General features: G+C 34.0%; 7 protein-coding genes and 3 pseudogenes across 19 annotated transcripts; 5 read left to right on the top strand and 5 right to left on the bottom strand.

The window, feature by feature from the left end:
• The first annotated feature begins 81 nt into the window (after positions 1-81).
• Positions 82-1,319, top strand: LOC131168905 (VIN3-like protein 1; annotated as a pseudogene).
• Positions 1,320-2,484: 1,165 nt separating this feature from the next.
• On the bottom strand, positions 2,485-5,240 carry LOC110648393 (protein SICKLE). Its single transcript, XM_021802606.2, has 3 exons — positions 5,086-5,240; positions 4,493-4,813; positions 2,485-3,605 (listed from the first exon to the last, which is right to left on the bottom strand). Exons 2-3 carry the CDS (start codon positions 4,806-4,808, stop codon positions 2,908-2,910), a joined length of 1,014 nt encoding a protein of 337 aa, XP_021658298.2. The 5' UTR covers positions 4,809-4,813; positions 5,086-5,240; the 3' UTR covers positions 2,485-2,907.
• Positions 5,241-5,847: 607 nt separating this feature from the next.
• On the top strand, positions 5,848-10,311 carry LOC110648388 (geranylgeranyl transferase type-2 subunit alpha 1-like; annotated as a pseudogene).
• Positions 10,312-12,804: 2,493 nt separating this feature from the next.
• LOC110648392 (serine/threonine-protein kinase CTR1) lies at positions 12,805-21,689 on the bottom strand. Its single transcript, XM_058130956.1, has 15 exons — positions 20,267-21,689; positions 19,746-20,044; positions 19,513-19,657; positions 18,223-18,338; positions 17,548-17,753; positions 16,786-17,214; positions 16,675-16,715; positions 15,524-15,592; positions 14,796-14,896; positions 14,628-14,712; positions 14,442-14,540; positions 14,295-14,363; positions 13,793-13,924; positions 13,452-13,546; positions 12,805-13,293 (listed from the first exon to the last, which is right to left on the bottom strand). Exons 1-15 carry the CDS (start codon positions 21,083-21,085, stop codon positions 13,170-13,172), a joined length of 2,829 nt encoding a protein of 942 aa, XP_057986939.1. The 5' UTR covers positions 21,086-21,689; the 3' UTR covers positions 12,805-13,169.
• Positions 21,690-35,100: 13,411 nt separating this feature from the next.
• LOC110636822 (BEACH domain-containing protein B) lies at positions 35,101-79,493 on the top strand. Of its 4 annotated transcripts, none has more exons than XM_058130953.1 (41): positions 35,108-35,348; positions 35,945-36,165; positions 37,198-37,261; positions 37,677-37,911; positions 38,874-39,050; positions 39,313-39,633; positions 40,427-40,649; positions 42,203-42,271; positions 42,588-43,037; positions 43,209-43,536; positions 44,134-44,583; positions 44,682-44,840; positions 45,015-45,164; positions 46,469-46,624; positions 46,788-46,829; positions 46,987-47,331; positions 51,922-52,095; positions 52,248-52,408; positions 52,505-52,820; positions 52,904-53,336; positions 53,498-53,834; positions 54,804-54,992; positions 56,421-56,682; positions 56,855-57,046; positions 57,119-57,229; positions 57,445-57,621; positions 61,322-61,431; positions 61,659-62,123; positions 62,283-62,496; positions 64,249-64,470; positions 64,595-65,071; positions 65,144-65,476; positions 65,582-66,031; positions 66,138-66,184; positions 66,280-66,373; positions 67,265-67,471; positions 67,955-68,080; positions 68,186-68,557; positions 68,666-68,897; positions 77,420-78,182; positions 79,018-79,493. In XM_058130953.1, the coding sequence occupies exons 2-40, from the start codon at positions 36,044-36,046 to the stop codon at positions 78,118-78,120; spliced, it is 9,693 nt and encodes a 3,230-aa protein (XP_057986936.1). In that variant the 5' UTR covers positions 35,108-35,348; positions 35,945-36,043; the 3' UTR covers positions 78,121-78,182; positions 79,018-79,493. The 4 variants fall into 4 exon arrangements, with proteins under 4 accessions (XP_057986938.1, XP_057986936.1, XP_057986935.1 ...); XM_058130952.1 differs by having other exon boundaries at positions 35,109-35,348; positions 57,119-57,337; XM_058130955.1 differs by lacking the exons at positions 67,955-68,080; positions 68,186-68,557; positions 68,666-68,897; positions 77,420-78,182; positions 79,018-79,493 and having other exon boundaries at positions 35,101-35,348; positions 57,119-57,337; positions 66,275-66,373; positions 67,265-67,409.
• Positions 79,494-79,626: 133 nt separating this feature from the next.
• LOC110636824 (UDP-glycosyltransferase 91C1-like) lies at positions 79,627-81,065 on the bottom strand (annotated as a pseudogene).
• Positions 81,066-89,052: 7,987 nt separating this feature from the next.
• LOC110636823 (UDP-glycosyltransferase 91C1) lies at positions 89,053-90,652 on the bottom strand. The gene has a single exon (XM_021786670.2). The coding sequence runs from the start codon at positions 90,549-90,551 to the stop codon at positions 89,151-89,153; it is 1,401 nt and encodes a 466-aa protein (XP_021642362.2). The 5' UTR covers positions 90,552-90,652; the 3' UTR covers positions 89,053-89,150.
• A 2,878-nt stretch (positions 90,653-93,530) lies between these two features.
• LOC110636851 (GATA transcription factor 25) lies at positions 93,531-99,652 on the top strand. Of its 2 annotated transcripts, none has more exons than XM_021786707.2 (7): positions 93,531-94,044; positions 94,373-94,456; positions 94,550-94,686; positions 95,641-95,748; positions 96,071-96,176; positions 99,140-99,199; positions 99,301-99,652. In XM_021786707.2, the coding sequence occupies exons 1-7, from the start codon at positions 93,760-93,762 to the stop codon at positions 99,370-99,372; spliced, it is 852 nt and encodes a 283-aa protein (XP_021642399.2). In that variant the 5' UTR covers positions 93,531-93,759; the 3' UTR covers positions 99,373-99,652. The 2 variants fall into 2 exon arrangements, with proteins under 2 accessions (XP_021642399.2, XP_021642400.2); XM_021786708.2 differs by having other exon boundaries at positions 93,534-94,044; positions 99,391-99,652.
• Positions 99,653-102,578: 2,926 nt separating this feature from the next.
• On the top strand, positions 102,579-108,198 carry LOC110636847 (GATA transcription factor 24). 8 transcript variants are annotated; one of them, XM_058130947.1, is made up of 12 exons: positions 102,579-102,698; positions 102,802-103,193; positions 103,887-103,973; positions 104,057-104,190; positions 104,531-104,641; positions 104,777-104,891; positions 105,890-105,949; positions 106,270-106,335; positions 106,444-106,512; positions 106,939-107,019; positions 107,711-107,779; positions 107,868-108,198. In XM_058130947.1, the coding sequence occupies exons 2-11, from the start codon at positions 102,918-102,920 to the stop codon at positions 107,774-107,776; spliced, it is 1,065 nt and encodes a 354-aa protein (XP_057986930.1). In that variant the 5' UTR covers positions 102,579-102,698; positions 102,802-102,917; the 3' UTR covers positions 107,777-107,779; positions 107,868-108,198. The 8 variants fall into 8 exon arrangements, 6 of the variants coding, with proteins under 6 accessions (XP_057986930.1, XP_057986931.1, XP_057986934.1 ...); XM_058130948.1 differs by having other exon boundaries at positions 102,594-102,698; positions 102,846-103,193; XM_021786698.2 differs by having other exon boundaries at positions 102,642-103,193.
• An 840-nt stretch (positions 108,199-109,038) lies between these two features.
• Positions 109,039-139,948, bottom strand: LOC110636849 (protein SABRE). 2 transcript variants are annotated; one of them, XM_021786700.2, is made up of 22 exons: positions 139,533-139,946; positions 138,413-138,524; positions 135,925-136,191; positions 134,779-135,044; positions 130,930-131,140; positions 130,259-130,429; positions 130,078-130,155; positions 129,312-129,563; positions 126,168-128,279; positions 123,117-124,974; positions 122,804-122,916; positions 121,476-121,832; positions 121,215-121,333; positions 120,338-120,584; positions 115,084-115,308; positions 114,404-114,543; positions 112,648-112,720; positions 111,878-111,979; positions 111,334-111,762; positions 111,078-111,245; positions 109,863-110,238; positions 109,039-109,632 (listed from the first exon to the last, which is right to left on the bottom strand). In XM_021786700.2, exons 1-22 carry the CDS (start codon positions 139,601-139,603, stop codon positions 109,481-109,483), a joined length of 7,899 nt encoding a protein of 2,632 aa, XP_021642392.2. In that variant the 5' UTR covers positions 139,604-139,946; the 3' UTR covers positions 109,039-109,480. The 2 variants fall into 2 exon arrangements, with proteins under 2 accessions (XP_021642392.2, XP_021642395.2); XM_021786703.2 differs by lacking the exons at positions 109,039-109,632; positions 109,863-110,238; positions 111,078-111,245; positions 111,334-111,762; positions 111,878-111,979 and adding an exon at positions 112,020-112,504 and having other exon boundaries at positions 139,533-139,948.
• Between the last annotated feature and the right edge of the window lie 4,231 nt (positions 139,949-144,179).

The raw sequence follows: 144,179 nt of genomic DNA, 5'->3' as shown, positions 1-144,179 counted from the left end.
GAACCTGGAGGAAACAATTGTTGATTGCTCCAAGAGGCCAGAAGAGTTGATGTATTGTGTCTACAAGTCCTTTTGGGTAATATGATTCTCACAGGGACTGAGCAATACAAGGAAATGCAAAAGAGCCTGGAAACTTCCTTACGACTGCTAAAGAATGAGTTGGGACCCCTTGATCTGGTGTATGCAAAGACAGCACAGGGAATTGTCAATAGGCTCTCATGTGTGCTGAGGTTCAGAAGCTGTGTGCCTCTACAGTCGAAGCTTTTGATTCTATTTTTTCTGACCTTGACCACGTGGTAAAGATAGAGCCAACAAGTAAGATCCTTTCCTCTCCAAATTGCAGATTTTAATCTATTTATGGAGTGCAGGAATGAAAATTAGCTCACTGTTGGTCACTGAAATGACAACATAGGGTTAGTTCTTCAATTTTGATATTATGATATAACTTTCTGTGATTTTGCGTGCTAAACTCTATTGTCTTAGCTTGTAAGATTCGATTTGAAGAATCCTCCTCAACTTCAGTGGTCATCGTACTTGAATATGCAGATGATCTGTCTGATGACTTCCTATGTTACATTCTCTGGCATCGTGAGTTTATAGCAAAGGATAGCAAAGGATTGTCCTCACAAACCCACTTCCATTATATTGAAACCAGAGAAAAGATATAAGATTTCTGATTTAACTCCCTCTACTGAGTATTTCTGCAAGGCTTCTTTCTTTGGCAGTAAAGGAATTATGAGCGTTTGGGAAGCCAAATGGATTACTCCTACATCAAATGGACATTCTGTTACAGCTTTAGGTGAATATAGAGAGAAAGAAAAGCCTATAATTACTCAAATTGAATCTCAGTTGAAATCAACCAACTCCAGAAACATCAAAGTCACATCAATGGGAACAAGAAGGAAGGATTATGCTCACTACCTCCATCCTTGGAGGTTGTTTCATCAACAAGCACTGGATCACTTTCTCCCAAAACACCTTTTAAATCCAGTAGAATGCGATAAGTGTCAGGTTTTGGTTTGTATAAAGCAAGAGAGCGCTTATGAATATCCAGTAAGAGTAGTCAAATGGTTAAAGCTTGAAGGGCACATAGAGGAAGATTTCAGAGTAAAATTTCTCACTTGGTTTCAGTCTGAAAGCAACAATTCAAGAGAGAAGGGTGGTCAATGTTTTTGTGGATGCTTTAATCGATGACCCGCCTAGCTTGGCTGGGCAGCTCATCCATTCTTTCATCGACAAGATTTGCTGTGAGAGAAACAATTCCTCACCGTGGGTTCTGCACTACACTGGCATTAAATACTGAAAACAGGAGTTTTAATTTAGGTAAGTTTGTCAACTGTCTAGGATTTTTATGGTCGGAACAAGAAACCATGGCTAGTCCTTAAAGCAAGTTAAATGTGCAGTTCCATAGTTGAGTTCCATTTCACAGTATTGTTTGATAATAAATTTAAATGCATACTATTACTCTGCACATCTATATGTATGTCACAAATACATAACAATATGCGGAGATAGAGATGCTAATCGCTTGAACATCCACCTACACTATATTGGAAAGAAGGGATGCAACTCTGCAAGTTATCATTCACATGCGGATTACGGTGGACATTAACAATAAAAGCCATATTATGATCATCACGCTCCCATGTTTGCCAAAACTACATGCACATCTACATCCCATAATTAACCCTGTTGGCTGTTACTACCACTAGAGATTTACTGTAAAGTAGTTGATAGAATGAGATGTATTATTCTTGCAGTAAAAGAACAGCAAAAACCCCTACGAATTCCGATCACAAAAGCCTTGTAATCTTTTTAAAACATGTTTTGGCATCTTTTTTTTTTTTTTTGGACCTATGAGTGGAACATAAATTAGTTACACAGTATGCTAATGCTGTGCCTGCCAATGGACCTAGGTAAAAATAAGCTACCTTTATAAGTAACTGATTTGGTTCGTTAAGCAGGAACCAGCAACTTTTTGGCGATTGAAAAGGTCCAAATCAAAAGTTGGAAGCCACTAGCACTTGACAGGATTCATTCATTGGGTTCATCTCTTTTGACTCAACTGCTCTCTACATAGAACATGGCATTTTTACTTTTTTTTTTTTTTTCCCCATCTGAACCGCTGCTGTTCCCGCAGTACAGAAATAGGGGACAAAAGAGAAGTGTGCTCCGCAAGCAAGATTCACCAAAATAATGAGTGCCATTATTTGTATTGTATTACTGAGAAAATTCCTCTTTAAATATTATAATTAAAAGGATATTAAAATTAATTTAAAATTAAATTTGACATATTTTAATTTTAATTATAAAAAACTCTAAAATAATTAAATAACTTTTTTCAACAGTATATAGTATAATACTTTTTCACAAAGGCTCTAAGTTTAGTCTCCCAACCTCAACCACATCGGAACGTTATTTTGAAGAGCACCAAGCAGCATTGTGCCTTCAAGCAAAAGAGAAGGTCTAACTGCACCATGAAAATATACAAGGTCTTCTCCTCAATGAGTATAAGACAATTGCAACTAAATTTATCCAACAGTCAGAAGGAATTTCTCATAATTGCAAGCATAATATATTAACAAACCAACCAGCTATGCTAGGAGAATTTCATATGCTGGAATCCACGTAACAAGCCACATTAAATTTTATAATTATATGCAATTGTAGATTTCCTTTCACAAAGTGGTGTGTAAACTTTTGGTGCCTTATGGCATCTAGATTTCCCAAGAAGAAAACTGGTGAAGGGGCATCATTTGACCCAGCAGATGCCTGTTTGGCTTGGGCATGGTAAAGACCCTTCTTACTTCTCTTGTTGAACAATGCAATGATCTCTGTGATCTCTCCGTCAGCATCAATTTCACTCATGCAGTGGTAGAAGGGTTCTCCATTTGATCTGAGCAGCAATTATACACTTGCTGCATCTTTGACAGCTTCATTAAATGAGGCAGCAAGGTATTCTGCAAGGCTTTGTTGAGAACTGGACTTGTTAGAAGACTCTGAAACTCTTGGCTTTTTCATGGTAACTGAATTTGAAGAGCCAGGTGTATGCAAATTATTCACTGCACTGTCCAGACCCCTCCACACAACAGGTTCTAAATTTTGCCATGGGTCTTCAACCATTGACTTGTCATAAAAAGGCTCTGGGCCCAATTTCTCATCTGGTGCAGTTCCACGAAAATGAAACCCCCGCCCTCTCCTACCACTCCAGCTAGATACTTGGTTTCTTCTGCCACCATCCCACTGTCCCTGGGTTCTTCCTGAATAAGGAGAACCACCTCCACGCCCTGAGCCAATGATTGGACTGTTGCCATGCCGAGGAGGCCCACGTTGTCCATAATAAAAACCAGGGCTCCCTACTGCTTGAAAGCTTGGGTTTCCTCCATGGTTGGGGTATGGACTTCTTGTATAAGTATCGGAGGGGTTGCTGTAATAGCCAGCTACATTTTCTTGATGCATGGGAAAAGGACTGGTTCTTGGACTCCAGAAGGGAGCAGGACTATCATAAGGACCATGTGCTTGATACATCCTCTGATTGGGTGAATAACTACTTTGCATTTGAATTTGATGAGCAGGAGAGGGAGTCATATCAGTGTTCCTTAATCCTAATAAATAAAAAGGAAAGGAAAAAATACAAGAGAAGGGAGGGACGTCATTAACTTATATCACCACACACACAAAGTCACAAACACATATATATTCCTTTATTTTGGTAACGTGAGATCATGAACCTTTTTGAGGACCTTGCCAAATCAGAAGCAAGCTCCCTACCCACAAGAACTTTGTATGAGGTAAATGCAGGGTTGAACCCAAGACCACATGATTACTAAGCCAAACATTTGAAAAAAAAAGGCATCCTAATTGTTATAAAAGTTGTAGAGTATGGTTTTGGTAAGTGATAAAATTTGTTGCTGGAGTCTGAGCTAAAGACCTCCATGGTGCAATGGAACAATCCAGATAGTGAAGTTGGTGGTATAAAATACATCTGTAAGAATAATAACCTAAGTTGAGTTTCAGACCATGTGAATCTCATTTGTATACACATGACAAACATGATACTAACTTCTACAATTTTTAAATAAGCTTCTAAGTTAGAAAAAAATATTTTCACAAAATCTCATCCTCTCATGTTGGCTATGCATGTGATCTGGGGTTGCCCATATTCTCAGCCAACTATAATGGCAGGTCTATTGAAATTTTTAGGGGCATTGATTGGCCATGCCTGACCACATTTAAAGTTCAATGCCCCTAGATTCGCAGGCAGCCGAAGTTCAATTTTAATAGTCCATTTTATATCTCTAAAGCTCCACAATTGACACTTATTAGTCATTACGCACAATCAACACTCAAAAACACCAAGATACAAAAACATATTTCTAGAAAACTAACATTCTCCCACAGAATAAAATGAATTGAAAGAATCAATAACAAACGTGCATGGTTCAACAAATACGTATAATTTCTGTAAACAGCAGTTTAATCAGCACCCTACCTGGACGGGGAGAAGAAAACCGCGCCATGGGAGAACCACTATCACTTGTTGGGGTAACATATCCTTGCTGAGCCTGGTTACCAGCAGCACTCCTTTTCTTGTTAGCAGAAAATGCAGCCATAGGATCTGTGTAAAAATCAAACCTTGGAATTGCACGGGACTCCTCCTGTGCAGGCAGAGCGGCAGGGCTCTCCAGTAGTGGATTAGCAAGGAAACCAGAAACTGCTGGGTTTTCAAAATTGCTAGAAGCTTCAGCCTGAGCAGCTATTGTTCGCATTGCTTTCAATCTTTCCCTCCTCCTTTCTGAATCCTCCATTTAACCTGCGAATAGAGAATCAAAATACCTAGCTTTACCACATCAACCCAATAGAACTTGAATATTGCTCCAACTATACTTATTATTATTATTTTTTTATATCTCCTTACACCTATAATCAACCAAATAAACTAAAAGGAAAATTAGCAAATTTAGAGCAATAGAGAGTAATTTACACAAACATCTAATAGAGGCCAGCAAGAAGGGTTTTCCGCCAAAAAATATAGAACAGAACAAAAGGAGATCTAATCGAAAATAGAAGAAATTTTTGACATACCAGCTAAAAAGAGCTCTAATCGAAACACGAATTTGAGTTGATTGCTTCTACGATTTCTCCCTGTCGCTTGTTTCAGTCGTAGAGATTGAGAATGGGATGGAACGCGTCTGGCTGGACTCCCATTTCTTGTAGGATTCGTTTGAAATATTGAATGGGCTGAAACTTGGAGGTGAGGTCGTTTGGGTCTCAACAAACCTTCAGATTGAGCCCATCTCTTGGCCCAGTCCAATCTTAGGAAAAACGCTTTAGAGGCTTATTTCATTAAGATTGTCAATTACTGGCATCCTTTAAAAATTCCACGAAGTTAAAAAGTAATTGCCATTCTTATACTTTTTAACTCCTCGTTAAAACATTAAATTAATTTTTTATTTTATTAATATTTATACATTATTAAAAAATTAAATATTAATATTAAGAGATTAGATTAATAATTATCTTTTAAGATAAACTTGAAAAATCACAAAAAAAAAAAAAATTCATGAGGATGGCAATTGTTGTCGAAATCAACTCATCCCCTCTTCGATCCGATATTGTGGACGGAGAACTCATCTAAAATTTATATAACTTGTCTAGCATTATAATATATTATTATTTTTATATATTTATATATATTAAATATAAGAATTTTAAATATATATATATTATATATATATTTAAAAATTATATTTATATTTATATTTTTTTACTTATAATTTATTTTTTAATAAATAAATTTATATTACATAATAATAAATTAAAAAATAAATAAATAAAAAACTTCGGTCTCCAGCTATCGTGGGCAAGAACGTCTCCATCCGACCCGCCACGTTGCCCTTCCAAACAAGCAACTAAGAAAAAGTAACCCACTTAGGACTGTGAGAGCTTAGTAAACTGTCTCTCCGTCTCCAACACCGACCGTTGGCTGATCTGGTGAGAAAATGCATGACCGTCCTCGTAAAGCCCCCAAACTAGGAGACGAAGCAGCTTCGGCGGCCAAAGCAGAAAAGCTACGTGCTCTCCAGCCTCAACTCCTCTCCAATCACCGCCATATAATGTATCCCTTTTCCTTCTAATTTTCCCTCGATCCAAACATTTTTTCCTTCTTATTAAATTTAAAAGGGAAAAAAAAAAACCTTTTTGCAGTTATACTAAGGAAGCTGTAGAGCTTAGCACGAAGCTTCTCGAGATCAATCATGAATTTACACCGGTTGGAACCATAGAAGGCTCGCCGTTGAACACAATCTGACTTAGTTCGACACTGATCATAACTCGGTCAAGTCAATTCTCGAGGAAGAACTTCGAGTGGTGCATTTCTCTCTACTTCTTGTTTGGGCGCTGAAAATTCCAAGTACTAAAATTTTCTGTTCTACTTTGATGAGCCAGTCATATGATTAAATCAATTGCCTATTAAGCTTTAGATTTTAGTTAATTCCTTAAAGAAAGTTTTCTGTTAATTCAATGAATTTGATAAATAATGTAGCTAGAGAATGCGCTGAGACAAAATTTTAGTTCATATGGGGCCTGGCATCATCGTAAATGGGTGCTAAGTAAAGGGTTTTGCTCGATAGACAAGGAGTTGAGGCTTTTGGAAAAGTTCCAAAGTACTGATCCTCGGAATTTTCATGCCTGGAATTGCCGGAGGTGAACAACAAGCTGCTTTTGGTTTTAATCCTTGATTAAAATTAGATGCCTGAAGGCAGGCATAACTGCATATTCAATGCTCTTATTTAAATCGTTAGTGCTGTCTAGATTCATGGCAGCATTGATGAACAGATCAGAAGTTGATGAATTAGAGTACACCCAGATCTAATTAATAAGAATATCAGTAATTATTCTGGTTGGCACAATCGTAGGTGCGAGTTTTTTTTTTTCCCCTCCTTTTGTAACCTACAATTTTTCTGAAATTGGTTCAGTTATTGAAACTAAAGGTGACTAATGATGCTTTATGTAAGCAGAATAACTTATGCTTTATGTTTCATACTTTGCTGGGCACTTCTATTAATATTGTTATGTTGATGATAAGCTTTTGCAGTGTCCTTTTGTCTAATTTGATGAAGAAAAATGTTGAAGGGTTTTCCAAAAGAGATGAGGTTTTAACCAGGGAGCATGAATTGGTACGCCAAGCTCTTTTTACAGATGAAGATGATCAAAGTGGTTGGTTTTATCGTCTTTGGCTTCTTGAGCAAACTGCTAAAGCTAAGTGTCCTCTGCTGGTTTCTTCATGGCCTGCTTATGGCTCTGATCTAATTCTAATGTGAGATAGTTGCCTGGATGCTTGTTCTTCTTCTCCATTCAATATATTCCAATTTGATTCAGGAATATTTCTGCTCATTCTTTACTTTAGTCAGGCTGTTGAAGGTGTAAGTTCATCTACAGTCACAGTTGAATCTGGATTTAACTTGAATCAGGATCTTATTTGGAAACCTCTTTGAAAAAATAACTCTCGGTCTGGCCAAGTTTGGGTTACACAGTTGAGTTTTCCTAATGTGGTTCTCCATTCCTTAGAAAATTATCCTCTGGAGGTTACCCTTGGACATTGTCAAGGATTCATTTCATCTAATGGTTGTCATCATAGCCAATATCCTCATTTTGCATTTACAACCTGCCAAAACAGAACTTGCAGAAGGTCATGCGCAGAGAAGATTCCATGGACAGATGAAAACAGAACTGGTAGAATTTTTTTGCTTTCTTCTCCACCAAAGAAGCTAGGAGAGAAGACTCAATTAACAGTCACTGTTTCTTCCCTCCCTGGCTGGAAACATGTACTCAGCCGCTGCAATAACCCACCCATCCTCGTCAAGAAACCCAAAAAATAAGAGGATTTTTGTCCATCAACAACAATAGCAAATGTAGCTCAGACCCTCGTTGCTTCTTCAATTATTATTATTATTATTATTATTATTAAATCTAAAGGGCGATGCCAGAAAAACAAAAAGAAATAGAAAATAATAACGTCTATCCTCCAACTCAAATGGTTTGTTGCTATAATTTTAGTAATGTACAATGTTTGTACTTGTACATGTTGGGAACCTTTCATTGTTTCTGGTGAATTTAGTATATGGGTTGTTAAGGGAAAGGTGTTAGCTCAGTGGTATAAGTGAATGAGTGAGTGACGATTTGAGTGTTGACAAGTATTGGATTGCTATTGAAGGGTTGTTGGGAAAAAGGGTCCAGTTAATCTCAGTATCAGTTTCAGTCTTCAAATCTGGTTTCTTTCTTCTGCCTGCTAGATTAAATTATAATTTGAACATCTCATGTCACCTGTCTCTACCCAAAGATTCCTCAACCAAGTAGCCAGTTTCATCAAGCACTTGATTATTAGAATTTTTCTTATAGATTACTAAATTTATTTATTGGATTCTGCTTTAATTGCTTGGATAGGTTGATTCCTGTTTTTTACAGTTATATGGGTTCTTTGATGAGTGCCATTAGATCTGCAGAATGGTTATCTGGTTAACTAAATAGGAAGAAGAGGAGGTAGCGGTCTTTTTAGGTTTTTTCTTTTTTATGTAGGACTCACTTTTTGATATGATATAATTTTTTAAATATTAAAAAATGACATGTTAGCTAATGATGGATGGAGTTAATGCTTTATCCTGATTTTGCTAATGGCGACAATGGCAGGGTAATCCTTTTTCGCCAAAAAAGAAAGGAAAAAAAGTCCCAAAATTGAAAAAGTGCGTAATTACAGGGTAGTGAATTGTACACTTTTTGTTAATAGCTGGCTGTTACTTCAGAGGGAAAACATTAGTTTAATCAATGCAATTTATTTCCTTGTGGTATGGAAGGCATGTAAGCATCATATGAATTTCCGGGAAGAGTACCCTCGTTAATTGTATTCTAATTTTGGGAAATAGATTAATAGAATATGGTTTGTGGACATTATCTTCTTGTCGTTTAGTTTTGAATCAATGGGATTTGGTGATAATGAGCCGATATGAGTTTCAATTAACTGTAATTTAGTGTTTTTCACTACACTAAATTTTACATCAGATGAACAGATTCTCATTTTCACTATGGTTGTGCAGGTGATGTCTAGTAGGGAGTCTCTGCTTGAGCCACTTGCTTTCACTATAGGGACTCTACTTCATCAAGCACTGGCTTTCCTATGTGTTTACGACTGAATAAATTATCATTATCTCGAATGGGGTCTGTTGAGAAATTATTATGGGTCCAAATGCTAGACCTAAGTCACAATGAACTTCAATAAATTGAAGGTAAACTTCCTTCACAAGTGAGAGAGTCTTCAATGGACTTCTTCTATCTTAACTACTTCTATCTCTTTTATGCTGCCAGTTAATGTATTTTGTTTTAACGGCATAGGTTTCCAGTGAGAGAATTTCTTTGTCTAAACAATTTTAATATCCCAATTAAACTCTCGAGTTCTATGACATAGGGCAAGATATAAATCTCTTCATCTTCATGATTTTATAGTTATAATGGCTACTAAGTTTGTTTTTTATTGGGGAAACAAAGTTTCTTACTTCTGCTGGTCTCATGGTTCCCACATTGATTTGGGATAAAGACTTTTTGCAATATATAAGACTTGGACAAATTTCCTCTTCTTCTAATTTTTAGGGTGGAGTTAGAGCTGATCTATTTTCTCAACATGATATCAGAGTCTACTATACTTCAATATTGAGTCACCTAAGCATTAGGGGAGTGTATTATCTGACATTAGTTTGGAATAAGGACTCACCTATATATAAAACTTGACAAACCTCTTGCCCTTGAGCTAACTTTTTTCACACATGACAGGATTAGAGGCTATGCAGCTACTCGCTTGACTTTGAGTAAGAATAAACTATGTAGTTTTACTGCTTTGGAACCTTTGACACAGTTAAAGTCATTGAAAGTGTTAGATATTTCATACAATGAGATAGGTGCACACTCTGTTGACAACAAAATATTTGTGCTCGTCTCCTTTGTCTCATTCGGTTGGATGCAATCCAGAACGAGATAAAATTGTGATTGATGGTGTCAGCATGACAAATTATTGGGAAGTCCTTTTTGTGTTGAGAGGCTTGAACTTGACACAGTTAAATGTAGAGGAGAATGCAGTTGCTGATGAAAATTTTACCATATTTCTGGGGCAGCGTTCTGTCTACACTTAAATGGCTTGATGATGTACAATTAAATTGAATTTCATTCTTAACGATTTTCTTGGTTTTCCTTTTTTTTTTTTTCCTGCTCTTAATAAGATTTACCATATTTCTACTACTGTAGCTTTAAATGACTTGTTTCCAATATTACTCTTGGATTGCACTCTTAGGCCTAGGGGTGAGCAATCGGTTCAAACCGAACCGAACTGAATTAAATTATCAAAACCGAACCGCCAATTTTAGAAACCGAACCGAACCGAAATTAGTGAAAACCGAATCAAACCGAACCGCTTTAATTCGGTTCGGTTCGGTTTAAACCGATCGGTTTGATTTTTGATTGATTTTTTAATTTAGACTTGATTTTTAAGTTATTTTGTCTAATTTTAACTTTGGTTTGAACCTAATAACCATTAATCAATGAAATTAAATAATTAATATATATATAATTAAATATAATTCATAAATTTTTCATAAAAATAAATTAATTCAAAAATCGATTCGGTTCTATTTAGTTCGATTTGGCTATATAAATCACTATTCGGTTCGGTTTAACCGATTTTTTTATCTTCAAAACCGAACCGAACCGAAATAACCGAAATTTTTATAAATTAAAATCGAACCGAACTGATTAACTTTTAAAACCGAACCGATTGAACCGAATTGAATCGGTTCGGTTCGGTTTTTCGGTTTGAACCGTATTGTGCTCAGCCCTACTTAGGCCCGCTAGTTTATGAAGGTGTTTAGTGTATACCTGTTTCAAAGTGTGATAATGTAATATGCTCGTCATAATGAAAATCACAAAGCATGCCCCAAGACTGCACCATGTCATATATATATATGTATATATTCACTGTTTAGATAGAAAAAATACTATGAGCATCTATAGAAAACCAACAGTAATAATAGTCTTAGAAAATATATCATGTTCTATTTCACTGGAAAGTACAGTGATGGTCAAGTAGATGATGAAAGTATGGATAATTGTTGATTTTACAAAGTTATAATCATCGAAATGAGTAGATCTAATATTTAAAAATAAAATGATTTAAATATTAGACTCGATAATATATTAGAAAACTTACATATTTTTGTGTGAATATTAATATTTTTTAAGATTATTATATGTAGTATTTAAACTCTTACTATTTTACGAATTGATTTTATGATTTGAGTTCCTAGACCCCTCTGCAATTCTAGGTTAAGAACATGAATTTATCAAAACTCGATGTATGTCAAAGCTCTTCTTGCTGTAAAAGGGTCTTTACGCAAATTCCTCTCTATCTCTCTCTAAAACTCACTCTACTCTTTTAACACATGGGATCGTTCACGGATAAGTAGGGGAAAGGGCTTAACTACATTTTTCTTTTTCTTTTTTTATAAAAGGGGATTAATATCACATTACCCATCTTGAAAGTTAAAATGGACCAAGCATGGATCTGTATTGGTAGAGTCCAACTCAAGTGATCTAGTCATCATATTAACTCCATGTGTAGCCCAACTTTTTTTTTCTCCAAGCTAGAATGTATTGATAGCCTAAGGAGGCATAGCAGAAGACACAAAAAGGACTTGTCCTCAGGTATTATATAGAAAGAAGAATCTTTCAAGGCTCTAGAGGCCTCCCTTTTAGAGCATCTTCTAACAAAGGAGAACTGGATATGATTGAAGCCGGAGGACAAGATCAGAATATCATTTACAATTGATTGAATGTCTAAAGGGCCTAGATTCCCATGAAAGGCCGAGGTGAGTGTTTGAGAGTCTTCCTCTACAATAACATCCCATGTGTAGCCCAACTTAATGCATTGTATAAAATAAACAGCAATTACTTTGACAATTATTTGCATATTCATGTTAAATATATTCACGGGTCGATTAGTTCTTGGTTTTGTATTATTACATCCATAGTTATTAAAGAGGCGTGTCTCAGGCTCTAGGCTCACCAGGCTTCAGTCCTAGCGCCTCTACAGGAGAAAGGCAGACAATATTCACCAAGCCTTCTATTTATGCGCCTAGGTGTGCGCCTTGTTCCAGGGGCAAGGCTAGAAAGGCGTGCCTTTTTTATTTCTACATTCGGCTAGTACTTCTATTGACAAAAAGCACTACCACCCAACTCGAAATTTGTTGATCTAAAAATTTTCAAAATTAGTATCATTGGTGATAATAGTCATCAAAATCTCATCAAACTAAACATACTCAGAATTACTAACCTCTCATATTTTTATTTTCAACACTACTACTCATTATCTTTTTCAAAAAAAAAAAGTTAATACTCCTTTAATTCTTAAAAGTGAGGAAAATGATGAAAATATTGATTTTGAAGATAAATATTAAGAGGATGAAGGTGTAGAAAAAGATGAAAAAAATATAGTTACTTCATAATTTCTTAACTTTAGTTATGAAAGATTAAAAGGCTATTAAAGTTTTAATAATTTAGTACTTGAATGCTTATTTGTTATTATTATTTTTAATTTTATGTTATTTAAAGTTTGATGGAATATTCATATTTTTTTTTTTTGGCGCCTCATCTCGTTCAAGCGTGCGCCTTCACCTTGCGCCATGTGCTTAGGCTCCAGGACCCCTTGGCGCCTTAGTGCGCCTTGAGCCTTTAATAACAATGATTACATCATTCTGCAACTATAAGAACACAATGAAGGAACTTCCTCATTACAGCACAGAATTGCAGTTTCAGTTGCATGCATAATACAGACTTATACCTAATTCTATGACGTTCTGAAATGGCAATGATAAATAACTTATGAGAGAGGCTACTCATACCTATTCAAATACAGAAGGAAAAACTCTGCTTTCTGAAATGCAGATTTCCACTTTCATGACTTTAGTTGACTTTCAAATCGGTTAGATGAGTAACAAATCTACAGTTGCCTGGAACCAAAGAGGCTCTGTTAGTACTTAGTAGTACACATTACTGAGGTTTACCATTACTTAGTTGTCAACCAAAGCTCCGAAATCTGTTCAGAGTGCTCGAAATATATTCCACACGAGTTATTAGCTGGCTTTGGTGGAGCTACTCTTTATTGTCCCGCCCATCTGTATCAACTGGAGTGGAGACTTCAGCAACTTCTTCAATGACTCAACTATATTGCCAAAAGATGGGCGCTGAGCTGGATCACTGCCATTGAAATTAAGCAGGCATTGAAAATGGAATTAACATGTATGAACTAAAAAACATAAAAAATAAAAAAAGGTAACTGTTTCAGAAACAAAGGTGCAATGGTTGTTTTTTGTTTCATGAAAAATCAATGCATTATGAAATTAAAAAATACATACTCAGCCCAGCAGGATTCCACAAGAGAAGCCAACGCATGGGAGGTATTCTGTGGTATGGCAAGCCTTCTATTTTGGAAAGCTACAGCTCCAACAACCTGAAATCTCAACATGTGTCAATCCAAAATAATAATAATAATAATAATAATTATGACTAACAACAGCAGCAGCAATAGTTACAACATCCATTATCCAGTTCTCTCTGTGTGATTGACATAACACCATTAACAATTTTAACAAATGATGCCCCGAATGATAATTGAAAGTTAAGAACGAAACAGAAACTAAGAAAAAGGGCATACAAGGAAGAAGCTTTATAGATCCCAAATGCCCATTAATTATACCTGTGCAGGACTAAGTCCATTCCACGGCTGTTGCATGGTGACCAACTCCCATAGGATGACTCCAAAACTGTAGACATCAGATTTCTCATTTGAGGGCTCTCCACGAAGGAATTCAGGAGCCATCCACTCGGGCTGAAAATAAAAGCAAGAGAGTTACATGCTGATTGATGCACTGCAAAGTAAATTTTCAACCTGCAAGATATTGTGGATATCTGACTTTCTATGGAATAGAATAAAAGAGTTAAGAGCCCATAACCATTGGCTCAATAAATATGAAGTGAACCACACCAGAAAACAAAATCAGCAAGAAAATTGCTCAGTTACTGATTTGGTTTCGAACCCTTGAAAACAGGTGGCAGAAAACTAATTTGTAGCCATCATCCAATTACTAATTATAATCAACAAGCCACAAGAATAAATATATATATATATATATATATATATATAGAGAGAGAGAGAGAGAGAGAGAGAGAGAGAGAGAGAGAGAGAGAGAGAGATGTACTGTTCCAGCTACAGATTTTGATGATATAAACGTGTTTGCTTTAAATCTGGACAACCCAAAGTCACACACCTGATAAAGAAATACAAGTGTTAAGACATAGATCCATTGCCTGCAAGAATCAAATGTTATACAACTTTGGTCCTTCACCTTTACTGTCCAATTTTTATCAACCAACAAATTTGGAGATTTTAGGTCCCAGTGAACAATAGGAGGGTTCAGACAATGAAGATAATTGATGCCCTTTGCCTGTTTCCAGAACATAACATCAGTGTTTGCTACAGAAAATACTAATAGCAAATCAAAAGGGAAAACAATCATAATACTATTACACACCACATCCAGTGCCATACGTAACCGCCGCCTCTGATCCAGCATTTCCCCAGCAGCTGGCCTGTGTATGAGGCGGTATAGACTACCCCTGCTCCATGATACATAGACATTCATATTTCTTATGCAAAAGAACGTAAAACCAGCTACCATGCAACTTATTGGATGATTTACCTAGGCAGGTACTCTGTTACAATTGATAGATGAGGAGGCTTAGTAACAGCACCCATGAAAAGAACTACATTTGGATGACGGACACGTTTCATTATTGCAATCTGAAGAAAAGTGTTCATTGGAACTTGAGTTAGCGCGCTTGTTATTATTTATAAAAGGAAAAACTCATGGGATGAGAGATACCAAAGTTGGTAATTTTTTTTATAGAGGCATAAATTCTAACAATATTGATCATCAATCACAGACATTGATTTTACACTTAACAAACAATATTTAGCCAGTGATTGTATAACGTGAGGCCTACAAATGCTCAGCTGCATATTCTATATAGGCAAATATGGAAGAGTGAGAGTGAAACCATATGTAGACCAAGGAAAGAGTCAAAAAATACCACCAACAAAATTAGCTAAAGTGAAATATTACCAGAATATTATCCTCCAGAACATAGACTTAGATAATCGAAATAGCACGTACCAACAAGCTAATTGGGAGCAGATATTGGACAAAAGGGACCAAAGATATTGGAACATGGCAAATGAATCTCACAAGAAGAGGAAGAAGGGAAGGTAGGGAGGGAAGGAGGAAGAGAGAGAGATTGCAACAGAATATAGACTATGTGAAATAATGCATCAATTTAGACAGCGAACATAAGAAATGGACATAAAAGTTGCATATTGTTGATAAAACATTGAGCAGATGCCACAATGATAGTTTAACCAAACACCTACCTCTCTTAAAAAATCCCTCAACTGATCATAATGAAAATCTTGAACAGTTAAAACCTTGACAGCAACATCCTGCATTGTCACAACAATATAATTATTTGCTGAAGGCAAATCATGGATCAAAAATAATAACAACAACAACAAAAAAGAAACAAGTTTAGGATCTACACTAAGGCCCTGTTTGGCTCTGAGGTTCAAGACTTAAAAAAAGCATTCTTCAAAAAAGCATTGAAAAAGCACTTTTGTAATAAGTTGTTTGTTATTTTTGTGTTTTTCTAACTAAAACATGTCATTTAATTTTATACCAATTTTTAATGCTCTAATATATTTAAGGATGCAATTTTCTTAATAGCAGCTCCAATAGCTGCATCAAACAGACCATAAATGAACTAAAATACATGGCAAAAGAAAAAGGTATCATTCAGAACAGAAAATTCTCGTCCTAATTTTCCTCAATTTTTTAGTAATTCATCCAGTAATACTGTTGCTAATGGGAAACGCCAAACAGGATGTTGATGTTGAATAACTGAAACATAAAAAGCATACAAGCACACACTGCTGTTCAAAAGATTGCATTTCCAGTAGATAGTGAAATTCATATATAAATCCTTGACTTTGCTGGACTAGTGCCAAGAGCATGTCTGACTGACTTCAAAAAAAGAAGGCAGAAAAAATGGGTGAAATATCTAATTTATAAAGAAATAACTTTTGATCTTAGACTCCTCAAAAGCATTAAGAGAAGCACTGTAATTAGCACAAATGATGCCATTAACATGGTAAAAGGCAATCCAAAAACTAGTTGACTATTTTCCTAAAGTGGCACTTCACAACAATCAAGAGCTTATTTACAAGTTTAATTATTCACAATGGAGAGTCGACAATCAGAAACACATAAATTTAACAGCAACCTGAAGCAACTCAGGTTGCTGATTTCCTTAGAGTCACAATTATGGGGTCCAGGACAGAAATACTTCAAAGGATCCTTATTGCTTAGAAAGAATATCAAAAAAGTTCCTATGATAAACAGTCTCTCAACATATTCAAAAAAAAAAAAGCATCATGGTAATATCAATCAGTAAGAAATAAAATTTCAAGTTACTCCCCATAGAAGAAAATCACTGAACATATATTCTCAGTTTCAACAACATACTAACCGATCCATGCCATTCAGCACGATGCACTGTCCCAAAAGAACCTGCAAGCATAAAGAAAAAACATAAGCCCCAACATAATTGCCTTCAGAGAGTATGCTGCAGAGGATGTACCAGCACCAACACGCTCCTTGATATGTAATTCATCCCATGAGATCTCAAGCCAGTCCATTGCAAGTGACGGCTCAAGGTTCAAATATCTTGGGACAGCGGCAGCAGGTAATCTCCCTTGATTGTCAAGTCTACCCTCCACCTCCATCACATCTGACTGACAGGAAAAGTTCACTTTAGCTTGCTTGCCAACATTGTCAATAATTGGACTTCCAGACGCCACAATCTGGTTTTTGTAAGTTTGTTGTATGAGAACTTGATCTGCTTCAAGTTCTAGGCTAGAACAATCGACTGCGACATCAAGAGGTTCCACATTCGTCCTTAAATCCAAAGGAATCAAAGTTGACTCATTTCCAAGAGAGGCTTGATCAACTGGAACATAAGAGGAAAACTTGAGATTCCCCCTTGTTTTTTGGCCTTCTCCTTCCTTGCCTGCAAGAATTTTGATCTCCACAATCAGATTGCCATAAAAAAAGAGTACAATAAATTGGGGATATAATGACAACCAATATCTACCACGTTAATAAAAGCGGGAATCAAAAGCCAAAGAATTGTAATATCATCCATGAACCTTTTAACTGAAAACAACTATAATGCCAATAGCAAATTTATTACTTGTATTCATGTCCTGCTACTAAAATATCAATGGCATGAAGTACTACTGAAGTTGAAATTATGCCTTCACCGGTTCAACCTCATTAATTAGCACTTGATGCATCAAGCAATATAAAAGCAATTCTTCAATGCATGTAAAACATGGCAAACCTGAACATAGAGGATTTTCTGTCAAAGCACAAGAATGCTTTGAGCGTAGAATCTGACTATATGCATTATCCATGTAAGGATGTTGAAACTCTTTCAGACAAGAGATTTGAAATGGCGACGGAATTGAAGGTATGAACCCTCCATTGATAGTGGAATCTGCGCCATGGACATTTCCTGGCTGCCCAACTAGATCAACCACATATTCCCTGTTGAAAAATAACACATGCATATGAATTATGAACAACAAAGGAAGGGAGACGACTGAAAAAAATATACAAGTTTAGCGACTTTTAGCTGTCTAATTGGATTGTGGTGTATCTTTAAAGTTCTCTAGTTAAGAGTTTTATTTTACTTAAAAATCTAATAATCATGCTACAAGGTAGAAACAATGCAGACAGATTATGATTAGCTAGAGTCTGTGTCAGAAACAAAAGATTTTTGCAACATAAAGATACAAGTGAATGTGTCAACTGACATAAAAAAAATTATAAGATAGTTATCAACAGAAAATCTTTAAAATCATTACTGGATATCCAAGTATTGAATCATCCAGCAACCAACCCAAAGCTTTCAAAGCACCCTTCAGCTAGAAGAGAAACTTAAAAGGACTTATTTTATTATTCTTATTTTATTTTATTTTTTATTTTGTGGCCCGGAATAAAACAATAATCGGACCTTGACAACCGTCTGTCGTCCTCAATTTTCACAAGGCAAGAAGATCTGTGATCTGCTACACAATACATGCAACCTCGAGCTATCCGACATGGCAAACCTATGTAATCTGCCAATTTCTGCACATGCCAAAAAAACATATTACCATTAATTATCAAGACTCTACCAAACTTAATCATCTGTACAAAACTATACCTCCTTGAATTTATTTATAACAATCACAAGCATTCAGACCAAAATAAATTTTTTTAAAAATAATTATTTACTTGAAAAAAAATTGCAAAAAAAAGTGACCACTTATTACTTCAAAATAATCTGGGTGAATCTGCTTTTAAGTCTCAATCCAAGTTGAGTTTAACAAAATAACAGCACAATCTAAGTTTTTTGTAGTGCTCCAATCAAACATGAAACAACTACCAAGTTCTGCCACATGGTTGTAATTTACTCAATTATTGGTAAGACAACACTTTAAGTCAAGAATGAATATTTGTGAACAACGTGGTTATCATTTGCAAATGAGTAAACACACCAGGAAGAACATGATACTTTAAGAAATAACAATAATTTTCCGAAGTTAAAGCTCATATATTCTGTTCCTACTTCAAGGGACAAATAGATGCTTATGCACGATAGATTACCATTTAATCAGAACAGTTACCTATCTAGATCACACCCCAAAGATCTTAGCTCTAAATAAGATTATTTGCCACACAGATGCTAATGCACGAAAGATTACCGTGAAAGGCTAAACACCAGGCAGAACATGATACTTCAAGAAATAACAATAATTTTCCGAAGTTAAAGCTTATATATTCTGTTGCTGCTTCAAGGGACAAACAGATGCTTATGCACGATGGATTACCATTTAATCAGAGCAGTTGCCTATCTAGATCACACCACCGAAGATCTTAGCTCTAAGTAAGATTATTTGCCACACAGATGCTAATGCACGATAGATTACCATGAAAGGCTACACACAAGGGAGAACATGATACTTCAAAGAACAATAATTTTCCAAAGCCAAAGCTCGTATATCTGTTCCTGCTTCAAGGGACAAACAGATGCTTATGCACAATAGATTACCATTTAATCAGAGCATTTACCTATCTAGATCACGACACCGAAGATCTTAGCTCTAAATAAGATTGGTCGCCACACAGATGCTTATGCAAGATAGATTACCATGAAGGGCTCATGCTCCAACCACAAATTTATGAACTAGTTATTCAAAAACCAAAACAGAAATATATTAAGATAAATTTACATAAAAGAACCAGTAAATCCAGATTGCACCTTGAATAGAATTGCACGGTGCCTGCAAAGCCCCGTGGATAGGCTGCCAATGGGAAGAACAATACACTTATGGAAGTCCCTCAATCTCCTGCTAATTACTTTCCAGCGTTTATGAAGATCACCTTGCTCTACCTGGAAAGTTCCCCTGAAAGATAAATTGAATTACTTGATTAAAATCAAAGACATTTATACAAGCATTCAAGTGTTAAGCAAAGAAGAACATTATAACTTACCCCATGCAAAAAGCAACGAGTTTTCCCAATCTCTCCACTAACACCAACGTACTTTCCGAGGCACGATAGATTTCATGAGCTTTATCCTCTAGCTCCTTAAGCCGTGAGTCGCCACGCCCATCAATGAGAACCACCTCCATTGATGCCTCACTGGGTTCAATTTCTCTAAGGGAAATTAAAGGCGGCAGCCGCCTTCCTTCCTCTTCATCATTACACATCACCCACAGATGAGGATTCATCCCGAGAATGTTATAGAATCCATCTGAAATTCTGTCACCGTACGACAAGCATCCACTAACCTGAAAAACGAGCACAATAATCAAACACATTTACCATGACTTGTAAAAATGTGGAACTCAATAAATCTTTCGAGCTAAAGTCCAAGACCAGACCAATCTGCAATTCCCTGTGCTATACAATATTGACTCCTCAAAACGAAAAGTTGTTCAAAAAATATGAATAATTACATAGTACGATTGGCCCATTGATATAATAACGAGAATGTGAAAGGCAGTGAGTACCCAGAGACGATAAGATACTATTTCTGCATCGAAGGACTCAGGCACGCCCTCCTGCAAAAGTACAAGCTCACTAGCAAGGCCAGATTGAAAACTAAGCCTCTTAGCTAAAGCAAGCTGCAAATAGTAAGACTCTCTTGTCCTCTGCGCCCCCTTCTCTTCATTCTTCTCATCCTGCACCACCACCACCACCTCCTCCTGCACCGTATCCTGCCTCGTGGTATTAGTTGCAGTGTCCTTAACATCGCTCAAAAAGTTTCCCTCCAATGTAGTCCCCGAGAACAAGCTACCTGCATAACTACTCCAACTCCCACTCGCCAGTCTCGGCAAGGACAACTGGCGGTCAACGTTGCAGTCAACATCCCTCTCCTTAATAATCTCCGGAATCACCTCCAGCTCCGGCGCTGCAGGTTCCGGTGTAATCAATAGCTGACGATCCTCATCATCAGATGATAAACTTTGCAACTTGACGTGAGAAGCCGATCTATTGGCTCTTTTCTCGGCGAGCCAGTCATAACAGGCGGCAAGTTGTTTTTTCTTCTTTTGGAACTTATCGTCAAACTGATACTTCTTTTGATGGTAGTTTTCATCATCGCTGCTCGTGAAGAGATAAGATACTGAAGTTGGTATAGCGGTCGTGGTAGGAACTGGTGATGTGCTCGTGCCAACTGCAGAGTATTCCTTTTTGTGGTCATTTTCGGTGTTAAAAGTATCTTTGATGAGCTTCTTCTTCTCGTGATCCAACAGCTGCTTAGAAGATGCATCGAATCCGGACCGATCCGGAAATTGCCTCGGGAAGAAATAAGTCGTTCTGTGAGGCATTTTTCGACGGACCTCACCTCACAGCATCAACCAGGAAAAAAAAAAAAATTGGCACGAGCGCACCCTTACCACCCACTCACCTAGCACGCTAGCTTTGACACACTTTTTCTGTTCTCTCTCTCTTTCTCGCTAACGCAAAATTCAAGCCATGTTTCAAACTTCAAAACAATGAAATAAAAAAACGGTTTGACTCTTCAATCTCTGCAAATCGAGCAGACTCAAGGGAGGAACCAAAAATAAAAACTCGTTCCAGTCAAACCTATTCAGGGATATACACTTCTCTGCGTCTGCTTTGAAACAAAGCTAGTTAGCTTGCTTGCTTTTTTAAGGAGGATATTTCCTCGGGATAAGAATGATAAAGGAGCCAAGCTTTTCTTTGCGGCGGTGTTGTAGAGGCAATTTTTGGGATAAAGGCGGTGGTCAGAGGGAGGAAAGGTGGATCAAACGGAGGCGGAGTGAGTTTGCTCCAACGTGAGAGAGAGAGAGAGAGAGAGAGAGAGGAGGGGAACCGGTGGGAAAATGAAAAAATAGAGATATGTAGGGGGAGAGAAGTGAAGAGGCTAGTGGGCGCAGCTTGCGTGAGCGCTCACCTTTGGTCTGGAGAGCGCACGTAAAACCTTGATACGAAAAACCTCGCGCCACATAAGCTTTCTTTGGCGGCGTGGGCCTGGGCCTCGCATCAGGCGCACGTTGGCAACCACCGGAACCGCGGGTTTTGTGTTGAGGGGTTTAGATTTTGCAAAGGATGAAGTTATTGTGTTAATAATTATTAAATTAAATATTTATTATATATATATAATATTTATAATTTGAAAATATAAATATTTATAACTATATTAAAATAATGTAAAATTAGTGAAAATATATAAAAATAAGGCTCAAAGTATTCATCAATTTTTTTACCCAGAGAAATAATAATATTCATCAATCCGGTCATTGGAACAGCCGAACAGGCAAATGCTAATTTACCATAAAAGTCCTCCATTTTTTGTGAAATGACGAGATTAGGACTACCTATTTTTATTCTTTCTCTTTTTCTGCAATGGCATGTGACGTTTGTTGGGTCTTGACATGAAAGGTTTGTTTTCGTCTGTGGTTTGGTATAAGGCTGATTGGCTGAATATGGTAAGAATGGATATGGATGGGTAACGTGGGAAAATTATTATATTTGAACTTAAATTAAATCAATAATTTTAATATTTAATTTATTTTAAATTTAATTAATTTTTTTAAACTATATATATATTCATTAAAAAATTAACTCTTATTAGAATTTATTTAATTTTATTATATTTTATTTTTTACTTTATATATAAATATATTTTAGTAATAATATATTTTAAAATTTAGTAATTTGATAAAAATATAAATTTATTTATTTATTTAAAATATAATATTCAAAATTTATAAACATTAATATAAAAATATATTTTATAGTTAATTAACTATTCTTAAAAAAATTTAAGTAATAAATATGTAGATTATAAACTCAATAAAAATAGTAATTTTAAAATATTCATTATAATTATACTTATTTATTGTCTAAACTTATTACGGAAAAATTATTTTATTAATTAACACGTTTGCGACGTGATTTTGACTTCAACCATTTTTTTTTTGTTTTCCTGCCACTTGGAGTGCGTGATGACTATCATTTCCTTGATTGGTGTTCTCCTTCCAATTGCCACTATTCATTATGCTTAATAATTTGTCGTTCTTTGACTTGAAGTGGCTATGGAATAATTTATAAAAAAGTTATTTATTATTTTAATGTTATAATAATTAAAAATTAAATTTAATTTTAATTTTTTAATATTACCTAACTAATATATTTAAAAAAAATAAATTTTTAATAATAATTTTATAATAATACTAAACAAGCTGACAAAATATTATTAGTATAATATTAATTGTAATTCATTTCTTAAAATAGTAATAAAAAAACTCATATATTAGTATAATAAACATTAAAATTATTTGCTTCAAGAATACTCATCATTTTTCTATAAATTATAACCTTTATTTTAAGAACTCAAAAACTGTTTTCTTCCTATAAATATATTATTCTCCTTCATTTTTCTTATCTCCTTTTTCGGTGGTACTCGATCAATATCAACCTTTTTTTATTTCTTTTATGTTAATTTTTTCTTTTTATTTCTAATAACTCTCATATTTATATCAATTTAAAATAAATTTTTAATATATCTCTTTAAATTTATTATTAATAGATTTTAGTGAAAAAATCTTAAATCTATCGTTGTTAAATCTTACATTTTTATAATGTCTTAACTCTTTTTAATAAAGTTTTTTTTTATATAAGAATTTGACGAGCTACAAATATTTCCTTTTATAAGAAATAAATCGAAAATTTATCTAATAGATTTTATGCAAATACCAATAAAGTGTACAGTTTATCTATTAGTTAATCTATATGTTCTATTAACATTATCAAAATTTTTAAACTCTTTGTATTATTTTTTATATGAGTAATTAACTTTATTTATATAAAAATATAATATTTTGATTTCTACATTTCTTCTATGCTCAATTTTTAATTAATAACATATTTTTTTTCCATTTCCATAAAAAAACTAAAAAATTAGTTCTTATCGTGAGTTATCCCACAAACATCATGGTGGAGCCAAAAACAAATTCTAAATGATAGGAGAAACTTTAGAATATAATTATCATATCCATAATATTTTATTATAATTATTAATTATTAATTATAATAAATTTTATATGAATTACATTATAATTAATTATTAAAATTAATAAATTTTACATACAACGAATCTCTCCTACTTAATAGCTTTAAGATGGCAGACACTCAAAAAAGGAGACATGGTTAGGTAACCAATCAATGCGAAAGTTTGTCTCCCTATATATATATAAAATCTGAACTTCCTAATTTAATGAAAGCATATACTCTAGGATTAATTTTTACATACACTCAAATGTGTACACTAATTTAATTATTAATTATTATTTTAATTAAAAATGGGCAGCAACTGGAACACCTGTAAATTTATGTGTATATAATTAAGGATAAATAAAATATTTTTTGTTTTATAAATTTAATGCATATTTAGTCCGATTATATTTTGAGATACAAATGTAAATTCCCTCACTGTTCGTGTGATTAACAATGAACATTTAACGTTGGAAAAAGAAAACTTTTCATTTTAATGTATAGTTTTATTTATAATTTTAAATATGATTTTAATATCAATATATTATATTTTATTAGTTTATAATATGTAATATATAATAATACGAGAAAATAATATTATGCAATAAAAAAATTAATTAAATTACTCTAAAATATAAATTAAAGTAATTCAAATTGAATCAACCCGAAAATTTTAGATTTGATTTAGTTTGATTTATAAATTTGAGTTGATTTTATAATTTGGGTGGTCCATTAGCCAAATGCAATGCACATGTACTTGAATGTCCAATGAATGGTATATTTTAAGCGAAGAAGAGAACGCGGGAGCACATTGCGGGAATATAACAATTAAAAAAAATAATGAATAAAAATTTTCGTAATTGCTAGCGCAGATTGTTGATAATCCTACTGTGTCGTTTGTCACAAATTAATTGGCCATTGCGAGTTCAATTACGCCAATTAGAATGCAGGAAAGCGCCCGAACCCAATGGAGCACAATTGTTTAGTTTTTTATTGGTGGATTTCATAGTTAGAAAAATGCCCACTTTCACTTGATGTGACTTTGCAGACAAAACCTAGGCCGTTTTCTATTTCATGTAATGTTTTCCTCGCCCTTTTCTTTCTAAATAATGGCTCTATCTGTGGAGGGGCCACCGTCCAGACTTAAACCAGACAAGTTCAATTGTTTTAATTGGTAGGATTTTGAATTATATATATATATAGTAGAATTAAAAAATAGATAAGCTTGTTTGGTGAAGAACGAGTCATGAGTTGAACCAAGCCAAGGCTCCATATCCGTTATAAAAAATTTATATAATATAGTAATAATTTTATGTAAAATAATTTACATAAAATGATAAGTCGGTAAAAATTATATAAATAAGTATAAGTAAATTGATAATTTTTAATTTTTTATATATTTAATTTTTTTTAAATAATAATTATCTAAAACCATTAAGTCTTATTTTATAATTAATTTATTATTTTATATATTAATTTTATATGAAATACCAGATTTATTGTATAATTACTCTCCTTTGTAAGCTCATACCACAGGCTTAGAAACCTAACTAATTATTTTCCGAAACACATGTCATGAATATAAGAAGTCGGATATTTTATAATATATCGATGAAAAATTCAATTTTAATAACTTTTTATACAAAAAGATAACACTTAATTACTAAAAACCTTCAAATAAAAAATATTTATTTATTTATTATATTTACACAAAATCTAAATATATCACTAATTAAACTAAATAAAAATTAATTTTTTTTCAAATGTTATTGAGTTATTTAATAATAAATTTAAAGCTTAATGACTAAAAAGTCTTGAGCTTTATAAATTTTTCTAAATTTATTATATTTTTTTATTTAACTCCAATTAAAGCTCTAACTTTAAATTTTATAGTTTTAAAAATGATTTATCACATAAATATATTTTTTATTTTTATCATCAATCTTACTTTAAATTATTAAATTGATAACAATTTAAAACTTGAACTTAAATATTTGTATCCTATAAATTTATTCTAAGGATAAAAATAATAATTCTAACTATTTACTAATTACAATGATAATTTTCTTTTGTAGTTTTTTTTTAAATTAATTTTTTACTTTATAATCATTAAAAAAAGAATTAGAATAAAAATAAAGAAAAAATATTTTATATTTATCAACATTAAATAATTAAAGAATATATTTATCTTTACTAATTAATATAGTTATATAACATTTTTATTTTTATTTTCATTTATCAAATAGATTAGAATTATTAATAAATTATATCATAATTAATAAGATAAAAAATGATAATAAATGTAAAGTTTTATTTTTTTATTGTTATATATATATATATATTGTGAATGATTGGACCTAAATTTAATAATATAAAATATAATATTTTTATCATTATAATTATAAAATTACGAATTGTGACTGAAGCTTACATAAGATCAACTTTATATACTGATTTGGACATTTGGCTTTTGAAAGTCCAATCAAACAACGACAAGCACCCGTTTGCACAAATAGATCTTTGAATAAAAGCCAAAACCGCGGATTATCGGTGAGGATTGATGATTACAAAATCTTTGGATCTTCAGAAAAGCAAATCAACTTCACATGATTTTTAAGAAAGGATCATCCACCAATAACATTATTTTTATAATTTAATCCAAATATTTAATTTTATAAAAAAAAATTATTCAAATTTTTGAAAAGTTTAGAAACTATTATAATTTTATTCAATTTTTTAAAACATATTATTCTATTTTATTTTTTATTGATCCAAACTTACCATTCCTATCGATTATTCTCAAATGATTTATTAAAATTCTTAACTAATTAATCAAATTAGATAAATTTAATTATTATTATATCACTATCATTAAATTTTATCATTTTTTAATGTCTAAAGATTATTAAAATAAATTTATGAAACAATGGATGAATGCAGTAAAATTTAATTTTTAATTGTAGCCATGAAAAGTTGAAAGATTGATGGAAATTGAATAAAATTTTAATCATTTTAAAATTTTAAATAATTTAATGAAGATTTAAAATATTAAATTAATTTTCTTTTATATATATATATAAAAGGGAAGACAAAAACGTCCAGGAGGCTTGACATCTTGGAAATGCGGTGGTGCTTTTACACTTCAATTTCACCTATTATTATAATCCATCATGGCAATGATGGGATCATACACTATAAATATTAATCTTATAATTTGCCATCTAACCATATATTTAATACATGCGCACTTGCAGTGGCTATCAGGACTTGTAAATTTGAATAATTTATAGCTTTTACTTTTCTTTATTTTGAATGTTTTTCTTCCAATTGTGATATAAAAATGATTTGTAAAGGATGAGTTTTAATTGTGCTAAGAAAATTGGCATGTAAAAAAAAAAAAAAGGCTATCTTCGTGGAGGCCCATCGTACCCGAAGCACTTCCAGAATGGTGCGTATTTTACAGAGCATAAATGCAAAATATCAGTGTTACTACGAAAAGGAAAAAGCCATGATGGAAGCAGCGGAGGTGGCGTGCCGGACTGCATTCCTTGGCTTGGGTTTCTGATGTTGGGCTCATGGACTGTGTATTTGGGGTTCAGTAGTGTAGGCTTCTGAGCTTCCCTGTTGCGATCTCCTATTGGGCCTTGGGCCATGTATTGCACCCTCATTTCAATGGAAATTATATTTCACGGATCTTTTCAATCCCGTTAAGTTCAAAGCTTATAAAAACTTTTATAACTTGAAAAAAAGTTAAATAAAAGTCTCTTATATTACAATCACTAATTTAATATATGATAGTGTTACGCTATAAAATAAAAATAAATATATTTTTTTAAGTACGAAAATTATGGATGAATATAGTAAATGGGTTTTTTATTTTAAGGCGGGATTTTTTTTTTATATAATGATTTTGTACTAAATATATCTCATATATGTGTTTAAATTATAAAATTGCAGAATTATAATTATTGTGGATATTTTTAGTGATATGATCACTTAATCTCTAATTGAGTAAAAAATATATTTTCTAAACTTTTGAAGATGATTAATAGATATAAGATAGAGATTACATGAGAGAGGCTAATACAAATTTTATATGTTACATTTTATATTAAATTAATCGAAGATATTATGAAATTCTAGTATAATAGACTTTATGTAATATTCTTTAAGTTAAAAGACTTTATGACAATAAAATAAAAATAAAAAAATATAATAAACTTCAAGATTGAGCAACATCCGATAAAAATTAAGCTCAAACTTATTTACGTTGTCATTAATTAGAAAATAAATGTATTATTATTATTATTATTATTATTACAAAGCTGCAAAAGCTTTTTATATCTTGGTTTTGCTTTGTTTAAAGGCTAATTTTGACTTCAATTATCCGTGAAAATTTAATTTTACTATTAATTTATTTTTACCTTTAAATTTTTATTTTAAATAAATTTAGTCTTTTCAATGATGTGGTTAATACTGTTAACTTTGCAAACATTTTTCAACCTAAAAATACCCCTAAACTAAATAATGTTCTTCTCTCTCTCTCTCTGCCATTCGCCGGGGTTTGAATACTGTGAGATTCCTTGATGGCGTCGAATCTTTAAATGGTCACGCTATTCTCCTAGATTAAGGACATAAAGTTTGTCTTTCTAAATTTTTCCGTAATTTCCTCTATTCAGGTAAAAAGGACTGAAAACAAATGAGTGTGCTCTTTAGCTGCAAAAGTCATGAGGATCCAAGCTTCCATCGTAACCCATGGCTTAATCTAGCTTTATACTAGAGTAATTGTTTGATTAATATTCAATGAAATTGCAACTTTTTTTTTTTTAAAGAAAAAAGCCATAAATAAATTAATAAAACATAAAAAGAAAGGGCATTTTTGCACTGATAATTGGTAAGCTGCTCATAGTAACACTAGCTAGATTTTAATGGACTTGCTGCCCCACCAGTGAAAGATGTTTCTTTTCGTGTAAACATGATTACCGGAAAAAGGATGAAATAACCATGCTCATTTGGCTAGCAGAAAGACGAAAATATTCAACACCACATTATATAAATTAGAAGACAATATTCCAGCAGTAATTTTACTATCAAAATGGAAATTAAAGAAACTATTCCCATCAATGCACACAGAAGCAATCAATTTCGAGCTCATCCCCAATTCCCACTTCTTCCATTGAGGACTTGAAGTTGCCAAAAAGCCATACAGAGCTACAGTATCTTATATTTGCCATTAGCAAAAAATTAGGGTGGAACTTGGAGAAAAACGAAGAATCTATTGCCATGAATTGTGTATTAAGATTTGAGTGTAACAACCATATATATATATATATATTTAATTAGACTATTAATTTATTTTTGTTTTATTTATGATGTTAAATTAATATTTTCATAATAATAATATTTTTTTAATTTTACTAATATTATTTAACATTATTGTTATTACTATTATTATGTTAATTTGTTATTTGTAATATTGTTATTATTAAATTCAATTAAAGTTGTTTAAGATTAAATTATATTATATGTAAAAATAATTAAATTTCTTTAGAGTATTATTATTATTATTATTATTGTTATTATTATTATTATTATTATCAAAGTTTTATTTAATTTAAATATAATAAAAGTAGTTTGAACCTATTTGAAAAAAGAAAAAGTACCTAGGTGAATATACGGTAAAAGTTCAGAGAATTAAAAGTTACAAAAAAAAACCCAACAAACCCAGCTGCTCTCTCTCCCTCCCTCCCACATTCTGTCTCCTCTCCCTCTCATCACTTTCTTTTCTCCTTCCTAGCTGCCACCATTATTTCCGATGGCTTACCCATTGGTCGAATGCAGTTCAGGCGTCCACCATGGAAGCTCAGACGGCAAGGCATGGCAGCGACAAGGACGGAAATCAATGAAGGAGAGAGAGAAGAATGCTTGTGTGGGGCTCAAACTTTTTCGGCCATCTTTGGCGATTTCGACGATTGTTGGACGTAAGGTCACCAACGCTACAATCCTTAAACCATGGGTGTTCTTTTGGGACCTCATTCGCTGATTTTCATAGAGTTTTCTGCCGAGGAAGAAGAGAGAGAAATAGTACATTTTTGGCGAGATTCCTAATAATTCAACCGTCAGATTGGAGATTGGAGACCACCATTAAACTCAGAGCGACGAAATCTTCGAGATTTGAAAAAGACAATCATTAGACGACCTAGATTGTATGGTGAGATTTTCAAGTTTTTCGATGCTCATAAATTAAATATAATTATATCATAATTATTAATAATTTATGGGTTTCATTTAGGTGCGATCGGATTGACAATAGCTCATTAGTACTTATAACCGAGTTTTTTGACCGATTCGGGTGCCTGGCGGACTATCCTGAAAGGTAGTCGTATTTACTGTTGTTCCCAATATTTTCAGATATTTTGGATATGTTCCACGTATTAGAATTTACAAAGGTAGTCCCTAACTCAAGTTGTGTAGTTTGTGCTTGATTAAGCTAACTGGTCAAATTTGTAAAATATTATTGGCTGAGTAAAATTAAGTAAAATGAGTTTAATTAATATAAAGATGTTGTAAAGTACCTCCAAAAATATTTTTATAATTTTTGAAGTACTGAAGATAATTGTTTGGATTGTAGAGGATTTAGGGATCCGAGCTGAAGTTTGAATGTTTGGACTTAGATAAGGTTCTTGTAAGCCTCGGACGGGCATGTGATATTGATATTATGGGCCTAAGGCCCTATGTGTTGCTTTTTCATAAGTTTTTCTTACAGGGGGTTAGGTTTAGTTATATGGGAGATTATGTCGAAATTTTGATAAGACTTTGAGATTTATTTTTGTTTATGTAAAATAGATTAATTGGTTAATAAATTGATAGAGGCTACTGTTTCTTTATAGGTGATCAGTATCGGCTAGCCTTTATTTTCTCCGGCCAGACCAGCGGCAATCGGATTGACCAATATGTGAGTTATATATTGATTATTTTTGTAATTTCAATATTAATTATATATATCAAGCATGTTCATGTATTTTATAAATATTTAATTACACACATGAATAATTAATATATTAGAGGCATTTTAGTTGTTGCATATTTAATTATTATTATTTATTCGTGATTGCTGCTTTGAGGATAATTTGAAATTGGGTGTGTTATTTATATATGGTATATATGGATATAGATTGGATGGGTAGTCGTGGCTCGAGTTAGTCTTGCTAGAATTTGATTTTTATGAATATGGAAAGTCTAGGTGAGACACGACTTTTAGTTAATCTCGCTAATTCCCGCACTTAGATTTAAGCGAAAGTCCAACTTGAGTTGAGCTCGCTGCTATATTTGGATTAAGAGTGTTGTATAGGGAATCATCTCATATATTTATATATTGACGTGATACACTGAGTGCGTGAGTAGTTTCAAATTATTTTTTCATATGAATATTAGGTGAATTATTTGTTATATATGTTGGATGTGCATTTCATGGTATGATTGCACTAGTTATAGGTAGTTATAGAAATTGCATATATAATCAATATTTAAACTCACTGAGTCAAATACTTGCTCTTATTCAAAAATTTTTCTCAGGTACAAGAGAAGTAATTTTCCTAAGAGTCTATCCCACTCCTTTCCTCCCAAGGTACAACATTGTTAATTATAAATTTTTATTTATTCATTAGTTTATTTAATTATTTATTTTATCTTTAAAACTCCGATGTGATACTGTTTTAATTAAATTATTATATTATTAATGAATATTAATGGTATTAAATGATTTATGTTTATTGAGTTATCAGGGTTAAGCTGTGCTTCCCTAGTTATGAATTTCTGGTAATTAACAAGTTGAGTCGGCCCAAATAAATTTATAATATTTTATTTTATTTGTAAGATGAACCTTGAATTTAGGTATGGTCATGGGCTTGTGAATGTAAGGCTTATCACCGACTTTGAGGGCTTTACACTGATCCAAGTCCTAGTGTCGATTCGGCTCATGGAATTGGGTCGTGACATTGAGGGTCCATTTGGTTCGCATATTGAAATTGGAAATAATATTGAAATCGAAATTGAGTAAAATAAAAAACGGAATGGTAAATATTTATTTATGTTTGGTTCACTGTGAAATCAGAGTTAAATTCCTTTTCATGATAAGAATCATTTCCATGATATTTGATTTGCATATATAAACTGAAAAATTAGAATCAAATTTATTTTATACTTAATGAAAATCAACTTAAAATTATTTTTTTATATTTTCATATTTTTAATTTTAATTTTATATTTTTTAATTTGAATTAATTATGATTATAATTATAATTTTTCTGTTTTATTTAATTATAAGTAAAATATATTTTATCCTTTTACTTTAAATAGTTAAAGTTAATTATATTCAAAATCTTTAATTTAATGGACTATATGAAAATATAAAAATTATATTTTTACTGTGTTTTATTATAGTTAGGTATAATTAATTGTAATTATAATGTTTAATTTTAATTATTTATATGAAAGTATAGAAATAATATTTTTATATTTTAATTATTGTTATAATTATTTTATTTTTTATTTTAATTAATTACTAAGATTATTTTAATTATTATAATAATTATTATTTTAGTTATTATAATGATTTTAATTATTATAATTTTACAATTATAATTGTAACTTTAATTAATTATTTGAAATATAAAAATATTATTTTATATTTTTATTTTTATTACTAATATGAAAATATAAAAATTGAAACATACTAATAAATATATGAGTAAGGTTGAGCATTTATCCTTTACCAACATAATCATTTTTATTTATGTGTTTTGATTCCCGGGTAAAACAGGAGAATGTTGATTCCCTTTGTTGTAGGAATCATATTTCCTAGTTTGTGAGAATATAAATAAAAAAAAGGAGTTTCGAAATATTCACAAAGGGAATCATTCCCATTCATTTTAATTATTGAGTTATTTTTTATTGAACCAAACGGAGTCTGACAACGGAAAAAAGAAAACTATCATTCTATTGTCGCTTGTTTAAATCGTTGGTATTTTATCATCTCCATGACCAAATTATGTAATATTATTAGCTCAATAATAATGAGATTATCATTATTATTTTTATAATTGTGAGTTATCAAATTTAAATTATAATTGTGAATCTTATTTGGAGTCAATTTAATTAAAAAAAAGATTTTGTCATTTGTTTAAGTAAAAGAAACATATTAAATTTATTTATTATCATTTGGAGTCTGAAAGAATGAAACGGTGTCATTTTATTTTGAACTAAAATCTCTAAATTGAGAAGGTAGAGCAATTTATAATTTTTTTTTGGTAAATCCTTATGAAGTATTTGGGTTTTGCCAAAATTTATTAGTTGATCTATAAAATTATTAAAAACAATTAAAATGTCTCACTTTTTGAAAATGAGGCTGTTTATCTATTCCATCTAAATTTTTAATGATTCTCGTTAGTTAATTGCCAAACGTTCAGTCAAATGAAAGAAAAACAACTTGAATTCCCAAAATACCCAATCCACCAATGATAAACACAATCCCACCCTTCCCTCTCTGCCTCTTGAGTTTCATGGCTCCCCCTTTTGATTCGAATCCTCATCCTCCTCCTCCTCCTCCTCCTCCTCTTTTTTCTTCTTCTTCATCATTGTCCTCTTCTTTCATTGTTTTCTTCATTTTATTTAGTTGTTACCCACCAAAAACACAAAATAAGAGCTGGGATATGTGATGACGTGACCCTCCTTACTCTTGCTCTTGCACCTATGGCTTAACCCAAACACAACACTTATGTGACCTTAGTGCTCTCTCCATCGGCATTGTAACTTTGTAAGCCTAAACCCTCACTCTCCATGAAGTTTGAATCCCTCGCTCTGGTTGCTCAATTCTCATATGATTCCTTAATGGGTGGACAAAAATAGAGCAGCCTCACTTCACCGCTTCATATCAGTTTCCAATATGGGTTTTGCATTAATGGTTCTGAGTTCATGGGTCAAGAATTGAGATAGTGCTATTCTCTTTGGGTCACATCTTCATTATATCTCGAGTTCTTCATAACCCTTAGTTATGAGTTTCATGGTTTATTGACTGCAATTATAGGCTCATGCATGGACTTTGTATTTAATTTAGATTTACAATAATTTGTGTGAAATTTCTTAGTTTTGATTTTGATTGAATTTATTTTATGAGTATTTTATGTTATTGATGAATTTAATTTTATTTTGTAATTTTTTTTTATTGATTCAAGTTGCATAGTATGGTTTTGTAAACTGCAATTGTGTTACGGCCATCTAGGTTTTGAGGGGTCAAGCTTAGCAGTGTGGAGAGGCGAGTAAGTGTTGGTGAATGGTGACGTGTGGATTTGTGAGTAGGAGTTAAGAACGAGGAGGGGAGAATTGGTGTGGCGTTGAATCTGCGACGGTGGAGGACGACTTTATGCGTGTTGAGTGAGGAAGGTATGACAAAGGTTGGGGAGATGTGTCTAATATTGTTTGGTGTGATTAAGTAAGGGTAATTTGAATATTTTTTTATTCTATTTGGAATGGATGAATTATATAAAATTTTACGAAATTTATTTTTAAATCTAAAATTTTGAAATTGAAAGTAAAAATATTTAAATTTCAATTTTGTAATTTGAATTATTTAGAAATGAATATAATTATTATAAATTCCATTAAAATAAGTAGAATTTTCAAATGAATTTAATAAAATTTACCACAAAAATTTTTATGATAAAACAATTCATATTTTCGCATTTTATTTATCTTCCCTCCGCAAAATCCATTTTTTTCACCCTCATCTTCGTATCATCATTTTATTTCCTCATAAAATCCATTTTCACCTTCATTTATCATTTTCATATCATTATTCATATTTTGTAATTTTAAATTATTTATCTTAATTAAAAAAATACAAAATTATTATATTAAGTAAAATGAATCTTCAATCCTATATTTATAACAAACAGGATTTTATGGAATTTAATTCAAATATATATTATAAAAATTATGCTTGGAATAATATAAATAAATTTTATATTTTAAATTCTAGTACGCTAGATAAGGGTTTTATGTCAAAAAAAAAAATAATAAAAGGATTAAATAATTTAATTTTACAATATAGAGAGATATTTTAGTTGCCTCTAAGATTTTTAAAAATTAACTAATAAATTTTGATAAGATACATGGACCTTATAGTAATTTAATTTTTTTATAAAAATATTATTTTATTATTTTAGGCTATCTTCTTATTTTATTATATTTATTTTTTTTAACTGTCCTTATTTTATTTTACTTTATTATTTTAGCATTTTCGTTGCCTTAAAGGATATGGATAAAGAAAACCGGCATTAACCGTAACAGGAGGGTAATCGCGAAATTAAGTGGACCGTAAGGGTATAACCTATTACATAATTTTGCCATTCTGATTTTCTCTCTCTCTTCTCTTCTGTAAGCGCATTATTTTTTTTTTCTTCGATTCCTGAGGTTGAGTGACGCCATTGAACCAAAAAGTTTTGAAGAAATACCGAGCTCAGATCTCGCAATCCAAACCCTAAAAGCCAAACATAGCATTTGCGATCTGATCAGGTAAATACTCCGTTCTTAATCCTCAAGTAATCTCAAATGTTTTAGCTTTGACCATTTTTATTTACCTGCTTTTGTCGATTCTAAATCCTTAAGTTATTCGATTACATTATTAATGGCTTCGGTGTTCAATCTTCGATCAGTTTTATTTATCTAATTATCGCTTCTAAATCAAGATTTTTCCCCCTATTTTTGGCTTCCATTCGATCGCCTGGCAGCTCGTTAAGAGCTGCCTTGCTTTCAATTTGTGCTTTTTCTTTCTCTTTTTTTTTTTTTTTTTTAACTAGCTTTACTGATTTTTAGTTCCTACAAGTAATTACTTTATTAATATTTTACTATTGTTTGATTGCTGAGACGTGACAATAATAATGCATTTAATAATCATCCGAGGCACTTCTCAGTTCCTTTTTCATAAATATAGTGTGCGTGTGTTCTATTTTCCTACTATTTCGTTTGCTTAATTGTTTGATAAAAAATATTAATGTTTTCTTTAGTAATCATCATCATTATAAACCTTTTTCGTTTGTGGGTTTACATTTTTTTTTTTGAAGCATTACAGGTATATGCTCCCTAAAAGTGTTTTGATTCTCGTGAAACAGATATTTAGGTCGCCAGAAGTAATGGCCTGGAGTGGACTGTTTTGTCTCATTTGTCAGATAATGAAGTTCTAATTATCTTGCTAGTTATTAGTGGGGGACATGAACATCGTCAAGGGTGTAGCTGATCTCATTCGAAGGACATCCAGTCTCCAAACTGGAGAGTCTTCTTCGGGATCATCGGCTGAGAGGTTTCCTCCACCTGCTCCAAAAATCCGCTTCAGGTACTTGTGTTGGCTAGTCTGTTCTTCACAAGCTGATGGTTTAGGAATTCAATTTTTTTTTTTTGGTTTCTTCTGTGGCTTTGATAAGAGCAGAGGATTCTTGTTAAATCGGGCATCTTAAAGTTGGAGTAAAATAGTTGAATATTCAGATGTTTGTCCTTTTATTATTTCTGGTTTGGATTACTGCTTAAAATTAGATTTGCTTATGTGTGTAAGAAACTAAAATGGCGTTGCAAAAAAAATCTTCTTTTTACTCTCATTACTTCAACTATCCCTCCTTTCCCTTTGCATATAAAATTTTGAAGTTTAGGGGTTCACATGTGACCTGTTATTCTTCAAAGAATTAATATTAATAAGCTGACAAATATTGCCTTTTTGGCATATGCATTATGTGCCTTAATGAGGATGAGTCACTTTCTCTTCTGTTTCTTCATTGCAGTGCCTCTTGGTATATTAGGAATCATTTATCTGGCATTGAGAAAATTTGGATTAGTGCTGATATTTTGGCAAAGGGAATGATGTTATAAATTATGGTATTATGCAGTTTTTCTGTAATTTGGTATTTTATTGAGATATATTTCATATCTAAGAATAAGAGTTGGTCTATGCACTTACTGTGGAATAAAATAGTTTTTCTAGCCCCTTTGTGTTTTCTGCCTTAGAAAGTGTTAAAAGGAGTGTCTTTAGGTTTAACACTAGAAGAGGGCATTGTTTTGTTAGTGTTTTTCCTTTTGGTGTGCATTTCCACTTTGACAGGAGGATATCTTCTGCTCCAATTTCTGTTTCTTTCTTTCTTCATCAAAATCTAATGCTCTTTTTATTCCTTAAAAAATTGAAGAGTTTAGGGTTAGGGTTTAATCATGCCTTTGTATACTCTTTTGGTTTGGTGGGTTGTTAAGGTAAGTTTTATTACTTCTCTGTGGTGCTAATGGATCTATTCTTTACCTCTTAGTTTTATCACAGGATTATCATCTTCCTAACTATGACCCTGGTCGCTCCATTTGATCCTTTTTGTCTTTTGAATTTTTTTAGTGAAGTTGGTGATGAAGCAATTTTACATGCACTTTGGGAGAAATATGAGAATGCTGTGGATAAGGTATGACTACAAATTTTACAAGTTTATATTTCCTTAAATTCAATATTTTGGCTGCTGTCTAGCTTCATAAATCTGCTTTATTGAATATTTGTCTTTGTAATGTGCGCTTTACTTTCCTAGTTATTTAAGCTATTAAGAATTTTCATGATGGAAGGAGTAATGTTATGTAATCTAGACAACATTTGATTTTGCTTCAAACTTGTCTTTATTTCTGTGCATGATTTATAATAGAAAAATTGTAAGGTCACTGTTGCAACTTTAATCGGTTTCTAATTTTAAATTGAAAAGTTTTGAAACCTTCAAGCTATTTAGATAAAGTCAACAATAATTTTGTATAGAAGAAAATGTTAATTAAACTTTGATGTATATTACAGTCTAATTGATCTTCATCTATTTTCAAATTCTCTACTTTTAGGTTGAAAAGCAAAGGCTGTTTCATGTTCTCCTTAAGCAATTTCTGACGGTGTACAAGAACTGGGAACCTGTTAATGCTGTCCAGTTGCCAGAGACTGCTTCAAGGACTGCCTCTTGCTCGGACTATCCATTACGAGATGATGATGTGGTTGTTGGCTGCTCTGCTGGACACCCTGCTGAAGTAATTCTGTTATTGACTGAAGAGATCATAAATTTAACCACTCTGGTTACTGATTGTAAGTTGAGTTTTCTATTCTATTGTATGGCAGATTAGTTTGGAGAGTTGTTTATTGTTAGAAAAGCTGTTGGTAAACTGAATAATTCAAATTGATCCCTTTGCCTCTTTAGAATACTGTCATATGTGTTTTATATTGACATTTCTACTTAAGACAGTTCATTCTTTTATCACTAATTGTGTTTTGCATTTTATATGAAATGCTTGGTTTTTGTATTGATTCAAATCAACTCAATCCAAATTAACTAAATTAATCCGGTCTGGTAACCCCCTTGAGGTTTGTCCTAATACACATTTTGGTTTTTTTTTTTTTTTTCTAGATAAGATATTTTTTTCCTTGAATTTTATGAAAATCAGTCCTTTTCTTCTTTGTTAGCTAAAATTAGGTGAAAAGATGAGATAATTTTGTTTGGAAGTACATTGTTTTAATAAAATTAGGTGAAAAATGAAATAATTTTGTTTGGAAGTAAATTGTTTTAATATTGTTTATCTATAAAAGGATTAAAATGTCAAACGTTATAATAACTCAAAGGTCCAAATGTTTGATATTGAGAAAGTTTAGGACCCAATTAGGACAAATCATAGGGATTATTATTATTAATAATTTCCTTTGTGAAGTATGATAAAACAAATTAAATAAGGTTAAGTTTTATCTAGCTAATGAATAGGCTTTGATTCTTCTTGTTTTTGAATTTAGAATTTTCAAAACATTTCTATATATGGCAATGTGAAACTTTGAGTTCTTTTATTGTGTTAGTGTTTGATGAACTACCATCAAATTTGGGACACCTTTGCAAATTTAGTGTGTGATTTATTGTTTATTTGATACCCAGCAGAAATAAGTATTGCAGATTACATAATTATTTCTTTTCTTTTGATCGTCTTCTTACTTGTTGATCTTACTTTAAGCCTAGTTTGGTTTCATATGCTTATTGTTTAGTTACCCTGTTCACTTTGTTCCAGTAAATATCACAGTGGTGCCCTCCAAAACAGACTTATCAGAGACTTCCACAGGCTTGGCTCTCCCATCTGAAGGGTTTCATGCATTGGATGCTTTAACAATAATTACACGTTCAATTCATAATTGCAAAGTTTTTGGCTACTATGGTGGGATTCAAAAGTTAACTGCATTAATGAAAGGTATTCTTAATATTATCATCTTCCTGCAGTTTCTTTTTGAATGTTGATACTTTGATGTCTTGTAGTTATGTTGACATCTAATTGGTGAAAGATTTGTTTGCCTTGGTAGTTTTTCTAGGACTATGAGTGATGTACTTTCTGTAATTTGGTGCCTTTCAGCTAAATTTCTTGTTATAATTTTTTTCTTTATAAAATTTTTTAAGTATAATGTGCCAACTGAAATCCTCTGGATCTTGTGCCCATGTTTTACATTTTTTTGCAGCGTCTGTTGTCCAACTCAAGTCTTTAACTGGTACTCTATCTGGTGATGAAAGTTTATCTAATGTTATTGTAGAAAAGACACAACTTTTGCAACAAATTCTTGCATATGTGGTGTCAATAACATGTAGCTTTATTGATCTGAATACAAATGAATGTGCCAAAGCTCAGTTGTATAGAAGTTCTGTAGAATTTTCTGTCGGGTGGACTGCATCCTCAATTGACTCTTCTAGTTGTTTAAAGATTCCCCCTGAAACAAGGTTATATTGGCATCAAAAGGCAGTCGTATCAGTTATGGAAGCAGGTGGCCTCAATTGGTTAGTAGGTAAGGTAGGCACTTCTAAGTTCTTTATGCATGTTGAAACATGACTTGTCAGAGCATGTAGGAGTCTTGTACCTAACGCATTTGAATGGCTATAAAAATTTTTATGGTAATACTGAAGAGTGAAAAATGTTATCCTTATATTTGGTTACAGTTCTAATTAATAAATTGTTGTCTGAATGTATCTTAAGATTTTACTTACATTATGTTCAAGAGTACTCTTTGTAATGTGGCTATAAATAATCTGAGCTTTATCTTAGTTTAGTTCTTTATCATGTTGAGCTGAGGCTAAAGAGCTTGATTTTTAGTCATTATTGGCCTTGAGTTTATCATGTTGCTGCCACTTGCAATCAAATATTTGAGTCCTTTAGTTTGTGAAGCATTTAATATCATTCAATATGCATTACAACATTGTTGGAATTGACACCAATATAACCAAATGTTGACAGCTTACATCTGGAGATCATTGTATAAGATGGCTGCATGCATGTTTACATATAGTCTGTATATTGTATATTTTTTTTATTATATTTGATGATTGCTTCATTTTACTGCTTCTGCATTCTTGTGGGATAGAGAATTGAATCTTAAAACTATCTTCCTGCAACTGTGCCTGAATTATCGCTATGTCTTCATCTAAGTTCCCTTGAAAGTTAGAATCTACAATCAATTCTGAATTTCTGATTGCAAGTTCAGATGTCATTTTCCTTATACCGAGTTGAAGTGGTACTTCTGATGGAGCATATATTCTTTTTGGCATTCATTTTTTCATTCACAGAAATTGTTTTTGTTCCAGAGCTGTTGCGTGTCATCAGAAGGTTTAGTTTGAAAGAACAGTGGATGGATGTATCACTTCAGTACTCAACTCTGAGCACCCTTCATTTAGCATTATCTGAAAATCCTCGAGGTCAAAATCATTTTAAAAGTATTGGAGGGCTTGAAGTTCTGTTGGATGGACTAGGAGTTCCATCAATTAATGTGCTTTTGCTGAAGAATGCCTTTCATGTTGATGAGAAGAGGTAATTTTATTAATTGCCTAAGTTGATCTTTAAAGTATCTGAGATGAATGCATATTGTTCTGGGAGCATAGATGAACAGTAAGTAGAATCTTTATTGAGTATAATGATCATAATAGATTTATGATTTCTTTTTTGCAATACAAGTTCATGTGGGCAATGTGGTTCTCAGGTAAAAGAGAACTGATTAATTCAGTTTTCCCCCCTTGTTATTGTAGTGTGGATATTGATGCGGACCTAGTGTCTTATAGATGAATGGCAAAAAAGGATCTATATAGCCTACCCCAGCTAGCTTGGGATTAAGGCTTAATTGTTGTTGTTGTTACTGAAGTGTCTAGCCATTAATATATTATCCATGTTCTGGTTCATTGTCTGTCTAGGCAATCTTACCACATCCTATTCTAATTGACAACATGAATAACATGGGTCATTATTGATGTAGCATCAACCTACAATGTTTAATATGGTTTATCTGATTCATATGGTAAATTGTGTTACATTGAGATTTCACTGTTTGCTTCTGATAAAAGTGTCTTTGGTTGTATCTGTGGATCTTTCTATATTCTCACAGCCTGTACTATTGTATGGGAGGTCCTTGGTTATAAACGTGCAATCTGGACTATGTACCTGGTAGCGTCAATTACATATCTAAGCTCCCATATCACATAACTGCAGACTTGTTCCTTCCTTTGTTGGAAACCTCAATGGCCTCAAAGAGCTGACTCCTGTGAGGTAGATTACATGATTACAGGGAGAGGTTGTAAGTGCTGGTGCTGTTCAGTTATTGGATTTGTCTATTTGCCAAAAACTTTTCTGAGCAGTTTTTTTGTGTCCTACTGGTGTACAGTACCCCTTCTATTGCCTGTTACATATAGGTACTCCAGTTTGAAGGGATGGTCTAAACAATATAGTCTGTGAGGACACCACCTCACATTGTGCCATCAATTGCTTCTGCTGAACTTGTTACTTCACTGAGATGTTTCTCTTTCATATTTTCTCCTCCTTATTACCAAACCTCTAGAATCTGTTATTCTTGAGTTCTTTGAACTGCATTTTATGATGTTGAGAAGAATAGCTTAAAACTTTAGCTTCTGAGCTAGATATTTAAGTAGGGCTAGGCTTGCTGAAGTTTACTTCTGGTAGGGGGAATTGGGGTTGAGATGCTGAAACTTCTTCTGATCTTCCTTCAAATGTTCTGGTATTGCAGGTTTTATGGTTTTTGGTTGATGTCCTGAGCCTTTTACTTATTAATATCTTGCTTTTTCTCTCCCTGAATGTAATATGGTTTGCTGTATGAAATGTCTGGCATCAGTTTTTGTCATCTAAGCTGTCGCTTATGTCTTGGCAGTATTTCACTCAGAATGATTTGGTATTGAAAATTATAAGTGTTGGCTGTATTGCTTTTTGTTCGAAAACACAGCGGCAGATATCTGATGATGATTAGTTGTTATCATTTCTTTTCCATATTTATATTTAATTTCTAATGGAAACTTTCATTTTTTTTAATAAGACCCTTTATTATGCTTGCTCTAATATTGTGGTAAATTTTATTGCAGAGATGATAATCTTTTACTGAAAATTTTCCAGCTTCACATTCTTTCCTTGATAGTTCTGAGAGAGGCTGTGTATCCTTGAAATCATCCACTGTTTATGAACTCAAGTTGCTTACTTTCTCGTACATTTATACAGGATTTTGAATGTTCTACTGTACTCTTTTCATGATACAGGAAGTTTGAATGTTGTGTGAAAATGAATGTGCAAAATATGCTCTGGCTTTGAATTGGTTAATCACTCCTTTTAAAATGTAAGGGCTTAGGAGGTCTCTAATCTGTGTCCCAGACATACCATTTAAATGTTGGACATAGAGTGAAAGAAACGTAGCTGATATTTGTGCTGTAAGTTATATGCTAACAATTATTACTTTCCTTAACAAGTAATCAGCTTTGGTAATTTGAACAACTTGCAATTTCTTTGTGAAAATGGAAGAATTCATAAATTTGCAAATAGCTTTTGTTCACTTGCCTTCATGCTTCAAGAGTACAAGCAGAAGATCAAGGATTTGTCTATTCAGGATGATTTTCAAATGCCTGTTCTTGATTCGAGTGAGAATCATGTAAAGAGGGAGCTTTCTTTTCCCTTTCCAGCAGGTGATTCATATTCTCAGTTTTGGAATGAATATGTTGACAAGTTGAGCAGGGTACTTTGTTCTTTCATAGCTACGCCAGAAAGTACTAAATCTCATCAAATCCCAGCAAGCACTGGTCGAATTACCATGCCAATTTCTTCATTGTATAGTGAACTTTCGATTAAGTGGGCCATGAGGGTTCTTCTTACAGTCTTCCCTTGCATCAAGGCTTGTTCAAATCAAAATGAATTGCCAAGCCATTTGAGGTGATTGATTCAAAATATATGCTGTATTTTTTCTCCTTTGTGACTGTTGAAGAACCTAGGATATTGATAGCCCAAATTTGCTAGCAAGCTATTCATTGTTTTGCCCTTGTAAATTTCTGTATTTTGCTTTTCTTATATTTTTATTTTGCTTCTTCATTCTGTATTCTGCAGGGTCTTTGTCAATGCTCTTCAGCATTCTGTTCTTGATACCTTTGGGAAGGTTCTTGCTTTATCACCTGCATCACTTGAAGTATTTAGAGAAGAGGGGATATGGGACCTTATCTTCTCTGAGAATTTTTTCTATTTTGGACCAGCTTCAGAAGAAATTTCTGGAGAGCATTGCAATTACGGTGGAGGATTTATGGGGAAGCTTGAAACAAAGCCCCCTTCTAGTAGCACTGATGGCCAAACAAAGGCCAGTAGCATTGAAATCCTTCAGATGGAAATAATTTCATTTGTAGAATTTGCAGCAACTTGTAATGGAATTGTGCATAATTTGGTAAGTTCTTTCATTTACTTGTTGATGTTCTTGCAAACATTGAACTTATTCTTTGAGTCTGTATGTAAGCATGTGTTTTCAAGGAGGTTGAAGAATACCATATCTTTTGTTGTTTCAAATTCCACCTCTAAGCCATGGTACTGCTGGTGGAATTAGTTGAACCATTTTCTCAAGCATTGGATTCTTGCAGTGTTGAAGGGAAGAGTAAATATGACGTGGGTGATGCTTATGTTCTATCTTGTTGGTTATAGTGTCATTAGAGGGAGCAAAAAAAAAAAAAAAAAAGATTTTATGTGTAAAAATTGTTAGCTATGGACAAGATTGGACTTGTTGGGACAATCTATGTACGGATGTTAGTGTCATGACCTTTTATTAATTTGTTTTTTTAAAGAGCTCAGTTTTAAGCTTCAGTATTGGATGTTTGGGTCGTCTATTCATTCTCTTCTACTTGCGTTGTGCATGAAGGAATGCACTTCTTGTTGATGCTTCTTAAAATGACATAGGGAAAAAAAAAATGCAAGTTTGAACTGATTATACCGACCCAAGGCCACAGTGTTGTAGTCCTGCAATTTTCCTTACTTTTCCTATTTGTTGCAGCCTGAGTTGTCTGGGTTATTGGATGCCCTTGAACAATGTGTCTGTCATCCGGAGATTGCCAGTGTTGTTGCAAAGAGTCTACTTCGTATATTGCAGCTTTCATCTGAGAAGACAGTTGCCTCCTTTAAGGCACTCAGTGCAGTTCCTCGTGTGCTCAAAGTTGCTTCCATCCAAGCAAAAGAGTCAAGAAGGTCTGGAGATTTAGGCCCTTCTCTAGGGAAAGTGCCTCAACCATATATTGACCTGGCATCTGAATCAGCAGAGGCAGCTCACATCCGGCTTGAATGCATGGAAATATGCATGAGTCTTTTCACAGAATTCTTCTCAATAGCAGAAGATGCAAAAAGTTTTGTTTTGCGTGATTTGACTTGTATTGATTGTTTATTTGAATTATTTTGGGAAGAGGGCATGAGAAATATTGTATTTGGGCACATTCTTGACCTCATGAAGGTATTTTGTTATACTTGTGTTAGCTTGATATATAAATTTCTGTTGCTATAGCCTACAAGTGTTAGGGCAACTGAACTTTTACCTTTCCCTCCCTTCAGATAGTACCGTTGTCTGCGGATGATCAAAAGGCCAAGTTGCAATTATGTTCAAAATATTTAGAAACATTTACTCAAATAAGGGAAAGGGAAAAAAATTTTTCAAAACTGTCTATTGATCTATTGGTTGGAATGAGGGAGATGCTCATGGCTGATTCTGAGGTAAATTGTTACTTTTAGATCCTTTTTCTGTTTTGATCTTTTTTCTTCTTGGATTCCTGGGGTGGGTTGGTTTTGGGGAGACTTGGGTGAGGGGATTTAAGTTGTTCATGTTAGGATTTTGCATGTTTTGAAGTCTCACTATTTTTTTTTTTCTGTTCTTTCCCTCTCCTTCAGTACTATCAGGCCTTGTTTCGTGATGGTGAATGCTTTTTGCATGTTGTTTCTTTACTAAATGGCATTCTTGATGAGGAAAATGGGGAGAAGTTAGTTTTAAATGTCCTTCAGACTCTTACCTGTCTCCTTGCAAGTAGTGACAGCTCAAAGGTAATTTTTTTCCCATCCTCATGTCTGATTGAGAGCTTGATCTGTATTTTGTCTTGCGTTGGATTAAGATAGAAAGTTTGAACAGTGATTTAAATTTATGGCTTTAGCTCAACTTGTATAGCTAAAAATTTGGACTTGTAAATGTTAAAACAGTAAATTTGAAATTATGCCTTCTCTTTAGGTATTTTAAATGCATTTTTGAGTTAGTGATCATCCGTGTTCCTAAATCTAATTGCAATTCTGAATTTGACTAATCAAATAAAACCTGTCTTATAAATCTCTTTCAAGTAATTTATACTGAACAATAAAATCCACTAATTTTCAAATACTTACTGTCCAAATATAACCTTGTAGCATTCAAATTTGCTGTTGGATTATGTTGTATGATTTAAGTCTGATTTTGCTAAATTCAAACCATGTTATTATCTTCTACATCAGTCTTGTTTCTTCATTCCACCTACATAGATGTCTTGTCAGGATTTTAATCATGATTAACTCTATATCAATGTTTAATCATTGCCGAAGAATCTGCTGAGAAATGGTAGAATATATTTAGATACATTGCGAGAATTTGTCTATTTGCATAGATGCATGTGTCTGTGTGGTTGTGTAATCAAAGATATTGGAGGGAATGGAGCTGATGGGCTTGGGGCTCGACTGTACCTTTGTTTACCATTTGACAGTCCATTATCATTGTTAGACCTAGCTACCACTAGATGAGAAGGTCCAGTAAGATGGCTTTATGGGCAGTGAGGAGCCAAAACTGCAGAATTATGGTGCAAGTTGAAAGGAAAGAGAAGGTTATGGGATAACTGAAACTGGTGCTGAGCACTGGATGTACAAATTGTTTTGGGAATTTGATAGGGTTTGAGATTCCTACGGAATTTAGGCCTTTTGGCATTTTCAGATCTCAATATTCATTGTTATTTGATTAGCAGTCTTGAGCTTCAGTAGTTATTTGTGACTGAAAGTCAAGTTTATGCAAAGTCATTGTTGAAGTTAATATTTTACTTATAAATTACAAAGAAGGGGGGAAATTTAATGCTTTTTATTTTGCACAATTAATTGAATTAGTATAAGGATTTTGTCAAATTATTACTAATGCTTCTTTATTACCAAAAATCTGAGAGTTACTTTTACTAAATATTATTTCTGGGGTAGGCTTGTTAACTTATCCTGCTCTATTGCTTCATTGTAAATTTAGGCATATATATATTTGAACTCTCTCTCTCTCTCTCTCTCTCTCATTAAATATTTGAATGCATATGTCTACATTGTTTTCATATTTGATTCTTTATTTGTAGGCTTCATTTAGAGCTCTAGTTGGCAAGGGCTATCAGACGATGCAAAGTTTGCTGTTGGACTTTTGTCAATGGAGTCCAAGCGAAGCACTTTTAACTGCACTTCTGGATATGCTTGTTGATGGAAAGTTTGATATAAAAGCTAACCCTCTCATAAAGGTAACATCCTTACGTTAAAGTTGAAGATAGTTGGAATTATTGTTATCTGAAACTGATTGCACAAAATACTTATTTTTTTGTTGACCACACACTGGATGTATCTGCATAGCCTTTGACTAAATGAGCATCGCTTCTCATAATTTTCCCCCTTGTCATGCTTCAGAATGAAGATGTGATCATACTTTATCTGAGTGTTTTGCAGAAGGTTGGTAATTCATTTCCCTTCCTGTCCTTTCAGTGTTTGATCACAGTTTCCTTTTTTTTTTTTTCTTTACTACCATTTATCTCTCTCCCTCTGTCTCTGCCATTAAATCACATCAATGCCATTCTATTTTATTGCATGCTATTTTGTGATTGGGCAGAGCAGTGACTCCTTGCAGAACAATGGGCTCAATTTGTTTCTCCAGCTGCTCAGGGATTCCATTTCCAATCGAGCTTCATGCTTCAGAGCAGGAATGCTTAATTTTCTTCTTGATTGGTTTGCTGAAGAAGATAGTGATAGTGTCATTTTGAAAATTGCACAATTGATTCAGGTCATTGGTGGGCATAGCATATCTGGGAAGGATATTCGTAAGATCTTTGCTCTCCTCCGAAGTGAGAAAGTGGGAAGTCGGCAGCAGTACTGCTCACTATTGTTGAACACTGTGTTGTCAATGTTAAATGAGAAGGGACCTACTGCCTTCTTTGACCTCAATGGGAATGATTCTGTGAGTCTATACAGTTTCCTGGAACTACTTGAAGAAATTATCCTCTAGCTTAAAGACTATGATTTTGAAAAATAGTTTCTTTTAGGTTTGTGGTTCATGTTGAAGTGTTAGTAATGCAAAATAGGAAGTGTAGAATTTTATTTAGGAATTTTAATTATTATAGAATTAAGAAATTTAAAGATTTTTTATTGTTTAGGAATTTTATTATTATTAGGTGTATTGTTTTCTAATTTATCTTATTTATTATTCCTGATTAGAGTTGAATTAGGATTTTTATTCCTAATTTTATTAGGGTTGTAAGCTCTATAAATAGAGCTAATTTTCTATTATTCAGTAGCTTTGGATTATGATTATTATTGAGATTGAATAAAATTATTGAGAATTAGTTCTCTTTTTCAAGGATTAGTCCTTGTTTTGTTCTTTGTTCTTAGCTATTCTACATCAATTTGGTATCAGAGCCAAAATCAATCCAAATTTCTTTAGCTTCTGCAAACTTTCAAGCTTTCAAACCTGTGTTCTTGCCTTCTAAAATCCCACCCTTCCGCTGTTGTCCCAAACTTCCTTCGTTAAATTTTGCCTTTAGTTTACTGTTTATTCTGACAAAAAAAAGTCAAAAACTAGATGAATCTAGCACCTCGTTGTCAGCCTATCTGTCTCTTCGCATCGTCGGAACTTCAGTTTGATGCCCCTGGAGCTTTAACCCGATGGATTGGGTATTTGGATCAGCTTCCACAGCTAACAAGGTCACCCTTGTTTTCAACAGAAACAACTTTTAAAAGCTGAATTTTGAGTATTTTTTTTTCCTCCTTCAAGTAAGGTATGTTTTCTTACATCAAATGTCATGGAAACTTATATTGAGAGGCCAGAAGAGGAGATCAATTACTACAAAACTGTTCTCGAAGAAATTAATTATGACATTGGATTTCATAAGGGTCAATTACTATCTCTTTGTCATTGGATAGATAACTATAGTTATAGATGTGATCATAAAAGATGTTCTTTTTTACATGGTGAATATTGAGAAGTCAAGACTGTTTTTACTAGATAAGGAAAGGGAATATGAAGATTTACAACAATTCTTACAAGTTAAGGAAAGGGAGCTTGAAGAATGCAAGAAAGAACTTGCGATTTCAGGTGTAAAAAAATTGAAAGCACAGCTTGGTAAGTTATCAAAAGTAGAAGTACAGGTTGATGAGTTATCAAAAATAGAGCTTAATAAGTTATCGGTAGCTATGCAAGAACTTAAAGAAGAAAGTCAAATTGTAAATCAAGGAAAGAAGCTTGACGTTGAAGATGAACAAGAAGAAAAATTCGAAGAGTAGCTTGAAGATGAGAATGAGGAACAAAACAAACAACCTATAGAAACAAAGGTTGAAGACTATGAGATTGAAGAATCCAACGATTCAAGTCTTGAGCATTCACATGTTGAAAAGCCTTTTCCAAAGCAAGAAATTGATAAAACTGCACAACCAAAGCTTGAGGAAGATATATTGGGGAATGAAGAAGATTCTATGGAGACATCAATGAAATTTGAAGATCCTATTGAGTTAAAAGGCATTTCAACTATTATTCTAATTGATTTTATCTGCCCAGATTTTCTAAGAATATAAAAGTGAGCACAAAAACTCATGAGCCATACTATGAAGTTGTGGGAGAGAGTTGTGGAGCATCGACTACGTCATGATACTTCTATCTCTCTCAATCAATTTGGTTTCATGCCCGGTCGTTCAACTATGGAAGCGATCTTTCTCATTAGAAGCTTGATGGAGAAATATAGAGATGTGAAGAAAGATCTACACATGGTTTTTATTGATTTGGAGAAGGCTTATGATAGTGTTCCAAGAGAGGTCTTATGGAATGTGTTAGAACAAAAGAGGGTATCTATTAGGTACATACAAGTATTGAAAGATATGTATGAAGGAGCAACTACTATTGTGCGCACAGTGGGAGGGGACACGAGATTTTCCGATCTCAATTGGATTACACCAAGGATCAGTCATAAGCCCTTACCTTTTTACATTAGTTTTAGATGAACTGACGAAACATATACAAGAGAGTATTCCTTGGTGCATGATGTTTGCGGATGATATTGTTCTGATAGATGAGACACGAGAAGGAGTCAATAGGAAGCTAGAACTTTGGAGAAGTACTCTAGAGTCAAAGGGTTTTAAGTTAAGTAGAACGAAGACAGAATACATGCATTGCAAGTTCAGTGAAGGCCAAACTGGTGATAGGGAAGGAGTTAGTTTGAATGGAGTGGTACTGTTCCAAAGTAATCACTTTAAATATCTAGGCTCAGTCCTTCAAGTAGACGGGGGATGTGAGGAGGATGTTAGTCATAGGATTAAAGCCGGATGGTTGAAGTGGAGACGTGCCACGGGAGTTTTATGTGATCGTAAGATTCCCAATAAATTAAAAGGAAAATTCTACCGTACAGCCATACGACCGGCTATGTTATATGGTAGTGAGTGTTGGGCACTGAAAGAGTCGTACGCATCTAAGATAAGAGTTGCAGAGATGAGAATGTTAAGGTGGAGGAGTGGCCATACTAGACTAGATAAAGTCCGTAATGAAAGTATTAGAGAAAAGGTAGGAGTGGTGCCAATTGAAGATAAGTTGAGAGAAGAGAGATTAAGGTGGTTTGGTCATGTGAAGCGTAGACATACGGAGGCTCCAGTTAGACAAGTAGAGTACATTAGGTTAGAGGATAGAAAGAAAAAAAGGGGTAGACCTAAATTGACTTGGAGGAGAGTAGTACAACATGACTTAGAAGCATTACACGTTTCTGAGGATTTAACCCAAAATCGTTCAGAGTGGAAAAAGCGAATCTATATAGCCGACCCCAAATTTTTGGGATAAAGGCTTAGTTGAGTTGAGTTGAGTATAAAAGTGAGCACAAACTTTTTCAAGTCATTCTTATTGCTATCATCCAAGAAGATCGTACTGTGTGTTCTCCTTACTTGTTTCTTGATCTTTCAACACTTTAGAACTCGAGATTGAGTTTTCTTCAGTCAGAGGAGAATAATGCAGAATAGGAAGTTTAGAATTTTATTTAGGAATTTTAATTATTATAGAATTAAGAAATTTAAAGAGTGTTTATCATTTAGGAATTTTATTATTATTAGGTCTATTGTTTTCTAATTTATCTTATTTAGTATTCCTAACTAGAGTTGAATTAGGATTTCGTTCCTAATTTAATTAGGGTTGTAAGCTCTATAAATAGAGCTAAGTTTCTATTATTCAGTAGCTTTGGATTATGATTATTATTGAGATTAAATAAAATTATTGAGAATTAGTTCTCGTTTTCAAGGATTGGTCCTTGTTTTGTTCTTTGTTCTTAGCTATTCTACATCAGTTAGTGCATGGATAGATGGTTCATTCCTACTTTTGTGGAATTTCATTTAGGTTAAATTTTTAAGATGAAAGTGCTTTTGCTACGGGTCAAGTGAGCTGGATGGTAGGTCTGGATATGTGCAGCCATGTTAAGCCTGAAGAGTTGCACCCTTATGCATAACTGCGTACTTAGCTTTGTACTGGATCAGAATAAATACTTTTGGATCTTAGGGCTTTTGTTCTTTAAGGAAGCTATTACGTGCGCAGCTGAACAAACTTCCACATTCTTGTTTCAGTCCTTTCCAAGCTTTATAAATTCCAACTTTTTTTTTTCTTCAGCTTATATTTTAGAGTAGGACTATTAATCATTTCAGTTATTTCTTCATCCATACTTGGATAAATCCCCCTTTTCTATTGAAAGCTAACATTAGTTACTCATCAAAAGAGACAACATATTTTAATTTATTTTCAAAGAATTCCTACGAGTGATTTTAATCCTTGGGAATCTTTTAGTATTACTGTGGAAAAGGTACCCATCAAACTATGCAAATATTTGTGCACATTGGACACATCCTTGATTGTACTGCCTTTTTGAGTACATGAATATTGACCTTTGTTTGCAATATTTCTTTGTGGCATTGTAGAATCCAACTTATTTGTTGAGTCATCATTTAGTACTCTTTGATGTACTTATAGGTGCATGAATTATTGGATATTACTTTTTAGATCTTGTTTCTTTTTTTTTTTTTTTTTTTTTTTAAAAATAATTTTTTTACATGTTAAGTTTAAATTAATGGCAGTCCTCTTTCAGTAGTTCTGCTATTTTGCTGTTAGGGGGCCAGAGATGGATCTTATGAATGCTTACTCTGTTTGCTTCTCTATTTCAACTTTTTCTTAACCTGATATTTGTAAGGTTTTGTTCTAAAATACTCACTGTTCTACTGAAGATTAAATAATCTGCTGTATTTGAACTTGAACATCATTCTCTTTTTTGGGCCAAATTCCTAATAATTTTTGAACAAAAGGTGAATTTCCAGTTTTGATATTATCTCTGTTGTAAAGTTCTACTAATAATACATACTTCAGCATATTGGATTGGATTTATGCCAATCTTGAATTTTGTTTCATTTCATTTAATTCTTATTGTTCTTGATTGCAGCTCTTCTGGCATGAAAGATGAAATTGTTTATTGTTTCTTCTTTTTCTCCTATGCAATATTTCTTCTGAGTGCTAATGCGTTGTTTTATTTTGTTGTAGGGGATCACAATTAAAACGCCTTTGCAATGGCCTCTCAATAAGGGTTTTTCTTTTTCATGTTGGCTTAGGGTGGAAAGCTTCCCAAGAAATGGGGCAATGGGTCTTTTCAGTTTCCTAACTGAAAATGGAAAAGGATGCTCGGCAGTACTTGGAAAGGATAGGCTTATTTTTGAGGTAAGCTTTTCCCAGGGACATGAGGATGTTTCTGATTGCAAATTTTGAATTGAAAAACATTGAATATCTGTGCTAGTTTCATTAGTTACTTTTGACATTCTGTGAACTGTTGTCATTCGTCTGTCATGTTATACTTCCCATGTTTTTGGCAGTCAAACAATCTGAAGCGGCAGTTTGTTCAACTTAATATTAACTTGGTCAGAAAGAAGTGGCATTTTCTTTGTCTAACTCATAGCATTGGAAGGGCATTTTCTGGGGGTAGCGTGCTGAGATGTTATGTAGATGGTGATCTTGTTTCATCAGAAAGATGCAGGTAATGATATTTTAATGTAGATGTTTATGCATTTTAAATGAATATCATCCCCTTAATAGACATATTCCTTTTCTGACATGGAATTTTCATGTTCAGATATGCAAAAGTTACTGAACTACTGACGAAATGTAGAATTGGCACGAAAATTTATTGGCCTCAGAGTGAAGAAGATGTTTTTCCGGACTCGGTGCAAGAAATTTTCTCTTTCCATGGTCAGATTGGTCCTGTTTATTTATTTTGTGATGCTATTTCATCTGAGCATGTCCAGGGTATTCATTCTTTGGGGCCAAGCTACATGTACTCATTTCTTGATAATCAATCTGCACCATTTTATGATAACCCACTGCCCAGTGGAATTCTTGACGCTAAAGATGGTCTGGCATCAAAAATTGTCTTTGGGTTAAATGCGCAGGTTTTCCCTTTGTTAAAACACTTACATTTTTTAGCATGCTCTGTTATTTAGCCAAACTCAGAATGGTTGGTTTTCTTTTTCAGGCAAGTGATGGAAAGAAATTGTTCAATGTTTCACCAGTGTCAGATCATGCAATAGATAAGAAGTCATTTGAGGCAATTGTAATGGTTGGTACAGAATTATGTTCACGACGCTTGCTGCAGCAGATAATTTACTGTGTTGGGGGTGTGTCCGTCTTTTTCCCTCTCATTGCGCAATCTGATAGATATGAAAACGAAGAAAGTGGATCCTTTGAATATACATTACTCACGCCCATCACAAAAGAACGTCTGACAGCTGAGGTCATTGAGCTTATAGCTTCTGTTTTAGATGAGAATTTAGCAAATCAACAACAGATGCATCTTCTTTCTGGATTTTCTATACTGGGATTTTTATTGCAATCAGTTCCACCCGAACAACTTAATTTGGAAACTCTTTCAGCTTTGAAACATCTGTTTAATGTTGCTTCAAATGGTGGTATGTCTTGCACACCAGTGTTCCTTTAGAGAGGCATTTATGTGGAAAATATTTATGTTCATGTGTTTGACTTTATTCTTCAATCCTTTAGCTGTCTTTGTACATATTTAAATTTGTGTTGGCTTAAGTGTTAATTCTCTTTGATTTTGCTTCTGCTTCAGGTTTGGCAGAGCTTCTTGTGAAAGATGCTATATCTAGCATTTTTCTTAATCCTTTCATATGGGTCTACACGGCATACAAGGTGCAGCGTGAACTGTACATGTTTCTTGTACAACAATTTGATGATGATCCAAGGTTGCTCTCAAGTTTGTGTCGCCTTCCTCGTGTTATTGATGTAATTCGCCAATTTTATTGGGATAATACAAAATCTCGATTTGCTATTGGAAGCAAGCCTCTTCTTCATCCCATTACCAAACAAGTTATTGGAGAGAGACCTAATAAAGAAGAAATACACAAAATTCGTCTTCTTCTATTGAGTCTTGGTGAAATGAGCCTCAGGTATAGTCCCGTTACTAGTGAGATTTTTAATTTCAATCTTTTTTAATACAACCCCTCCTTGTTAAATACATTATACATGAAATTTAATGATATTGAACACATGAAACGTATTTGTATAATTTATATTTTTTTTTGTGAACAATTAAGGTAAATATAAAATTTATTACTATAATATCACAACCAACCATTTTTTTTCCTATTTATTCCTATTTTAACATCATAACTAACAATTTTTGTTTTCCTTTTTATCTTTTTTGCAAAATATAATCTTTTTATTTTTTTTGTAAAATTTTAATTCCAGTATCTTCAATGGTAGTAAATTGTCCAAATGATGATTCATATTTTTATGCATGTCAATGGATTTGAGATATATAAATATGTCATTAGTATGAAAAGATTTTCACTGTAATAATGGGCAGAAAGGGCAGCAAAATTTAAAGAGCAACTACAGGTCCCAAAAAACACACTTCTTCAAAAGAAATCATACTTGGTTCACAAGAAAACACAAATGAGAATTCATACAGAAGCAGGCACCAACAAAGAAACTTCAAATAAATATCAAATAGCCATAATTAACTTACTGATGAGGGGCGCTGGTGTTGTCATTATTGGGTTTCTGTATTTGCATGTTTCTTATTTTTCTTGGTTTCATGGCTTTACAATAGAGGTTGTGAGTTGTGATCCTTTATATGCATCCAATCTTTTATGGCTTTTGGGCAATCTATATTTCAAATTACTAATTATTTTCCTTATATTTGTATTATGTGATATGTGGTTTCTTGATATTTGTAGATTTGTTTTGTTTGGATTTCCTTCTTTAGGTTAATGTGGATTTTTTTTTTTGAATATCCAACAATTAATTTGAGAATGTTATGTTTTGAATATCCAACAATCAATTTCCTTCTTATAATAAATAGGTTATTATCTTTTTTTATTTCCTTGCAAATTCTAATATTAATGTCTACGCAGGCAGAGCATTGCAGCAGCAGATATGAAAGCTTTGATAGCATTTTTTGAGACAAGCCAAGATATGACATGCATTGAGGATGTCCTACATATGGTCATCCGTGCTCTTTCTCAAAAACCAGTGCTTATTGCTTTCCTTGAACACGTCAATATGATCGGTGGTTGTCACATTTTTGTCAATCTTCTTCAGAGGTATGCCTTACTTTAAAGCATAGCACTAGCATCACATCTGTTTTATTGGACTGCAGAATCTAACATTGTCGTATGCTTATAGCTTTATGGACAATTAATTGTCTACTTATAGCTTTATAGACACTGAATTATGATGATGGTTGCCAATTGACTAAGGTTTTTATGACTGGATTGGAAGTGGACTAAAAAATTGACTGTGACTTCTGTACAGATGGTTAATTGAATTGGCATTTCCATTTGTATGTTGATATACTAAAGTGGAGACCAGGCATGTCAACTCATTGATCCTAGTTATTCGAATCATTTATAGCATCACTTGTAATTTATGGTGGGCTTGGTTTTAATTAAAATTCTGCTGTACAATTGGCTCCAATACAAATATTATTTAGCATTGATATTAATGTTCATGTCTCACCTCGGCACAATCATAAATTACTTTTGTGCTTTTATATTTCTTGCAACAAGAAGAGGGGGTATTTGCATAATGCCTATTGTAAAGGAGGCGGAATATGGCACATTCTAATGTGATGTTGGAGATTTAAGGCCTTAAACGTGCTAAACATATTGGAGTTTCTTTAAGGCCTTTATCACATTGGAGGTTTACTGGTTTAGTGTTATACATTTGATGGAGCTTCATCTTAATTTGTAGGAACCATGGAACATACAAGATGTTCCAGCCATATAAGAACCAAAGCTTCTGAAGTTGGTAAGCTTTGGGAGGACAATTGAGAAATTGACCCTGCAATTGGGCCGGTTTAGGGAAGATTGCACCTATTGGCATTCAAAAAAGAGTGTTGATGGGAAAGAAAATGATATGGCACTTAGATCAACATGCAACTGGTATAAAATTACAATTTGGATGGTCTTTGATATATATATATATTTGGTGACACCAATTTTCAGGCCATTTTGTTGGTAAAATGTGGTGGTCCGAAATTTCACCTATGGGAATGGAGTGCTTCTAGGTGTGAGAGGCTAACACATCATGTAACCAGCTTATGCTTTGTGACAAGTGAACAAACTAGACAGCAATAATAACAATTTAACAACTATCCTTGTGTTATGCTTATCCTACTCTGCTTCTGTTCTAATCAAGTGTCTATAGAACCTGTTATTCACAAGGTCAAATCTACTACTTCAGTTTCTTCTGTAGTGGTTTACTGTTTTGACAAAATTAGTAAGTGTCAATTGCTGCCCTAGCCTTTGTTTGGATGTTGATGTGTGCTTAGATTATGTAGTTATTTCAGCTGTCTAGTGTTAATAGCTGCAACTGCAAAGAATTTCAAGTTTCTTTAAGAACTCAGCACCTCTGGAAATATGATTTGTATAGATTTCTCTTGACCACTTTTATTTCTTTGAAAGAATGAAGAAGTTGAGATCAATGATGCATTGATTCTTACTGTACAACTTCCTACTTGTTTCTAATAGGGAACATGAGCCCATTAGATTACTTGGCTTGCAATTCCTAGGAAGGCTTTTGGTTGGTTTGCCATCTGAGAAGAAGGGACCTAGATTTTTCAGTCTTTCTGTTGGAAGATCAAGATCTCTTTCAGAAAGTCAGAAGAGAAACAGCTCAAGGATGCAGCCGGTCTTTTCCGCTATGGCTGACAGGTTATTCAGATATCCTCTGACAGATTGTTTGTGCGCCAGCTTGTTTGATGTTCTTCTTGGTGGTGCCAGTCCCAAACAGGTGATAACAATTTATGAATAGTTTTCTTTGTGCTGTTAATTTTTTAATTTTAGCACCTTAAGGATCTGCTATTTCATTGCAATTTGTTCTCTCTCTCTCTCTCTCTCTCTCTCTCTCTCTCTCTTACACTGAACTTTTCTCTGTGGATTTTCTTTAAAATTGATGCATGCAGGTGTTACAGAAACATAGCCTGGTTGAAAAACCTAGAAGCAAAGGAAATAGCTCTCATTTTTTCCTTCCACAGATCTTGGTCCTCATTTTCGGATTCTTGTCTAGCTGTGAGGATGTATCAGCAAGAGCAAAAATAATTAGAGATTTGCTTGATCTTCTTGATTCAAATTCTTCAAATATTGAAGCTCTAATGGTACGACAGTGTGAATAGTTAATATGCCTTTTTTGCTGACCTCTTTTCTAACAAGTTGAATACTGGGAATAGGAACATGGATGGCATGCCTGGTTAACAGCTTCTTTAAAGCTTGATGTGTTGAAAGCATACAAATTAGAGTCTCACCACCACTGTGAAACTGAGCTACTTGAGCAAAACTTGGTGAGGAGTTTATATTGTGTTGTTCTTTGTCATTATCTGCATTCTGTAAAAGGTGGCTGGCAACAGTTGGAAGAAACAGTGAATTTCCTACTTATGCACTGTGAGCATGTATGTTACAATCCTGACCAAAACTATAAATATCTGGTATAGATTTTGCATCTATCATAAATTTAATTACCAATCTAAAGATTTTTCTTTATCGTTATTCTCCACAGGCTGGCATCTCATATCGATACTTTCTTCGTGATATATTTGAGGAGTTGATTCAAAGGCTGGTTGATTTTTCTTATGAGGAAAATATTTTTGCTATGCAACCATGTCGGGATAATACATTATATCTTCTACGGCTGGTTGATGAGATGCTTGTTTCTGAAGTTGACCATAAGAGTCTGGTATGACTTTTGAACTGTGAAATGCAGCACATGGTTTTACCATATGTGAATGTTTGTTTTGACTGAATCATGTATCTAGAACAAACATTCAGACCCCCCTCCACCCTCATCTTTCTTCCAACAGTCTTTCTCCAATATTTTTATCATTTATAGGCCTAAATTCTCTTAAACTACAATTTGCATGATAACAATTGAAGTTCGAATGTGCTTGGTAAAATTCAAATGAATTAGAATTATGTCTACATGATTATTCTGATTGCCCTCCCCCAACACCGCCCCCCACACCCCCCGCCCCCCCCCTTTTCCTCCAATCTTGGGCCTTGTGGGCATCCTATTGATCTTTGTGCATGTTTGATTTCTCATTGTGCATTATGTAATTATTGGAATAAATTCCTTGATGACCCTAAAGGAGTTAGTGTTGGATTAACCTGGGGACACTCAAACCCTGTTCTAGTTCACACATGTAGCGCTTGCTTACATTCGTAGGGCCCCATTCGTTTTTTACTCTTAAATTTAAAACTATTTGAATTATTGTTTCTTATGGCGAATAATATTAATTTGTATGTTATATATTAGTGAATTGATTTTTGGAAATTCTTAGTGTGTTAGTATTTTAATATTTTTATCCCTGATTTGCATTTCTTATTTAGCAATTTTATACTTGGTTTAGATATGCTTTTCCATTGTGTTTGTATATTTTTGTGTTAATTGCTTTGGTTATTTGTTTGGGGAAGCTATGCTTACAAGTGGAGAAATTTTTAACACTAAGGAAGCATTTGATACAAGGTTAAAAGATTGAAGGTTATGTGTTACTTGCTCCTGTAAGTTTTAAAGGAAAAATTGTTGAAATGGGTTAAAAATAATCAATGGTCTCATAATTATGGTGTTTGGTAGGACGTTAAAAAAAATTAAATGAAAGTATGGTGTTACTTCATTTTTTAAGCTCTGTTAACCTAGCTTCCCTAAGTTTAACATTTAAACCCTCTTTAGGGGTTAAATGTTAAGGAGGTTAAAAATTAATCTATCCTTTTATAGTGTCCAAACAACATTAATAAGAGGTTAAAAGTGTAGGGTAATAATTACTCTTTATTAACCTTTTACTAAACGCCCCATAAAAGGCAACAAGATAGTGCATCTCGTGTGCAAAACTAGATATAATCATTGAATATGCAATACCAAATAAACATATTGTAGCATGGGCATGTAAAAAAATTAGGGTACTAAGCCAACTATCCAAAAGAATGCCAAGGGATTCTTCTTTGCGTCAAAAGCTCTGCTTTAATGTCTCCCAAAAAAAGAAAAAAAAAACAAAAAAACACACACATATGGCCATGCCTCATCTACCATCATCCTTGTTGTAGAGCTAAACAAGCAAGCATCATACTCAAACCATTGTACAAAGCAAATGATGTGCCAACTGTCATCATTTTTGCACAAAAATCCTCCATGTGTCCTTTTTCAAAGTTATCATTGTTTAAAATTCTCTCTAGTAATTTTTTTTTTTATATTGGATAATTGTGAGTAGGAGTGAGCAGTATTTGGTTTAGACCGAACTAATCGACCAAACTGAATCAATTCGGATATTCGGTTTTGGTTTTAAATTTTGAAATTTTCATTTTATTCGGTTTGGTTTGGTTTTGAAAACAAAAAAGAAATATTAGAAAACTGAACTAAACCGAATTAGTGAAATATGTCGTTTTATCACAAAGCCTTTGTTCCATAATATCCCTTATATATAAAAGCATCTTTTATTTCAAATATTCACATGCTATTTGCAGCCACCACTCACCTTCAATTTTCTCCTCCCCCTCTTCTTCTTCTTCCTCTTCAAATTCAACACTCTCTGACGCCAACCATGGCCATAGTCACGGGCCAACAACAATAGACCTACTCACCCATTTCTGTCTCCTTTACTCTCTTGAAACCTCGAGGTCCAGATGACTCAATCTACCCATTGATTATGAGACGCACTGCCTTCAATTCGAGACCTCGATGATTGAAGCTGCTGTCGCCTCCACTCCCTCACTTTCTCACCTCAATCAGAGAGATGCAACACTTGGATGCATGCATGCACTCCCTTGCCTCACCTTTCGAGGTCTTCTGATCTTGCCTATATATTTTGGCTTTTGGATGTTTATTTATTTCTTTTATTATGTTTTGGGTATTTCTTGAATGGCTTTTGCAATCTGTGAGCCTTAAATGGAATGCGATCAGTTTTGGGAACCATTCAAATTGCTATCCTGATTATGGATTGGGTGTGTTTTGCGGTTGTTTGTTTTGCATCTATAATGGATTTTCATTTTGTGCATGCTTGAATTTTTCGGCATTGGAACTCTGGGACATTGAGAATCAGTAGTTGATGTTGAATTCAGTTTGTTTTAAATTGAACTAAACCGAACCGAATTAATGTGGTTCGGTTTAGTTCAGTTTCCTTAAAAATTAAGGATTTCAGTTAATTTGGTTTTGGTAGTTCCGTTCAGTTTTAACTGAATGCTTACCGCTAATTGTGAGGAGTGATATGAGGTTATTTCCTATATTCGTATCCACAGATTCTCATATACACTCTCATGAGGGGGAATCTACTTAATATTGCTAAAATTGAAATTATGTCTTGTCCAAAACAAGGAGAATCAACTCATATTCACCTTCATTGGAGTTTGTGGCCAAAATGGCAGAAATTTTCATTTTTATATCCATGAAAACACTATTATTTATTTTCGTAACTTTTTACGTAGAACCTTAAGTTTAGGCTCGGAACAAAACAAGCAAAACCATTAAGTGTGACACCATCCACCAGCACAATCAGTGAAACCTTCCACCTTAAAAAATGCAGAGTGAATAGGCACCTAGATAGTCCAGCCACATCAAGGAAAAAAGGATCATAACATGACTCTATTCATGGAAGAAGCCTGAGTGACATAAAGGAATATGTTCCTTCATTCCATCAACCTGGAAGATCAATATTTCAGATAGAGGTGTTCTCACTAAGGCTAGACCAAGGGAAGGAACCTTGTAACAAAGTCTTGACATTTAAAAATCCAAGAACATCACCTCTGTATCAAAGCGACATTTCTTCGAGTGAGAGTGCATATTAGAATTGCCCAAAAAAAATATTTTTCTGATTTTCTTAACTCAGAGCTGCTCATTCCAGAGGGACTCCTCCCAGTTCCTTTTCGTGGTCCATGAGCCACTCAAAATAGCCATTGAAATGCATCACTCACCCTTGCAAGAAATTTGAAACTGAAAGTTCCTAAAAACATTTTCTAAACTTTTCAACTGTGTTGAAAAGGTGTCTTCTTTTTCTCTTTCTTACTTAAAATGGGTATGGTTTGATGTAGAAGAGTAAGTCAAAATTATTTGAGATTGTGGTTTTTTTTTGGGGTATTTGGGTGTGGAGCAATGCATTCATTTTCAAAAAGAGGTTGTTTGGAGTTTCTATAAGCGTTTTTTCAGCTTGATTGGACATCATTACTTTTTTTGGCTTTTATATGTTTATGCTTTATTATAGGATGATACCTTCTTGGTCCCACTTAATGGAGAAGCTTTGCGGTACTTCTATATTAGTGACATTTTTTTGCTGTGGTCATGCATAAGTTATTCTTACATTGGTTTTCATAATGAAACAGTTTTCCCTATTCCACTTTGTATTTGTTCTTAGCCATGAAGCAGCAATGTAAACCTCGCTCTCTCTTGCTTGCAGTTTCCAGCAAATATCTCTGAACTTAGGAGTGATTCTTTAGAATCAGAAAATCAGGACTATGCTGCACTACATGAAATCTTGCAAGGAGAATTTGATAACCAAACATCTAGGTATTACTAATATGTTTTTCTGCTTGTTATTTCTTGTCCAAAATGTCACTATTCTCAGGGCTATAATTGTGTGCTTTAACACTTCTGACATGTATATGCATTGGTTCTTTCATGTATGCATACATGTGGTGCGTACATGTTACCAAACAAAGTAACTTTTGATATCTGCTGCTCTTTTTCACATAATCTTCTACTTTTCTTGACATTTTATTTTATTTTTTTTTTAGAAATCCATGGGGTTGCAAGCATCCAATCATGCATGAAGATGACCTAATTGATGATAAGTGGTGGAATTTATATGACAATTTGTGGGTTATCATTGGTGAGATGAATGGTAAGGGACCAAGCAAGATACTACCCAAATCATCACCAGCACTGGTACCCTCCTTTGGTCAAAGAGCACGTGGCCTAGTTGAATCTTTGAACATTCCAGCTGCAGAAATGGCTGCAGTTGTTGTTTCAGGAGGGATAGGCAATGCCTTAGGTGGAAAACCAAATAAAACTGTTGATAAAGCCATGCTTTTAAGAGGGGAGAGATGTCCAAGAATTGTTTTCCGACTTGTATTTGTATATATCTGCAAATCTTCTTTAGAAAGAGCATCACGGTGTGTGCAACAGGTCATTTTACTTTTGCCTTCTCTTCTGGCTGTCGATGATGAGCAAAGCAAGAGTAGATTGCAGCTTTTCCTCTGGTACAATTTCTTTCACTCTTAACTTCATTTTCTTGTATCTGGATTCTGGATATTTTGGATGTCATATATCTGCAGTTATGTACTTTAATTACGGATATAGATTTGCTCTTTTTTAAGTGTTCATCATAAACAGTGACTTAGAGTTGTCATCCTTCACAGGGTTTTGCTTGCTCTAAGGTCCCAATATGGGATGTTAGATGATGGTGCTCGCACTCATGTTATATCACACTTGATCCGAGAAACAGTCAACTGCGGGAAAGCAATGCTGGCTACTGCTATTGTGGGTAGAGATGACTCTTCTGATTTGGGGAGTAACTCAAAAGATACAGGCTCCATTCAGAATCTGATTCAAAAGGATCGGGTCCTTGCAGCGGTTTGTTTTATTTTGTTGTCCTCTAATTGCTTTGTGCTTTGTTGAATGCTGCATTTGAAACGATTTTTTATTTTAGTTTTTATTATTTATTATTATTATTATTATTATTATTATTTTGCTTATTTTTGTCTATTGAATTGCACGTAACCATATAAGAATCAAGTGAAATGGGAAGTGGAGCCAGTGGTCTCTAGGACTAGTATGTCCTCTTTTGAATGGTGGAAGTGATGGGTTAGACTTGTAATGAGATTTGTGGAATATGGGTTTATCTATTGTTTGGCTGAAATAGGGGCGGGTTTGCTAATTGTTACAGCATAACAACCAAATAAATAGAATACACTAACTGAATGCATGAAAACCTTGTTAATATTCAACTTTATTAAGTCTTAGTTCCAATGAATTGATGTCAGCTAATTGGATCCTTTCCTCCTTTTTACATAGTTTATAACTGCATTTATGGAAAGAGTGACTAATTCTAAACCTTTATAACCACTTTGCACCTTATCATTCTCAGTCTAGCTCTCTCTTTATCACTCTTGTAAATTGAAAATCTACATTTATGGTCAGTTTTCATGATGCTAAATCTTTGAAAAACATTCTGTCCCATGTCAATGCTTCAACCTATGTAATGGTCTAACCATCTCCACTTCCATGCATTTATTTTAGCACTCTTCTGTCTTGCTTATGTTGTGGGCATGTTGGTTTCTTCATAAACTTTCATTGGCATACCTCAAGCAGGACAAATCATGGTTTTTTGACTAATTTGGTCTTCAACTTAGCATGAATTTTATGATAATGTAAAACACCTATAAACTCCGTTTAAAGTTTAAATCCTCCAGCTTTAATCGTACACATCCTCATTATTCTCTCCCTTCTCTGTGTGACAAAACTTAAGACAATTAAAGTAAAAGTAAAAACAAGAACAGATGAAACATTTTATGCATTGAATGGTTGGAAAACACCCATATGAGTAATTACATAACTGCTTTGCTTTTGCATCACACTGTATCCACATCTTCAGCTATGGCTATGTTCTCCTTCCACAAAATTTCTTGAGAAAAAAAATACATAAAAAGATCATATCAAGATTCAATCTGCATGCGATGGCCGCCCATGGTAGGATGAATGGTGAAGTTTGTTAATATCTCACATTGGTTTGAGATAGTGATGCGGGACATCTTTTGGTGAAGAAGTAAGTCAAGCAACAATGGAAGCATGCTGGTGTGAAAAGGGGGACAATAGCAATTTTTATCAAGTTTGGGCAAATTTGATTTTTGGGATAGCAAATCCACACCCAGCTGTGAGATTCTCTGGATAAAAGGCAGCAACGTTTTCTTTAGTTAATTTTCATCTCCAACAATCCTAACTCACCTAGGACGTCTTGTGAAGACTTCTAGCAGCTGTAGAGATTAGATTAGAATTAATTAGGAAGTCTCGTACTCTATTTAGGACTTATTAATGTTTTCCTACCTTATTTAAGATTTAGATTTCTTCCAATTTTATTTTGGATTTCCTATTGTATTTTAGGTGTAACTGCTTCCTAACATCCTAACAGAATGGCGTAACTGCCTACAACCGATTCTTTGCTACTAAAGTATCTTTCCCTCCAATTCCTTAACTATCCAAGACTAACACTACTTATCATTATTCCTCTTTCTCCTCCTATAGTATGTAACATTGACATGTTTTTTTTTTGTTTTATTTCCCCCATAATGTTGTTTATTTTATGTTCAATTTTCTAATTCTCTTCAGGTCTCTGATGAGTTAAAATATTTGAAGACATCAATATCTGACCGCTCCAGGCAGTCGATTGAGCTCCGTGCTAGGATGGATGAGAGTACATCCATAGAAACTGCTAATAAGAAAGCATTTGAAGATGAGATACATGGTAGCTTGAACACAATCCTTGCTGCAGATGACGACAGAAGAGCTGTATTCCAGTTTTCGCATGAGGAGGATCGGCAAAATGTTGCTGTATGTGTTTTCTGCATCATAGAGCATAACTGTTTTTTCACTTGAGGCTAATGCTTTTGTCTCTTGGAAGTATGTTGAATAATTTTTTCTTTATGCACATGAATAACCCATTTAAATTTTATAGGAAAAATGGATACACATGTTCCGCACTTTGATTGATGAGAGGGGTCCCTGGTCGGCTAATCCTTTTCCAAATAGTGTGGTAATGCATTGGAAACTTGACAAGACAGAAGATGCCTGGCGTCGCAGACCCAAGTTAAGACGGAATTATCATTTTGATGATAAGCTGTGTCATCCTCCTTCCACTGCCTCTAGCAATGAGGATACTCTCCCTGTTAATGAAAACAAAGATGGTTTTGTGGGCCATATTCCTGACCAAATGAAACGATTTCTGCTGAAAGGTGTGCGCAGGATAACTGATGAGGGGAGCTCAGAAGCTGGTGAAAATGATGTTGAACCAAGTACCCAAAAGGCATTCATCTCTGAGGATCTTTCTGAGTCTCAATGCTTAGAGCTAGCTAAAGGCAGCAGTGATCAGAAGGATGTTATACAAGACAAAAGGGACGCTTCTTCCTCTTCACAAGAGACAGAAACTAGTGAGGTATGCTTCACTTAGTTTAAAGCAGTTAGAATAGTGCTACTGCATCACTGATGTGTTTTGTTTACATTTCAGGTTCTTTTGTCTGTTCCATGTGTACTTGTAACGCCAAAGAGAAAATTAGCAGGAAAGTTGGCAATCATGAAAAATTTCTTGCACTTTTTTGGAGAATTTTTGGTTGAAGGTACTGGAGGATCATCTGTTTTCAAGAAGTTTGATGCTTCAAGCAATTCTGATGGGGCCAAATCCAAACTTGAACAAAAATCGAAGTCTCTTAAATGGCCCATGCATGCTGATTTTTGTCCTCTGAAAGGGGTTTCTGTTGATAATGTAGAGACAGTAAATGAAAATATGCATCAAAGACAGTTAAAACATGTTAAGCGCCATAGAAGATGGAACATTGGCAAGGTAAGAAATCACAAAAAAAGTATGTGGTTTTTTGCTTCTCTTTATCCTTTACCTGAAATTTTATTCATCTTTTTTCTTTTTTTTTTTTTTTTTTTTTTTTTATAGATAAAAACTGTCCATTGGACACGGTATCTGCTTAGATACACTGCCATAGAGATTTTCTTTGGCGACTCAGTTGCACCAGTCTTTTTAAATTTTGAATCACTGAAAGATGCAAAAGAAGTTGGTAATGTAATAGTTGCTACTAGAAATGAATTCCTGTTTCCAAAAGGTAGTAAGGACAAGAGTGGAACTATAATGTTTGTCGATAGACGTGTAGCCCTGGAGATGGCAGAAGTTGCCAGAGAAAGATGGAGGAGAAGAGATATAACAAACTTTGAATACCTAATGATTCTCAACACGCTTGCAGGAAGATCTTACAATGATTTAACACAGTATCCCATCTTTCCTTGGGTTTTGGCTGATTATTCCTCTGATGTTCTTGACTTTAATAAATCATCAACCTTTCGAGATCTCACTAAACCTGTTGGAGCATTGGATTTGAAACGGTTTGAGGTTTGTTTATCAATCATTAATTTGTTTAATGCTAATGTAGTAGTGAGTGTGGATTTATCTGGATTGGCTTATAAAACATATTTTCGCATTTGCTTCACCTGTACAGGTATTCGAAGATAGATACCGTAACTTCTCTGATCCTGATATACCCAGGTAATTGTCAAACTCAGTTCAGGGAATCCAATGCTTTCTTGCACTATGTAATTTGTTATTCTGATGTGCAACTGTACTTGCTTTTCTTAGTGCAGTTTCTACTATGGATCACATTACTCAAGCATGGGGATTGTGCTTTATTATCTTCTTAGATTAGAGCCATTCACATCACTTCACCGTAATTTGCAGGTACTGATTTTTACTTGCCATATCCCTTGGTATCTTTGAGAGACTGAAAGAATATGTAATCTTAGTGACATATGGTCCCTGTGGCACTGAGACAGTATTCATAGAATCCAACGTGTTAGTGCACTTGCATGGATAACATTATTCTTCTGCAATAGCAATTTCTAACCTTTATGACGTTGAGTTGAAATGTTTATTTTTTAAAGTAACTTTGCTACATTGTTTTATTTTCTGTATTTCGTCATTATATAATTTTTTTTCCCTTTAGAAGAAAAAAACAAATAAATACTACAAGGTTCTTAATGTGGTGATTTTCTTTCATTATCAGCATCCATTCCATTTTTGTGTTTCCTCATGTCCATCTTAACATTCTTACTTCACATAAACTTATTTATAAAGATGCTATTCTTTTGCTTCCCTGCATTCACTTCTATGTGGTTTGCTGGCCTAATTACAGTTTTATAAAATTTACCCTTCAGCCTTATAGGGGTTTAAGACCATGTAATGCTCTAATCATGCTACTCAGTGGAGGCACGCGAATATTTTTCACTGAAAGTGAAACTTCAGAATCTAAAGTTTTTGTTCATTACTTTCACTATTACTGTGAAATTTTTAGTTGATCTTTTAAAATAAAGTAGTAATTCATGAAATTTAGAATTACCATTTTGTATGAAATTAGAAAGCCATGCATATTGTTTATGTCCCTTAGTTTCTTGTATAATAATTTATCTAATTGTTGATTATAGTATTTAAGATGATGAACTTCATGTTAAGTAGGATACTTGGTTTGGAATGACTTCGTTGATACTTGTATATAATTCTGTTCTGTTTGTATTAATATATGTTGTCTTGCCTTCGAGTCTAAAAGCTTCACTAAGCCATTGTTTTGAACAGGGTGGAAAATTTGATCATGCTGATCGTCTTTTCCAAGGCATTGAAGGCACATATCGAAATTGTCTTTCTAATACAAGTGATGTGAAGGAGTTAATTCCTGAGTTCTTCTACATGCCAGAATTTCTTGTTAACTCAAATTCTTATCATCTTGGAGTTAAGCAAGATGGGGAGCCAATAGGTGATGTTTGTCTCCCTCCTTGGGCCAAGGTATATGAGCTCACTCACATATATACTGCACACACACATGCGCACACACAGTAGTACAGGCAACATAGAAGGAACCAATTGAAAAGGTAGTGCCCCCCAATCATAATGAACTTAAAGACACTCCTATAGCTGCACAGAGAAGTCTATAAATCCACTTCTGGGCTCTTCCATTTGTGCCCACAATTTTAAATCTTCTGAAATGGAGAGATTGGGTGAGAGATAGTGGAAAAGGTTTGAGATTTCAATTTTATCCTTCAAACCAATAAAATAAAATCAAGTGGCGTCTTTATTCCATAGGAAAAAGTTCCACTAAATTGCATTCTTCTCCTTCTCTTCCAAACAAAAAGAACGATATTCTCCCTTCATCCTTCTCTTTTTTCAAACCCTCTCCTTGGGATCCTTCGTAATCTCTCTTTCTCTCTCTTTGGTGTCCAGAATAACTTAGTGTTGATATTTTTTCCTTTCTTTTTGGTGGGGTGGCAGGGATCACCTGAATTATTTATAAGCAAAAATCGAGAGGCCCTAGAAAGTGAATATGTTAGTTCAAATCTCCACCACTGGATTGATTTGGTATTTGGTTACAAGCAGCGGGGAAAACCAGCAGTTGAGGTATTGCCTTGATTTTCTTCCTCTTCTTTTTCGGTTTGTGGATGTTATATGCTGCAAATTGGTTTTGTGCTCATTGAAATCTTTGGAAATTGCATGAAATTACAGGCAGCAAACATCTTCTATTATTTAACTTATGAAGGTGCTGTTGATCTAGACACCATGGAAGATGAGTTGCAGAGATCAGCAATTGAAGACCAAATTGCGAATTTTGGACAGACACCAATTCAGATATTCCGTAAAAAACATCCAAGAAGAGGGCCACCAATTCCAATTGCTCATCCTTTGCATTTTGCACCTGATTCTATTAATTTGACATCCATTGTGTCTGGTACAAGTTATCCTCCATCAGCTGTATTATATATTGGCATATTGGACTCACATATTGTTCTCGTAAACCAAGGGCTTACCTTGTCAGTTAAGTTGTGGCTGACAACTCAATTGCAGTCTGGTGGCAATTTTACCTTCTCTAGTTTGCAGGTTGACTTTTTCTTTTGTGCCTATTGCTAAATTGTATTTGTAGCACTTGAATTTATATTTATGATTCTTTAGGATTCATTTTTATTAAATACAAGTTGTTAATGGCAGGAACCATTCTTCGGAGTTGGTTCTGATGTTCTTTCTGCTAGAAGAATAGGCAGTCCTTTGGCTGAAAATATTGAACTTGGAGCACAATGCTTTGCAACAATGCAAACACCGACTGAGAACTTTTTGATCTCATGTGGTAATTGGGAAAACAGTTTCCAAGTCATTTCCTTAAATGATGGAAGAATTGTGCAGAGTATTCGACAGCATAAAGATGTGGTCAGCTGTGTGGCAGGTAATTTTTTTAATAGAAATTTGTTCAATCTTCCCATAAAGAAATTTGGTGGAGTTTTTTTCTCCCTAAATGCCTTTTTGTTCATGGATTGGCACTTATGGCAACTTGTTTGAATTTTGTTCCCTTCTCTTATAGAAAAAGGGAGGTCTGACTTGACTTTACAAATTTTCTGAATGACTGTAGATGGTATGTATATTGGATAGGTTTTAAGAATGTAGGCTCTAAATGTAGAAAGGCTAAAGTTGGCTTAGTACGTTATCGAAATTGAGTTAGCATTCTTGGTACAACTTTAGCAATGGAACCATCATATATGTACCTTTTTCAACCCCACAGTCCCGGTGAGTCAGTGACCAGCACTAAATTATAGAAGATTCCTGAACCTTTCACATATTTTAAGACGAAGTCAACCCCAACAACCCCCCACCCCCTCCCCCTTCTGTTCTAGAGGACAAGTACCATTTTTCAACAAGGGCATCTTCTATTACAATTTAATTATGAACTATGTTGTTTTATGGTTTTCTAATCTTCCATTTCACTCTTCAAAGATAATGCTAACGGTATGGTCTCTGTTACTCCAACTCTTTATTTTACTCTTAACACACATGTCAAACACATCTCATACACCTAGAACACACCCGGTTATTTGGCCATGATGTTCCGACTATGAGAAAGAATATATAAATTTGACCATACCTTGACTTGGGTATTTGTCTAACGCCTGTACCAAGTCCAAGCAATATATAGGACATGGTAAGAACATTCTATTTATTGGAATTTAAAGGTAAATGTTGAGATTAGAGAGAATTGAAGAATTTCTTGATGTATTTCACAGTGTTACAATGATTCAAATTTATACACAAAGGCTATAGCCTTAATAGGAAAGAAAATAAAAACTAATAAATACAAATATCCCTAATATTACTAATTTACATTTTGATTTACAGCTAATGCACTAATTAAGGGATTTTAACACATTCTAATTTATAACTAATGCACTAATTAAGGGATTCCAACACTTTCCCTCAAGTTGGTTCATGTATGTTGCAAATGCCCAACTTGCAAATTAGGGTATGAAACACCTTACAACTAACCCTTTAGTGAACACATCAGCTAACTGATCTTTCAAACCAACGTAAGAGACACTTAAGGAACCATCCACAATTTTTTCTTTTATGAAGTGTCTATCAATCTCTATATGTTTAGTTCGATCATACTGAATTGGATTATGAACTATACTGATTGCAGTTTTGTTATCACAAAACAAAAACAAACCATTAGCTTCAAACAATTTTAATTCTTCCATTAACTTCTGTAACCACAATAACTCACAGATACCTTGAGCCATTGCCCTGAATTCGGCTTCTGCACTGGATCTAGTTGTCACATTTTGCTTCTTACTTCTCCAGGTGACTAGATTACCACCAACAAAGGTACAGTATCTTGATGTTGATCTCCTATCATCAAGAGACCCAGCCAAATCTGTATCCATAAATGCTTTAATCTGAAGGTGACCATGCTTTGAAAAAAGAAGTCCTTTCCCAGGTGTAGATTTTAGGTATTGCAAGATGTAGAAAACAACCTCCAAATGAGATTCACAAGGATCACGCATATACTGGCTTACTAGACCAACAGCATATGCTATGTCCGGTCTAGTGTGCGAAAGATAAATTAATTTGCTAACCAACCTCTGATATCTCCCTAAATCCACTGATTTTCCAACTACAATTTGCAATTTATGATTGACGTCAATAGGAGACTCTGCCGGTTTACAGCCCAGCATTTCTGTTTCTTCCAACAGATCCAAGATATATTTTCTTTGAGAAATAAATATTCTCTTATCTGATCTAGCAACCTCTATTCCAAGAAACTACTTGAGCCTTCCCAAATCTTTGATTTCAAACTCCTGTGCTAGGTGCTCCTTTAAAAGAGCCATTTCTTCCTTGTCGTCACCAGTTATCACAATATCATCCACATAGACAATAAGTAGTTTGATTTTGCTTATACGATGCCTCATAAACAAGGTATGATCAGCATTGCTTTGGCAGTATCCAAAGGAGGTCATCGCTTTACTGAATCTATCAAACCATGCTCTATGTAACTGTTTTAGACCATACAAAGCCTTTTTCAATCTGCAAACTTTTCCTCTGGTCTTCTCATCCTCAAACCTTGGAGGAATTTCCATGTACATTTTTTCTTCCAAGTCACCATGTAAAAAGGCATTTTTAACATCAAACTGCTGCAAGTTCCACTCAAGATTCACTGCACATGACAACAGAATTCTGATATTTATTTTAGCAACAGGAGTAAAGGTCTCTTGGTAATCTACTCCGTACGTATGTGTGAAGTCTTTTGCTACCAGTCTGGCCTTATACCTCTCAATTGAACCATCTGCTCCTTGCTTCACAGTGAACACCCACTTGCATCCAACTAGCTTCTTTTCTAGTGGGAGAGTAACTAGTTCCCATGTCTCATTCTTTGCCAAAGCTTTCATCTCCTCCACCATATTTGCCCTCCATTTTGGATTGAGGCAAGCTTTCTTTCAATCCTGTGGGATAGAGCAGAGGAAACAGACAATAGAAAGGCTTTGTAGGATGGAGACAGAGAATTATAGGAGATGAAATTAGAAATAGGATGTTTAGTACAGGTACTAACACCTTTCTGGAGAGCAATTGGAATATCAAGATCATTATCAGAAGAAAGAAGAAGAGACTGAGAATCAAAATTAGACTCATCAGGAGCCAAAGGAGACTCTTCACATACCTCAAGATGTCCAGAAATTGAATTCAGGGATTCCGGTTGATTAGTAGTCTCCTGCTCGATGGCTATATCTGTTTTGTTTAGTCGAGTATATGTTCTTAAATCTGGCCTTTTCAGTCTTTCTCGAGATTTAGGTGATTCTCTTTGAGTTTCATTGTTAGGTATAGGCTCTAAACCCAGATTCTCTCCCTGAAACTGAAGGTTGGGAGAGGATGAGGATGAAGGAAAATACACCTCTTCCTTCCTATGCCGCCTCTGAAGAGGTGGATGGAAATAAAATTCAGATTCCCTGAAGGTAACGTTCATACTCACAAAATATTTTCGTTAAGGAGGATGATAACACCTATATCCCTTCTAAGTGCTAGAATAACCAACAAAAACACATTTCAGGGCTCGGGATTCTAATTTCTCACTATTAAGCTTATGAACAAAGCAAACACAACCAAATACCTTTGGAGGAACGGTATATGAATTTTTACCTTGCAAAACCTCTAAAGGACTCTTAAACTCCAATGTCCGAAGAGGCATCCTGTTAATAAGATATCCAGCAGAAAGAATAGCATCCTCCCAGTAAGGTTTAGGAACATTCATGGTAAATATAAGAAACCTAGCAACCTCAAGTAAGTGTCTATTTTTTCTCTCAGATACCCCATTTTGTGAACTAGTATTAATACAACAAGTCTAATGTAAAATCCCATGTGCCTTCAAATACTCCTGAAAGACTCCATTCATATATTCTGTACCATTATCAGTTCTCAATATTTTAACATGAGCATCAAACTGTGTACTAATCGTTTTATGGAACTGCTCGAAATAAGAGAAAACTTCATTTTTTCCTTTCATCAAATATACCCAAGTTAACCTACTGCAACAATCAATAAAGGTCACAAACCATCTGTAACCCGATAAAGACACAGTTTGAGTAGGCCCCCATACATCAGAATGGATAGTCATAAAAGGAACTGCAGCCTTATTATTTATTGCAGGATAGGATTGTCTTGTATGTTTAGCAACCTCACAAGCATCACAAACTAACAATTCAGTTTTGCATTGTTTAAATAGAAAAGGATAAAGTTTTTCTAACACAGCAAATGAATGATGTCCTAGTCTCTTATGCCACATGATAATTTGTTTCTCAGCACCCATGGATTGCCCCAACATGGCCTGGCCAAGATAATCATTCAAGAGATATAGCCCATCTTGTAGTCTACCACTGCCAATCGTTCTCCCTATCGTCAATTCCTGAAATACACAGTGAGTTGGGAAAAAATTTAATTTTGCAGTTTAGAGCTTTTGTGATTGAACTGACAGACAAGAGGTTAATAGAAAAGTTAGGCACATGTAAAACAGAACTAAGACTTGTATTAGGGGTGCATTTAACAGAATCTGTTCCAGAAACACTAGATAAGGACCCATCCGCAATGCATACTTTTTCTTTTCCTGAACATGGAGAATAGGATATGAATTTATTTGAAGAGCCTGTCATATATTTGTTTGCTCCAGAATCCATAACCCAAAAAGAATTATTAAGATTGGCAAGAAAAGCGTTACTTGAGTTGACGAAGTTAGAAGAGGCAACTGTTGTGGATTGCGATTCAAGTTGTGATAGCAAACGCCTTAGAGTCTGTACCTCTTCATTGAAAAACATCTCAGTGGTGGTAGTATCTTCAGACAGATTCACAACCTCAGATACATTAGCTTCTGGTCTAGTAAGACCCATCTTTTTTCTTCCACGCCCTTTAGTGGGGCGTCCATGCAATTTCCAACAGTGTTCCTTAGTATGCCGGTTTTTTCCACAATAGTCACAATGTAGTTGATCCTTATCTGATGAACCATGTGATTGTTCACGTGAGGAATTAGCAACTAGCCCTGCCTTATCAACAGACATAGAATGAATCATGGCACTCCTCCTGCTCTCTTTTTGCCATAGTTATCAAAGACTCAAGGCACACCGAGGCGCCAAGGTGTCTTGGAGCCTAGGCGCAAGGCGCAAAGCGCAGGCGCGCGCTCGAGAGAGCCAAGACGCAAAAATAAAAAATATATATTAAAAATAAAAAAAATTATAATTATGCTATCACACCTCAAGTAACATAAAACTATATAATAATAACTAACAAATAGGCAAGTAATAATTAGTTTATAATCCAAAAGAGATAAAAATAAACTACTAAAAATTAAAGTTTAATGAACTAGTAAACTACTAAATGTTCAATCCACATCAATAGAAATATCAAAATCCTCTTCATCTTCTTCATCTTCTTCATCATCTTCATTATCCTCCTCATACTCATCTTTCAAATTAACATCTTCGTCATCATCATTTTCTTCCTCGTCTTCAAGAAGTCATAAAACATTTTTAATCCAATAATAAAACTAAAAGTTAATAAGAGTAATTGAATTAGCATATTAGCATAATAGCATCTCAAGTGGTCAAGTCTTAACATATTTTCATATATTCACAATAAACAATTTGTCAAAATCACAAATTTATACTAAAAAGAAAAGGAAAAGAAAAACATTGCAGGGTAAGGACTAAGGAGAGAGCATGAAAAGAAGAAAATGAAAAATTGCAGCTGCTGTAACAGTGCAGAAACCAGAACAGAGAGAGCATGGCATTGGCAGCAAAAAAAAAAAAAAGATGCAGAAGAAGAAAGTGTAGTGCAGGAAAGAGAGAGAGAGAGAGAGAGAGAGAGAGAGAGAGAGCATGGCAGCAAAAAAAAAATGCAGAAAAGAAAGTACATTGCAGAAACACTGCAGGAGAGAGAGAGAGCATGGCAGTCCAAAAAAAAAAAAAAGAGAAGCAGAAACAGAAGGTGCAGTGCAGAAACACTACAGGAGAGAGAGAGAGAGAGAGAGAGAGAGAGAGAGCATGGCAATCCAAAAAAAAAGAGAAGCAAAAACAGAAAGTGCAGTGCAGAAACACTACAGGAGAGAGAGAGAGAGAGAGAGAGAGAGAGAGAGCATGGCAGTCTAAAAAAAAAAAAAAGAGAAGCAGAAAAAGAATACCCAGCACAGGAGAGAGAGAGAGAGAGAGAGAGAGAGAGAGAGAGAGAGAGAGAGCATGGCATTGGCAGCAAAAAAAAAAAAAAAAGGAAAAACTGAAACAAAAAAGAAAAAAATGCAGCACAGGGGAAGAGAGCAGAGGAGAGTGAGAGGAGAAGAAGAAGAAGAATAAGAAAAGAATAAGAAAAAATATATATCAGGTTTGTTTGATCTCTCCCTTCACTCCTCTTCTTCTTCTTCTTCTTCTTCTTCTTCTTTTCTTTTTGCTTGCTGCTGGCTGCTGGACAAGTTTAAAAAAAAAAATCCTAGCAGCCTACCCTTTTATCATGCGCCTTGCCTCATTTCGGTGCGCCTCAGCTGTCCCAAGGCGCCTGAGGCGCGCCTTTGATAACAGTGCTTCTTGCTAAACATAAGAGTATGTCTGTCTTAAGGTAGGTAATGGATCCTTTCCAAGCACTTGGACCCTATTTTGATCATATTCCATATTCAACCCAGCAAGAAAATCATAGATCCGCTTTTTCTCAATCAACTTCTGAAATTTAATAGCATCTTCAGGACATGAGACCTGAAAGTCGTGGTAAAAGTTCAGTTCTTGCTATAGACCACTCAATTCTGCATAATATTGAGCAATAGTTAGCTCAACCTGTTTCATACCATGAACTTTATTTCGAAGCTCATACACTTGTGCATCGTTCTCAACGTGAGAGTAGGTATGAGAAACTGCACTCCAAATGGTAGCTGCACTATTCAACAGTAAATACCCACGAGCTATATATGGTTGCATGAAATTAATAAGCCATGACATGATAAGAGAATTTTCTAACTCTCATTGACTGTAGGTAGAAGCAGACTTTTTCTGGTTTTTGCTTATTTTCAGTAAGATAACCCTGCATCTCTCTAGCTTGAATAAAAAGGAGACACGATCTAAACCATACAAGGTAATTTGTCCCATCAAGCTTTACGGAGCTAATAATTAATGAGGGATTTTCAGTTGTAATAGTCATTTTCCCTTCAACTACTGAATTTTTTGCATCAGACATGATTCAAAGAACTTATTAAAAGAAACAGTAGGTAAAAGACAAATACCCAAAAATAAAATTGCAAACCAAATGATAGGAATGGGCTGGGCAGAGGTGCAGTACACTAGGGATGTCGTAAAAAAAAAAAAGTGCGGTCGGAAAAACTGACCAGGAACAAACTCATTCCCTGGCGCGTGTACACGAGGCGGAAACCTTCTGTCGGCGCGTGGGATCATGCACCTCATTGGATGTCCAGGCGAGGACTGGCGACGAGGTTCTCTTCCTTCCTAAAGGGGCGGTGACAACTACGTCCCTCAACAGACCCGCTTTCAAGGCTTACCCACACAAACCCTAACTATTTCTCACTGTTCTCTCTGCAAAAAAAAAAAAAAATGCCAGATAAAATGGCTAAGGCTTTGATACCATGTTGAGATTAGAGAGAATTGAAGAATTTCTTGAAGAATTTCACAGTGTTAAAATGATTCAAATTTATACACAAAGGCTATAGCCTTAATAGGAAGAAAATAAAAGCTAATAAATACAAATATCCCTAATATCACTAATTTATATTCTAATTTACAGCTAATACACTAATTAAGAGATTTTAACACATTCTAATTTACAGCTAATGCACTAATTAAGGAATTCCAACAGTAAACTTTTGATTCTCCTTATTCATCAATTTACAGTGCTATCTATACAATTGATGCTGAATAGACAATCTAGAAACATTGAACCATTTATGAGTAACATGGCAGGATCATGTGGTAAATTTCACCTACCATCCTTTAAGTTAATAGTTGTATTAGCATTGTTGCTCAACTTTAATTTCAAACGTAAATATTCCCAAGTTCAATTTGAGTATTATTAAAATCCTTGTAATCTAATATCACCAGTTTACAGGTTAACTTATAATTAAATTCCACTTATAGTCCCTCAACTTAGATAGGTGTACAATGACCATCTCTCAAGTTCAATTTGTATCGCCAAAATTCTTTTAACTTCAATTTATATATTAATTGGTTTATACATTTTGTACCAAAAACTGTTATGTATTAAATTGAAATTTAGGAATTTTTGTAATGCAAATTGAAGTTGAGGGACTATCATGGTACGTCCATCTAAATTTAGAACGGTGAGTGAAATATAGTCCCAACCATCAAATTGAGTATCGTTAAGATTTTTGTGATCTATTATCACCAGTTATAGGTTAACTTATAACTAAATTCCACTTATAGTCTCTCAACTTAGATGTACCACGAACATTTCTCAACTTCAATTTGTATTACAAAAATGCCTAAACCTCAATTTTATATATTAAATTGTTTAGACATTTTGTATCAAAAACTATTTATATATTAAATTGAAATTTAGGAATTTTTGTGATATAGATTAAAGTTGAGGGACGATCATAATACATCTATCTAAATTGAGGACAATGAGTGAAATGTGGTCATAAGTTAGCCTGCAAATCGGTTATTGCATGTCACAAGGGTTTTAATGATGCTCAAATTAAGGTTCAATGATATTTATGATACAAATTGAAGTTGAGAGATGGCACTAACACAGCTATTTAAGTTGAATGACGTTGGGGGAAATTAACTCTGTGATTATGTACTGCATTATCTCCTGCTCAATCAAATTGCCATTTCTTCATGCAATGTTTGCATGGATAGCTTCTCGTTTGTTTTGTTGTTTCATAAGAGTACATGCCATCTCTTGTAAATTGATAATAATATGCAGTGACAGCTGATGGTAGCATACTTGCAACTGGAAGTTATGATACTACAGTCATGGTGTGGGAAGTTCTCCGTGTCCGAGGCACTGAAAAGAGAGTTCGAAACACTCAGACTGAACTACCTCGTAAAGAGTATGTCATTGCTGAAACTCCTTTCCATATTCTCTGCGGGCATGATGATATAATAACATGCTTATATGTTAGTGCGGAGCTTGATATAGTTATCAGTGGTTCAAAAGATGGAACTTGTGTTTTCCATACCCTTAGGGAAGGAAGATACATAAGATCTTTACGTCATCCTTCTGGCAGTGCATTGTCAAAGCTTGTGGCCTCTCGGCACGGACGGATAGTATTTTATGCTGATGATGATCTTAGTCTGCATTTGTATTCTATTAATGGAAAACATCTTGCTACTTCTGAATCTAATGGTCGCCTGAACTGTGTTGAACTCAGTGGTTGTGGTGAGTTTCTGGTTTGTGCTGGTGATCAGGGACAGATAACTGTACGCTCTATGAATACGCTTGATATTGTCAAAAAGTATAATGGAGTTGGAAAGGTAATAACATGTCTAACAGTAACCCCAGAAGAATGCTTTTTAGCTGGGACCAAAGATGGAATCCTTCTTGTGTACTCTATAGAAAATCCTCAACTTCGCAAAACTAGTGCTCCTCGAAATGTGAAATCTAAGTTGTCTGCAACAGGATAGATCTACATTCAATGAGCAGAGACATGCAATTGACAGTTGCTGTTTGTCAATGTTGATCTCTGGTAAGGAGCATTATGATTGTAGCCTTTAGTGTTTCAATAAACTTTTGCTTTCTACATTCTCCTTATGCTTATTATTGTTTGCTCAGTTTATAGCAACAATTTTCTCGGTTCTATTAAGTTGTATTAAGGTATTCATTTAGTTTTTCCATGTACTTAACTACAGAAACCTCCATGAAGTTAGGGTTCTGGTGTTGGAAACATTTCAAAGGCCAAACTTCCCTTTACGAATTAAGATTTTTAAGATGGAGGTTGAATTATAATTTACAAAGATGAAATTTAGAAGGGGCAAAAAAGAAATGATAAAAAACTGGGAAGGAAAATTATTCAATTATTTCTTTCTTGCACATTGAAGTCAGATCTCTCTTTTCAAAGGAAAGTTTAAGCTGCTAGATTACAATAAATACATCATCATATTTTTTTGACTGATTGTATTGTTTGTTATCATCAATAGTTTCAATGCTGGAATAGAAAAAGTTATACTATTAGCAAGCGTAAAAACAATTTTAATTGTAATATGTCTTCAAGGCTTAGGTCTTCCTTCCTTGAAAAATGTGAGATCATGTGTGTTGTCGTGACGTGCGTAGCGCAACAATATGTAAAGTTGCATTAGGATTTAGGATGCAGATGTTAGTAGAGAATTTTTCTACTAGTCCCTGGAATGGTTTAACAGTATATTAAGGACATGTTATTGTGTTAACTTTGAAGAAATTTAATGGCTTCTGGAATGGTTCTTGTGCTTTACAAATTAGATTGTTGTTGAAACATATGCAGTTACTTTTGCTCAACAATATAGCATTTGTTGTAATATTTTTCTTATTTTTTTCCTTCTTTCTAGATTTGCACCTTCAAATATTCTGACATGCAGAAAATTCAGCCATGACTTCAGCAAATGTTTTGTTTAGAGAAGACAGGCTCCTTTCCATCTGCATCACTTGAACAGAGTAACTTCAGGTGTTATGCAGTAGTTCTATCAGAGTTACAGATATGAAACAGACTGAATTTGAAATTGCAATATACGCCAACCTCAAATAATCTGCATGGTACAGTTTCTTTGCCATTACACCAGAAGATAGTTTGTTTCGTCCTCTTTATCTTAAAGGGGGAGCAAGGAATAGTGTTTGCACATACATGTACATTATATTCTTATAGGATTAGAATAGAAATGTCATGTATTAGCAACAATGGCATCTCTGCTCTCATTTTTTGTTTATGGATAGCAAGTGCTGATCCCTAAACCACTGTACAGATTGGCATTAATGCCTTTACAAATGGCGATAAGGCAATGTGAAAATTGTTACTTGTACTTTACTAGGGCAAATTGTTAATGCCATTAGAATAGCTGGTCATTATAGGTAAGTTTTCTGTCTTGGATTCAATATATTATTTTTCTGGTTTGTGCATTCAATCCATGACAAGTTGGATTGGTATGTATTGTGACAACCCATTTAGAATAAATTCATTATTAACCATTTCAAATCAACATTTTACTCAACATTGTATCCGAGATTGACTTATTGCCGGCAGAAACACTTAGCAGGCTTGTTACCTGGACAGCCTGCCCTCTTCAAGATAATGAACAACTGCTGCCGCTAGTTGATTGTTCCTATCCCTATCTCCTGGTAGGCCTCTCATCTTTTTTGTCATATTGGCCGAGCCATCAATCTTTGCGTTTATTAGTAACATGGCCACTGAATTAGATGTAAAAGCTCCATCTAGCGGGTTCCTTGGTATCTCTAACCCAAGGTTTTTCTCTTTAAACAGCCTGGCACTGAGCCCTAGTTCATTTAGCATTGGAAGCATAATCAAAACCCTGCTAAACGAGAGTCCTTCAACAAGTGAGTTCCAACCACAGTGAGTCAAGAATGCCCCAACTGACTTGTGACCAAGTATCTTCACTTGTGGAGCCCATTCCTTGCAAATAATCCCTTGATCATTAACTCGCTCCTCGAACCCATCTGGTAGCATCTCCAACCCGTTGTGAGTTGACCCTGGTGAGCTCGAGTACCCAAAAGAAAGGCAACCTCGACTTCTCCAACCCGATAGCCAACTCGCTTACTTCTTGGGTCAGAGCGCCCTCAGTTCCTGAGCAACATAAACCACTGACTCGGCTTTTTATCTAGCCATTCTTTAATTTATGCCCATTTCCTACCACTATTATCTTCTTCTTCTAGTGCTAGTGGAGGCAAGAAACCCAGTGGAATAATCGGCTTTTTGCACAGTTTGCGATAAAGGTCGAACCATTCCGGTTCAAACTCCGGTGAGCTTCTAATAATAATGAGATCAGCCTCTCCAACTGCAAAGCCAAAACGAACAGTGTCATTCGGTCCTGTTTAATCCTCTTTCGTTTCCTCCAAATACTTCGTAACCTCATGGATTAGGACAGTGAAATCCTAGGTTGTCGACCGGGAATCTTCACCTTTCATCGACATCGAAGGCGGGCCGACAAAGGTCAGTGTTGCGGCAGTGAAGATACTTAAGAAGGCGGTTGAGATGCCCATTTCGGAGGCAATAGATGGAAGCCAGTGAGAGGGGTAATTGTGAATAACCCAGTCTGGTTTTGTGGATTGAAGAAAAGTGGTTAGCCGCTGTTCAGGCAGATCAAAGGCCTTCTTTAGTAACTGGTGTTTAGAGTAGGGTATGTCACTGGTGTTCTCTGCATTGGGTGGTAGGCCAGTTATGGAAGGTAAGTGAAAGGATATTAGAGAAATGTTAGGATAACTTTTGGAATGATCTGTGCAGCCTATTTATGTTTCTTGGCGTTGAAACGATATAGATTTTGTGACCCTTTTGAGCTAAAACATTGGAGAATCTGAGAAATGGTATGAGATGTCCCATGGCTAGCCATGGAAACATTACCATGTGAAGTTTGCTGCCCTTTTCCATATCCTCGTCTCTTCTTCGATTGTCGGAATGTACCTGCTATACTTTTTGTTGGGAAATTATTACATGAGCCAGGAGCACCACCTCACCGAGCTGAGGTAGTGCTCCTAACCAACGAGAAAAAAACACATCAGCAGTTTTTTGTTAATCAACAAAAAATTAACAAAATGAATGCCACTGGGATACTGTTAAAACTTAGTAGTTACTCTTACAGCTTTTCAAGCCTTCATCTTTTGTTCTTGCCTTTTTTCAGATTTGGTCCCATCTCCCTCATCTTCTCAACTCTCATTTCATGCCTCTATATAGAATGAAGATCAATACAAGTCTTTTCGTTTTTAAAGAATATTCTAACCTACATTGACATCTTGAAACATTAACTCTAATCCTAATTCTTCTAATTGTTATTAAGTTTTGTTCTGTGGAACAACTCCCTTAATCCAGATGAAGATTTGATCAAATTTCTACAAGATGTTCACTAATTTTTTTACAAGAAAACTTTTTTTTCTTGGTATACTGGTAGCATCATACACTTTTAGCTCCAGACTTAATAGAGTTTGTTTTCTGATTTTTTTTCCTTTTCAGTTTGCATATTCTTCTCATTGTTATCAAGTTTTGTTCTGTGGAACAACAACCTTAATCCAGATGAAAATTTTATCAAATTCCTATAAGATGCTCACTAATTTTTTAACAAGAAAACTTTTTTTTCTTGATATGCTAGTAGTGTCATACTCTTTTAGCTCCAGATTTGACAGAGTTTATTCTCTGAGTTTTTTTTTTTTTTAATTTACAGTTTCGTCTAAAACGAGGCAACAACAAAAGGATAATATCAAATCATAATTTTTTTTTTTTTAAAGATCGTTAATCATGGCTTGTTAACTGTTAATAATGCTATTATACATTTAATAACTATTAACGGTATTGATATTAAATTTATTCAATTTTTATTTTTAAAGAAGAAAAAAAACAAAATTACTGATGCGTATTTTTCTCATTGTTTAGGAGCACCATCACAGCTTGGTGAGGTGATACTCACGGCTCATTTAATAATTTTCTCTTTTTGTATATTTGAAAAACTGAGAAATAAACTAACTAATCAACATAACTCTGAAATTATAAGCGAAATTGCACTAATGTAATATAATGCATAATCTAATTGCAATTAAAAAATTATAAATTAATGAACTTTGATTTAATAATATTATAAACAAAAATATGATATTTTAAAAAATATTAAAAATGAAGTCATACATTTTTAATATTAGTTTAATGATACGTAATCAATGATAGCCCTATATGTACATTATATTCTAATAATCAATTCCACCTACACGAATCTGGACTGGATAGGATCAATAATCAATGTAGCCTCATCAAAGTCGGTACTGAGCGCCATTCCAACATATTCAATGGCTATTCTCCAATATCCTATAAACTTTTACAAAAAACTTTAACAGTTTGCTGGTAATTTTTTGGTGGGGTAGAAAAGAGGATGAAAAGAAATTACATTGGATTAGTTGGAGCAAATCATCTCATCCGAAGTCTGAAGGTGGTCTAGACTTTAGAGAATTCAGACTCTTTAACTTGACTTGTCTTGCTAAGCAATGCTGGAGGCCGTTAAAAAATCCAGATTCCCAGTGGGCAAAAATCCTCAAGGGGATTTATTTTCCCCACACAAGCTTACTGCAGGCTACATTTGTCCGAAAGAGTTCATGGATTTGGAAAAGCCTTTTGGCAGGTTTAGATGTCCTTAAAGAAGGTCTTCAGCAAAATATTGGAGATGGAAGAGATTCTTTGATTTGGTTTGACCCTTGGGGGTATAGAGGGTTACAGGGTTGAAAGACCTGCCCACTGTCCCCCCAACATCAATTTAGTTTCGGATCTTATAGATCATGACTTACTGCAATGGAAAGATGATATTGTGGAGGATTTATTTAACCTAACTGATGCAGGGGCTATAAAATCCATTCTTGTTGGTCCTCTTGGTACAAAAGATTCTCTAGTTTGGCATTTCGATAATTCACGCAACTATTCAGTAAGGTCAAGATATAAGAGGTTGGCTTATCACAGGCGGCAGTTCCTCATTTGTAAGACCTAATCATTCCTATCAAATATCCAAAGGGAGTTGACAGAGCATTTGGAAATTATCAGTGTAGCCAAAAGTTGAAGTTTTCATTTGGAAAGCCATGTCCAATGCTTTGTCGGTACGTGACAATCTCTCAAAGCGAGGCATTTCCTTATCATCTATCTATCCCCCTTGTCATTTACAAGAGGAAACTATTGAACATGCACTATTTTGGTGCAATCATGCCCTTGCCGCCTGGTTCTCTCTCCCTTGCTCTTACGAACCCAATCCAAGGGGTTTCGCATCTTTTTCTATTTTGTGGTCTGCTATTTCGGTGCAATTTAAATCTGATAAGGAACTGTTGGACCTTATAGCTACAACTTACTGGCATATTTCGAAGGCTCGAAACAGTGCTATATTTGAGCAAACCATTCCTGATCCTGCTTTAGCGGCGCGCAAGGTGATGGCAGATATATCTGAATTTAGCTAAGTGCATGTTTTCTTGTCATAACAAAGGAATGGATATAACCCTCCTTAAAGAGTGGTACTTTGGTAACCTCCACCTCCAGGTACTCTTAAGCTAAATTGTGATGTAGCATGCAATGAGAATTTTCCTTTTTCCTCTGTTGCGGTGGTGGTTAGAAATAACCAAGGTCAGACGGTTCATGGAGTTACAAGGAAAATTACTTCGGCCTCTCCTTTAGCAGGTGAAGCAAAAGCTTTGCTTGAAGCCTTACATGTATTTAAATTTTAATTATAAAAATTTTAAATTTTTAATTTAAGTAATATAAAATATTTAATAATATTTAGTTCAATTATTTTTTTTAATGTAATATTTATTAAATTAAAAATTATATTATTGTCTATGTTAATTCGATACTTTAAATTGAATTATATTTTCTATCTACCCACAATCAAACAATTTAATTTATATAGATTAATACTTCAATAACTTAAAATATATTTATTAAAATTATGAATTTATAAAAATATAAATTTTTGATTTGATAAATATCAATTAATATAAATAATTTAGAAATTAATTACTGATGGCCACAAAAAAAAAAAGTTTTTTACTATTTAAATTAAAGATGATATTTTTTATTGCAAATTAAAAATTAAATATTTTGTTGAATTATATATATATATATATATATATATATATATATATATATATATATATAATCGTTAAGGCGATGCCAATGCTGTTGAGCAGTGGTCAGGATCAGATAATCCGACGTCATATTTAGGTTTTATAATTCCATTTGTAAGATATTTCAATTATAATAAATTATTTTCATATTTTTCCAATTTTATGTATTCTATCTATTGAGTCTTTAAAACTTTTTTGCTTCATATTAAATATTGAATTTTACTAGAATTTACATTAACAATTTTTCTAACCACCATTAAATGAATCAATTTGTAACACCCTCAATTTTTTAAAATTAATTATTTTATGGGTAGATATTAATATTTTATTTTATTTATTTAAATTTTGAAAAATTATTTGAAATTTTTTGAATTTTAGAAATCGGGTTCGATTTTTCAAAAATATGAAACTTTGATGATTTTTAAAAATTAATTTAAAGATCACGTGTCAAAACTAAAAATATATTTGGACTCTACGAATTTTTCTGAGTTTTCTATAATTTTTTCGAAATTTTTGGGCCTCTTTTTTTGTTCAAAGGCAGAGTAAAAATTTAATTTCGGGTATATTGAATCGAACTGACCGAATCAAATAAGATCGGATCGGACCGGTCGAATCGGACTGGCTCATTTTTTTTTCTTTTTCTTCTTCGCGTGCCTCTGACACTCTCCCTCTCTCTCATGTTTTTTCTCTCCTCCCTCTGCCCCTCGTCGGCCAGCCACCGCCCCAACCTCCCCAGCTCTCCGGCGCACCTCCAGTGCCCTTCCCCTTCACTGCCCGTCGCCTTAAGCGCAAGAAAAACACACCCGAAGACGTTTAGGCGCGCAATGCGCCGTTTCGTCTTTCCGGGCTGATTCCGGTCGATCCGGCCACCAATCAGACTGAATCTTGTCCCAAAATACTATTACACCTCGAGAGCTTTCCATAGACACCAAGAACACTAAAATTCATCAAGCGGTTTGTCAAATTTTTGTCTGGAATGTTTTAGCCTATTTTGACTTTCGGGCTATATTTTTCAAAAACCGTAAACCCCACAAAAAATCCGAGGGTACCAGAGTACTCCACTCGTCAAGAGTTTCACAGCAATACCCATTTCAAATTTTTCCGACACCGTTTTTTGGTGGGTCCTGTGAGATTTCACAATATTTTTTCGAGTATTAAATGAGCTTAGAAAATTTCATAAAAATTATATACTAGCCCCCGTGTTATGGACTTCGCGTAGGTATCTTCAATTCACGGAAATTCAACAGTTGCTCGGGTCTATAATTTCAAACCAGGCAAACAGGCTACCAAAAAAGTCTCTGAATTGAGTCGATATTATAGGCTAACCCATCGTTTTCAGACGTCTCGAACGTGTCTCCAAGGTCGGAATTGACATAGGTAAACCCGAACCCTCATTTTTCTTAATTTACTAGTGCCTCATTTAGATTAAAAATCTATAAAATATTTGTGGTAGGTTAGAAAAATATAATTCCTTTTGCATTAGCTCTATAATATTGCTAAGGATCGCGGGGCAAAGTTTTAAAATTTTTAGAGCTCATTTGGGTAGTTTTTGCAAAAAGGGTAATTGTAAGGATTAAATTGTAATTTTTCAAATTGTGGTTGTTGACTGTTTGGATGGACCCAGGAGGGGCCATGTAATGTGATTGAGTTGTGGATGTATGACTTGTGGATATAGAAGTGCATTTTGAACCCTTTTTCAGGTTAGGTAGGTCCTAGGTATAGGGGAGACTCTGCCGAATTTTCGGCAAGACCTAAGGTATCTTTGGTCTTTTCCCAGCTTGTATCAAGTCAAATATATTAAATAATTGCAATGAAATTTGTCAGGTGAACCGGGATAGCCTTCTTCCTTCGTCTAACCGCCGCAGTGACCACGGTTAAGTCTGTGAATAAAATATTAATTTTAATTATAATTTCAATATTATTATATGTTCAAGCATGCCCATGCATTACTTATAAATATGTATCTATATAGTTAAACATTAGACACGTTTTATATTGCATTTATAATTGATGGAGTGCCATGAATATTGTTTGTGGTAATTTGGAGCAGTATGCGCACGTTGGCGTGCGTGTAGAATGGTATTGGTTATGGACAGGACGGGTGGACACGGCTTGAGAGATACTCGCTCCCTTAGTCCTTTATGAATAAGTCAGAGTAGACACAGCTTGAGAGATACTCGCTATGACCCTGTATTTGGTTTATTAAGTGAAAGTCTGGCTTGAGAGACACTCGTTGACAGAGGTTGGTTTAAGAAAGCTGTACTGTTTGAACAGTGTTGGGTGTGTAAGTGTTCCAAATTGCCTTTTTACTGTTATGATGTAATTTGTATGAAATTTATGATGATGTTGCATTCCATTGCTTATGATGCATTAGCTTTAGATAGCTATAGAAATTGTGGTTAAAATTAATATTTTACTCTTTAAGTCGAATACTCACTCCTGTTCATCTATTTTTTCAGGCTATAGGAGGATTACTTGTTGTGACTAACCTGCTATTCTTCTTCGCAGGTCAATTAGTAGTATTGGATCTATTTTATACAATTGAGTTAAATTTTAGACTCTGCATATATTATGAGTATTTTAAATTAAATTGGGTCTGTGATATAATATGGTGTTGAATTTGTAAGATTATTAATTGCGTGTATGACTGGATTGGATAAGGAAGCTGAGCTCCCATTGGATTTTTGATATTATGAGCATGTGGAGGGTGAGCTGAGCTCCCCAATTTATTTTATATTATGTTTACAGGTCGTGCGAGTCAAAAATTTCTTGTTGAATAGTCCATTTTATGGTTGGACTTTGTCCGGTTGAATTCTTGAAATTGAGCCTAAATGGGTCTTAGGACTGGGTTGAATAATAGTTAGGCTTACTACAGACCTTAAGGGCTTTAGGTTGACCCAAGTCCTAGTACCGGTCCGGCTCAAAGGTTGGATCGTGACAACTATATTAAACTTGTGTGTGATTTCAGAATTAAAAAAAAAAAAAAAAAACTGTGTGGCTTATTTAATATAAAAGATAAGAGTTTTAAAAATGCTAAATATATTTTTCACTTTTAAATTCAGTATTATATTTTCAATTTTTTTTAAAAAAAATCTATTAATTACTCTGAATTTTAAAAATCTTACAACAATTAAGTACAATTTTATTCTGTCAGCAGTGCATTTCTATAAAAGTGAAGGGACCTATGCGACAAATTTGACGGTTTTCCTTCTCCTAAGATGTTGCCTCAAGGTGATCAAGTCTTTTTTTTTTTTTTTTTTTTATGTTAATTTGGTCATATTTTCTTTTATTTCCCTATGTTTTCTTTTGTATCTTAGACTTCCATCAATCTAATTTTCTGCTTTTGTTTCAAGCATTGATAATATTTATTTGGTATTTAAAATATTAGACTAAAATAGAAGAATTGTAACTTATTTTATTATATCCGTTTGGTGAAGCATATGTTAATTAGTAGTCGAGAGATTTAAATAAAGAAAATTGGGTGCCGCTATTATAAGTTAAAATTCATTCAAGAATTAATTTAATAATTATTAAATTAAATATTTATATTTAAATTTATATATTTTTATATATACTTTAATTAATTTTATATATATTTTAATATAACATTATTAAACTCATTTTTATACGAGTTCGAACTTATATTAGATGCATCAATATTTGCTACGAGATTAACAATGGATAATTGTTACTCTTTAACTCTTAATTCCTTTTGTTTTGGGATAAGTAAAGAGAATTAATTTATTTTCCACCTTATTAATAATTATTTTTTATTAAAAAATTATAAGAGGTCTAATTACTTTTTTTTTTTTTAAGTTAAAACTTATTTTAACCTTCTACTAATCACAATTATTACTTAGATTTCAAGGTGCAAAAGCAAAAAAGACACAAGGATTAATCTTATTATTAGTTGAGGTTTGCTCTGTCTTGTTGATAATTTTTCGGTTGGTAATTATATAAAATTCGTTGATAATTAAAATTACAAATAAGTTATTAACGATTAGTTGCAATAAAACTCAATGCTTACAGGTTTTTTTATTGGTAAAATGATAAAAAAATATAGAAAAAAATGTCAAATATTACAATGTATTAATAAATTTACTAGTGAACTTTAAATCTATTGATAAATTCATTAGTAATTTAAAAAGTAAAAAGCATTTCAATTAATATAATATTTTTTATTACATTAATTATTTTTCTTTGAATTATTTTATTATTAAAAATATATATATTTTTTATTTTATGACTAATAATTATTTTAAATACATTATAATGAGAAGGAAAAGTGATATTTAAAAAAGTTAAAGATGAAGAAAGAAATGAGGAAAAATTAAATTAATGAAATAAAAATTAAAAAATAAAAATGAAAAGGAAGAAAAAAAAATGAAAATGAAGAAATTGATACAAAAGAGAAAAGATAAGAAAATAAGAGAAGAATAAAAAAAATAACTAGAAAAGAAAAAAAATAATAAAATAAGAGAAAATAGGATAAAAATTGAAATGGGAGAGAAGAACATAATTAAATAAATAAAATAAGAAAATGAATATATATATAACTCTGCTTGCATTAGGTGATCTATTGAAAAATAAAACGCTTTAAGTGATTTTTTCTATTCATCGAGCTCAATTTTATTTAAATTTTAATATGAAAAGATTTTTTTTATATATTTTTTTATTTTATTTTAAAGTAATGTAAAAATTCTTTTTTTTTTTTTCTAACTTTCAGTTTCTAAAAATCGAACAAAAGTTAAATATTAATTTTTCACATATATCGATAAGGAACAAAAGAAAAATTAAATTCATTATTAATCATTTCAAAACAACATTTTATTAAACAGAGAATCCGATATTGAAAAATTGCAAGCAAAATCACTTAGCAGGCCTGTAACCTGGACGTCCTGCCCTCTTCGAGATAATGAACAACTGCTGCCGCAAGTTGATTGTTCCTATTCCTGTCTCCAAGCAGGCCTCTTATCTTCTTCGTATTGGGCGAGCCATCAATCTTATCCTTTCTCAGTAATTCGGCCACTGAATCGGATGTAAAAGCCCCATCTAGCTGGTTCCTTGGTATCTCTAACCCAAGGTTTTTCCCTTGTAACAGCCTGGCGTTGAGCCCTTGGTCATTTAGCATTGGAAACATAATCAAAACCCTGCCAAACGAAAGTCCTTCGACAACTGAGTTCCAACCACAGTGAGTCAAGAATACCCCAACTGACTTGTGACCCAGTATCTTCACTTGTGGAGCCCACTCCTTGTAAATAATCCCTTGATGCTTAACTCGCTCTTCGAACCCATCTGGTAGCATCTCCAACACGTTCTGAGTTGACCCTGGTGAGCTCTTGAGTGCCCAAAAGAAAGGCGATCTCGACTTCTCCAACCCAAAAGCCAACTCGCTCACTTCTTCTTGACTCAGAGCACCCTCGGTACCTAGAGCAACATAAACTACTGACTCGGCTTCCTTTTTATCTAGCCATTCTTTAATATACGCCCATTCCCTACCACTATTATCTTCTTCTTCTTCTTCTAGTGGAGGCAAGAAACCCAGTGGAATAATCGGTTTTTCGCACAGCTGGCCAAGAAGGTCGAACCATTCCGGTTCAAGCTCTGGTGAGCTTCTAATAATAACGAGATCAGCCTTTCCAACAGCAAAGCCAAACCGAACAGTGTCATTTGGTCCTGTTTCATCCTCTTTCGTTTTCTCCACATACTTCGTAACCTCATGGATGCGATACATCACGTTTGACTCGAAAGGAACCCACTTGGGCACGACCGTGAAATCCTCGGCTGCCGACCGTGAATCTCCATCGTGCATCAACATCGACGGCGGGCCTACAAAGGTCAGTGCTGCGGCGGTGAAGAGACTAAAGAAGGCGGTTGAGATACCGAGGTCGGCGGCTATAGACGGCAGCCAGTGAGAGGGGTAATCGTAAATAACCCAGTCTGGTTTTGTGGATTGAAGGAAAGTGGTTAGCTGCTGTTCAAGCAGATCAAAGGCCTTCTTTAGCAACTGTTGTTTAGAGTAGGGTATGTCACTGGTATTCTCTGCACTGGGCGGTAGGCCAGGCATGGAAGGTAAGGGAAAGGATATCAGGGAAATGTTAGAGGATAGCTTTTGGGGTGATCTGTGAAGCCTATCGATGTTTCTTGGCGTTGAAACGAAGTAAATTTTGTGACCCCTTTGAGCTAAGATCTTGGAGAATCTGAGAAATGGTATGAGATGTCCCATGGCTAGCCATGGAAACGCTACTATGTGAAGTTTGCTGCTCTGTTCCATAAGCTCTTCCTCTTCTTTGATCGTCCGATACTCCGTTTGTTCCTTCTGTTCTTCTTGTATATTTGAAAACCCATTTAATTACGCTAAAATTAATAAATTTAATATAATGCACCATCTAATCGCAATTAAAAAATTATAAAATATATGAATTTTAATTTTAAATTTAATTTAATAATATTATAGCCTTTATACTTACACTCAAAATCAAACAAAAATATATGTAGCCATTTATGTTACAAAAATATCACTCTTTTCATTCATAGTTATTTCTATTTTGATATTTTAAAATTTATTAAAAATAAAAAATATTTTTTTAACAAAGAAAAATAAATGATATTTAATATTAATTTAATTACACTTACTTGATGGGGGAAAATTTTTATTTAAATTTTATTTATTATAAATTTAAAATATAAATATATTAAATTTATATATTTAATATGTGTATATTATCTTCTAATAATCAATTCCTCCTAAAAGATTCTGGACTGAATGGAATCGATGTGGCCTATTAATTGTGGTCAATAATTGACTAGAAAAGCAAATGCCGACGCATGTGCTGATGTGCATTCGGTTTGGTTCGCCGGCAAATTGTGGTCACAATCGTCCGAAAAAAAGTGTATATATATAATTGTGAATAATTATTACCTACATTTTTATTAATTAATTGTTTACGCAAATTGTTAGGGTCAAGTCAACACATGATAGCGTGAAGTCAGTACTGGTGGGCAATGGTCAGATCAGATAATCTGTCATCAGATTTAGCTTTTATAATAATTCCATTGGGAAAATTTCTCAGTTACAATAAATTATTTCATGTTATCCAATTTTATGTATACTAGAATTTGCATTAACAATTTTTTTAACAACCATGAAATGTATCTATTTCATATGATATTAAACTTACGTGTCATTTCAAGTTAAAAAGACATGTATTACTTAATAAGAAGATATTTAATTTAAATTTATAAATATTTAGAATTTTAGGTAATTATATATTTTATTAAAATATTTTTAAATAATTAATATAAATATATTTATTATTAAAATAATTAAAAAATATATTAAATAAGATTTATAATTAAAATTTAAAAAGTAAATAAAAATAATATAGTAAAATAATTTTATCAAATTAAGTACAAGACATTTAAATACAAAAATGAAAAGTTAAGACCATAATTTATTTATTTTAATTTATAAATTCAACTCATAAATTTAGATATTGTTAAAAATAAATAAATTAATATATTTTTAGAGCTTATAAATTAGTTAAAACAGTTTATAAGTTAAGACAAATATTCTCTTAGTTTAAAAGAAAGAGTTTTAAAATAGATACATATATTTTTTTTCACTTTTAAATCTAATTTTTTTTAATTTATTATATTTTTAAATTTTTTAAAATGCCCATATAAATTTTATCCATGCCAAACAAAAAAAGGAACACTAAAAAATAATAAACAACTCATCTTTATCCTGCATGTGTGGTGCTCTTCACATCTTCATATTTGGTTTACATTTCTTTTTTTTGGTCTCTTCCGTTCGGCATTCTTCGTCTTTAGGCTTCCTTCGATCTAATTTTCTACCTATGTTTCGAGCATGTATCTTGATATCCAGACGCCTTTTTAATGATAGGAATATAGCAAAATTGAGCTTAGTTATTACAAAATATTTAAGTTCATGAATGTAATCAGTTTCTCAAAAGGATTGTAAATATGATATGCCCAAACGTCTAAATTTAGAGGTCAAAATATATATATATATATATATATATATATATATATATATATATATATGTATATTTAGCCATTAAAAAAAAAGAGTGATATGAAAAAAATGAACTGATTTAACAAATTAATTGAATAAAACTTTAAAATTTAAACTAAATAAAATCCCTTTAAAAATTATGATAAATTGTATTTTATTAAATTTTCGAATATTTTACCTATTGAATCACTTATTTTTTTATTTTATCAAATAGGAGTTATATAATATGTTTATATAATTGAATAAACTTATTAAATTTTCATGTGAAGACGTTTATATATTTATTTATTCTTTATTTTATTTTATTTTAAATTATTGTAAAAGTTCAATTTTCCTCTTATAAATAGGGATGATAATTGTTATTGATCTGACTTATCTAGTCCCACAATTGTTATTGACCTAACACAATAATATTTTATTATTTTTTTAAAATTTTATTTACTTAATATATTTAAGTACTTAAATATTATAATTTTAATAAAAATAAATTTATTATTAAGATTATATTTATAATTTATAAAAAATTTACCACATCCTGCTTCACTGTTTGGCAGAGAAGTTTTGGACCCAATCCCAATTTTCTGTGGAAGCGAGAGGACAATCCCTACCTCAATTTGTACGGTTGTCGTTACAAGATTTGAAAATTAAAAGACTATATTTTCACGTTGCAGACCATCATAGTGTTTGCCTAAAGGCACCTAGAACCTCATAATTAATAAATAATTTATAGATCTCATAATTAAATTAATAAAATAAAATAACATTTAAAAAAAATAATTTAATTAAACATGAACCTGAAAATAAAGATTTATTTTTATTATTTTTTAAATAAATTAAAAATTAATTTTTCACGTACTCACAAAGAAGGAAAAAAAACATATTTAATATAAATTTAAATTTATATGAAAATAAATTTAATGATTATTATATTAAATATTTATTAAAAAATATATATATAATTAATTAAAATATATAAAAAATATAAAAATTTAAATATATATTTATGTGAGCTTCAGCTCTATATAAACACATGAAAAAGAAAAAAAAATCCGCCATCTGTCTTCTCACCAATGGGCCATAACGTCGGCTCCTGAGTAGTCTTTCACTTCGCACGCGCACATAGCGTCACACACGAAGCAACTCCAACACAAAAGAAAACGCACCGTTTTGGGTCGTCTACACAAAATAACACGCCCATTCATTGTACGGCACCTAGCTCTTTCTCACTCACATTTTTTCTCTTCTATTTTTTTCACAATCCTCACCTCTCCCTCGTTTCCCCCCTTCTTCTCTCTCAGTTTTTCGCTTTTCACTCGCTCACTCACTCACTCTCTAACTCGATTAGGGTTAGGGTTTTATACAATTTCCCCAAATTAATTTCTCTCCTGTTCTTTTCCCTCTTTGTAATGCTTCTAAATCCTCAGTTTTTCTCTCAGACTTGCCAATGTACGGTCATTCCCATCCTATGAACGTTCATCATCAGATCACTGCCCCCACCGCCGATGAAGAAGATGGTGTTGCTGCTGACTCTATCGATCATCACCACATTCGTTATGAAGACGGCAACGCAACTGGTGTCGTTGTAGAGGATGTCTCTCACGATTCCGTCTATGTTCCTAGCAGTGGCGCTGGCTCCGAGCTCGTTGTTCATAGAGGCGATGTCTCCAGCCAACTCACATTGACGTTTCGTGGTCAAGTTTATGTGTTTGATGCTGTTACTCCTGATAAGGTACTTTTTTGGAGGCCGTGAATTGTGTATTTAGGTTTTTTTTTTTTGGCTTCGCCAGGGAATGTAAGTAGAGGAAAGGAAAGATATTGAAGTTTAGAAATTTAGAGGTCCTTCATTGTTTAAGAGGCAAAGGAATTGCTAATTTATGCTTAAATGAGCCTAATAAAGCTTCAATTTGAGCTGCAGGGTAATGAAAACAGCAAGCTACTTAGCTTCGATTTTGGTTTCACTTTTCCTTTAATATTATTGACAACTAAAAGGATACTTAAATTTGGCATATTTTTAGTTTGAAATTTTGATCATAAGTTATATATGATAATTCTTACAGGTTCAAGCGGTGTTATTACTATTGGGAGGATGTGAACTAACTTCTGGTCCGCATGGTCTGGAAGTAGCATCTCAAAACCAAAGGGTATCTTCTCAATCATGAAATTAGAGTGTGTATCTGCACATATAGTATTCTAAGATTTTCTCCTTATTTATCTGCCAACTTTATTCTTCATAGGGTGCAGTGGTGGACTTTCCAGGACGTTGTACTCAACCCCAGAGAGCTGCCTCATTACATAGGTTCAGGCAGAAGAGGAAAGAGCGTTGCTTTGATAAGAAAGTTAGATATAGCGTTCGTCAAGAGGTTGCACTCAGGTATGGTTATATTGTTGTATAATGCAAGTTACACTGATCTTGTTAGAGAACTTTACAAAATTTAAACACACAATAGTCCAAGTAATATATTAGGACTTAGTGGACACCTGTCATTTGTTATGAATCAAATGATACTGTGGAAGCACCAATTGATGCCATAATAGCAACATAGCAACGTGTTGAGTTATTTGAAAAGAGAGAGAATAATGCAACATATCATGATCGTGTCAAACCTTGATGTGTTGTTGAAGTTATGATGGAAACACTGTATACCGGGGAAATACTATTCATAGCCCTAGTAAAATTTTTTTTGTAATTCCTATATTAAATTCTAAAAGTGCTGATGTGTACATTGCTTCTAGAAAAGTTAAAATTTTCAGGGAGGGCTTAGGGAACTGAAACTTTTGTGCATAAAAAACAAAATGAAAGAAAATGCTGTGTACATTGTCACTAACAATAGTTCGCATCTAAAAATTTAAAGTATCTAAAATATGCATTAACACTTGTAATAATATTTTGCATATGATAGCAAAACCGCAGTCTAGAAGCATAAATGGAAAGGAAATTATTGTCTACATATAGAAGGCCATTTTACTCTACCAACTGCTACCGGAAATTCTAAAATTGAATGTGCACACCAGCACATTTAAATTACAATAGCCTTTTGCAGGACTCACTTTAGAAGCTCTAAATAGTATGCTGAGAAAGGCATTAGCTTTTGCTCTTTGTAAAAAAAAAAATGAAGTGTGGAAACATAGTTTGAGATGTTTCCATTGCAAATCTATTATGTCCCAATTGATTTGTACCCTCTAGGTCCAGGGGTTTTTCTGCCTCTTATATAACTGATTTTATTTTATATACTGCCTGTGGGTGTTGATAAATTTGCTTTAGCGATCAATCTTGTCTGACCCGTGCTGTCTTGATTTATGATTTATATTTGTTTGATGTCATCAGGATGCAGCGCAATAAGGGTCAGTTTACTTCTTCCAAGAAGTCAGATGGACCATGTGGTTGGGGTGGTGGTCAGGATTCAGGACAAGATGACAGCCAGCAAGAAACCTCGTGAGTTATAGATAATCATTTGGAGTTCCATTATTTCCGCAAAGATAACTTACTGTTAGAAATTCCTGTGGAATTATGAGAGCAAGAGATTAAAGGGAGGAAGAGAAAAAAAAATGGAAACGATAGTATATATGAATAGCTTTCCCAATGCTACATTTTTGCACTTTATTATTATTTTTTCTCCATTTGAGGGTCTAAAGTCTAATTGTGCTCTATTAAGGTTCTTTTTGTGGTTATATCTTACTATAATTGATGCAGTATTTTGTTTGCTATAATGATTAGTGAAGAAAGAATAAGTTCCCTATTGATTTGCGCTCATTAGGTGTACACATTGTGGCATTAGTTCAAAATCAACCCCGATGATGCGGCGTGGTCCATCAGGCCCAAGGTCACTTTGCAATGCCTGTGGGCTTTTTTGGGCAAACAGGGTTAGTATCTATAATTAATTTCAATCACGGCTATCTTCATGAGTTTTTTTATGTTCTCTCTCTCTCTCTCTCTCTCTCTCTCTCTCTCATATATATATATGAAATTGAATTGTCATGTGTTTTATGCATTGACACCTGTTTTACATTCGCATTTGCTGTTTGAAGAGAAAATGATGATAATAATCCTTTCCATGTTGGTTTGTTTGCCCTGTGTTTATCCACATGATTGCCTTTTTGTGTACATGATGTTGATTTATTTGATTATGACTTTCTTAATGTTTGATATATCATATGTGGGCTATTCTTTATCAACGTTGTAAATATTGCTACTGTCATTGATTAGAACAATAGATGTGCCGTCAGACAATGCCACTGATATGTGGTTATAAAACTTGATTATTCATATACTCCTAGCAGTTAAATCTTTTTATCAATGTTGTTTGGTTTGTCAAGTGATGAATTCAATTCTTTTATTTTTATGAAATGTGTTAAAAACAAAAAAAACAAAAAAGCAACTTCATGCATGCTACTAAAGTAAGGAAGAGGATGAAAAGATTTGGAAAGTGAGGGAAAAATAAAATCAGTAACTGGAGAGAAGGTAAAATTCAATCTAAAAGTACGAGTGTTGAAGCTTAAAAATACTTAGTGTCAAAGCTTAAAAAAACATTGTGCTGAATATTGAAAAGAAATTGGAAAAGCACGGAATGATATGGAAAAGGATTTATGAGATTGATATTCTTCTACTCCCCCTTCTTTTGGATCTATGCAGCATTGATCTCTCTAACCTTATTTAGTATATAAATTGGAAGAGAGATTATTATTTCTCTTGGTGTCACATTAAGTGATGGTCTTCTGATTGCTAACTCGAGATAAGCTCAATGTTCATTTATATTTTATAGTATGTTTGGATGGAGTACGTGGAAGGAAGTAAGGTAAGGTGAGGTAACAAAACCTCCCCAAACCACCAATTTGGTGGATTAAAAAGTGCTGGTTTTGGAGTTTTTGAAACCTCCAAAAACCTTATCTTCTTTAAAAATCCTTCCTCCCAAACCCATACCTTACCTCCAAATACTTCCTCCCAAACATAGTGTTAGTGAGCTTACAGACAGAGACCTAGCTTAACAATGTAAGGTCAATCCAAACTAGCCCATTGCTAATTGAATTTGAACTTATGCATATTTTAAAGGACCCACTATGCTTTTAATATACTCAATTCTGAAGTCAAGTTGGTGGCTTGGTGGACTGGGGAGTTTGGTTTTTGCTCCCCGCGCGGGGGGCGGGTGGGGGGGAGGGTTTGGGTTGGATTGAAGAATTTGGCTTCAACTCTTCATACTGCAAGTTTCAGGACATTATTTGTGCTCTTATCATATGGTGAATGCATAGCTTATAGGGGGTAACTTTTTAGAAAATCTTTTTACATGCATGGTTGAAATTTGGACTTGAGAGACATGAAATAATTTAGGAATGTGAATGCACATTCAGAGATTGGAAGATTGTAGATTTTGTTGATTCTTGTTTCATTATTAAGCTATGCTGTTAATTGTTCTAAGGAGTTTGAATTCGCAACTATTGTTGTGAAGCTGGGTAAATGGAGAATATAAATTGCATCCTATAATTGTTTTGACTAAAATGGAAATATGCATCGCAATTTTATCAAGTTAAGAGAAAGCAAGAGAATTATAGTTAAACTAGATGGAGTAGAGATGCATTAAAGCATTCACTTTCAATACCTAGGTTCTGTTAGACAAAAGATGGGTAGAGTGAGGAGAATGCCACTTACAAGACTAGCATGGTGGTTGAAACGGGAAGTGAAATTGCAGTTATATGTGACTGTAAATTCCTTGCTAAGTTGAAGGTAAAGTGAAGGTTTACAAAACTGTAATTTAGCCAGCTGTGCTATGGTGGTAGATTATGGAGTGTTAAGAGACAACATTTTAGCAAAATGAGTTATCAGAGATGAGGATTACTGGATGTTACCAGCAAGCGTATAACTCTTGAGGGTGCATTTTTTTGGATTGTAATGTGGGGTGAGAGTTGAGTCATAACTCCCTTTACACTTGTTTTGCTATCTTTTTTAAGAGGGTAAAGGTTAATGCCTTTTAGTCTATAATGTTAACACAGGAAAGAGTGAATATATATATATATAAGAACATTTTTCTCCTTTTCTTTTTCTATTTTACAAATGTTTCTTACTATTTATATTAATGGTATAATAGTAAAATAATAGAATAAATTGTACCTTGTACCAACTCAATTGTATCTCTGATAACTTTTTATTCTCGTTTGTTACCCCCTTAATATTACTCAACTTTTAACCTCCAAGTCCAATTCTTTAATCTCAAAAATGCACCGTGAGTGGAGTTTTTTTTTTTTTTTTTTTGGTGGGGGGGGGGTGGTTGGGGTGGGTGTGGGGGTGTTGGAGATTCATATTATATAGTTGAGACAATTGGATTGGGATTGAGTTGAAGCTTAGTCGAGTTGTTGTGAAGCTTGGTATTAGGTAGTTGTGACAATCCAAAAGGCTAGATACATGTTGCCATGGTAGAGTCCTGAATCTTTGATGACCTCCTACCTGAATTGTCAAGAGCTGTCCATCTTCTGCTTCCCTCAGTTGTAGGTTCTTGGAATGGGTTTGGAATTTTGTAAGATAGGGACATAAACTCTTTGGCTGTATAACCATTTAAAGAGGGACAGGGTCGGGTTCAGCGTAGTGTCTGCAAATCAAATAACAAGGTTTTTCAATTCGGAGTGTGTATATATATATATAGTACTGGGATTTAATCACATGCTATGTCCTTTTAAGTTTGGTATATATATAACCATTTAAATAAATAATCTCTTCCAAAACTGATTTACCTTTTTCCAAGCTCTTGTTCTTTTAAGTTTCATCTGTAAGTTTCTAGTGCTGGGATTTAATCATATGCCATGTTCAATTGCATTTTTGACGAGTTAAAACTCTGTAGGGGACTTTGAGAGACCTGTCCAGGAAAACCCAGGAACATTCTGTGACTCCAATTGAACAGGTATAGATATTGTGTAAATTATAAGTTTTCTTGGTTCTGCACTGTTCCATACCATTATGTGTTGTAAATGCCATTCTCTTTTCATTTGGCTTCTGGATTAGGGTGAAGCTGAAGCAAATGACTCTGTCTCTGGTAATGCCATCCATACACACAACAGTCTTGTTACTTATTAAATTGGTGATGATTTGCAGAGCGATCAGTTTCCAAGTTGTCTTGTGAGAATGGTCACAGCTGTTGGCAGTGGCACTGATTCAAGTTGAAGGTTTTCTAGCAATTTCTTTCAGCTTGTTTTCTGTAATGTACAGATATTATAGTGTCATCATCAATACACGCGGTCATCTCGTCCTTTGATACTTTGCATGAGATTACCTCTTGAGAATTTTATGCCGGATGTATCACATAAAGCTTCATGATTTATCATTGATAATTTTATATGCCAACCGCTTTTTAATATGTTAATATTCCCAGCACAATCATAGATGACCCCTTTTTCTGTGTTGGAAGCTCTAAGAATTGCGAGGAGAAAATGGAAATTATGATTTTTGAAGTTCATTATCAGTTTCACTTAAGGGTATCCCAGAATCCAGAAGTTCTAAAAATTGGTTCCAACTTGCTAGTTTCATCCGAGCATGATGTCACTTTTAAACGTGGATTTCATTTTTTATATATTGTGCAGCTGCACGATCACACAAGTTTTACTCTTTTCTATTATCTCTGTTTCCCACTAACATATAAAGAGCATATTGGTGATCCGATAAGGTAAAATCCCAATGTTAAGTGCATCTTTTGTGTTTTCCTTTGCAAGTGTTGGGTCCGTCTGGCTTCCAATTGACGATAGTACTTGAATTATCTAGTTAATTATTGACCTGAATTGATTTTACCTGTATAGTTGTATTACTTGTGGTTGTAGTTTGGATGGAAATTAGGTTTAAAAATCTTTAAGAAGATCTTGATGACATAGTGTTGATTTGATATGCCAGAATTCAAGAACAATTCTTAAGATGTATATATATATTCGATTAAACTTTATTAAAAATCTTTTTTTAAAAGATATTGGTCTTGATAATATAGTGCTGATTTGATATGCCAGAATTCATGAACAAATATATGGTAAAATATGTAGTTAGCTAATGACATGAATTGGTTTATTTATATATTAGTGGCTGCATGGTTGATTAGAATAAAGTGCTCATTTTGGTGTCATGAATTGGCGGGTCTAATATTAGGAGTGGATAAGATAAATTAAGATATTGAGTTGTTCATTGAAATTTGTAAAAATCGATAAATTTCATTCAGTTTGATATGTAATTTTTATCTTATAAAATTAATGATTAACTAAACTAATTAAAGTATATAATATTTTATTTATTAATATAAATATAATTAATAAACATGTAATTTTATAGTTTTTAACTTTAATATAATTTTCTAAAAAAATTATATTTTAATTTTTAATCGATTATATAATTAATTTTTTAAAATTTATAATAATAATAATAATAATAATAATAATAATAATAATAATAATAATAATGTCGAATATAAAAAAGTATTTTTTTATTAAAAATAATAATTATTATATTTTTTAAATAAAATATAAATATAAATTAATTAATATAAATTTATTTTATTAATTAAAAATCATTAAACACTAAATTGATTGAAGGTATATATATATAGAAAAATTGAAGATATAGACAAATGTCTCTAACATATAAAAAAATTATTGACTGAACATTTTAATATGTATAATGAATTTTAGGGGTGTGCAAACGGTCAGTTCGGTTCCGAGCCGAACCGAACCGATAAAATTGAAAATCGAAAATCGAAAATTTTAAAAACCGAACCGAACTGATTGATAAGAGAAAACCGAACCGAATGGAAATGATAAATTTCGGTTCGGTTCGGTTCGGTTTTAAACCGATCAAACCGAAATTTATAAAATTTCATATTTTTAACATTAAATCTAAATAATAAAAACATAAAAACAAAAAAAATTAGAAATCAAAACTCAAAAATCTTTAGGTTCGATTCGGTTTTCTTTGATTTCGGTTCGGTTCGATTCGGTTCGATTCAATTTGATTCGATTTTTTTTGATTTCCTATATATATATTAATAATTTCGGTTCGGTTCGGTTTTTTTGATTTTTTATGAAAATAACCGAACCGAACCGATTAACCGAAATTATCAAAATTATAAATCGAACCGAACCGATTAACCGAAATTATCAAAATTATAAATCGAACCGAACCTATTAATTTTTAAAACCGAACCGATTGAACCGAATTAATCGATTCGGTTCGATTTTTCAGTTTAAACCGAAAACTGCACACCCCTAATGAATTTATTATAATTATTAATTATAATAAAATAAATATAAAATCTATTATAAATAATGATTAATATTAAATTATTATACATAAAAAAAATGTAACTAAAATTCTCCTCTCCTAATCCTTAATACTCTTTCCATTTCACTTATTTTTATTTTTATACGAATTACAAAAATGTAAGTAATATAATTTATATGATAATTTTATTTAATACTTTTCTAATATATCTAAACTCATATTATTTTATTAAAATGAAATGATTTATTATTAAAAAATAAATAAAATTTATTAAAAAAGGTATAGTAGTAAATTAATAAATAAATTATTATTTTAAAAAGAAAAACAATTTATAATTCAAAATAAATAAAAAAATAAATATACTTTTATAAGATGGAAAGAATAGTTCAACTTTTGAAGCTCATTTATTTACATTCAGCTTAATTTTTTGCAGATCATTAATTAGGATCCAGTGGTCACATTTTTTTTTCCCCCCATTCAGCAGCAAAAAAAGACACAAACCACTGAAAAAGCAATATCCTAACGCTAAATTCCAAATCAGCATTCCAATACGGTAATTTCACAGGATACCCAACGCCCCACACCACAATTTGGAATCTCCGGCTCCGGTCCTCTCACACGATGATGATCATGCCGCACACGTGGGTCTCACATGTGGGGCGCACTGTCCTGTGAGAGAATCCTCGTTTACAACTATTAGTATTAGTTCCTCCAATAAATCAATGATAATCATAACCGCAGGCTTCCAGTGAGTGATTGCCACCAGCCGCCAGATCATCATCCAAAAACCTGATTATACCCGCTGCCGAATGGGCCGCACACACTGACACACAACATCCCATCATTAAATGAAGAAAATCATTAATCATCTGCCCCACACACACTCCGTGTGATCCACAATCATATGGGCCCCACTGCCCATCAGAACCATCCCACAGCTGTTGCCGTGCTCCTGCGAAACACCGAATCATTCCCTTATTTTTACGTGTAAATCGAAATTCTCGCAAGACGACGCATTTCCATATCTACAGGAATTAAAAAAAAAAAAAAAGAATATCTTATAAAAAAAAAAAAACAAAAAAAATTTCCAAATTGGGACTCTTCAAGGAAACACAAGTGTTGCCCCTGCAAGTCTTAGCTATTTTGAGGTGCTTTGTCTTCCTCTCTCATTTCTCTTATCTTCTTCTCCCTTGCATTTTCGAAGCTTCTCGACTGCTCATATAAAATTTTCCAATTCGAAATTTGGGCTAGGGTTTCCAAAGCTTGAACGTAGTAGGCCATTTTCAATGAAACAGGTAGCTCGAAGCTCAGCTTAGGGTTTCGCTTCTCTGTGACGGCCGGTCGGCCGGTGCGGTTAAGGTTTTTGAATGGCGGCTGCAAATCCACAGCCACTGCAGGCGCGTCCTTATGAAGAACACTTGCGAGCGCCGATACAGATTGAGGACGAAGACGGTGGAGAGTACGAGGACGGTGACGCTATGGATGACGTCGAAGAGGCGCACATGAATTCCGGTGTGAACGTGGCAGAGCATCGCGGCGGAGTTGGAGGTGGAGCTGGTGTGGTTATGGCGTCGAGGACAAGTGAACTTACTCTCTCTTTTGAAGGAGAGGTGTATGTTTTCCCTGCTGTTACCCCTGAGAAGGTCTCTCTCTCTCTCTCTCTCTCTCTCTCTCTCGTGTGTCCTCTAATTAATAATTGGATAGCTTGTTCTTTCAGTTCCTCTTTTTGTTTTTTCTTTGGATTTTCGTATGCACTTGCACATATGATTATTTTTATTCTTTCTTGTTTGTATGGCTATTATTATTATTATTATTATTATTATTATTTAGTGTTAGGAGTCGATGTGCAATTTTTGAAGAATTGAAGTTTATTGGAGTGGAGTGGATATTGCTACTGTTTGTGTAAAGGTCGTTACTTTATGGTTATCCTTTATTGTTTTCTTTTTCAGCAATTCTGTATCCTTTTTCTTATTTACTTATGTCTGCGTCATGAGCCAGGCTCTTAATTCCTATCTGATTATTGATGTTTATGACATTAATGCATGCATCTAGATGCTTTTTATTTCTGGGGGAGTGCATGCGTGACAGCCATATGTAGTTTTGGTGGAAATTTAACAACTTTTTTGGGACACCTTTACCCAGAACTGCAAGAAATGCATTTCACTTTTTTAAGTGAATGTCTGGATTATTTATTTTGCAGCTGTGTGCTTGTTTGCAAATTAGTTGTACTTCTGAAATTATTTGTACCTCTTCCCCAGTTTGCACAATTACGTTTATTGATGTGGATAATATTTATTTTAACGAATGAACATATTAGTTTCAACTGGTAAAAACAGGTGCAAGCAGTGCTTTTGCTTCTGGGTGGACGAGACATTCCCACTGCTGTACCTGCTATTGAAGTACCCTTTGATCAAAATAACAGGGTAATGCAGAATTTGAATTATCAAGCGCGATTAAGTTGGTTCTTCTCTGCTTGTGTTCATCTGTTATCTGCCATATTCTCTAGGGCGTAGGTGACACACCAAAGCATTCAAATCTTTCACGAAGAATAGCCTCCCTTGTTAGGTTTCGTGAGAAACGGAAGGAGAGATGTTTTGACAAGAAAATAAGATACACTGTGCGAAAAGAGGTGGCACAAAGGTAAGGTGCACTAAACCATAAAATTACTTATGTTGCTTTCTGATTATGTCAAGTGCAGGCATTTCTGTTAAAGAATAAACTTCTGTTAAAGAATAAACTAAGTTGCTGTAATTTGAATTACTATTTCTATTTCAGGCATTGGGAAGATGATTGATTGTGCCTTTGAAGATTAGGAGTTGGGAATTCTTTTTTTTCCTTCGATTTATTCATTGTTGTTAACTTGTTATTGCTATTTTTTGGGCTAATCTTGTGGACTCAAATGCCAGTTTGTTTTCATTGGATATTGTCTATCAAGTGATTGTTTTCATTGTTCTATTGTTTCTGTTTATTATCTCGTTAGGATGCACCGCAAGAATGGGCAGTTTGCATCCTTGAAAGAAAGTTCAGGTGGTTCAAGTTGGGACTCTGCACCGAGTTGTCTACAGGATGGCACTCCTTGTCCTGAAACTTTGTGAGTTGGAAGCTTAATCTGGTTTACTAGATTTGGCCTTTATAAACAGTATGGTCATGACTTCTTCTGTTAATGGAGTTGCTCAGTTATGGTATGATTTTTTTATCGTTCCCCTGGATTTCTGTGATGTTTCAGTGTTTGGAGATGCCAACATTGTGGTGTTAGTGAAAATAAGACTCCCGCAATGCGTCGTGGGCCCGCTGGACCAAGGACATTATGTAATGCATGTGGCCTGATGTGGGCGAATAAGGTTGTTTTTTTTTTTTGGTTTTTTTTTTTTGGCTTCAAATTATTTTTTGTGTGTAACTGTTGGAGATGGCCTTGCATTAATATGGGGTAGAATATACATTAGCTTAACTATCAAACATCAGGGATCGTATATTTGTAGTTTTTAGTGGACTGTTAAGGGAAGGTTTTTTTTAGTAACTATAGTCATTGGCTGTTGCTTACAAGTTTGGCTTCCATTTGAACAAGGTACCATTGTGTTGTACACTAATCATTTCCCATGAGATTGTTTTTTTTTGGTTAATTTCTTTTGATTATCAAAGTGTATTGCAGAGTGAGCGTCTTGAAAAGTCTATAAAAAATTTTTTTTGTCCTAGATATTTGTTGAAAGAAATTAATGAATTCATGTTTTGTCTGTGTGGCACTTTTATCTATGCGAGTAAGTTCAAGGTGCTGTTCAAATTCCCATGGACAGCTAATGTGCGATTCTCCACTTGATTTCAGTGCTATTTTGATTTCTCTATCATTTTTATGTGGAAATTACATGAAAAAGTGACATTTTTTTGTCATTTGCAAAATGAATTTTTATAGTTTTACTATCTTGTCTAGCTTTGATATGTTAGCTAATGCTTTTGCTCTCTTGTGTTAATGGTTATATTTTCATAATTTATCCAGGTGTAGAGTCATTGAGCAATGAGCACTTCAACTTTGTGTTATAATACTATGTTGCAACTTAAGTGAAAAATGTAGGATTAAATGTGACAATAGCATGGATGTATATAATTCACTATGGGGTTGGATTTTCAAAATGCACTATATTTTTGGGATAGACAGAGTGAATGAATCTTTGTATATTTTTCATTTATTTTTATTTTGTCCTGTTTGGTTGTGAAGAAGTGTGCACAGTTGTTGATATATTTTTTTTCCCTAGTCATGTCTTTGGATTGTTTATGGCTTATAATGTTACTAATTCTTGTGGTTCTTTATCTTTATTGATTATTCTTTTTCATGTGGATTCTGCAGGGAACACTGAGGGACCTACGCAAAGGAGGAAGGAATGTTCCTCCAGAACAAATTGAACCCGTATGTACCATGACAAAGAACCTAAACCTTTGTTAATAGGATATGTATTTTCTTCTATTTTTGAAGCTAATTCATTATATTATAGATCCGTTATTTTAAAATGTCCTAATCTATTGAAAGTTCTGAATTTGAGTTGGGGAAAATGAATTTTTTTTTACTGTGATTTCATTATTTTTAATATGGCATTCCTATATACAAATGCAATTTGGTTGCTGCATGTGGGCCATGAAATTTTCTGCATTAGTCTTATCCAACTGGAATGCATTTAGTGGTGGTGTTGGTGGCATTACTTCCTCTATTTGCATAAATGGGATCTGCAGGAAACCCCGATTGATGTCAAGCCTCCTATCATGGAAGGAGAATTTTCAGGCAACCAGGATGAACATGTAACATTTCTTCGCTGTTGCAGTTTTTTCCTTAACTATGGCAGTTATCTTGTTAACAAACTGGACAAGCATGTTTCATCTTTCTAAGTTGATATGTGGGGCATGCAGGGAACTCCTGAAGATCCTTCTAAAGCTGTAACTGAAGGATCCAACAATCCCTCTGTTAATCCAGAAGTAGTATGATTCGATTCCCAGCCTTAACATATAGAGGCAATATATTTTACTTCTATGCTTTCTAAATGCTTGTTATGCTACGTAATCTCTCTTTTTCTTCCTTTACCTTGGCTGCTGATTTTGGGGTCAAATTTTTGTGTAATTGCTTCCCTTGCTTCATTAAGTATTCTAATAGAGGGCATTCGTTTATTCTCTATGGGCATGATGCTGCAAATACCTAAAAGTGAGATGTTTCACCTGCAGCAGAGCAACTTGGCTTGATGTGCATTTTTCTGTTTTATTTTTTCTAAGATTTTTTTTGATATATGGAAATCTAAAGCCCTCAAGGTTGTGCATTTAAACTACTTGGTTTGTATATACTAATTTATTTTCCAACCATAATAGATATAACTTGTCTTTTTAGCTACTTGTCTGTTTCATGTGATACAGGTTTTGCAAGAAGCTACTGAAGATCTTACTAGCACTTTGCCAATGGGAGTTGTCCACTCTTCGGCAGATGATGATGAGCAGGTATATCATCTATATGAATAATTTTGGATAGATGCTTCATATTTGCTGTCTAATACCAAGTTGATTCAAATTTCAGAGTAAAAAACGTTATATTATGAAATTAAACAAAATAAAAATTGAATACGTTTTAACGCTTATGTGGTTGGGCTGTTTAACTTTGTCACCCAGTAATGTACGTGATGCTTTCTTTGCAAAAACTCACAGCAACTGCAAAATGGATAAATATAATAGTATTTGGAGCTTAAAAAAGGAAACCATAATTCAAAAAAGCTGAATCACTTTGTCACCTAGTGATATATGTGATGCTTTGTTTTCAAAAGCTCAGAGTAACTGCAAAATGGATAAATATATAGTATTAGGAGCTTGAAAATGGATACCCTAATTTAAAAAAATGCACTGTATGGATTGAATCGTCAAAGTCAAGGTTTGTGCATCCATTTCTCAGCACACCACTCTTTATCTTCTTTTCTACTACAATGGGGCAAAATTTCTGAAGCCTTGTGAGGAGGCACTTTGATAATCATATCCCAAATTATTCATATGCAATTGGTTCTCAATATGTTCTTAGTAACTTGGTTTGCCTACTATGGGCATAATGCACTCAAACCAATGATTTCTGTCGACATTTTAGAAAATGACAGTTATCGGAGTGACATGCAATATCTCATATTCAAGTTTCTGGGATTGACAGGAGCCCCTGGCTGAGCTTGGTAACCCTTCAGATACAGAATTGGACATACCTGCTAATTTTGATTAGAAGGTGATGAGTTGATTCTCTCCACAAACGATGGGGAGTTGGTTAGCAGGTGGGCACTGTCATTTGACTGCATCTTCTTTTTGTGTTGCAGAGGGCAATGCTACTGATACCTCATAAGGATGGGTAATTAGCAAATTGAGTTATAACTAGAAACGGGCATGATTTTGGATCCCCAAGTATAATCATCTGAAGAGGGGAGAAGATTTGATGCTGCTTTCAGCTAACTCCAAAATAGCAGGCGATACTCCTTGTTGATATTAGTGCTGGATCTTGTTTCTTTATGATTTGTTAGCAGATATGAGGAGCGCTAGTGAATTAAGCAGAATGTGATTAATTTGTTAGGCTGTTACATAGTTTCAATTCGCCTCAGTACTGTAATTTTTAACGTGGTTCACTGAAATAAAATATGCTTCCAATGTCCTCATCTAATCTCGGTAATAATCAGGGCACTGTAATCATTTGGTGCTACTGATGAAACTATAAAACGATTTGGCAGCGTGCGATGATTTTTTTCTCAACCCTTCCTTTTTAAATACAATTTTCTGTTGCATGTGTTCCTGTCTCTCCTGCATGAAAAAACATAAATTTGGATCGTGTTATGAGACGAATCTTTAACTGAATTAACATAAATTTGGATCGTGTTATGAGATGAATCTTTAACTGAATTAAAGCTTTTGACTTCATTCTTTGACAAATATATCTTGCGATTCATAATTCCTGTAAGGCACATCAATCATGGATAATGTATTGTCCTGCAAAAAATGAGTACTGGACTCATAAATTGAGTTGTTCTGTTGAGCTATCAAATATGATTCACTCCTGACGTAGATGTGCAGTATGTTATTTTCTATTCAAGAAACGGACTAACGCACGAGAATATGATGAAAAAAAAAAGGGAACTCATTTTGTCCATCTGTGGAAGGGAACATACTGCGTTAGCCAGTAGGTACATACAGCATTTGACCAAAAAGGTAAAGAAAAAAAAAAAAAAAAACCAAAACAAAACGTTACGTTTAATTTCATCACTTGATATCCTTGAATCAAATCCTCAGAATAAAAATCTATGCTCTAATTAATTAGACTAGGAACTAAATATGAAAAGTAACCAAATCTCAAGTTAAGTAGGATCAATACAATACATTCTGATGACCAAAACTAGGCGTTTGGCATGGCACAACAGTAAGGATACCAATCTTTAGAGAGAGAGAGAGAGAGAGAGAGCGCCCTCAAAAGTAACTTCATCCAACCTAAATGCAGAGAGATTTTCAGGCCTCAAAAGATGATTTCGCATTCCTTTATTTTCCATTCTATATTGAAATATATACAGATTTGTGGGATTATTGTAATTGTACAAGATTTTAGGAGTTTGTATATCTACTCGGAAGCTAAATAGGCTGCAAAATTAAACACAACTGTGAAGCCAAAAGGGTAATACCCTCCCAAAACGCTAGGGGCCTTGAGTGGATTCATCGCGGTTACGTTGATGACTCTTGAAAGCATAGTTATGTCTCAAACTCTCGATCCATATGTTATTAACCTACACATGCCACATCCACACCATGCTGCGTGTTCCTTAACATGCTCTTCTTATAAGATGACTCGGAGCGTTTTAAATCTTCCAAGTTTCTATCACAGGTACTGGCTGAGAGGCAAATTCCATCATATCCCCTGAGAGGCAACTTTGTGGATCAGGTCTGAAAGCCTTTATAAGTCTCCTTTAAGTGACTGGAATTCTAGTTGCTCATGAAAATCCTCATATGGTGAAGATTCACTAGAAGAATCACTTTCAAATGGTTCAAATGGAGTGGTTTCCCTTGGAGACGATGGAAGTGAATCTCTTTGTGATGAGGTTGAACCTGAAAACATCATGAAGTGTGAGTTTCGAATTATCAAGACTTTGTGGATGCAAATCCAGAAGCTGGGGACTCTTATTCAGCATTTAATGCATTCAACAATGATAAGAATACAGCCATGCAATTAATTTGACTTCTCTACAATATACACTATAAAAGCATTAGATAACTGTACCATGAGGTCCAAAAAGGAAGAAAGCAATCGAGAGTACATAAAGGTAAATATGACAAACCTTTCTGTCCTCTTGAGCGGAATTTCTTTGTGTGCCGCCTGATAAGCTTCTTAGCCTTTGTTATTGTTAGTTGCCTAGCAAAAGGAGAGAACTCTACGTCACTTTCGCTCCACTCGCCATGGAAATCATTCTCTGCTTCACCCCTCATAGTTCGCAGCACAAATGCCCTGGCCTTGCGGCGTTGAGTATTGAAAAGACCCCTTATGGAAGTTACAAATCCATCTCCTGCTCCATCACTTGGACGCTTAAGCCAGTTTGGATACTGATCAGATTTGCTTGGCTGACCATCATTGTCGCTCAAGTTAAGCTCAATATCAGGGACACCAGCTCCATTGGATTCCCGTTGATTATGTGCTTTATCTTTAAATTTCTTGCCCTACAAAATCAGTAGAGCATGTCAAACTTGAAATCGGTCAGAAAGAGACAAGATGATTGGCGCACATTAGATATGGCCAACACATATTATTAGGTTTAAATCAATGACTATATGCTGTCAAAGATTTGCAAATTTACATTAAAGTCAAAATAAAGGCATGCTAACAGCTTGTCAATACAAAAAGAAAATAAAATATATCAAAATTTCCTTTGATTTTAACCACCTACTGCCACACAGGAGTGAACCAGGTTCAAGGCCCGAGAGTATGCCACTATATAGCACACATTTCCTCCTAGAGAAGGATATATGCATGTACTACACACAAACAAAACGTACAAAAGCATAATTCAAAAGAATACTATCCTTTAGCTAATTATTAAGATTTTATGTTCAATTTTAATCAATGGATACTATCTCACATTATTGAAATTAGAGAAGTATGAGCCAGTGTGAGAAGGAAATGAAGTAAATGGGATCTATACACAAAAATTAGGAATCAGAGAAAAAAATTGAAAAGAGCTGCACTGTATGAGCTTTTTCAACCCAAGTAAACCGGAAGAGAAAATGTACCAAGAAATGAATGGCAACTTCTTTGGCTTCGAAACTAATAAATAAATTATGTGTTGGTGATTAAGTATGATCATAACAATCACCTCCAATTATATCCTTTTAATTAATGTAAAGCTTTATGAATCTCTCCAAAGTCAGAACTTATAAAACAGCAACTTCAAGTTTGTGATGATAAAATCAATAGAATCCAACAACAATCTTAATTTAGAAACAGTATTGTAGATAATGAAATTTATTGGTAGTATGTCACCTCCAAGACATTTTATTACCTGCATTCCTGTCACAGACTTCAGCGTTCCCCAAACAACATGCTTCTTTACTCGTGAGAACAGCCTCCTCCAAGTCCCAGTGAACTCAACACGATGGAAAGTATCCATCAGCAACTTAAGCTCATGCAGATTAAATCTTGAGCTTTCATAAGTAATCTGTAGCTCGACCTACATGAGTAACAAAGAATATTAGCTACATGACAAAATGAATATATTACAAAAAAACAGGTGATCAATTCACACAAACTGAACCCACCTGACTTATCTTAATATTGTGAAACTCCATGACTTTTCGAGGCCGGGATCTCTTCTCTTCATTTGATTTACCAATCTTTTTTCCTTCATGGGATGAACGACCAGACTTTACAAGCTTGGACTCTTTCGATTTACTTTTAGAGGATTCATATGGTTGTTCATTAAAACCAAGTGGGTCGGCTTTTGAAGTAGAAATACTGGATGAATGAACCTGCAAGACAAGTTCGGTAGCAACAGATTCTGCAAGTGTCTCTTCCCATGTTCGGTCAAAAGATGAGGTTCTTCTCAACTCTGGGCCTGAACCAACAATGAGTTTGGATGTGACATCAGAATCTTTTGTTGCATGGCTGTATGATGAAGAAGCTTCTTGGATTGATGAACCTTTCTTTACACGCCTTGCGCCAGCAGTTGTTGAAACTTTCCAAACTTCCTAGTTGCACAATGTGAAACACCAAGTTAAGCATCTTGATCTAAGTAACTTTAAAAGCTTGTTTGCATTAAGTAGTTTGTTCATCAATTTGATATCATTGCAGTTCTGAACTAACCTGCCGCCTTTGTGAATCTTGTTCTTCTTCTGGGAAGAAATACTCCCACATCATCCTGTACATCGTCTCTGTCAAATGAATCTTAAGGGGATAAATCTCTACCTGAAGCAAAAGGGAGAGATTATGTTAAGCAAGACTCAGAAAATATACACTAATTTTGAAACAGAATACCCAAAATTGGTTGGATTAAGTTCTAAAACATCCACATCAAAGAAGGAAAACAAAAATATTACTTACAGTGCAACTCCTATACAGAAGCCAAAGAAACTTAAGCAGGACAATTTCAATTTAGAAACTAAAATGACCTCCCCTTCAAAAAGATCACTGTTTCTCACCCTCCAATAACAACTGGGTGAGAGATTAGTTCCATATTTCTTCTTCCACTCTGAAATAACTCTACAATGCCAGCATCTAAGAAAACTTGATTGTTGGAAGCACCCAGTAAAGCCCATAATACAAAAACATGTTAATGGTGGGCAAGTAGATTAGTACTCCTGCATTTTACACCTAAGAAGCCTCTCTGCTTCAACTTATAAGTTACCAAGAGGGCCAACAGACATTATTTTCATTCTCTGCATATTCCTTTTAACTTTTCTTCCTATTTAACCAATGTCTCTTGACAGATAACTGCACAGTCGGGGAAAGATTTTAACAGATTTAAAGATGCATGCAAATGGTTTGTGCCCCACATCTTGTTTCAATTAATGCTACTGTGAGAAGTCAAAAGAGAGAAACATAAAGGGACAAAAAGGGAAACAAAACTAAATTACCTGGAAAAGTTCAATATGGGAATTTCCATCCCTTGGAGCTCCTTGCTTTGCATCTACACGAAGCATGACTTTCCTGCAGCCCAAAAAGTACATATTGTGATTCTCTAAAGAACAAATACAATTTTTTTAAAAAGGTACTTAATATGTTACACACTGAAAGATATCACAAAGAAGCACATGAGAAGTATCAGAACACCAGTCCCTGTTCCTTTGAACAACCTACTGGATGACAACTAGTATTGTAGAGCAAGAACCACATATTGAATGCATCCACCCTGAAAAACTAGAGTTCATTGTACACAAATCTACTGGTATTACCAAATTGATATTAAAAAAAAATGTTGTTTCATGGCCCAAATACCTTCTATATCATGCCCAGACCCTCTATTTTATCCAATGCAGGCTTACCCATTGAGATATTATGGACGCAAAATTCAACAGAAAATAAATGGGTTAATTTCATCTGTTGTCCCTCAACTTTGGTGATTATATTAGCAATGTCCCTCAACTTCAATTTGTATTATAAAAATCCCTGAACTTCAATTTGAGTAGTATGATTAAAACCCCCGTGACCTACAATTACCGGTTTTAGATTAAATTATGGCTAAATTTCACTCACTATCCCTCTATTTTAATAGATGTACCACAAACGACCATCAAATTTAATTAATATCATAAAAACCCCTACATTTCAATTTATTATATAAATAAATTTTAATATAAAATGACCAAATAATAATTTAAGATTGGATATATTATTTAGTTAATTTAAGAAATAAAGACAAAAACTATACATGATATCCGCCAATATAAAAAGGAAAAATCATTCATACTTAATTATAGTTTGAATATCATTAAAATAAAATAAAATAATATATATTATTGAATTTTTTCTTACACTAAAATAAAATTAAAGCAATTAAGATAAATTAGATATGATCCTTTAGATATTAAGTTAAAACTAAATTAAAAAGTAATACAAGTAAAAATAATATTACTAATTTTTTTGAAGAAAACAATAATAATTACATAATTTTTAATATGAAAAATTAAATAATTAATTAATAACAAATATTTATCAAAATATTAGACTATTTTTAAAAGTATGATTTTTATTTCAAATAAGTTGAAAATAAAAAAATTAAAATTTTAAAATAACTATGAAAGTTTGAAAGAAAAATTATATAATCATGAATTATTATCTATTATGAATATTTTTATAAAAAAATTCAAAGAAAAAATATAATAAATTGAAAAATTTCAAAGAAAAAATATATTAAATTGAAGTTTAAGAATTTTTGTGATGCAAACTAAAGTTTAGGGATGATTGTTATAAATTCATCTAAGTTGAGAAATGGTGAGTGAAATTTAGTTATAGTTAACCGGTAAACCGATGACAGCAAGTCACTGGGATTTTAATGATATTGAAGTTAAAATTTAGAGATTTTTATTATACAAATTGATGTTGAGAGACGACACTAATACAACCACCTAAGTTCAGGGACGATCAGATAAATTAACTTTCTTTTTAGACTATTTGTTCCTAAAACAATTTTGCATGATTAAGACACAAAGTAGCACTACATAGAGATCACAATAAATAGAGATGAGTGAAGCCAATAACCATGTGGAGCAAATTGATATATAACTATTAATCCAAGATAATGAAGTTTTAACTTAATGCAGACCAAGAACTATGCACAGAATACCTAGAGAACCACTAAATGAAACAAACAGATAGAAGAAAAGGGCATACTTCCCCCAATCTGGTGGAGGATTCCACGCTGACAGAACCATATCAGACTTGGCATTTGGCAGGCAGTTTCTCACAACAAAATATTTTGTTGTAAATAGAGCAACACCGACATCCTTGTAATCCCGGTCAAAATCAAAGATCTGAGGAAGAAAGGATGCAGACAAGCATAATTTTATCATGCATATCCTTGAAGAACCAAAAGTCACCAAAATGTGATTGAAGCATGGTACATCATTAGCATTTTTAGATCATATCAAGCGGTCTAGTTAGACCCTAAAAGGAAGATATCGGCTGTCTTTTCAAAACTACAAGTCTCATTGCTTTGACTACACAAAAATACCTAACGTAATGTCTATTACATTACGCAGTCACCAATACTTTAAGTAATGCAAAGCCTATTACACACACACACACACACACACACACACACACACACACACACACACACACACACACACATGCAATCAGGATAACATTGCCTTATTACTTTTTTCTTTTTTTTACCACCACCATCAGCACGCCACCCTCTAAAATATACATGAGAATAAAAATTATCATCACATTATATCATTTGCATTTTTTTCAGTAAAACATAGGAATAGAAAAGCTATTAAATTCAACTATTGAGTCTCGCTGAAAGCTACAAGAAAATAAATGCTTCACCATATTTTAATACATACCATGTCATTTATCTCAGCCTCAGCAAAAGATTTACCATCTACAAGCATGTTCCAAACAACTTTGTTGATTTTCAAAGATATACGCATTGCATAGGATGGACTTTTGTTCTTCTCCTTCTCCATCAGACGTAGCTGGGCAGCTTTCTGCAAAGCCATCCTTAATGATGCAGATGCTGCCTTCCTAAACCTTTTTGCATTCACAAGCTCTCTCTTCAGCCCTTGTACCTGGAGAGGCGAACGTTAATCATTTAATATCCACAAAAAATGTACAAGAAAACATACTAAAGCAGGAAAAAATTATGCATGATCCAGATGGGAAATTGGATATGACACTAGATTCTGTTGATACTACAGTCAAAAGATACAAGCAAAAACAAAGAAGAAAACAACGGTTACGAGAACTGCAAAGCATGATGCCAACTTCTGCATTCCATTGATCAACAATATAGTAATTTGACCACCAAACCTTCAGAGTTCCCTGATAACCCAACTGCATAATCAAATAAACATACCAGAGTATACATACAAAAGCATTGGCAGTATTGCTATTCTACCTTGCAATTAAATTGGGTATGCTTCCCTCCTCAAAATAAAGAGTTCAAAGAGAACCATTCAGCTTCCAAAATATACTACTCAATAAATCGACGCCAAAACAATTGCATTACTACTTTGAACTACAAAAGCTCCATCATGAGGAAATTTAGTCATGGGTGCATTGATGACATGGTTCAATCCCAATGCTGAAGTTCCATTGTAATAAATTTGTTCACAACTTCACAATAAGTGAGTTTGACACACAAATCAGTTTCATCTTTTAAACTGATTTTTTTCAACCTAACATTAGCAGCATCACCATTACTACTATGAAATTCTAATAGTAGTACACATTTGTGAATTTCATTTATTAATACCATCAGCATTCTTGCTGCTGTTGTCACAATCGCTGTTGTCACCACCACTGCCATTATTTTCACATCCACAACCTTACCACCACCTCCACCATCCCTTATCACTTTCATCATGCTACCACTGCTATCAGCATTAGTCCCACTGCCACTAATTTCAGTATCTGTGCAACCAAATTTCCTTTCGTTTTTTTTTTTTTTTACTGAACGACTCTCCTATTTCCTTTTCACCTTTACTCTTACATACATCATCAAGGTACTTCAAGTCTTCAACACGTCTGATTACTACAGTAAAAAAGAAGTAACCTACCACAACTTTTCACAGATGTCTATTGCCACTAAAGGGTTGCACCAAATATCACATGAAGGGGAATTATTACATAATGGACCACATCTTCAGTGATATCCTATGAAGCACCAACATGGACATGGGACATGATATATATATATGTATATGTTGTAACATCCACCTTCCTACCGTGTGCAGGAATTCTCGTGAAACCTAGGGTTTCTAGGATAGGTGGATAGGGTGGAAAGAGTCTTGTCTGTGTTGCAAGTCTATCTTAGAGGGGCTGGAGCATTGTAATAAGAGATTTGAGGGCACAATTTCCTTTAGAAACAATAGGACATTCGGCTGCCGAAAGTGCCTCTAGTGCTGTGGGTATAAATAGACTCAAACGAGCAAAAGTTTAGTAAGGTTCTTTAATTTCTTTGCTCAGGCATAGTGACACCCCAAATCTCAATTCTTTTCCATCATTTCTTCTTCTTGGGTTATATTTTGATTAAGTGAAGGTTTTCTTGCTAGAGTTTAAGGGTGTTAGAGGCTCACTTGAGGTAAGATTCATGCTTCTAGATTTTTATTCTTAGAGTCAAGCTTGCATGTAAGGAATTCTTCTTTTATAGAGGCAAATAATGTGTTTATATGAATGGAAGTGCACAGAGGGTTTTGATTCAAATGAGAAATACTCTAAATTTTTCATGTTTTTTGCTAGATGTTGATTTCATGTGTCTATCATGAGCTCTTTTCAGTTGATAAGCATGCATCTAGTAAGTCTTAAATGTCGATTTGGTGAAGCAAATGAAATGGTTTTCTCTTGTTATGAGGTTTGAGAAATGAATTTTAAGTTTTAAAAAGTATTAATGGGTGGATGTGACTTTTGTAGGTTTAATTAAGCTTATAAGCAAGATGTGTATGTGTTGTGACGTTGGATGGTGTTTTGGGACTATAAATAGTGAGGTTGGGTTGTTTGATTTTAGATGAGATGCTACGGAATCGAGCTTGGGAATTCTGGAAATTCCCAGGTTCAATTGCCAAAAACCATTATTTCGGCAGCCAAAGTGGCTACTGCCTCCCAAGGGCACTTGAAGTTCAGGCTTCAGCAACCGAAGTTACTTCTGCCTACTTTTCTTTTCTTTTCTTTTGAGTTTCTTGGTTCTAGAATCCAATTTTATGGGCCTAGAAAGTATTAAATCAAGGGTAAGTTCTTAAAATATTTTTAGATAGTCTTGTGTATAGAATTCATGTGTTTTGTGGATTCACCACTTGTTTAGAGAGTTGGTAATCGAAGTCCAAGGATGTTGGGCCCTGACTCAGTTTGGTGTCAGAGCACCCTAGGAAAATGCACTAAAGTTAAAGTCTACTTGCCAAATAAAGGGGTAAGAATAATTTATAAGTTCTACAAGAGGTAAATATAAATTGCTTGATTGAATTTCAAACGCTTTTGTATATAGTAATTAATGCTTTGAGCATAATCATGCATTATAAAATGCATTGATATTAGGGTGTAATGCATTAAAACCATACTTTGTTGCAATTGCATGATGTCTATCATGTGAGGCAAGTTATGAATGACCCATTGACTCCCAAATGTGAGATCGTGTGATGTTATGTTATGTAGGTTTAAGCCAAGTGAGGATCCTACGACACCCCTAGTACATGATACATTTCATGTTCAAAGAGAAAGTCCTGAGTAGCTTCTATATGACCTGTGCACATTGGTTATAGTGAGAAAAAGTCCCGAGAAGCTTCTATATGAGCCTAGCATATTAGTTTAGAGGGGAGTCATTGGTGACTTGACTGTCATGTTTGCAAACGTGTGATAATTGTTGCATTCATGTGAATGACACACTCCTGTGTATGTGATAAAAAGGACTATATAAATATTTTACGTAGTTTATGCTTACAGAACCTCCCAACTCGCCCCTCCCCCCAAACCAACTCAAGTTTTGTTGGTAGCAAATACTCCTGTATATGTGATAAAAAAGACAATATAAATATTTTAAGTAGTTTATGCTTATTGAGCCTCCTAGCTCAACCCTCTCCCCAAACTGATATAAACCTGCCTAACTCCACCTCAAAAGCTAGCTCACAAGGAGAGGTTTGCAAACCCATATATGTAACACCCAAGACCTCCCTGCAAAACCGATCGTGGGACACATTATTCCTGACCCTTTTAGACTTGATGTCTTCGTAAAGCAACTGGAGTCATGACTTGTTCATCCCAACCTCTCCCGAAGAATATTAGGAAACCTTTGTACATGGCCCACCGACTCATACAGAGTGAGGCTCTGATACCAAATAATATGAACCTGCCTAACTCCACCTCAAAAGCTAGCTCACAAGGGGAGGTTTGCAAACCCATATATATAACGCCTAAGAACTCCCTGCAGAACTGATGTGGGACGCATCACAAACCAACATAAGTTTTATAGGTAGCAAATGCACCAGAACCTAGGACTTTGGCATGTTAAAAAGATAACTCATGTAATAGTGGTAGACTTATAGATGTTTATGTAATTTATGTTCATATCATAAGTGTACAAGAGTATGATCTAATATGTTTATATTCCCTGTATGTATTTATGTCATGTTTTGTAGTTATGTAATGTCAAGGTATGAGGTAGCTTAGTGGATGTATGCATTTATGTAAAGTTAGTGTGGGCATGTATATCTAATGCATGTTAGAATGTGAATGTTCTTGTCATTAGCATTGTATGGTTACATGAATAAGTGAGTTGTTTCCTTAAGAATTCAATGGAAGAGCAAGATTAACTTGTTATCTTCTTAACCTTATAATAGAATTATGTTGTATAAATGATACTCTTGTTGATCACACTAAACATGAAATATATATAATGGAAGTCTATTAGGTTTAGCAAAGGCCCTCTTATGTTTCAATACTAAGGTTAGACTTAATGATGAAAGAAAAATAAAATTGAGTATGATTAATAGGATGCAGTTAAGTTAAATGATATGATATGGTTATGTAAAAGAGGTTCTTTAAAGGAACACTTCCAAAGTTAATTATCATATGCTTTGAATAGCAGTAAGAGAAATAAGAAACTAAAGGGAAGTGCACTAGGGAAACAATTTTAACTAATCTTTTGTTTGATGAAAGAAAGTTAAATGGTCCATAGTAGTCTTAAAAAGGGTGCAGAAAGAGTTTAACTCCCCTCTAAAGCAGAGTACAAAGGAAATGGTAAAATAAATTAGGAACGAAAAAAAAAAAAATCAGCATGGTACACTTAAAGTATTAAGCTTATTCTGATGAATTTGAGTCTTTGACTTTAGAAAAAAGTTTCAAATAAGTACAGTGGGCTCTTAGAAGATCAAAGTCTGTAGTCTTAGACTTGCTATGGATTCAGACAGTCTTAAGCTAACCCGTTCCTTAGCGCCATTTATGACCCCCTGGTCAGGTCATGATATATATATATATTCCACATAAATATAGTTTTAATTAATTTTCAATGATATGTATCATATATTTAAAGTTTTAAATAGAGTATATCATTAATAGAGAAAAATTTAAAATGATGACACAACTAAGCTTAGCCATGTCAAATATGTGTCAGAGGTATCAAATAATATTAAAAAATTTTAGCACGTACATAGGTGTGTCAGACATGTACTGGAGGCGTGTCCATGTCGGACACTGACACTTCACTCCATTTGAAGTGTAGGTGCTTCCTAGGCGACATCTTAAATAATTTGTATAGTGCGCCCATCCAAAATCTCCAAAACAAAGCCCTTGGAACTTCAAAACTATTTGGAATTGTGACTTGCTAAGATTTTGAGAAAAAGGTGCAAATTCCATATTTTGAACATTTTGAGGGATAGTGCTAGGGAAGGAGGGAATTCAGGCACTACAACCACTACGACATAATTTTCAGGAAATCTCCAAGTACAGAATCATGCCAGCTATACTCATCTCTGCAGTATGACAATATTAAAATAGATCTAAAAACCTGGCAAAAAATGTGTTTGAATAAAAGAGGATCATCCAAAACTAGTGTTATGATAGTTAATAGAACTGCTAAATTAGAAATTGTTGACAAGCTTTGCCTCTCACCAGATTGGATCTTCCACCAGTGATCATCCACAATTCGCCTTCCTTTCTTGAAAGGTCCCCAGAAGTATCACCATTAAGAGACAATCTCCTGATGTCATCAAGAAGTAACTTCTGCTCACGTTCTTTCCGTTCAAGTTCGATTTTAGCAAGTTCAACCTCTTCTACACCATCAGGCACCATCTCATCCGCCTCCTCTTCAACATCTTCATCATCTTCAGCTGGAAATGACAGACTACTCTTTCTAGGCCTGAATAACACATGTTATGCAAATCAATAAGATAAGTTCTGCACCCATTTAAGTAAATTGTGAACTAAAAAGTAATTGCATCAGGTCAATAAATATACATATTCCAGAAATAAAATTTGTTTCTCTATGTACACAAATTCAACATCTATAAAATTTGCATTAAGCGAATGCTAATAGCTTTCTGAAACAGATCATACTTATCCATTTAAATATTACTTAACTAACAAATCCAAATATATGGCTCATCAAATCATCCTTGATCTACAATAATTATCTTCTTTCTTCTCTCTGGTTAATTTCTTTGTCTATTATCTTGTGTGTGGGGGGGGGGGGGGGGGGGGGGGTGGTGGTGGTGGTTGTGGGTTGGGGAGCAAGAGAAAGAAAAGAGTGAACAGGAAAACTAGTGCTGTTCTTCTGCCGGTTTCTCAACCAGCTACAGAAGCAAAGTGAAGAATAAGAAGGAATATTTTCTGTATGAAACTGATATGGCTGTAACATAATGCCAAAAGGATGGAGCACATAAACTGGTACAAGGAGCTATGACTTAATTTTGAATTTCAAAGAGTAAAATGGAAGAAGCATGGTTCCCAGACATAAATTAAAATAAAAGTAAAAAAATCACATTCTCACTTGGGAAGCCGTGCAAAAAGGAGATTGGTCAACACATCCAGCATAACCTGAAACTGACGAGATGTCATTGTAGCAGTTATATTATCTGTATTGAAAGTGAGCTCTTTTAGAGGCTTCACCTGCAGAATAAATCAAAGGCAGCCAAGTTTTTCAAATTAATGTCCAGTTACATAAAAATGCAATCACAGATAAGAATGATGCGCTACTAGGTTAGCTAATGCAGATAAAATATCCAATGAAAATATAACATTGCTGTTTGACCTTCAGGTCTGGAGTCCCGCCTTTGTGCCTTGTGTACCGAAAGTACATATCACAAGGCATAAACACTCTTTCAAGTAGAGCACCAGTACGCTTTACTTTAGGGGAGCTTCTTCGAATTTTTGGGAGCCACTGCAGTCCAGCCCCAGGATCAACATCAGTTGGTGCAACATGAGCCTGCACATGCTCCAACATCACAGAGAACTCCATGCGCTTCCATGTCATTTCAGGTACAGATTCAGGAAGGTGTAAATCTCCACTGCCCAGTGCTTGCTCAATCATCTCATAACCAACATGAAGGACAGAGTGAAATGATCGGGCCAAAACACGACCACTAACAGCAGCAAGGAGGAATCTACCCTGGTGGGCAAAACAATTTAACCCCAGATCATGAGTACTGCTAGTTAAGACATTTCATTGCAGAGATTCTTAAGATGACTTTACATTCATTAAGAATGCTGATAAAATAATAGCAAGATCTTTGTGATCTGGCAAATACATTAAGCTTGGATCTTATTAATATACTTCAAGAGAAAAACAAACTTGGACAATGAGAGAATACAAAGACAAAGCTCTTTATGGACAAAAATAAAAACAGTAGCAGATTATGCATGTTGCACTCATTTCTCGAGGTAACAATGTAACTTGCATATATATATATATATATATATATATATATATATATATATATATATATATATATATATATATATATGCATTGTCTAATCTAGATTACATGTGAACAAATAAGCAAGAACAGAAAACAACTTAAAATAAAATAATAAGTTTCAACAGAAAAACGAGGGTTCAAACTTGATTTCAAACATTATTTAGATTCCATATTCAAATTTAACAAAAAATGAAAGCTTAGCAGGGCCACTAGGTTAAGCACACAACTTATTCATCATAATTCTTGCCACAAAACTACATCATTTAATAGGAATTAACCGGCATTTATTATTGGAATCCTATCTATCACAAGTAATTGAAATGCCTGATTAATTTCAATTACAAAAATAAAAATGCAATAATAAGATGATGGTGATTAAAAAATCACAAAGATGGCCCAAAATTGCAGTGATTGATATTTTATTTTCATTTCCATTCATAAGCACAAAAATTCCTCATCTAGAGGCTTCTGAACATAACTGAAATACCCCATAGCATAACGTAAAAAACACAAGGAAACATAGAGCAAATTACAAGTAACAATAAAGAACAAAAATCTGCAAGATCAGAAATTTAAAGCAAGACCATAGGGAAAAAAAGGGTCCTTGTGATACTATATTCTCTGATGAATAAACAATTCTCTAAGTGAGGTCACAGCTTACATTGGCTTCTTCAGAATGCAGATTGAATTGTGGCTCGATAACATTCACCATGAAATGGCGAGTCCCTTCCTCCTCAGAATCATCTATGCTTCCATTTGTTGCTGGAAATAAAGCTAAGCAAATAGATGTCGATTAGCTAAAAACTTCAGCAACTAGTTGTAGAAATTTCACATTGTAAAGTTAAATTTTTTAATGTTATTGATTTTCACTTCAATAGAACAATGAGCAAGCAATTAGAAGTATGAAACATAGCCAGTTCTATAAAAAATATGCATTCACAAGTAAACAAATTCAAACAAATCTCAAGACATACCAACAGCAGAAGATGAATTCTCTATTTTAGCTGAATGTGATGGAGATGAGAGAGACCCTGAAGTCTCTGCATGTTGAGAAGGGGAATCAGCATTATGGCTGGTAGAAGGGGGTTTAGATATATCATCTTGATTCACTTCACTTTCCGCATGTGATTGGTTCTCCTCAAGTAATTTCCTCTGTGCATACTGCCGAGAAGGAGAAGGCTTGGGAGGTGCAAATGCTTTGGACAATCCACCAACCCAGGACCAAACAGCATCCCTATTCTCAATATTCCATAAAAGCTTGAGACTATAAACAAAAACTCGCTGACAATTGTCAGCAATTACCACATTGTATCCATCATCATCGCCTGGGTCAGATCTTGTGTGATCATCACTCTCACTCCCATTTTCGAACTCAGACCTCACATATGTCATCTCAAGATTTTTTCTCCCAGCCTCTTGCCATGCCAATAACCTTGTAGGGTCAGCCTTTGGTGCCTGCCTTCTGATTGTAAAATAATCACATGATAAAAGAAATCCATCATCCCGGTGCTTCTCAGTGCAACCACTGATATTATTGTGTTTTTCACTGGGAATTCTACCCATAGTTGAAGGCTGGCAATTTTTCTTTGTCATTTGAACTACTTTTGCAACAGTGGTAGAATCTTCTTTATCTAAGATGGCCTTAGGCATGTGAAGGTCCACACCCTGGTAAACAAGATCAAGAGTGTCTCGCTTGCATTCAAAAGTGTACTTCTGCTTACCCCGACTGAAACAGATTTCATATTTCAACTTTGTCATATTAAAAGTAAGTCCTTTTGCTGGGTCATCATCATCTAATGGCATGTGTTTTATACAAGCGGGTGTAGCATCTACACGGAGGAAAAATTCTGTCATCACTCTGTCCAGTGACAAATTTCCTGATCTGGGAATTCTGGGAACCCCAAAACGAGGCCACCGGGAGAAATAACGTAATTTGTGAGGAGGAAGATAATTCAAGTTCCAAAACTTCTTTAACCATGCAAAATCATGAGCACCGACATTCAGTGTTGGAACAATTGAAACATTTTCAGGTTTGTGAGGTGGATTATAGACAGTTCCATCTACTACAGTGCTGTCTCCCATGGAGGAAGAAGAGGATTGATTTTCACATAAGGAAATAGAGGGTCTTAGAGAGAAATTCCACCGGAGCAAGAGAGATGTAGACCTGAAGGGATCAAAAACTTTTTCACGAGGCCTCCCTTCATTAGGGAGTGCGAATAGATAATGATTCAATGGAGTGCCAGAATCACAGTCCCAATCCATTGTGACTTCAAGAATAAAGACTGGAGCTTCAAGGAAAGCACCATATACACCACTAGGAAGTTTTAAGCCACAGTTGCTTGCCAACCTCTCCAAACTGCTCAAGAAAATCTTAAAATCCTTTGCAGACATATAAATACGGCCATCTGACTGCTGGATCTCCATGGAACCAGATGTGATTTGAAGCTTGTCAAGCTTTTCATAAGGATCAGTTGTTGCAAGAATATGCCATCTAGTTTCAGAAAAGCCAAAGGTGATATTTCCATGAATGTAATTTCTCATATCATCCCACCATGGTAAACTGCGCTCCTTTTTCGGTGGTTGAACTAGTGGACCAGGATTTCTGACACTTAGATTTGCCCTACGAAGAGCAACTGTAAAAGCATAGCTCACATCAGCAAAAGATGGTTCATAACCGACACCAAATGATACTTCAGCTTTCTGAAAATACATAGGCAAATCGAAGTATGATTTTGTTGGAGGAGTTGTGCCGGTAGCTGAACGGAGCAAGCGCACCTTTCTCCACCTCCCAATGAAGACATCTTGGTAAATTTGGGGCTGAAAGCAGGTTGCCTAATTCAAGAGAAGAATAGCTTTAATTAGAAAGAGAGAGAAGCACGCAGATGCAAGACATGGTACAATGGATTGCAGCCCAATTATGGAAGAGACAAACGCATAAAAAAAAAAAGAAGAAAAATGAGATCACATTTTCTGTGCTTCAATCATTTGTCCGAGCGATTGACAGTTTATCCACACCCACTGTATAAACATCTGATACTGGCAGATCGAGAAATCACATTGCCATCACTACTATATCTATACAACCATAGTGAACAATAATGCCAAAGAACCATGATTTCCTTCTTTTTCTCAACATTTTAACTGTAGAAAGTAAAACCAGTATTCTAGGATTTTCTCTATCTGCTACAAGTAAAGCAAGTTCAACCCTTTCTTTTCCCAAGTGATGTTGAAAGATTTTACAGCATCACTCATAAGAAAAGAAAGAAAATTAACAAATATTGCCTACCATCATAAGTTTCTAGCAGTAAATTATAGAGAACTAAAAATGGCGATGGGTTAAGTTTGTTACTAGAAGATCAATATTCTTGTCTTTTCCAAGTCATTCCATATTCAAAAGAGAGGCAATTGTGTATCATAATTCATAAGATTCTTTCATGAGTCTATTGTAAACTTTTGAAAATTTGATTATCAAATTGTACATTTTATGCTTGCTTGACTTGAGCACCAAGTATTTGCTAACAATGGAGAGCTTAACCCACTCCACATGAATAGCTCAGGCCCAAGAAAATAGTCCCAAGCATATGACTAAGAGAATAACTTGTGAGCTAATCATCCATCTTAAGTGCTTCCCTATAGAGATGCATAAGATGCAACTCCCACTGTATCCATAAACATGAGTAGACTTGAAACTTGAAAGCCACATTCCACACTCTATTGTCTTCCTTAAAAGAGTCAACATCTCCCTCACTATTCCAGAATCTTTTTCCACCAGCTTTTGAATTTCTTTACCCCACGCTAGCCTAGCGTAGTTGTGAAGTAACAATTCATCGTTGAATGATAAATATTTCAGAAAATGCTATTTACATAATGCTCTCTAGCTAATTTCCATTTATACATTTGTTTATTGCTAGAATAAAGCAGCCAGAGAAAGCAAACAATCATAAGCTGGAACTGGGAATAAAAATGAAGCATCATAGCCAAGGAGGAAGGAGAAGAAGAGACTGAGAAGTAGCTTTGGAACTTACCTGCTGTGCTAGCACAACACGACCTTCACATTTACCAGCCGCACCAGCAAAAAGAGGAAATGAGTAATTTCTTATCTGAGCAACAAGGGTGCCAGTGTGCAATAAAATGTTACTCCCATAGAGTCGAGAAAATGGTATGTCCACTTCACGACAGACAGGATCAAGCTTTTTCAGAACCTCTATCATCCCATCATCTCCACCATCAATCCTTGTCAAGCTTACATCCAGCTCTGTAGCAGAAATGGAAAGAAGAGAAGTTCTTGAAGTGCTAGGCTTAAAACCAGACTGAAACCGCTCCCTACAGGCACCTGAACCTTCAGAAGGTACTAACTTCTGGCATGCCTGGTAATATGATCTAAATGATTGTTTGTAAATTTCTTCTTGCATTTTCTGAATAGCTAAAGGATCTTGCATGTCAATCTGAACCCCATTACAATTAACCTTTCTTTCAATGGTGGAGTCATTTGTTTCAGCAGTTTTAGAACAATTATTAACTTTGGAAATAAATTCATCAAGAAACTTCTGCCTGACAGCCAGCTCACAGGCCTCACTCTTCATCAGCTGGTAGTGCTCATCAAGCCAACCCTGCATCGGTTCTTCCTCAATATCAGCAATTAGCTTGCGTATGCAAAACTTTACACATCCAAATTTTGTTGAACTAGACTTTTTAGACTTAGAGCTTTCTTTCTTCATGGGAAATATAAGTTGAGTTTTAGCAGCAGTAACAAGCTTCAAAGCCCGCAACATATCTTCAACTGAATCATCAATGGCACGCAACTCCAACCTGTACGGCATTCTAATATGAACATCAAGCCCTTGAATCACCCAATCCCATGTGATAGCTGAAGGCAGTTTTGCATTAGATGAACTGCTAGAGGTACTAGGTATGCGAGAAATTTGCATTCTACCACTTCTGAATACTTTGGCCCCATTAAAACTTAATACAAGTCCTTCAAGAAGTACTCCTATGCGGGCATTCTCTGAAAAAATTGACTGAACATGCACCATTGCATCAACTCCATCTCCAACCCCAGCAGATACACTCAGCATTTCCACGTCAACAGCGAAAATATTTTCCTTTTTCTTAGGCTTATCAAAATTTCCTGATTCCAAAGAGGCATCTTTCTTCTGTTCAGTATCTCTCATGCTTGAGGCTTCTTCCGTCCTTTCATTACCATGTTCCTGAAGCTTTTGATTGTGCACCAGTAATTTCAGCTGCAGAACAAGTTCAATCAATGACAAATGTGCATCAGGCTCCCACCTGACAGTAATTTCAGTAGCACTGAAAAGACAGCAAATAGCAATCCCTTTAAGACCACCAGAGCGCCGTACAAATTTTGCATTCTGCACATCAAACAATGTTACTTTTGTATCAGATCTATGTTTCTCCAAATGTTCCTGATAAATAGACCTTGCTCTTTCAAGTTCCATTTCTGTAGTTTGGTTCTCCTTGATCACACACAAAGCATAATGGAATATGTCAAGAGAAAGAGAATATTTCAACTTCTTGCAATCATCAGAAACTGTGGATATCACACTTGCAGTACGTGGGGTGCCATCATCTGAGACACTAATTACAACTCGACCACCCTGCGATCCATAATTGACGCGCTTTGGATCAGCAACAACAGCATTGTCCAAACTTGTTTCACCACAAAAATTTACAGTGCAACGTTCCAAATTAAATTTCAATACTTGAATCCCTTTCCCTGATGGTTTAGAAGATCGCCCACCTCGGCTCTGTGATGTTTTTTTACCAGAACCAGATAGACTTTTCAAGAGAGATTGAAAGGAAATGACAGTTGCTATAAGTGATTGTGCACGTTTGAAGTTAAAATAAATACCCATACCAGTCACATCAACAGAGAGAACTAATTTACATCTAGCACCATCCTCTTCAGAAGATTCAATATCCTTTTTGCCCCAATCTAAACTAACCCTTGCTATATGAACTAAAGCACCTGAATTTGATTCAACAACAAATGGGCTCTCTTTCAAGCATTCTTGATATTCATCTGACATGTGGAAGTTTAGTTCACCAAGTTCCAAATGTATTGCAGTACCCATGCTTGACACGTTATTTGCAAAAACATGTGATGATTGTGAGCATAACTACACAAAGAAGGAAGAAGTTAATTTGCTGCACTGGTGTGAAAAAAATAACTACTTAATTTGAGCAAGTTAACTCAAAAGATGAGAACAAAAAGACAAAAACTTATAAAACCTGTAGAACATGGGAACTTGAAAGATAAAAACTGTTAAAAAACAAATATTTAAATTGCATAGATGCACCAATAAATAACAACATGAACGAGAAATCATGGAATTCACAGCTCCACCACATATGCCATCACACTCTATGGTGCAGAGTGGTGATTGAACAAACAATTAGGGCATGAAAATTGTGAACCCCATCAAATGGCTATAGCTTTATTCAGCAATCAGAAACATGTTCTGCTAATTTTTTTTAAAAGAATTTGTTAAAATTGAGGAAAAGTGGAAAACAGTAAAAACAAAACCATGAACACGTGGAGGCTCTTCAATCCTTAAACAGCAGTATGCAGATTGGCCATAAAACCTCTCAAAGCTCACTCAGAGTGTTGAGTATGATGTATGAGACTAAAATAAGCAGAATAGAAGCTATTGCTATCGCCACTAGAGATTAGCACCTTGCAGTATCCCATAAAAGTACCTGCTGTAAATGAGAACAGAGATCGTAAGCTAGAAACGACTTCCGAGGGTTTATAAAATTATAGGGATTCCCAGCCTTTGTTTCCATAATAAGAACAGATATCTGTTTCAGTTTCTGTTGGGTGAAAAAGTCATTTAAGGTGGTCAATTTTTACCACCAACCTCCTAAAGTCCTAAATTCTGTGTATGTGTATGTATGTATACTATTTTCCCCCCTTCCAGACAGGCTATTCACTTTTTGGTTCAGCATATAAAAGGCCAATTTCTTGCCATTTGGCTCTTGAGGTTTGCAACAAAATAATGCACGTAACAATATAACCCACAGATACAAAAAGGGAAAAAAAAAAATAAATCCTACTGCCATGGAGCACCAGTACAACAAAGTATATCTAAGATGGATTCAATCATTGTAATTTAGTACAAGAAAATGCATAATTTATGTGCATCACTTACATGATACAAAGGCAACCCGTTGATACTATAAAGAACAATCGTCATCTCAGGAGCTGAGACAGTACATGTCCACATGATGGCTTTGGATGCAGTTGATTGTGATTTTACTGGCACATGAATTTCCTCTCGAAGTACCATTTTTTTCTTTCTTGAGTAGTGGAGTTGTAACCATGGCTTCAACCTACTCATTATAATGTTGCATTGAGTACCTCCCAGCCTAACATCTATTTCAGCTCTAACTGGTGAGGTTGGCTGAAAAGAAAAAACATTAAAAAAATAAAAATAAAAAAGTAAATATTATAAAACAACAAATCATTAAAAAGGATAGTTTTTGCTTGTCACCCACCTCACCAGAGTCAATAAGACAAACAGACTAGAATTCATTAAGTTTGGTGATACATTTTTTTTTTAATCAAGGTGGCACAATGTTAGAAAGCTTGAATGGCATCATCAAATGCAGGCACATTGCTAGAAACCTTGAAAGGAAAGCAGAAATTATACCCTTAACTGGGTAAAATAAGAAATACCAGATTGCCACCTATGAATGATGGTGAAATGTTTATCTTTCAAGCAACGCTAATCAAATGTCAGACAGTACAAGATGATATCCAAACTAATAGCACATATAAGAAAAAAAGGGTGTCATAGCCACTACCACCATTGAATGTAACATAACTACTCAGTTTTTACAATTCTGTACTATATACAACAAATATCAACTGCATAAAGGCGTTCAGCTACAGTGATTGAATTATAGAAGACTTACCTCTAGTGGAATGTAAACAAAAGAGATGACAACAACTTTCAATATCTCCATAACAGAAGTGCCAGCTTCTCTGAGAAGCTGAAATATAATGCAAAAATCATCATCAATAAGAGCACAGGCAGAATGATGACTGGGAAAATTACAACTCCAAAAGAGTTTTGACAGCAATCATTACTCATACATGTATCTCACTGAAATCCATCTGAACATCAAGGCGAGTACTCTCCCCCATATCTTCAGTGCATAAGGATTTGATGCTCTTTAATTGAATGCCCATGATATTATTCTCAATAACAAGATCATGCTCCCGATGAACAAACCTCACATCCAGTTTTGGTAAAGTGAAGCTAACCTACAAGACAAAAGGCAAGTTTCTCAACTGACATTGAGATCGCTAGAAAAAATTGACATGCGCATAAATTTGACAAAGAGGATAACTACTCTATGTAGCTGAAGAATGACAACAAAACAGACCGTCTGATATAGAGTGTAGACAATAAAAAGCTTGAAGAAAGCATATAAGATTTGAATAAGAATCATGCTTGATGTCCCACCTGTAATGTTATCACCTTATACTGCCTGACATTCCACTCAAGACATGTCTCAATTTATCACCCATTCATCCTTTTGCTAAAATAAAATAAAGTAAAATAATAATTAACAAGAAAACCTAAAATAATTTGTGGGCACCAATTCACTCTTTCAACACAGTAAATTTGTTCTCTGCTTATCATTTCTATTGAGCACATGCTCAAGTATCACATAAAAAATGTTCAATTAAATCTAAAATGAATGCATGGAGATGGAGATATGCATATTAAACCCATTTCAATAGTTTATAGGTTCACAAACCTTTTGAGGAAACATAGAAGTGTACTTTATAATTGCAACAAGTACTGATTGTTTTCGTTGTGGATCTTTAACAACAGCAGAATTGACTACAGCTTTATCTGTCTGAGTAGAAGCATCTAAAGTCCTGTTTTTTGAAAGCAGCTTCTCATTCAGGTGCACAATGACCTCACCACAGGTAATGTCCAAATTGCGGATAATTACACCTACCTCCCTGCAGCCAAAAAGAAACAAATACAAAAATGTGAAATTGATGAACCCAACACCTTCATCTTCACAAACAAAGATGAAGTAAGAAACATGCACATACTAAGGTTATTTTGCTCACAAATAGGGGGGAAGAGTTGAAATTCCAGAAGGGGAAACACAAAGCAATCTAACAGTCCAATCTCACCTCTATACAAATCTCTTCTAATATACCTCTACAAGACCCACCATGAGAATTTCTTCTTATTCTCTTTTTGGATATAGCAATTATGTTAAAGGAGAGAATGAAAAAGTAATGCAATAAAAAGGGAACAAAACATCTTCCTAGAAGAAAGAAACAACCAAAAGAAAAGACTATAATAAATAAAAGGGCTCTTGCAATCCTGTTGTGTATCAAATTAACAGATCCTCGCAGAAAACTCTTGGCAGAACACCATAATGAATCAAAAGAAAATCTGTCTCAGGATAAATTTGACCATGGATAATATTTCTTGAAAATACTCATTCCAACCACATGCAACTGGAGGAAAAATACACATTGCCCAAAATTCTTTCCTTACACCATCATCTCAAAATCTTTAAAATCCTATGTAGAAATCCATTGCTTAACTATTATCGCACAGACCCATTTTGCATATCTTGTGCCATAAAGCAATAAAAAATAAAATAAAAAAAAAAACTCTAGATGTTTACAGTCACACGCAAAGCCTGAGCATTTTGCTAATTGATAATATTCACGAAAGAGCAGACCTGAAATTTTGTGAACAATGAAATCTTAGAAAAATGGAAGGTTGAAGCAGAAGATGTAAAATCTTGAAATGGAGTACGATCCAGATTAGTAAGACAATAAACCAATGGGTTATCCTTGACTTTATAACACAAATACAGGCTAAAAGAAATAAATTTGAAATCAACCTATGGCCTGCAAACAACTTTAGCCCTAATCACTAATCACTATCCACCAAACCAAAGTTCTCTTAATCAATCACAAATCCTCATATTGACTCTCCCATATAAGTGGTTTCAAACTCTTCAACATTAGTTCTAAGGAAATTCTTTTTTAAACATTTAGGCTCTATTTCTTTCATAGGGAAAACATTTTCTAAGAAAATTAATTATTTCACCTTTTTTGGCTGTAACACTAACAAATCATGTAAAAAATATTTTAAGTTGTTTGAAGTACATTGGAAAAAAAATTTATTCTCTTTTGATGAGGAAAACCATGAGAATGCTTTGATCCATGAGAAATTCGTATCTTTCAATTTATAGTTGAATAGGAGAGAAAATAAAATAAAGATAATAGTAAATTATGGTGTTGGTGGTGACCATGGTGGCAAATGTCAACAAGAGATGGTTGATGGTAATAATTGGTGGACATACAGGTATGTGTGTTGAATCTCACTGAAGGTTCATGGGTAGGCCCAAATATGGGAAGAGGTGTTGTGCTTTTTAATTGTGGACTTGTAAGTAAGGAGAGATGGGCCCACTATGCACAAAACCATTTGGCTTGTGCTAGCACCTACATTTTCCTACTTATAACTTATAAGCCACTCAACACCTTTGTATTTATTCCAAGTGGGACAATTTCCTCAACACCCCCCTAAGTGCAATTGGGCTTGAACTAGTTGATATGGGACGGGTAAGAACCACACATCCCAAAAACACGAGTAGAATGGATAATAAACACACATCTTTTAAACCTAGAACAACACATGTTAAACGGGCTTACCCAAGAATTATTTTCGCTCTGATACCATGTTCAATTTTATTGAAGGTCCACAAGTAAGCCCAAATATGGGAGGAGGTGTTGGACTTTTTAAATGTGGACTTATAATAAAGGAGAGATGGGCCAATTATGCACAAAACCAATAGGCTTGTGCTAGAGCCCATACTTACCCACTTATAAGCCACTCAACATCTTTGTATTTATTCCATGTGGGACAATTTTCCTGAACAGGTTTTCTTCTGGATTATTTCCCTTTTATTGGCTTGCAAAAGTCCAAAATTGATTTTGTTTTACTTTTGACCAATAAAATATATTTCTACTAACTAATTTTCCTACTTGCAATGAAGTTAGAAAAATGCATAAAAGAATTTTGGAAAAATATTTTCAAAGAAACAAATGGACTATGAAGTATGAAAATTAAATTTTGCAAAAAAAATTTTGTAGCTTTTCTTGGGACTAGTCATTTTTAACTTGCGTTGCACGTTATCTATACTCATTGTACTTAATTGTAATTTAATTTTCTTTACATGCAATTTTAGAAAAATTTTCGTGCTCGTTAATTAGTAAACCTTAAAACTATTAGAAATTTCTTTCAAAGCAAGTGTAATAATACAACAAAATTAAGAAAAATCTTTAATGTAATTTTAAATACTTATATATTTTAATAATAAGATAATAACATAAAACTTATTTAAACATATAAAAATTTGAAATGAATGAGCATTTTAAATTGGATATTATGATATTTTATTATATTTTAATTCAAAATTAAAATTTATTTTTTGTTTTAAATGATTAATTACCCAAATAAAGTCTAAATGATTTTTATGAATAGTTTTTTAAAATTTTCAATAAATTTATAAATTAAATATTTTAATGACAAAAATTAATATTTATTTGAAAATAGGACTAATAAAAATAAAAAAAAAAACATCTAAGAACTTTTTCAATTTTATTTAAATTTTTAATTTCGTTAATTTTATCAAGATTGTAAAATTAGTGTTAGTTTTATTCTATTTATCTAAATTAGTCATTAGTTTTATTCTATTTACCTAAATTAGTCAAAACTCAAATGCAATTCTAATAATTTTATAAATGTTTCAATAAAAAAATATTTTTTAATTTATTATACCAGAAAATAATTTGATAATATAAAAATTTTTTTTTGGGAAAAAAGCTATATTAACCATTAAGTGGTTGTTAATTGTTATACTTGAATTGAATTAAAAATTTAAATTCTCGATTTTCATATAGTTTAAGCTTATTTGTTACAAATAATTTTTTTAAAAAAAATTGCTACAAATTTATAACAAATAAAATAGTTGTCATTGAATAAGATTATAATTTCATATTTATTGATATAAATATAAACTTTATTTAATAATTTAATTTTTAATAATAATTTTATAATTATGTAGTTATGTTAAGGATATTTTTGTTTTATCCTATTATTCTCCCATTCCTTCCCACTAATATAGGATTTTTGGTATAATTATAATTGTTATTAAAATAATATTAAATTTTAATTTATATTAATTATAGTTACATTAGAAATTGAATTATTTGAGGATTATCTATAGCTAAAAGGTATTAGCAACAAAATAGAACAATAAGCCTCTTGTTGCTAAAAGTATTAGCTACATTTGTCTTGTCGCTAAAAGTTATTAATGACGGAATTTTATGGATTAGCAACAAGTTTTTGTTACCAATATATATTATTAGCAACGAATAATATATGCCGCTATAAATATGTTTTTTGACAAATAATGACCCCCCTTTGGTGTCCTTTAATATAATTTTGCTTTGCTTATCAAAAATGAAAATCCAGTCTTATCTGATATCACTACCAATTAACTAGTAATGATTAGACCTAAAAAAATTAGAAACTAAAGTAAATGAAAAGATAAAAGGAAATTTACCTATCATGACCAAATTCACAAGAGAGAGAAAAATCTTCACAAATGAAGGAAGCAAAAGGCCCTTCTGTTATACCAAATGATGTCTCGCCTACAGAAATGCATCCTCCACCATCATAGTTGGATGATTGGTCACAACTAACACGTGGTTCACCCATGTGAATAATAATAGGTAATATGCGTAGCTTAACAAATAGATTTGGCTTGGATCCACCATCTTTGGTTATATCCAATCTCAATTCCTTAATTTCAATCATAGCTTTGGGACTCTGCAATTTTCCAAAGAGAATTAAATAACTAACAAACTTTAATAAAAGGCACACCATAGGAGGAAAAGAAAAATAGAAAAGGAAATCACAATCAATAAGCTGGAAGTAGTAACTATTAAGAAATCATAATCAATTTCAACACCACATCCATTAGCACCTTCATTCTTAATAGAGTATTTATAACAACACATGTATACAAAATTCATAATAGCAACTACAAACCTAGAAAATATGCAGTTTGAGCTCTGAGCTGCGTCAAATTAAGGCCATGTTTTTATTGGCTATATATGTGGGCCCAATGCATTTCCAGTATAATTAAAATTCAAACAAACCAGCATACCACCGGTTTTATGTGATCAAGGTTCAGCAAAGTCTTTTATTACTCAACAACCCTTCACCAACATACATTTAAATTTTCAAATTCTGGATCTATACTTGAAATTCTGCAGTTTGAAGCCACAGCTAACTACAAGTTAATACTTTGTTTCCATTTAATAATATTTATGCTATTAATTAAGCATCAAGTTCAACCAATTGCCACTCATATTCAATTACTGCACAGAAATAAAAAAAGGTAGATGACATAATAATCAAACAAGTAAATGCGGAATATGATAAACTAGCCTTGCTCTCACACTCTCAAAACTAACCTTGCTCTCAGCCACACACTCCATAGGTAAAACATGCCCCAATATCCAAAGAAAATTCTACATTTGCATATCCTTTTTCTTCTTGAAAATCCAACAACTGACCATAGCCAATGACCATGAATATCTATACTACCCATTTTCAGTGCAAACAGTTGAATACTAACGTGAAAAACAAAGGACTAGAATAACAAATGATCAATTAGCATCTACGCAAAAGTTAGAGCACTTGCCTTTACAACCAAATCTGTAACAGAAACTGACAAAAATCTTGCTATGTTAGCTAAGACCATCCACTTTCCCCGGCCTGAATTGCGAGTTCGGGCTTTTTGAGCTTTAGTTTTCTGTGAGCCTCTGCTAGAAGACCTCATTACAATTTCCAAGTCACATATTAATACTTGCAGCTTAGGATCTCTGGAAAAGAAACCAACCCCAAGTTTGACCAGGGACTGGCGTACACTGAGTCTAATTTCACCAACAGACACAGATTCAACAGCACCCTGCAAAATTTTCAAGTCATAACAAAATGAATTATATAATGAAAGAACAAATTTCTTTTCAATCATGCAAGAGAAAGGTGGAGGCACAACTTTGATGGTGAAACAAATGACTGACACACACTTGACAGAAGAGTAAAGAGGAACAGGGTGGAGAAGAATAATTTAGTAATTCAGATCAGCGACATGAAAATCAATATTGTTTTCTCAAGGTAAATTTCAACAATAACAGCAATTTTTTGTTGCTGAAAGAAAAGGAAGAAGAAAAGCATGCGAGTACTTCCTAACCCATCAATGAGGAAAAAGAGGGGAAATCTGGTCCAATGCTACATAGCTTTAAAAATTATGGTTCTCTAGGCCATTTTCTTGGATACTGACCTATGCTAAAGTGATCGATTGAATCAGCCCAATCAAAAGTACTTAAGTCTTTGACCCCAATTGTGAACATTTAAATTCGCTTCAAAATCATCCATAAAATCCAGAATGAAAGAAGGGCCAAATCATAGCATGGTTTTAACACTGGCTGTTATTTACAGGTTTTTTAGCCCCCTGTTAGCGTGACACCCATTATTTAAAGGCATAAAAAATTTAGCACTTGTAATGGGCGTAATGGCCTTTACATAACAGTAACGGCCGTTATTTACCGTTATGTAAAAGTAACAATCCGTTACCTCATCTTTTTTTTATCCAGATGGAGACAACACAACAGCTCTTTCTCATGCTTTGTTTGTGGTTTGGGGAGTTTTAAACTGCTATATCTCACTTTCTCTATCAACCTTCCATCAAAAATTTTCTATCTTTCTACAGATCTTTCATTTTTTATCTCTTGAGGTATGATCATAAGCTATCTTTCCAATTCTACACATCCCTATTTTGAAAGGGTGAGTTATTTATTTTTGTTTTTAGTATTTTTTGCTTAGTTGTTGAAGACAATTATGTTTGATGCTAGGTTTTTTATTAAATTTATAGTGAGTGTTGGGCACTGAAAGAGTCATAAGCGTATAAGATAAGAGTTGCAGAGATGAGAATGTTAAGTAAGATGAGTGGCCATACTATACTAGATAAAGCCCGTAATGAGAGTATTAGAGAAAATGTAGGAGTGGTGCTAATTGAAGACAAGTTGAGAGAAGGGAGATTGAGGTGGTTTGATCATGTGAAGCGTAGACACACGAAGGCTCAAGTTAGACAAGTAGAGCACATTAGGTTAGAGGATAGAAAAGGGGTAGACCTAAATTGACTTAGAGAAGAATAGTACAACATGACCTAGAAGCATTACACATTTCTGAGGATTTAACCCAAAATCGTTTAGAGTGGAGAAAGCGAATCTATATAGCCGACCTCAAATTTTTGGGATAAAAGTTTAGTTGAGTTGAGTTGAGTTATAGTAAGTTTGCCCAATCTATAGATTTTTTTTCTAATTTTGAACTAGTTTCAAAATTTATTTTGGTAAAATACATAAGTAACTAGAAAATAATATCAAAGAAACTTTATGCTTCATTAATGTTTGCTAAGTATAAGGTTATTTCTTTTCTATCTACATAATTATTTTAGTTTTAAATTGATTAATACTGATAATGTCTAACAATAATTTATTTAATATCTTTATTTGATGTATTTATACTTGTGCAACTTAGTTTTACTATATCTTTAAATATCTATTCATTTTCATGAACTTCACAAATTTTTCAAAAAAATTTCCATAGCAATAGACCTGTTACGTTACGGCATTACAGACCTACCATTACCCATGACCGTGATCACAAACGAAGCCACGACTGCAATTAAATCCATAGATCATTGGCAATAATCTGGAATTGCATGAAACACTGCTAATTAATCAGAATCATAATGCAAACCATGCAATATAATTAGCAATATCCTACGAGTACTGAAGGCAGTATGTGCAAAGCAAGATGCATAATGCAGAAAAGGCTTCATCTCAAACTCATACAGGTCTGATAACTCGAAGAAAAATTGCTCCACTGTATCTTCTCAACAAAAATCTACTCCAAAGTAAAATTTCGCGTATTGCATCAAAGAAGATTTCTTAGAAAATGACTTGAAGCAGTCACTCAAAGATATAAAGTGAATTATGACTGATGATACCTTAATTTTAGTATGATAAGCATTTAAATTACAACAATATGGAAGAAGACAAGCCTCCTCAATAATCCAGTCTCACAAAAATGAAAATTTGACCCAGTAAAAGATGTAGAAGGTAAACCTTTTTAAACTTCACTACAACATCTCTTAAACATTTCCATCCACCAACCCGAAATCCAACAGATGCTCCAACAATCCGGCTTAAAATCCAAGCCAGCAACCTAGAAGCAAATCTGAGAAGAGAAGCATAATCAAAATTTAGCAATTAAAACTGACAAGAGTTTCTTCAATAACCATGAACACTTATTATACCATGGATGTGATGGCAATCAACAGTTTCATTATCAATCTTAAATAACAACAGTCACAAGACCATAACTAAACAGCAAGGACCTATGAGACCAAAGACAACGACAAGCCACCATAAAAATAATAACGATATGCTATTTAAGATCTTTCTCAGATACTTCTATGTGCATCTAAATGACATATCATGCATTATTAAAGAAAAACACAATTCGTGCAATATCATATTAAAGAGTTTAATATGTGCATCTACTTTTCTGCATCATATCAACTTCTGATTCATTCATTCACAAAACTAAACATAGCCTTATTCTTGCCCATTTGGCACCATTTTCACTCAAATCAAGTCACTATTCCACTATAGCACACTCTTTGTTCCTCATGGATATTGTGTCAAACTCCTTCGGTTAAGTAAGTTTTGCTTGCAACAGAAAAGGTAGAACAGAAGTAGAAAACAGCAACTCCTATAACATTAGTTAATGTCATATCAGATGCAACATTAAAAGAGAGACAAAAAGTAGAGAATAGGAACATGACGAACATGTTATCCAGTTCTCCAATGGAAAAAAAAAACTGACAATAGGAAAGAAAATAGGAAAATTAAGGCAAAAAAATGCCTCCCCCAACTAAACAAGCCCGAGGTTTTATCTTTCAAATTCAGGTATGGCAAACAGTCAAATTCTGTGACCAAAACTTTTCAGTTCTGCGTTCCCTAGCTTATAACTGATGTAAAAATGCGAGCTCCATTTTGCATCAGTATTGCTGAACAGATTATAGTCAGCTAAAATGCCCATATGGACAGGACAGAATTGCTTATCAAAATTCAGTTGCCAGCCACTAGTGATCAATCCAAGCATTTATTGGAAAAAAAAAAAAAAAAAAAGAGGGAACACAAGCAATAGATACACATATAAAGCGAAATTGAGGGGACTTACATGAAGACCATCCACAATGTGATGGAAACCATCAAGAATCCGAAGAGGAATTTCACTGGTGAGGCTGCCATTGTCAATTGAATTGAAATTATCACGTCCGAAACTCGATCAAATCATCCAAAATAACCAGAGATCCAAATAAAAAGCATTCTATGCACAGAACTTCATGTCAAGAACCCAAATAACATTTCCAAATAAGAAAAAGAAACCCTAAGGAATTGAACCAATTGAAGACTGAAGAGGGGAATTTTCCTCATATTTGGTACGGGCTTTAATTTTCACTTTCAGGAAATCAGGAACCAATCTTCGAGGCATGGCAATCAGTTCCGTCTCATTTATAAGAGCGTAGATCCAATCCTTGAGGTTCTCGCTGATCACATAGAGAGAGAAAGAGAAACAGAGGCACTGAGAGAGAGCATACTGTTTACCTCCTTTTTATTATAAGGGTAAAAGATAAAAATAAAAAAATACCAGAGCGGATTCGAATCTGGTGTCTGACGGTATAGGGAGTGGCGATTTTTTTTTTTCTTGAGAAACGCGCTCTGGTCTCCAGAGGTAAGTATCAAGAACACATAAACTTGGTAAGGTTGAAAAAATAGAGCTAACAACTGATATCCATCAGCTCTAAAAATAAAAATAGAGCTGTTTCTCATTAATTAATAACTGATTTTATTTTATTTTTTATTTTGATCATATTATTTTTTTTTATTTAATTTGAAAATTAATATTATTAATATTTTTATTTTTTATTTATAATTTTAACATTTTAATTAACGTATTTTAATTTTATTAAAATATTTTTTTATTAATAACATAAAATATAAAATATTTATTTATATGTAAAAACTTAAAATTAATTATAAATTTTTCTATTAACAATAATAATTATTTTATTATTTTATCTATATTTTTTAAATTATTTAATTATCTTAAAAAATAATTATTTTCTTATTTCAAGAATAAAATAAATGATATAATATAATAAATTAATAATTATATATTTATTTAAATAATATAATATATTAATTTAATAATTATATATATAATTTAATAATAAAATAAATAGTATAACGTAATAAATTTATAATTTTATATTTATTTAAAAATTAAATAAATTATATGATATATACCCTTATTAGTCATTTCACATATCAACAGTAACAGCTAAATATAATTTTACCAAACACTTAACATAAAACAGTTATCATCAGTTATCAGCTAACAGTAACAGCCATCAGCTAACAACTATCAGTTGTATTCAACAATTAAACCAAACAGGCCCTAAGGAAGTATTTGGTTTACTTGTTAGGTGCAGCTCATAGCTGATAGATATTCAAACAGATAAATTATAGTATTTGGTAAACTTAAAAAAATAGAACTGATAGCTGATGGGTAACTATCTTAAAAAATAATTATTTTCTTATTTCAATAATAAAATAAATTATATAATATAATAGATTAATAATTATGTATTTATTTAAATAATATAATATATTAATTTAATAATTATATATTTAATTTAATAATAAAATAAATAATATAATATAATAAATTTATAATTTTATATTTATTTAAATAATAAAATAAATTATATGATATATAACCTTATTAGTCATTTCACATATCAACAGCAACAGCTAAATATAATTTTATCAAACACTTAACATAAAATAACTATCATCAACTATCAGCTATCAATTAATAATAATAGCTATCAATTGATAGCTATCAATTATATTCAATAATTAAACTAAATAAAGCCTAAGTCACGTAGAACATCTCCGTTTTCTAATGTTGTGAAAATTCAAATGCAGTAGTTGCTTTTTTATAGAATTATCAAAAGGTATATCTTCAGATCAAAAAAAAAATCAAAAAGGTTTGTAATGATTTATTTTTATTTATTTTTATTTTTATTTTTATTATAATCAGAAGGATTTAATGGCGAACGTGTCCTGCCAACAGGGTTTGGACGATGTTGTCAACGCTTCAACGGCAGCAAAGATTACATAACGGGAGCCAAGCAAATTTCTGTGATTTTTATGAATCCTTGTAGTATTTCCGGGCTTGGATAATGAATTGGACCTTCAGCTATACTGTAACACCCCAAATTTTTAAATATATTATTTTTGGGCAAATATTGATGTTTTAGTTTTATTTAAATTTTAGGAAATTATTTGAACTTTTTCGGATTTTCAAAATCGGGTTTGATTTCCCGAAAATATAAAACTTTGATGCTTTTTAAAAATTAATTTAAAGACCATGTGGTAAAACTAAAAATATATTTGGAGTCTACGAATTTTTCTGAGTTTTCTGAAATTTTTTCGAAATTTTTGAACCTCGTTTTCAGTCCCAAGGCAAAGTAAAAATTCAAAATTTTGTATTTCGAATCGAACCGGTCGAATCGAACTGGACCGGATCGGACCGATTGAATCGGACCGGCCCTTCTTCTTCTTCTATTTTTCTTCCGCGCGTCCCGACCTTCCTCTCATTCTCTCCCATTTTCTCTCTCCTCCGTCCTCCCCTTGCCGCGCCGCCGCCTCCCCTGCCACCCCAGCCCGCCGGTGCCCGTCTCCAGCCGCCCCAGCTCCCCGGCCGCCGCCCGGAACGCCGGAAAAAGGCACCCGAAGCGACGCAACGCGCAAGCGCGCCGCTTCGTCTTCTCGATCGAAATTCGGCCGATTCGGCCACCAATCGGATCAGGTCTTGTGTCTAAATCCATATACTCGTCGAGAGCTTTCCATAGACACCAAGAACACCGAAATCCATTGAGCGATTTGTCCAATTTTTGTCCGGGAAGTTTTAGCCCATTTTGAATTTTGGGCTAGATTTCTCGCAAACCGTGAACCCCACGAGAAAACCGAGAGTACCAGAGCGCTCCACTCGTCAAGAGCTTCGCAACGATATAAATTTCAAATTTTTCCGACACCGTTTTTCGATGGGTCCCACGGAACTTCGCAGTGTTTTTTCCGAGCATTTAATGAGCTTAAAAAATTCTATAAAATTTATGTAGTAACCCTCGTGTTGTGGGCTTCGTGTAGGTATCTTCAATTCACGGAAATTCGACGGTTGTCCGGGTTTGTGAATTTTTGGCCAGATAGACCGATTACCGAAAAAGTCTCTGAATTGGATCGAGGTTTTAGCTACCCCACTATTGTCAGACGTCCCGAGTGTAACGGCCCGGCCCACTAGTGATATTATCCGCTCTAGGCCGAAGCCCGCACGATTTTAAAACGCGTCACTAGGGGTTACGAACCATCAACTTATAAACCCAGCATCTCTCCCGTGTTTTGTCGATGTGGGATTTGCCTAGGGTGTTACAATCCACCCCCCTTATGGGACTCAGCGTCCTCGCTGAGGTTTGCCCCACCATCGTTCGCGGAGCGGCTCTGATAACACAAATGTAATGGCCCGGTCCACTAGTGATATTGTCTGCTCTGGGCTGAAACCCTCACGGTTTTAAAACACGTCACTGGGGGTTACGAACCATCAACTTATAAACCCAGCATCTCTCCCGTGTTTTGCCGATGTGGGATTTGCCTAGAGTGTTACAATCCAACCCCACTTATGGGATTCAGCGTCCTCGCTGAGGTTTGCCCCACCATCGCTCAAGGTTGCACGCGGAGCGGCTCTGATACCACAAATGTAATGGCCCAGGCCACTAGTGATATTGTCCGCTCTGGGCCGAAGCCCTCACGGTTTTAAAACGTGTCACTAGGGGTTACGAACCACCAACTTATAAATCCAGCATCTCTCCCGTGTTTTGTCGATGTGGGATTTGCCTAGGGTGTTACACCGAGCGCATCCCCTAAGTCAGAATCGGCAAAGGTAAACCCGAACCTCGTTTTTTCGTAATTTTTTAGTACTTGAATAGAATTAAAAATCTATAAAATATCTGTGGTAGCTCAGAAAATTTTGATTCTTTTTGCAATAGCCTAGTAATATTGCTAAGGACCGCGGGGCAAAGTTTTAGAATTTTTAGAGCTTGTTTGGGCAGTTTTTGCAAAAATGATTAATTATAAGGACTAAATTGAAATTTTACATATTGTGATGGATGATTGATTTGATGGGCCCAGGAGGGGCTGTGTGATGTGATTGAGTTGTGGATATATGGATTGTGAATATAGAAGTGTGTTTTGAGTCCTTTTGCAGATTGGGTAGGTCCTAGGTATAGGGGAGACTCTGCTGGATTTTCAGCACGACTTAGGACGTATTTGGTCTTTTCTTGATTTGTATTGAGTCAATTGTATTAAATAATTGTAATGTAATTGTCAGGTGAGCCGGGACAGCCTTCTTCCTCCGCCCAGCCGCCACAGTGATTGTTGTCAAGTTTGTGAGTAAAATATTAATTTTAATTGTAATTTCGATATTATTATATGTTCAAGCATGCCCTTGCATCACTTATATGCATATATCTATGTAGTTAAACTCTAGGCACGTTTTATGTTGCATTCATAACTGTTAAAGTGTCATGGATGTTGTTGTGGTAATTTGGAGCAGTGTGTGTGCGTTGGCGTGCGTGTGATGTGGTGTGCACTATGGATAGGACGGGTAGTCACGACTTGAGATCTTCGCTGGGACCCGATCCTTCGGGGGTAGTCACTGCTTGATTTCTTCGCTGGGACCTCGATTTGATTTATTAAGCGAAAG

This window comes from Hevea brasiliensis, chromosome 12, assembly GCF_030052815.1.
Source record: "Hevea brasiliensis isolate MT/VB/25A 57/8 chromosome 12, ASM3005281v1, whole genome shotgun sequence".
Classification (NCBI taxonomy): domain Eukaryota; kingdom Viridiplantae; phylum Streptophyta; class Magnoliopsida; order Malpighiales; family Euphorbiaceae; genus Hevea; species Hevea brasiliensis.
The sequence above is the reverse complement of the archived record's forward strand: the minus strand, read 5'-3'. Positions and strand labels throughout refer to the sequence as shown.

What these genes read in the sequence shown, in the direction of transcription:
- LOC110648393 (XM_021802606.2), bottom strand. Translation starts at nt 4,808, where the DNA reads ATGGAGGATTCAGAAAGGAGGAGGGAAAGATTGAAAGCAATGCGAACA. An exon ending in GTTTTCTTCTCCCCGTCCAG is followed by an intron (nt 3,606 to 4,492) that starts GTAGGGTGCTGA and finishes TTTATTTATTAG; the next exon opens with GATTAAGGAACACTGATATG.
- LOC110648392 (XM_058130956.1), bottom strand. Translation starts at nt 21,085, where the DNA reads ATGCCTCACAGAACGACTTATTTCTTCCCGAGGCAATTTCCGGATCGG. An exon ending in GTAACAGAGTACCTGCCTAG is followed by an intron (nt 14,713 to 14,795) that starts GTAAATCATCCA and finishes ATCATGGAGCAG; the next exon opens with GGGTAGTCTATACCGCCTCA. An exon ending in ATAAAAATTGGACAGTAAAG is followed by an intron (nt 14,364 to 14,441) that starts GTGAAGGACCAA and finishes TTTCTTTATCAG; the next exon opens with GTGTGTGACTTTGGGTTGTC.
- LOC110636822 (XM_058130952.1), top strand. Translation starts at nt 36,044, where the DNA reads ATGAACATCGTCAAGGGTGTAGCTGATCTCATTCGAAGGACATCCAGT. An exon ending in ATGAGAATGCTGTGGATAAG is followed by an intron (nt 37,262 to 37,676) that starts GTATGACTACAA and finishes CTCTACTTTTAG; the next exon opens with GTTGAAAAGCAAAGGCTGTT. An exon ending in TCTTTGGGTTAAATGCGCAG is followed by an intron (nt 52,821 to 52,903) that starts GTTTTCCCTTTG and finishes TTTCTTTTTCAG; the next exon opens with GCAAGTGATGGAAAGAAATT.
- LOC110636823 (XM_021786670.2), bottom strand. Translation starts at nt 90,551, where the DNA reads ATGGAACAGAGCAGCAAACTTCACATAGTAGCGTTTCCATGGCTAGCC.
- LOC110636851 (XM_021786707.2), top strand. Translation starts at nt 93,760, where the DNA reads ATGTACGGTCATTCCCATCCTATGAACGTTCATCATCAGATCACTGCC. An exon ending in ATGCTGTTACTCCTGATAAG is followed by an intron (nt 94,045 to 94,372) that starts GTACTTTTTTGG and finishes TAATTCTTACAG; the next exon opens with GTTCAAGCGGTGTTATTACT. An exon ending in GACAGCCAGCAAGAAACCTC is followed by an intron (nt 95,749 to 96,070) that starts GTGAGTTATAGA and finishes TGCGCTCATTAG; the next exon opens with GTGTACACATTGTGGCATTA.
- LOC110636847 (XM_058130947.1), top strand. Translation starts at nt 102,918, where the DNA reads ATGGCGGCTGCAAATCCACAGCCACTGCAGGCGCGTCCTTATGAAGAA. An exon ending in CGAAAAGAGGTGGCACAAAG is followed by an intron (nt 104,191 to 104,530) that starts GTAAGGTGCACT and finishes TTATCTCGTTAG; the next exon opens with GATGCACCGCAAGAATGGGC. An exon ending in GCCTGATGTGGGCGAATAAG is followed by an intron (nt 104,892 to 105,889) that starts GTTGTTTTTTTT and finishes TGGATTCTGCAG; the next exon opens with GGAACACTGAGGGACCTACG.
- LOC110636849 (XM_021786700.2), bottom strand. Translation starts at nt 139,603, where the DNA reads ATGGCAGCCTCACCAGTGAAATTCCTCTTCGGATTCTTGATGGTTTCC. An exon ending in CTGGTGGAAGATCCAATCTG is followed by an intron (nt 115,309 to 120,337) that starts GTGAGAGGCAAA and finishes TCGCCTCTCCAG; the next exon opens with GTACAAGGGCTGAAGAGAGA. An exon ending in CCGCTCAAGAGGACAGAAAG is followed by an intron (nt 109,633 to 109,862) that starts GTTTGTCATATT and finishes TGATGTTTTCAG; the next exon opens with GTTCAACCTCATCACAAAGA.